The following is a 140,047-nucleotide window of genomic DNA, read 5'->3' as shown; positions in this document are numbered from 1 at the left end:
TCCTCACTCTGATCGACAAACACTTCCCCAAAGGCAACACCCTAAGAAAAATATTCAACAAGAACAACATTAAATTGAACTACAGTTGTATGAATAACATACAACAAATAATTTCAAACCACAACAAAGCAATTGCAAAGGGACTGCCTACCCCCAGACTAAACGACTCTGAAACCAATAAGGAATGTAACTGTTGCAAGAAACCTGATTGCCCTCTCAACGAAGGGTGCTTACAAACATCAGTCGTTTACCAAGCAAAGGTAACACGCAAAGACATTAACACATCTGACACGTACGTAGGATTAACCGAAGCAGCGTTTAATACCAGATGGAATAATCACAAAGCCTCCTTTAGAAACCAGACTTTGCGGAATTCTACAGAACTCAGCAAGCACATTTGGAACCTCAAAGACAATAATGTTGAATATTCAATAACATGGCAAATTCTTGCATCCAGCACACCTTACAACAGTGGTAATAAAAGATGCAACCTATGCTTAAAAGAGAAACTGTTTATTATATATCATCCAGATCTATCATCCCTCAACAAGCGCAGTGAAATCATTTCAACATGCCGCCACAGACGGAAACACCTCCTAGGTAACACATGAGCCAATCCCCACACCCTACGCCTGCCTGTACCCACCCACTCTGTGCCCTATATAAACCATTGTATGTGAATGCTTCCATTAAAATCTCCTGATGATTGACGGAACCCCTCATGAAACAGTTCTGTAGAGACGAAGTAGTCTTGTGATCTTTCCCACACCTACATATTGCGCTCTACCACGGTATCGAGCACTATTCTCTGGATAATCCAATCAAGACATATATATATATATATATATATATATATATATATATATATATATATATATATATATATACAGACACACACACACACATATATGTGTGTGAAGCGACTGGGATGAAAATCAGAACCTCCAAGTCCGAGTCCATGGTTCTCTTCCGGAAAAGGGTGGAGTGCCATCTCCGGGTTTGGGAGGAGACCCTGCCCCAAGTGGAGGAGTTCAAGTACCTGGGAGTCTTGTTCACGAGTGAGGGAAGAGTGGATCGTGAGATCGACAGGCGGATCGGTGCGGCGTCTGAAGTAATGCGGACGTTGTACCGATCCGTTTTGGTTAAGAGGGAGTTGAGCCGGAAGGAGAAGCTCTCAATTTACCGGTCAATCTACGTTCCCATCCTCACCTATGATCATGAGCTTTGAGTCATGACCGAAAGGACAAGATCATGGGTACAGAAGGCCGAAATGAGTTTCCTCCGCCGGGTGGTGGGGTTTTCCCTTAGAGATAGGATGAGAAGTTCTGCCATCCGAGAGGAGCTTAAAGTAAAGCCGCTGCTCCTTCACATCGAGGAGCAGAAAAACAGCCCCAACGCATGATGTTTCCACCCCCATGCTTCACAGTAGGTGTGATGTTCTTGGGATGCAACTCAGTATTCTTCTTTCTCCAAACACGACAAGTTGAGTTTATACCAGAAGAGGATTGGGAGAATGTCATGTGGTCAGCTGAAACCAAAATAGAACCTTTTGGTATAAACTCAACTCGGCGTGTTTGGAGGAAGAAGAATATTGAGTTGCATCCCAAGAACACCATACCTACTGTGAAGCATGGGGGTGGAAACATCATGCTTTGGGGCTGTTTTTCTGCTAAGGGGACAGGACGATTGATCCGTGTTAAGGAAAGAATGAATGGGGCCATGTATCGTGAGATTTTGAGCCAAAACCTCCTTCCATCAGTGAGAGCTTTGAATGGTTGACCAAATACTTATTTTCCACCATCATTTACAAATAAATTCTTTAAAATTCCTACAATGTGAAATCCTGGATTTTTTTTCACATTCTGTCTCTCACAGTTGAAGTGTACCTATGATGAAAATTACAGACCTCTGTCATCATTTTAAGTGGGAGAACTTGCACAATCGCTGGCTGACTAAATACTTTTTCCCCCACTGTATAGACGCATTAAAGGAGTCATATTATTATTATTATTTTTATAAATGCAAAACACTTTCTTGTATTCCACATAACATGTAATGGTGGTTCTTTGGTCAAAATGTTGCATAGATGATGTTGTACAAATCATCTTTAAGCGGCTTTCTGACAGTCACTTCAGGATGCACCGTTTTGTGGGCGGTCTTATTTACGTGTCCGACCGGAAATCTCTAATAACTAAAGTTCCTTGGGTGAATATTGTACACTCACCACACCGGTATGTTTTAGCGCTTTCATGGTGAGTTTACTGACTGATATAAGTAAGAACTTTACAATACCTTATTTTATAAACGGCAACAGCGGAGGATGAATGTCCCATAACAAGAAGATAGAGAAAAAATAGAATGGACTACAAAGGCGGATGCGTGCAATTTTTCAGTATTTATGCAGATCATAAATACAGAACAGAAGAAGGTAAGAAAAGTTGCTTTTGCATATGTGAAGGGGGGGCGTGGCCTGCGGATCTGCAGCGAAGCGGGGTGTGTCAGGTCCGGCTTCGAGATTAGCGACAGTTGTGAAGATGGCCCACCTGGGCCAGGGTATCTAATCACCTGTCGCTCTGTTAAAAGGCAGCAGCCAGGGAGGAGAGAAGTGATGGAGCTGGAGCGAGAGCAAACGAGAGACAGCCACAAACAGACCATTGCTGAAAAGCACATGAGAGAGTTTATTCAAGAGATAGAACAGTGTTGTAACCCTAATCCGTGCTCATGTGGCGATGTTTGGTGGAGAAACCTCCAAAATTCGGCGCCCAACATGGCCAGACCACCAGAGGCGGAAGAGGCCGACCCCCTGAAAGCTTTCGCAAGCGTGCTCGCGGTGGTGAAAGCAGCCAGTCCACCAACAAATGGCCCACCAGGACCAAATCCTGCAGGTCCAGAGGCCACGTCCCCCTCCACAGCATACATTTGTGATCAAAATTATTCAACCCCCACATAATTTTGGTGTTTTAGCAAGTTGGACATTTATTCCGTATTTTTTTATAGTCACGTCAAATAGACAAATGCAACTTAAATTGTAACACTGTGTTTTACAAAATACCAAAAAAGGACATTTTTCTCAATATCTCATTGACAAAATGATTCAACCCCCTAGTTACATGCATCTTTAGTACTTAGTAGAACACCCTTTGGCTGTAATGACATCCTTCAAATGTGATACATAAGCTTCTTGCAACCATCTACAGGTATTTTAGCCCATTCCTCTTGGGCAAAGGCCTCCAGTTCATTCATATTCTTGGGCTTGTGTGCTGCAACTGCCTTCTTCAAGTCCCACCACAGCTTTTCTATAGGATTTAGGTCTGGCGACTCTGAAGGCCACTCCAGAGTCTTCCAGCCCTTCTTCTGCAACCACTCTGATGTTGATTTGGAGGTATGCTTGGGATCGTTGTCCTGTTGGAAGGTCCAACGTCTCCCAAGCCTCAGCGTCGTCACTGACTTCATGACATCTGCAGCTAATATATCTTGGTAGAAAATAGAATTCATAATGCCTTGAACTCGCTGGAGATTCCCGGTACCTGAGGCAGAGAAACAGCCCCAGAACATGATTGACCCCCAACCATGCTTAACAGTAGGAAGGTGTTCTTCTCTTTATAAGCTTCATTTTTTTCTCCTCCAGACATAACGTTGATTCATAGGCCCAAAGAGTTCCAGTTTTGTCTCATCACTCCATAGAACAGTTTCCCAAAACCTTTGGGGTTCGTCCAGATGATTTTTGGCATACTGGAGTCAATTTTTCTTGTGCCTGGTAGTCAGAAGTGGGGTGCGCCTGGGAGTTCTGGCATGGAGGCCTTCATCTCGTAGTGCGCGCCTTATCTTCTGGGACGAAACCTGTGTTCCCCGCTCTGCAATGTCCTGTTGTAGTTCCTCAGCTGTGACCCTGGGGTTTTTCACCACTGTACTGCACACAGCATCCTTTTTCTACCACGCCCAGGTAGTGTTTCCACTCTGCCTTTAGCTTTAAACTTGGAAATTATGCTCCCAACTGTGTCTCTTAGAATGTGTAATGTCTTTGCTATTTTCTTATATCCATATCCTTTCTAATGAAGAGAAATTACCTCCTCTCTTGACTTCTTTGACCACTCCCTGGACTTCACCATGTTGCAAATACACCATTGACCATCTACAAGAAGCTGAGCGTCACAGTCTTTTTCAATCAGTTTAATTGTTGCTCGTTATGGTTCTAATCACATCTGCAGATGTTTTCAACACCTGATTGAAAAGACCTTATTGAAATTCTGTTCTTAAGAGTTATGATCTTCAAGGGGTTGAATAATTTTGTCAATGAGATATTAAGAAGAATATCCTTTTTTGGTATTTTGTAAAATACAGTGTTGCAATTTAAGTTGCATTTGTCTATTTGACACATCTTTATTTGATATGACTATAAACAAAATACGGAATAAATGTCCAACTTGCTAAAACAGCAAAATTGTGTGGGGGTTGAATAATTTTGATCACAACTGTATTATTGCAAAACAAAACGCCAGATAATGTCTTACCTTATACACACACCATAATAAAACTCTTATGTTGAAGCACAGCACAATGTATCGAGCGGTGCGGCTTCATAGGTTACCAAAGTCCTACTAAAACATGTTGATAGATTTTTGAGCGCCGTGTGTAATGTTCTGTATTTTCAATGGAACACATAAAATGTTAAGTCATATTGCAGTCTACACATATATCTCTTTTGTGTGACTGCCATCATATTGCAGTCTGCACGTGTCTCTTATGTGTGACTGCCATCATATTGCAGTCTGCACGTGTCTCTTATGTGTGACTGCCATCATATTGCAGTCTACACATATCTCTTATGTGTGACTGCCATCTACTGGTCGCACTTATCATTTCGCTATGTACCAAATAAAATAGCCTCGAGGCGGGTAAGCGCAACCAAACGTATTCCTTACTTTAGGCGCACTGTCGAGTTAAAAAAAATATATACATATTTGCACCTTATAGTCCGGAAAATATGGTAATTGAAATGAGGCTGAAGATACTTTGCCTGCGGGCTGTAGTTTGGACACTCCTAGTCTGAATGCAAAAACAGAACATTTCAGTGATATGGAAATTGAATCAGAAAAATGAAAGATGTGCGATACATGAAAAGCCAATCATCCACTTCACTGACACTGGGCAGTCGATCAAATGTGTCAAAATGCAGCTCAGAAAGCAACCTGATCAAAGAGACTGTGATATACCAACATATGCCATGTGCCATAAATTACAAGAAAATTCACTTTTTCTCCATCCCTCAGCTCTAATAAAATGTAATATTCAAAACGTAAATTCTACTGATGAAATTTGCATAAAGAAGGGCGTGGCCTCATGTGATCAATGTTATCTGAAGCCAAACTCAGATCTAACTGAAAATGAGGGATAAAAACGGTGAAATTACGTAAAATAACAAAGCTAAGCAAGTTGGCGTTTTGTAGCACCCATTAGGCTACGTGAAAATTGTCAAGTCCGTCCAATTTGTGGGCAGGTTACTAACAAAAACTGAAGTTCCACCGTGTGAATATGGTAATAACGTAGTTTATTTCAAACATGCATACAAGCTTACATTGAAACACATTTACATGTATAAGACGCCAACGATGAATTGTCAAATAAAAACTTCTTTTTTTTTTTCAGCGAGCCTTAGACTGGAACTGCAGTTCCAGGGAAAGAGTGGGCCGGATTACTCTTTTGCTGTCTTCTTGGACAACTTTTCTTAAATACCCTGGGGCTATATTGGGCTAAAATAAGTCGAGGGCCTAAAGCTGACTGCATGTAAATATAAACATATTTAGACTTGGTGGGCGGCCGAGGGTGGTCGGCTCTCTTAGAATTGAATAGAATACAAACCCTGTTTCGACGTGAGTTGGGAAATTGTGTTAGATGTAAATATAAACAGAATACAATGATTTGCAAATCACTTTCAACCCATATTCAGTTGAATATGCTACAAAGACAACATATTTGATGTTCAAACTGATAAAGATAATTTTTTTTTGCAAATAATCATTAACTTTAGAATTTGATGCCAGCAACACGGGACAAAGAAGTTGGGAAAGGTGGCAATAAATACTGATAAAGTTGAGGAATGCTCATCAAACACTTATTTGGAACATCCCACAGGTGTGCAGGCTAATTGGGAACAGTTGGGGGCCCATGATTGGGTATAAAAGCAGCTTCCATGAAATGCTAAATAATTCAGAAACAAGGATGGGGCGAGGGTCACCACTTTGTAAGACAACTGTCGAACAGTTTTAGAACAACATTTCTCAACGAGCTATTGCAAGGAATTTAGGGATTTTACCATTTACGGTCCGTAAAATCATCAAAAGGTTCGGAGAATCTGGAGAAATCACTGCACATAAGCATTGATATTATGGATCTTTGCATCAAAAACCGACATCAGTGTGTAAAGGATATCACCACATGGGCTCAGGAACACTTCATAAAACCACTGTCAGTAACTACAGTTGGTTGCTACATCTGTAAGTGCAAGTTAAAACTCTACTATGCAAAGCCAGACCCATTTATCAACAACACCCTGAAACGCTGCCGGCTTCGCTGGGCTCGAGCTCATCTAAGAAGGACTGATGCAAAGTGAAGTGAAGTGAATCATATTTATATAGCGCCTTTTCCTCAAGGGACTCAAAGCGCTTTACATCACTAGTGTCTCAAAGGGCTGCACAAACCACCATGACATCCTCGGTAGGCCCACATAAGGGCAAGGAAAACTCACACCCAGTGGGACATCGGTGACAATAATGACCCAGTGGGACTAACATGATACTGTGAAAGTTCAATCCATAATGGATCCAACACAGTCGCGAGAGTCCAGTCCAAAGCGGATCCAACACAGCAGCGAGAGTCCCGTTCACAGCGGAGCCAGCAGGAAACCATCCCAAGCGGAGGCGGATCAGCATCGCAGAGATGTCCCCAGCCGATACACAGGCAAGCAGTACATGGCCACCGGATCGGACCGGACCCCCTCCACAAGGGAGAGTGGGACATAGAAGAAAAAGAAATGAGTAATCATTGATTGATTGATTGATTACATAGTGAAACCCAATATCTAAGTTACAATTAAACCAGTGTGGGTGGCACTGGGAGCAGGTGGGTAAAGTGTCTTGCCCAAGGACAAAACGGCAGTGACTAGGTTGGCGGAAGCGGGGATTGAACCTGCAATCCTCAAAATGCTGGCATGGCCACTTTACCAACCAATCTATACATATGGGTATAGAAAAGTGTTCTGTGGTCTGATGAGTCCAAATTTCTAATTATATTTGGAAACGGAGAACGTGGTGCCCTCCAGAACAAAGAGGAAAATAACCATTCAAATTGTTATCGGCGCAAAGTTCAAAAGCCAGCATCTGTGATGGTATGGGGGTGTATTAGTGCCCAAGGCATGGGTAACTTACACATCTGTACCATTAATGCTGAAAGGTCCATACAGGTTTTGGAGCAACTTATGTTGTCATCCAAGCAACGTTATCATGGACGCCCCTGCTTATTTCAGCAAGACAATGCCAAGCCACATGTTACAACAGGGTGGCTTCATAGTAAAGGAGTGTGGGTACTTTCCTGGCCCGCCTCCAGTACAGACCTGTCTCCCATCAAAAATATGTGGCGCATTATGAAGCATAAAATACGACAGCGGAGACCCCGGACTGTTGAACGACTGAAGCTCTACATAAAACAAGAATGGGAAAGAATTCCACTTTCAAAGCTTCAACAATTAGTTTCCTCAGTTCCCAAATGTTTATTGAGTGTTGTTAAAAGAAAAGGGGATGAAACACAGTGGTGAACATGCCCTTTCCCCACTACTTTGGCAGGTGTTGCTGCCATGAAATTCTAACTTAATTGTTATTTGCAAAAAAAAAAAAAAAAGTTTATGAGTTTAAACATCAAATATCTCTTATTTGTAGTGCATTCAATTGAATATGGGTTGAAAAGGATCTGCAAATCTTTGTTTTCCGTTTTTATTTACCGTATTTCCTTGAATTGCCGCAGGGCGTAAAGTGCGCCTGCCTTGAATTACTTTGCAAAATAATTAGCGCATGCTTAGTATTACCGCCTGGTCAAAGTTCCCCTGTCATCATTTTCAAAATGGAGGAGGCTGATTTCAATACCGGTAATTTTAAATCGCATACAGGAAAGAATATTCAGAGCTATTCAGTAGGATTTAAGGTCCAAGCTTACATCACACTCAAATTTTTTCTGCATGCCTTTGGTAAGTGCTGGAGTTAGAAGAGGTTGTAAGTAATTAGCGCAGACTCTGCATACTCCTCAACGCGTGTTTGACGATTTTCTGTGGTGGCTGCCTTGAACATGTCCCAGTCTATGCGTTAGAAGCAGTCTTGTAATGTTTCCATTGCTCCCTCTGGCCAGATTTTCACCTAATTCATGGTACTTTATTCCTGATTAGTAGGGGCTTGTATGCAGGAATTAGCATCACAGAGAGATGGATTGAGAAGCCGAGGTGGGGGTGGGATGCAGCTTTGAATGTCACTTGATGTTCCTGTAAACCATGTCCAGCGTGCTTCCACCCCTGGTTGTGTAATTCACATATTGATGGAAATGAGGGAACACAGTATTCATGTTAGCTTGATTAAAGTCCCCTTCCATGATGAAAACTCCCTCTGGATGTGTAGATCGCAGCTCACTGATTGAGCAGTATAAAGCATTCAGGGCTTATTTGGTGTTAGCATTGGGAGGAATGTAGACTGATGTGAAGATCATAGCACCGAATTCCTGGGGTAAATAAAATGGCCTGCATTTTATAGTTAGTAATTCTACTTTGGAAGAGCAGTGACATGAGATTAACTTCCCGTTGTTGCACCAGTTGTATATGCTAACACCGCCACCTAGGGATTTAATGGTGAGAGTGCTGCTCTTGTCCGACCGAAACATTGTTAGCCCCTTGATGCTAACTGCCTCATCTGGAACGGATGGTTTCAGCCAGGTTTCTGTGAGAAATATGGCGCAGCAGTCCCTCATCTCCAGTCTTGCATTTAAAGCCAGCATCAGGTAGTTCAGTTTGTTCTCCAGGGAGCGGACATTGGAAAGGACAGAAGGAATCGGCATTCTAAGAGGATTAACTACAAACCCTGTTTCCATAAGAGTTGGGAAATTGTGTTTGATGTAAATATAAACGGAATACAATGATGTGAAAATCCTTTTCAACCCATATTCAGTTGAATGCACTACAAAGACAAGAGATTTGATCTTCAAACTCATAAACTTTATATATTTTTTAGAATAATATCCATCCGTCCATTTTCTTCCGCTTATCCGAGGTCCGGTCGCGAGTGCAGCAGCCTAAGCAGGGAAGCCCAGACTTCCCTCTCCCAAGACACTTCATCTAACTCTTCCCGGGGGATCCCAAGGCGTTTCCAGGCCAGCCGGGAGACGTAGTCTTCCCAACATGTCCTGGGTCTTCCCCGTGGCCTCCTACCGGTTGGACGTGCCCTAAGGGAGGTGTTTGGGTGGCATCCTGACCAGATGCCCGAACCACCTCATCTGGCTCCTCTTGATGTGGAGGAGCAGCGGTTTTACTTTGAGTTCCTCCCAGATGACAGAGCTTCTCAGCCTATCTCTAAGGGAGAGCCCCGCCACACGGCGGAGGAAACTCATTTCGGCCGCTTGTACCCGTGATCTTATCCTTTCAGTCATGACCCAAAGCTCATGACCATAGGTGAGGATGGGAACGTAGATCGACCGGTAAATTGAGAGCTTTGCCTTCTGGCTCAGCTCCTTCTTCACCACAACGGATCGGTACAACGTCCGCATTACTGAAGACGCCGCACCGATCCGCCTGTTAATCTCACGATCCACTCTTCCCTCACTCGTGAACAAGACTCCTAGGTACTTGAACTCCTCCACTTGGGTCAGGGTCTCCTCCCCAACCCGGAAATGGCATTACACCCTTTTCCGGGTGAGAACAATGGACTTGGATTTGGAGGTGCTGATTCTCATTCCGGTCGCTTCACACTCGGCTGCGAAACGATCCAGTGAGAGCTGAAGATCCTGGCCAGATGAAGCCATCAGGACCACATCATCTGCAAAAAGCAGAGACTTAATCCCGCGGCCACCAAAGCGGAACCCCTCAACGCCTTGACTGTGCCTAGAAATTCCGTCCATAAAAGCTATGAACAGAATCGGTGACAAAGGACAGCCTTGGCGGAGTCCAACCCTCACTGGAAACGTGTCCGACTTACTGCCGGCAATGCAGACCAAGCTCTGACACTGATCGTACAGGGAGCGGACCACCACAATAAGACAGTCCGATACCCCATACTCTCTGAGCACTCCCCACAGGACTTCCCGAGGGACACGGTCGAATGCCTTCTCCAAGTCAACAAAGCACATGTAGACTGGTTGGGCGAACTCCCATGCACCCTTAAGAACCCTGCCGAGAGTATAGAGCAGGTCCACAGTTCCACGACCAGGACGAAGACCACACTGTTCCTCCTGAATCCGAGGTTCGACTATCCAGCGTAGCCTTCTCTCCAGTACACCTGAATAAACCTTACCGGGAAGGCTGACGAGTGTGATCCCACGATAGTTGGAACACACCCTACGGTCCCCCTTCTTAAAGAGAGGAACCACCACTCCGGTCTGCCAATCCAGAGGTACCACCCCCAATGTCCACGCGATGCTGCAGAGTCTTGTCAACCAAGACAGCCCCATAGCATCCAGAGCTTTAAGGAACTCCGGGCGGCTCTCATCCACCCCTGGGGCCTTGCCACCGAGGAGCTTTTTAATTACCTCAGCAACCTCAGCCCCAGAAATAGGAGAGTCCACCACAGAGTCCCCAGGCACTGCTTCCTCATCGGAAGACGTGTTGGTGGGGTTGAGGAGGTCTTCGAAGTATCCCTTCCACCTATCCACAACACCCGCAGTTGAGGTCAGCAGAACACAATCCGCACCATACACAGTGTTGATGGTGCACTGCTTCCCCTTCCTGACGCGGCGGACGGTGGTCCAGAATCGCTTTCAAGCCGTCCGGAAGTCGTTTTCGATGGCTTCCCCGAATTCCTCCCATGTCCGAGTTTTTGCCTCCGCGACCGCTGAGGCTGCACACCGCTTGGCCTGTCTGTACCTGTCCACTGCCTCCGGAGTCCTATGTGCCAAAAGAACCCGATAGGACTCCTTCTTCAGCTTGACGGCATCCCTCCCCGCTGGTGTCCACCAACGGGTTCTAGGATTACCGCCCCGACAGGCACCAACTACCTTGCGGCCACAGCTCCAATCAGCCGCCTCAACAATTGAGGTGCGGAAGGAACATGGCCCACTCGGACTCAATGTCCAGCACCTCCCTCGTGACATGTTCAAAGTTCTTCCGGAGGTGGGAATTAAAACTTTCTCTAACAGGAGACTGCCAAACGCTCCCAGCAGACCCTCACAATGTGTTTGGGCCTGCCAGGTCTGTCCGGCATCCTCCCCCACCATTGCAGCCAACTCACCACCAGGTGGTGATCGGTAAAAAGCTCCGCCCCTCTCTTCACCCGAGTGTCCAAAACATAAAACATAAGGCCGCAAATCCGATGATACAACTACTAAGTCGATCATGGAACTGCGGCCTAGGGTGTCCTGGTGCCAAGTGCACATATGGACACCCTTATGTTTGAACATGGTGTTTGTTATAGACAAACTGTGACGAGCACTAAAGTCCAAAAACAAAACACCACTCGGGTTTAGATCCGGGCGGCCATTCTTCCCAATCACGCATCTCCAGGTTTCACTGTCGTTGCCAACATGAGCGCAGTAGGACAAGCACTTTCAAGTACTCCCTCGAGTGTACCCAAAAAGGGTGGGTACTCTGAACTGCTGTTTGGTGCTTAAGCACAAACAACGGTCAGGACTCTTCTCCCCACCCGAAGGCGGAGGGAGGCTACCCTTTCGTCCACTGGGTTGAACTCCAACGTGGAGGCTTTGAACCAGGGGCCAACAAGAATTGCCACCCCAGCTCGTCGCCTCTCACTGCCGGCAACGCCAGAGTGGAATAGAGTCCAGCCCCTCTCGAGAGAAGTGGTTCCAGAGCCCTTGCTGTGCGTCGAAGTGAGTCGGACTATATCCAGCCGGAACTTCTCCACTTCGCGCACTAGCTCAGGCTCTTTCCCCCCCAGTGAAGTGACGTTCCACGTCCCAAGAGCTAGCTTCTGTAGACGAGGATTGGACCGCCAAGCGCCCTGCCTTCGGCTGCCGCCCAACTCACATTGCACCCGACCTCTCTGGCCCCTGCTATGGGTGGTGAGCCCATTGGAGGGGTGACCCATGTTGCCTCTTCAGGCGCTCGCCATCGTCTCCCACCTCCGGGCCTGGCTCCAGAGGCGGGCACTGGTGACCCGCGTCCGGGCGAGGGAAATCGGGTCCATGATTTATCTTCTTCATAGAGGTCTTCGAGCTGCTCTTTGTCTGATCCCTCACCTAGGACCTGTTTGTCTTGGGAGACCCTACCAGGGGGCATAAAACCCCCGGACAACATAGCTCCTAGGATCATTGGGACACGCAAACTCCTCTACCACGATAAGGTGGCAGCTCTGAGAAAATAATAATTAACTTAGTAGTTGGGAAAGGGCATGTTCACCACTGTGTTACATCACCTTTTCTTTTAACATCACTCAATAAACATTTGGGAACTGAGGAAACTAATTGTTGAAGTTTGAAAGTTGAGTTCTTGCCCATTCTTGTTTTATGTAGATCTTCTGTCGTTCAACAGTCTAGTCTGTCGTATTTTACACTTCATAATGCGCCCCACATTTTCGATGGGAGACATGTCTGGACTGCAGGCAGGCCAGGAAAGTACCCGCACTCTTTTTTTTTTTACAAAGCCACACTGTTATAACACGTGCTGAATGTGGCTTGGCATCACCTGCTGAAATAAGCAGGGGCGTCCATGAAAAAGACGGCGCTTAAACGGCGGCATATGTTGTTCCAAAACCTGTATGTACCTTTCAGCATTAATGGTGCCTTCATACATGTGTAAGTTACCCATGCCTTGGGCACTAATGCACCCCCATACTATCACAGATGCTGGCTTTTGAACTTTGGGTCAATAATAGTCTGGATGGTTCGCTTCCTCTTTGGTCCGGATGACACGATGTCGAATATTTCCAAAAACAATTTGACATATGGACTCGTCAGAACACAGAACACTTTTCCACTTTGCATCAGTCCATCTAAGATGATCTCGGGCACAGAGAAGCCGGCGGCGTTTCTGGATGTTGTTGATAAATGGCTTTCGCTTTGCATAGTAAAGCTTTAACTTACACTTACAGATGTAGCGATAAACTGTATTTAGTGACAGTGGTTTTCTGAAGTGTTCCTGAGCCCATTTGGTGATTTCCTTAAGAGATTGATGTCGGTTTTTGATACAGTGCCGTCTGAGGGATCGAAGGTCACGGTCATTCAATGTTGGTTTCAGGCCATGCCGCTTACGTGAAGTGATTTTTCCAGATTCTCTGAACCTTTTGATGATATTATGGACGGTAGATGTTGAAATCCTTAAATTTCTTGAAATTGCACTTTGAGAAACGTTGTTCTTAAACTGTTTGACTATTTGCTCACACAGTTGTGAACAAAGGGGTGTACCTCGCCCCATCCTTTCTTGTGAAAGACTGAGCATTTTTTGGGAAGCTGTTTTTATACCCAATCATGGCACCCACCTGTTCCCAATTAGCCTGCACACCCGTGGGATGTTCCAAATAAGTGTTTGATGAGCATTTCTCAACTTTATCAGTATTTATTACCACCTTTTCCAACTTATTTGTGACGTGTTGCTGGCATCAAATGCTAAAGTTAATGATTATTTGCAAAAAAAAAAAAAAAAAAAGTTTATCAGTTTGAACATCAAATATGTTGTCTTTGTAGCATATTCAACTGAATATGGGTTGAAAATGATTTGCAAATTATTGTATTCCGTTTATATTTACATCTAACACAATTTCCCAACTCATATGGAAACGGGACTTGTATGATGGTATAGGGGTGTATGGGTAACTTACACATCTGTGAAGGCACCATTAATGCTGAAAGGTACATACAGGTTTTGGAGCAACACATGTTGCCATCCAAGCATCCATGGGCGCCCCTGCTTATTTCAGCAAGACAATGCGAAGGCACGTGTTACAACAGCGTGGCTTCGTCGTAAGAGTGCGGGTACTAGTCTGGCCTGCCTGTAGTCCAGACCTGTCTCCCATTGAAAATGTGGGGCGCATTATGAAGCCTAAAATACCACAATGGAGACCCCGGCCTGTTGAACAGCGTAAGCTGTACATCAAGCAAGAATGGGAAATAACTCCACCTCAAAAATATGTCTCCATAGTTTCTAACACATGTCCCAACAGCTAGTTTCTGCTTCTGCTCCTTCACATCGAGAGGAGCCAGATGAGGTGGTTCGGGCATCTGGTCAGGATGCCACCCGAACGCCTCCCTAGGGAGGTGTTTAGGGCACATCCAACCAGTAGGAGGCCACGGGGAAGACCCAGGACACGTTGGGAAGACTATGTCTCCCGGCTGGCCTGGGAACGCCTCGGGATCCCACGGGAAGAGCTAGACGAAGTGGCTGGGGAGAGGGAAGTCTGGGTTTCCCTGCTTAGGCTGTTGCCCCCGCGACCCGACCTCGGATAAACGGAAGAAGATGGATGGATGGATGGAGTTCCTAACACAGTGGTAAAAATGCCCCTGTGACAACAATATTTTGCATGAGGTGCAGTGCACACTAAGGAGGGTGAACCAGAGGAAAGCTGCTGGACCAGATGGCGTACCTGGACGTGTACTAAAGACCTGTGCAGACCAGCTGGCTGTTGTCTTAACCAGGATTTTCAACCAGTTCTTGAGGTGCAGTGCACACTAAGGAAGGTGAACCCGAGGAAAGCTGCTGGACCAGATGGCGTACCTGGACGTTTACTAAAGACCTGTGCAGACCAGCTGGCTGTTGTCTTAACCAGGATTTTCAACCAGTTCTTGTCCCAGTACATCGTCCCACCCTGTCTAAAGGACTCTGTTATTGTCCCAATGCAAAAAAACTGCAGTAAACGGCTCGAATGACTACCGTCCAGTGGCACTTACACCAATCATTAGGTGCTTTGAAACTCTGGTTCGGGGGCACATCACCTCATATCCGACACCTGCATTGGACTCTCACCAGTTTGCGTACAGGGCCAACAGCCCTCCACACTGCTCTGAGCCACCTAGAGCAGCAGGGGAGCTATGTAAGGCTACTCTTTGTTGATTTGAGCTCTGAATTCAATACCATCCTCCCCCACAGATTGGTGCCCAAAACAAACAGGGCTGGGACTGTCTTCCTCCACCTGCCACTGGATCCTGGACTTCCTGACAAATCGCTCTCAGAGGGTGGGAGTAAGCTCCCACTTCTCAGCATCCATCAGCATCAGCACCGGCTCCCCCCAAGGCTGCGTGCTAAGCCCCCCACTCTACACCATCTACACTCATGACTACACCCCTGCTCATGCCAGCAATACCACTATTAAATTTGCAGACGACACCACAGTAGTGGGACTCGTTCCTGGTAGGGAAGAGTCTGCCTAGAGAAATGAAGTGGACCGGCTGACTGGGTGGTGCAGGGAAAACAACCTGGTCCTTAACACCACCAAGACGAAGGAGCTGATCATGGACTTTCCGGAAAAAACTAACGGTAAACATTCAAACACTATTCATCAACGGGGACTATGTGGGAAGGGTCTCTAACTTCAGGTTCCTGGGCATCCAGATCGAGGAAGACCTGTCATGGAGTGCAAACACCTCACAGCAGAGACTTTACTTTAAGAGACTCCTCAAAAAGAACAACCTGTCACAAAAACTGTTTGTGTCTTTCTATCGCTTCTCAAAAGAGAGTGGGCTGACATACTGTGTTTGTGTGTGGTATGCCAGCTGCACGGTGGCAGAGACTAACACACTTCAGAGGGTCATAAAAACTGCTAAGAAGATCACTGGCTGCTCTCTCTCCTAACTAGATGAACTGTACAGTGCCAGGTAGGGATGATGTTCGTTTAGAAATGATCAAGTTCGAGCCCGTTTTCGAATCCTCTTATCAAACCGATTCTTTATCGAATTTCTTATTGAATCCAGATAGGTTGTGTGTGCACTGAGTTCCAAAAGCCATAGATGTTCTATGACTGTTTATACGGAGGAACAGCGGACGTGAATGAAGGCAGCCTTTATAGGGTGAAGGTTTCAGGTGAGAGAGGACGTTAAAGGGGAACATTATCACCAGACCTATGTAAGCGTCAATATACAACTTGATGGTGCAGAAAAAAGACCATCTATTTTTTTAACCGATTTCCGAACTCTAAATGGGTGAATTTTGGCGAATTAAACGCCTTTCTGTTAATCGCGCTGGAGGCGATGACGTCAGAATGTGACGTTGCCGAGGTAACACAGCCGCCATTTTCATTTTCAACACATTACAAACACTGGGTCTCAGCTCTGTTATTTTCCGTTTTTTTGACTATTTTTTTTAACCTTGGAGACATCATGCCTCGACGGTGTGTTGTCGGAGGGTGTAACAACACTAACAGGGAGGGATTCAAGTTGCACCACTGGCCCGAAGATGCGAAAGTGTCTGCCGCCAGACCCCCATTGAATGTGCCGGAGTGTCTCCACATTTGACCGGCGATGCTAAGGCAGACATGGCACAGATATGTATGGATAACCTGCAAATGCATTTGCAACGATAAAGTCAACAAAATCACAAAGGTGAGTTTTGTTGATGTTGACTGCCAGCTAATCGATGCTAACATGCTACGCTAATCGATGCTAACATGCTATTTACCGGCGGTGCTAAAGCAGACATGGCACAGAGATGTATGGATAACCTGTAGATGCATTTGCAACTATATTACGTTTCCTTCCACCCACATTTAATGCGAAAAAAAAAACACTTATCAATCAACGGATTTAAGTTGCTCCAGTGTCACAAGATGCGAAAGTCCTGATCGTTTGGTCCGCACATTTTACCGGCGATGCTAACGCAGCTATTCGGCCATGCTATGGCTATGAATAGCGTCAATAGCTATTCGCTCAATAGCTTCAGTTTCTTCTTCAATATTTTCATACTCCAACCATCTGTTTCAATACATGCGTAATCTGTTGAATCGCTTAAGTCTCTAAAATCCAAGTTTGAATCCGAGCTAATGTCGCTATATCTTGCTGTGGTATTCCCATTGTTTGTTTACATTGACAGCACTGTGTGACGTCACAGGGAAATGGCAAGTGTCTTCGCAGAGAGCCGAAAATAAGGCACTTTAAAGCTTTATTTAGGGATATTCCGAGACCGGTAAAATTTTGAAAAAAACTTCAAAAAATACAATCCACTGGGAACTGATTTTTATTGTCTTTAACCTTTTTGAAATTGTGATAATGTTCCCCTTTAAAGGCACGCCCCCAGTGCTGTTATGGGCACTGTAAATTCAATCAATGAATCAATGTTTATTTATATAGCCCCAAATCACGAATGTCTCAAAGGACTGCACAAATCATTACGACTACAACATCCTCGGAAGAACCCACAAAAGGGTAAGGAAAACTCACACCGAGTGGGCAGGGAGAATTCACATCCAGTGGGACGCCAGTGACAATGCTGACTATGAGAAACCTTGGAGAGGACCTCAGTTGTGGGCAACCCCCCCCCTCTAGGGGACCGAAAGCAATGGATGTCGAGCGGGTCTAACATGATGCTGTGAAAGTTCAATCCATAGTGGCTCCAACACAGCCGCGAGAGTTCAGTTCAAAGCGGATCCAAGACAGCAGCGAGAGTCCCGTCCACAGGAGACCATCTCAAGCGGAAGCGGATCAGCAGCGTAGAGATGTCCTCAATCGATACAGGCGAGCGGTCCATCCTGGGTCTCGACTCTGGACAGCCAGTACTTCATCCATGGTCATCGGACCGGACCCCCTCCACAAGGGAGGGGGGGACGTAGGAGAAAGAAAAGAAGCGGCAGATCAACTGGTCTAAAAAGGTCTATGTAATGGCTAGAGTATACAGATGAGTTTTAAGGTGGGACTTAAATGCTTCTACTGAGGTAGCATCTAGAACTGTTACCGGGAGGGCATTCCAGAGTACTGGAGCCCAAACGGAAAACGCTCTATAGCCCGCAGACTTTTTTTGGGCTCTAGGAATCACTAATAAGCCGGAGTCTTTTGAACGCAGATTTCTTGCCGGGACATATGGTACAATACAATCGGCAAGATAGGATGGAGCTAGACCGTGTAGTAATTTATACGTAAGTAGTAAAACCTTAAAGTCACATCTTAAGTGCACAGGAAGCCAGTGCAGGTGAGCCAGTACAGGCGTAATGTGATCAAACTTTCTTGTTCTTGTCAAAAGTCTAGCAGCCGCATTTTGTACCAACTGTAATCTTTTAATGCTAGACATGGGGAGACCCGAAAATAATAAGTTACAGTAATCGAGACGAGATGTAACAAACGCATGGATAATGATCTCAGCGTCAATTAAAAAATTGCTGACAAACGCATCACCAACATGGACGAGGTGCCGCTCACATCCCGGGGAAACACACTGGAGAAGAAGGGGACCAGCACGGTAGCGAATTGATACGCACAACAGGGCAAGAAAAGTCGGCTTTTACCGTTGTGCTAACTTGCTTTGCTAAAGGAAACGAGACTGACTTTGAAAATGAGGAGAGGAAATCTGCCACGCTTGATGGAGAACTTGCCCAGCTGTTCGTTTCGGACACGGAAGATGAGGACTTTGATGGATTTGAGGATGAGGATTGAATCAGAATCAGAATAGTTTTTATTGCCGTTGTTTGAGAACGGGTTCACAAACTAGGAATTTTTCTTGGTGCAACATAGAAGACATATCAATCAATCAATCAATGTTTACTTATATAGCCCGAAATCACTAGTGTCTCAAAGGGCTGCACAAACCACTACGACATCCTCGGTAGGCCCACATAAGGGCAAGGAAAACTCACACCCAGTGGGACATCGGTGACAATAATGACCCAGTGGGACGTCGGTGACAATGATGACTATGAGAACCTTGGAGAGGAGGAAAGTAATGGATGTCGAGCGGGTCTAACATGATACTGTGAAAGTTCAATCCACAATGGATCCAACACAGTCGCGAGAGTCCAGTCCAAAGCGGATCCAACACAGCAGCGAGAGTCCCGTTCACAGCGGAGCCAGCAGGAAACCATCCCAAGCGGAGGCGGATTAGCAGCGCAGAGATGTCCCCAGCCGATACACAGGCAAGCAGTACATGGCCACCGGATTGAACCGGACCCCCTCCACAAGGGAGAGTGGGACATAGAAGAAAAAGAAAAGAAACGGCAGATCAACTGGTCTAAAAAGGGAGTCTATTTAAAGGCTAGAGTATACAAATGAGTTTTAAGGTGAGACTTAAATGCTTCTACTGAGGTGGCATCTCGAACTGTTACCGGGAGGGCATTCCAGAGTACTGGAGCCCGAACGGAAAACGCTCTATAGCCCGCAGACTTTTTTTGGGCTTTGGGAATCACTAATAAGCCAGAGTTCTTTGAACGCAGATTTCTTGCCGGGACATATGGTACAATACAATCGGCAAGATAGGATGGAGCTAGACCGTGTAGTATTTGAAACGTAAGTAGTAAAACCTTAAAGTCACATCTTAAGTGCTAAGACAGAATAGGTAATAAGATGAGCTGTAAGTGAGCTATCAGATCTTGTTCTTGTTCATGTGTCTGATGGCTGAGGGGAAAAACTGTTCAGGGGGTAGGAGGTGTGGGTCTGGATGGACCGTAGTTTCCTGTCCAGGGTGAGAAGAGTCAGCTGTGATCCGACCCAGACGCCTCCCGGTCCTGGACGAGAACAGGTCCTGGAGGGATGGGAGCTTGCAGCCAATCACCTTCTCAGCAGCACGTACCATGCGCTGCAGTCGATGCTTGTCCTGGACTGTGGCGCCAGGGGAACCACACGGTGATGGAGGAGGTGAGGATAGACTCGGTGATGGCTGAATAAAACTGCACCAGCAACTTGGTTGGCACCTTAAGTTTCCTCAGCTGCCGCAGGAAGTACATCCTTTGCTGGGCCTTTTGATCCAAAAATAATGTGAGTATTTTGATTAATACTTCAATAAAGTACAACCGAGCTCAGATTTGCTCCTGCTGCCTTTTTAAAACAGCGTCCATGCATGTTTAAGCATGCCTGCGCCCAAAAATACGCTGCGCCTTATTTATGCGTTAAATACAGAAATAGCACAGCGCTTTTTAATACGGTGCGCCCTATAGTCGCGAAAATACGGTATAGTGGCTTCGATAATCAGAAAGAGATTTGAATCCATGGAATCGGTTCTTTTCTTATCGAAGAATCGGGAGAACCGGTTTCGAACTTCGTTCCTAGTGCCAAGTGCCTGAAAAAGGCCCAAAACATCATAAGGGACCCATCTCACCTCAGACATTAACTTATTGAACTGCTGCCCTCAGGCAGGATATACAGGACACTTTTTGCCAGAGAGCAATAGTGTTGCTGAACACAAGGCATAAAAAAGGGCTGTGTGCTTTGTATTTTTATGTTTTTTTCATCTCTTTATCTGAGTACCATTTTTTTATATTTTTTATGAGTCAAAATGAATTTGCACTTAATTACAATGACAATTAAGATATCCATCCATCCATTTTCTATCGCTTATTCCCTTTGGGGGTTGCGGGGGGCGCTGGTGCCTATCTCAGCTACAATCGGGCGGAAGGCGTGGTAAACCCTGGACTATTCTATTCTATTCTTCTTTGCAATGTGTTGCTGCCATTAAATTCTAAGTTAATGACTACTAAAATACTATACGGTCTAGCTCCATCCTATCTTGCCGATTGTATTGTACCATATGTCCCGGCAAGAAATCTGCGTTCAAAGAACTCTGGCTTATTAGTGATTCCCAAAGCCCAAAAAAAGCCTGCGGGCTATAGAGCGTTTTCCGTTCGGGTTCCAGTACTCTGGAATGCCCTCCCGGTAACAGTTTGAGATGCTACCTCAGTAGAAGCATTTAAGTCTCACCTTAAAACTCATCCGTATACTCTAGCCTTTAAATAGACCTCCTTTTTAGACCAGTTGATCTGCCGCTTCTTTTCCTTTTTCTCCTATGTCCCCCCCTCCACAAGGGAGGGGGTCCGGTCCGATGACCATGGATGAAGTAGTTGCTGTCCAGAGTCGAGACCCAGGATGGAAGGCTCGCCTGTGTATCGGTTGGGGACATCCCTACGCTGCTGATCCGCCTCCGCTTGGGATGGTTTCCTGTGGACGGGACTCTCGCTGCTGTCTTGGATCCGCCTTGAACTAAACTCTCGCGGCTGTGTTGGAGCCACTATGGATTGAACTTTCACAGTATCATGTTAGACCCGCTCGACATCCATTGCTTTCAGTCCCCTAGGGGGGGTTTGCCCACATCTGAGGTCCTCTCCAAGGTTTCTCATAGTCAGCATTGTGACTGGCGTCCCACTGGATGTGAATTCTCCCTGCCCACTGGGTGTGAGTTTTCCTTGCCCTTTTGTGGGTTCTTCCGAGGATGTCATAGTCGTAATGATTTGTGCAGTCCTTTGAGACATTCGTGATTTTGGGCTATAGAAATAAACATTGATTGATTGATTGATACTTCCAAAATAAAATTAAGTTTCTCAGTTCGAACATTAAATACATTGTCTTTGCACTCCATTCAATTAAATATAAATTGAAAAGGATTTGCAAATCATTGTATTCTGTTATTTACCATTTACACAACGTTCCAACTTCACTTATTTTGGGTTTTGTATTATCCAATACTTGTTTTGCTGATATCGCACCTTATTCTTCAATTAAAGCATCTTGGTATGCAAAATTGAGCTCTTCTACTTTTAAGTGAGTATGTTTTTGTAATGCAATTTGAAGCGATCAGCAGACTGGCCCCTTAATGATTGTCATCTAAAACTATACTAAAGGGCTTAACATGGAACAGCAGCTGCTTTGCTCTTCATTATCACGGTCCTCGCCACTAACACGACGAGGCAGGCGGTGGACATGACTTTAGGAGCACAAGCGCATCTCCATGCATGATTGGAGCCAATCACTGACTAATGGGGCATAGAGTGACTGTTGAGCTGTTGGCTCACCAAGTACACCAACAACTCGAGCAAGCACCTCAATGTTAGGGCATTAATCCCATCGCCACAGCAGCAGGATCAAGTGCATCTTGGTAGCAAAACAACGGATAAGGCGAATGTATTCATTATGTAAGTTATAAATATTGGCTTTTTTTCTGCATATACAGGTGCTGGTCATATTATTAGAATATCATGAACAAGTTGATTTATTTCATTAATTCCATTTAGAAAGTCAATTTTGTAGAATATATACATTCATTCCAAATAGACTGATACATTTCAAGTGTTTCTTGGCCAAAAAGGAGATGATTATAGCTGACAACCAATGAAAACTCTAAATTCAACATCTCAGAAAATTAGAATATGGTGAAAAGGTCAGATATTGAAGACACCTGGTGCCACACTCTAATTAGCTGACTAACTCAAAACACCTGGAAAAGCCTTTAAATGGTCTCTCGTTTTGATTCTGTCTGACACACAATCATGGGGAAGACTGCTGACTTGACAACTGTCCAAAAGATGACCATTGATACTTTAAAGAAGGAGGGCAAGACACAAAAGGTCATTGCCAAATAGGTTGGATGTTCCCAGAGCTCTGTGTCCAAGCACATTAATAGAGAGGTGAAGGGAAGACAAAGATGTGGTAGAAAAAAAGTGTACAAGCAAGAGGGATAACCGCGCCCTGGAGAGGATTGTCAAACAAAACCGATTCAAAAATGTGGGGGAGATCCACAAAGAGTGGACTGCAGCTGCAGTCAGTCCTTCAAGGACCACCATGCACCGACGTATGCAAGATGTAGGCTTCAGCTGTCGGATTCCTTGTGTAAAGCCACTCTTGAATAAGAGACAACGTCAAAAGCTTCTCGCCTGGGCTCAAGACAAAAAGGACAGGACTGCTGCTGAGTGGTCCAAAGTTATGTTTTTAGATGAAAGTACATTTTGTATCTCCTTTGGAAATCAAGGTCCCAGAGTCTCGAAGAGAGGAGAGGCACAGAATCCACGTTGCCTGAAGTCCAGTGTCAAATTTCCACAATCGGTAATGGTCTGGGGTGCCATGTCATCTGCTGGTGTTGGTCCACTGTGTTTCCTGAGGTCTAGGGTCAATGCAGCAGTCTACCAGGAAGTTTTAGAACACTTTATGCTGCCTGCCGCCGACCAATTTTATGGAGGTGAAGATTTCCTTTTCCAACATGACTTGGCACCTGCACACAGTGCCAAATCTACCAGTACCTGGTTTAAGGACCATGTTCTTGATTGGCCTGCAAACTCACCTGACCTTAACCCCATAGAAAACCTATGGGGTATTGTGACGCGGAAGATGCGAGATGCCAGACCCAACAATGCTGAAGAGCTGAAGGCCACTATTAAAGCAACCTGGGCTCTCATAACACCTGAGGAGTCCAACGGACTGGTGGACTCCATGCCACGCCGTATTGCTGCAGCAGTTCAGGCAAAAGGAGCTGCAACTAAGTATTGATTGCCGTACATGCTGAAACTTTCCTTGTTCATACTTTTCAGTTGGCCCACATTTCTGAAAAATATTTTTTGGTACTAGTCGTTACTAATATTCAAATTTTCTGAGATACTGAATTTGGGATTTTCAGGAATTGTCAGAACTAATCATCAAAATTTAAAGAAACATTTCAAATATATCACTATGTGTGTAATGAATTAATATAATATGTAAGTTTCACGTTCTGAATATAATTACTGAAATAAATCACCTTTTTCATGATATTCTAATAATATGAACAACACCTGTAACTGCAGCGCACACGCACAGCGCATATCACTCACCTGTCGCTCCATCTGTAAGTGCAAGTTAAAACTCTACTATGCAAAGCAAAAGCCATTTATCAACAACACCCAGAAATGCCGCCGGCTTCGCTGGGCCCGAGCTGATCTAAGATGGATTGATGCATAGTGGAAAAGTCTTCTGTGGTCTGACGAGTCCACATTTCAAATGGTTTTTGGAAACTGTGGATGTTGTGTCTTCCGGAACAGGTAGAACATTGGAAGCTTATGCAACATTTCATTTGGAGCCCACCTCCACCTAGCCCTCTGCTGCTGGAATTTTAATTTTCCTCAAGGAATTCTCCTGAAGGAATCAATAGAGTACCATCTATCTATCTCTTAGTTTGGTACATGTTTTTGAATTCATGGTAAAACAAACAAAATGATTCGAAGGTATAAAATATTTTTTTGCAGGAATAATTTTCTTAAAAATAAAAAACGTTTGGCAGGTTTTTAAAAAAAAAAGCTATTTTTGCAGGTAAAAAATGATTCGCAAGTAAAAAAAAGTTTGAGACAAATATTTTCAATTAAAAAAGACGATTCACGAGTAATTATTTTTTCTGCTATGGAAGAACACTTCATCAGCATAAAAACTACAGTATTAATTTTTTTTGCAAGTATAAAACATGTTTCCTTATTAAAAAAAATACTCAAGTATAAAATACATGTTTTAAAGGAAAAAAATTATTCACAAGTAGAAAAAAAAATTTCGGCAGGAAAAATAAATCAAATAGCGTACTTATTTTTTCTGCAGGTCATAAAACCATTCACAAATATGAAAACCAATTTATTCCATTAAAAAAACGATTCCCTTGTGGAAAAAAGAAATCTGTTAGTAAAAAGCTTCATATGTACAAAACTGTTTGGCAAGCACAACAAATATTTACAAGATTAAAAACAATTGTCTTCAATTAAGAAAATGATTCACAAATATGAAATACATATTTTGCAATTATAAAAACTATTTTTTTTCATTAAAAATTATTCACATGTAATACATTTTTTGCAAGAATAAAAACAATTTTCTTCAATTAAAAAATAGGATTCAAAAGTATAAACACTATTTTCTTGGTTTGTTAAAAAACACTTCACAAGTGTAGAAACAATTTTCTTCAGATAAAAGAAACGATTTAAAAAATGTAAAAAAAATTCTGCAAGTAAAAAAAAATATAAGGATGAAAACACATTTCTAACAAAAAAATTATTTGCAAGTGTAAAAAGAATTTACTTCAATTGAAGAAATGATTCGCAAGTAAATAAAACCATTTTTTCTAAGTATAAAAACAATTTTCTTCAATTAAATAGCGATTGACAGGTAAAAAAAAAATGACTCAAGTATAAAAATATTTTCAATTAAAAAAACTATTTGTAAATAAAAAAAGTGTTCTGCAGGTCAAAAAAAACATGCACAAATATAAAAAAACACATTTAATTAAAAAATGATTTGCTAATGAAAAAAAATGTTTTGACAGTAAAAACACAAGTATAAAGTTTCCAAGTAAAAAAAATGACTTGCAAGTATAAAAACTATTTTCTTTCATTAAAAAATGATTCAGAAGTATGAAATATATTTTTTGGGCAAGTAAACAACTAATTTCCTCAAAAAAGGATTCAAAAGTATAGACACATTTTTCTTAGTATCTGTTGCTAAAAACACACAAGTTTAGAAACAATTTTCTTCAAATAAATAAAGCGATACAGAAGTAAATAATTTCCTGCAAGTATATAAAATATTTGTAAGTATAAAAACACATTTCTAATAAAAAAAAAATATTTTCAAGCACAAAAACGATTGTCTTCAATTAAATAGCAATTTAAAAGGTATAGAACATTTTTTACCGGATAAAAACGAATAAAAAATTCTAGTATAAAAACATATTTCGCCAGGTAAAAAAACAACTACAAAAACAATATTTAAAAATAAAAAAATTGCAATAAAAAAGTTTTTGCAGGTCAAAAAAACATTTGCAAACGTAAAAACAAATGTATTCGATTAAAAACGATTCGCAAGTGAAAAAAATAATCTCTTAGTAAAAACGCTCTGCAAGTATAAAAATTAAATACAACGTAAAAAAAGTATAAAAGCAAATTCTTCCAAGAACAAAAATGACTTGCAAGTATGAAAACAATTATTTCATTAAAAATGATTCACAAGTATGAAATACATTTTTGCGAATAAAAAAATTGCAAATATAAATTTTTTTTTTCTTTAATTAAAAAAATGATTCAAAAGTATGAACATATTGTTCTTAGTTCATGTTAAAACCACTTAACAGGTTCAGCAAAAATGTTCAATTAAAAAAACAAAACACGCATGTAAAACGATTTTCTGCAAGTAGAAACAAATATTCGTTAAAATAAAAACATTTTTCTTCCGTGAATTAAGAAAATATTTGCAAGTAAAGAAAACATTTTTTGAAAGTACAAAAACAATGAAATGTGTTGGCCCTTCAATGAAGTGGTGAAAAACCTTCAGGCTGAAATAGACTCAAGCCGCTCCACCACCTCCAAAGACATGGATGGATGGATAAATAAGATTTACAGGAAAAAAAATGTTCAACTTAAAGCTTTTGGCAGTATATCCTGCCATGCACGATACACACATTGGCACTCAAACACCCGTAATTTACACTCTACAATGACAAGTGGTGCTGCTGAGTCATAATCAACCAACCATTTAAAGTTCAGTTAATCACAAGTGTCTCAAACGGCTGCACAAGCCACAACCACATCCTCTGCTCAGATCCCAAATAAGAGCAAGAAAAAACTCAACCCAATGGGAACAATGTGAAAAACTGGAAAGGACCGTAAATGTGGGTACCCCCCAGGGCGATCGCTGCAATGGATGACGAGTGGACACCGGTAATAACGTGAGGGTCCAGTCTATAGAAGGGCCAGCAGGGGATCATCACAGAGACGTCACTAACTGATGCACAGAGCAGCTGTCCACCCCGGGTCCCGACTTGGAACAGCATAGCGTGGGTGATGGTAAATGGGTTATACTTATATAGCGCTTTTATACCTTCTTTTTTTTTTTTTAAGGAATTTAAAGCGCTTTGACACTATTTCCACATTCACCCATTTACTCACACACTGATGGCGGGGGCTGCCATGCAAGGCGCTAACCAGGACCCATCAGGAGCAAGGGTGAAGTGTCTTCCTCAAGGATACAACAAACATGACTCGGACGGTAGAACATGGGGATCGAACCAGGATCTCTCAGGTTGCTGGCACAACCACTCTCCCAACTTTTCCACGCCGTCCCTCGTGATGGCTATACATGCTTCACCACATACCGCAACCCATCAGAATCGTGACAATGGATTTGTTATAACGGTCTATAGTTATCAAAGTCAAAAACAAGACTTCATTAGGCCCAATCATTACAACAATGACAAACGCATTTTGGGAAAATATTTGCACTACAACTCCACAGAGCAAATTCCCAGAATTCCCTGCAGCACCAATTCTTCCGGGACGCTACAATAAACAAATGTCATGGGTGGATATACACCTAACATCCACGGTAATGATACCAAGTACAGGAGCGTAGTCGATATTATTATGATTACATCAATATTTTTTTACCATCACAAAATCTTCTTTCCTTCTTTAAAAATTTATTATTACGGTAATCTACATCTCAGCAGAACAGACCAGGAACAAAGCAGAGTGGGCTGGATTTGTTTACAGAGCAGCCAGCCCCAAACGCCTGTGTAGAAAACAGATGCGGAATCAGATTTTTATGTGATAATATAACATATTGTAGGTGTTTATTACACTATGCATTCATTTATTGCTGTTTTTTTTGCACTTTTGTTGTGTTTTGCATGGTTTGAGAAGTAAAATATGTTCATGTGTTGTTAATATTCAGTGTTTTATTGTTCATAGTTGATATTGTAAACCCCACTTTCTTTGTTTTCAAGTACATTTTAGATGTCCCATTCAGTAATAAACTGTAAAATTCCATTCCGTTTTTTGAGGTTGTCTGTCATAACGTTTCTAGAACACTAGCGGACATTGTGACTTTTGGTATAAGTGTTCCTAAAAGAAAAGGGACACCAACACACAGACTGTACAGCAGATTCTTACAGCTAAATGTGCATATATCATTTTTACACACATACACATTGTCCCCCGAGACACATTTTTTTCCCTCAATGTGGCTCCTGAGTCAAAATACTTGCCCAGCTCTGCAATAAGTGCTATATTGAAAATAATCTAGGGGTGTAACGGTACGTGTATTTGTATTGAACCGTTTCAGTACGGGGGTTTTCGGGTCGGAGGTGTACCGAACGAGTGCACATAGCAGCGACCGGGCTAGGACAACATGCAAAAGCCAGAGCTGGAAGAACCTCCTGCCACATTAAGATCTCCCGTTTGGGAACACTTTGGCTGCGCGTAACACCAATGGCGACATTGTTTAACAGCTGCTTCTGACAACACGTCAAACATGGGTTGCACCTTTCCTGCTTCTGGCTCCCAGACCGTAGTCGAGGAGCACTAGGGAGACACTCCTCCAGGGCTGATGTATTCTCGGGGGCAACACCCTTCACTCTGGGTCTCCACAGCTCCGGACTCCAGGGTAAATGAAAAGTCCGGCGATTAGTTGCAAATCGTGGCTTTATTGAGGTCTTGCACACAGCCAATTCAACAAAACACTAGCCGCTCCCTCACCTCACTCGCCCGCACACTTACCTCACATGCTGTCACGTATTAAAGGGCCAAACACACACATACGCTACTCTTATAACACATGCTAACCCATTTAAAGCGTCACCACCGCATTCACGCAGCCTCTCCTGGGCGAGTCAGGCACGGATAGAGCAATAACAAATGTTTTTATAGCAGCAGATTTATGTCCATATTGCATTAAAAACTAGATTTTGACCCACTTCTATGGTGGAAAAACAATGAGCCCATATATCCTCTTACTGCCAAATTAGCCAGGCTGGGGGGAGGAAAGAAAAGTTAATCTGAGCCTGAGTTGACTTAAAACTGTTTAATGTTGCACTTTTTACATGTAGAAGAAAAGTTTTGTCATTTTATTTAATCCGAGCAACAACTTGAGGAAGTTTAATGTTTATTAACGTGGACCCCGATTTAAACAAGTTGAAAAACTTATTGGGGTGTTACCATTTAGTGGTCAATTGTACGGAATATGTACTGTACTGTGCAATCTACTAATAAAAGTCTCAATCAATCAATCTAAAAAAACACTTTCTATGTAGAAAGGATTTGTAATAAACCATTCTGAGCCTTATATTATTTAGTTTTTGTTTTACATATGTTGACCACATTAACCCTGGCAATGGACCCTGTGTGTATATGTATGTCATGCCATTGTTTACGAATTTGGTAAATAAATAACCCAAAAATTTACATTTTGTTGTTTTCTTACTGTACCGAAAATGAACCGAACCGTGACCTCTAAACCGAGGTACGTACTGAACCGAAATGTTTGTGTACCGTTACACCCCTAAAATAAACAATAACATTTCATAACTGATATTCATGTTGTTTACCTTGTTGTCAACATAAAAAAACATGTGCTATTGAACTGTACATTTTGTAAAAATAAATAAATATGTTTTTATTTTTATTTCAGTGCGGTCTCCAACATAGGAATATTCTGGCACACGCCCAAGAGCTCCGGCTCACACCTCAAAGCAGCGTGACATATCTACTGTAATTACATCTGCAGGAGTCATCACCACTTGGCCCCAATCCAAGCAGAACATAAAAGTGAAAATAACTATGCCGGATTTGGACCTTTATCAAAATCTGCACCCATGTTTTGTCATGATTTATGTAGCTAGGATGCACACCAAAACATGAAAATGTTTCCATTTAGTTCACTTTTGCCAGGTGCTTTATTGATTACGGTACTGAGAAACATAATATATTCTACTGCAGACATCCCAAAAGCAAATGTTGACGGATGATTTCCTCCGAGGAATTGACAGCGGCAACGGTGAGCAACAGTTTAAGTGTGACAAAACATCAGCATAACGCCTGTGCCAACTCAATTTTTTTTTCTTTTATAAATGACATAATTCCCTAGAAAAATACACACCGTGTCTTGATGTATAGACAAATGTGCAATGACTCACAACATGAGTTTGAGAAGCATTGATATATATTTGAAGTCAGCAGCTAACAGGCTTTGTGTCACACTTTGGAGACGGCCGTCAACAAGGAGCCAGTCAGCACCACGCAGGATGCCAGAGCGAAGATGAAGCAGTTCACTAACCCCTGAGGATGTTGTGATAATAAACAAACAAATCAATATGTTTGCTACCTTTACATATACTGTATTTTCCGGATTATAGGGCACACCGGATTATAAAACGCACTGCAGATGAATGGTCTATATTTCATCTTTTTTCATATATAAGGTTGTATGGATTATAAGCCGCGTTAAAGGAGTCATAGTATTACTATTTTTTTTATGTTAAATTCTTCCTTGTGGTCTACATAACATGTAATGGTGGTTCTTTGGTCAAAATGTTGCATAGATGTTTTACAGATAATCTTTGAAGTTTGCGCTGTGGAAGGCGGCTGCATTTCCAGTAGCTCTGTAGTTCTAGATCAGGGGTGCCCATTACGTCGATTGCGAGCTACCAGTTGACCGTGGGGGGTGTGTCAGTCGATCTCGAGCCAGGCTTTTAAAAAAAATAGACCTAAAAATTAGTGATCATCAATCTTCACCAAGACGTCACTTAAATGACATTCACGGTACCGGAGGGTCTTGTGAGATGACGCTGGCTGCTGTAAGATCATTATTATGAAAATATGACCGAGAGGAAGGCGAGAAACACTTTTTATTTCAACAGACTCTCGCGCCGTACCTTCCGTCAAAACTCTAAAGGCCGACTGCACATTTCCTATCTTCACAATAAAAGCCCTGCTTCATGCTGCCTGCGCTAACTAAATACAGAGTCTCGGAAAACTGGCGTGCACAAGCGATCCCTCAGAAAGCTGGCGTGAACATCACTTGTGCACGCCAGCTTTCCGAAACTCTTATTTTGTTAGCGCAGGCAGCATGAAGCAGGGCTTTTATTGTGAAGATAGGAAATGTGCAGTCGGCCTTTAGAGTTTTGACGGAAGGTACGGCGCGAAAGTCTGTTGAAATAAAAAGTGTTTCTCGCCTTCCTCTCTGTCATTTTTTCATAATAAAGAACTGGCAGCAGCCAGCGTCATCTCACAAGACCCTCGGGTGCCGTGAATGTCAATCAAGCAAGCTACGGAATTTGCCGCCAATGTTTTTCTTGTAAAGTGTATGGAAGCTGGATGAATTAGATGCCAAAAACCAACCACTTTCATGTGGTATTGTACAGAAAGGACAACTTTTTTTCTCCTCCATTTGAAAATGTGGGCGTTATCATCATTACTGTCTGATTCCAATCAATGCAAGTCATCAGAATCAGGTAATACACCAACTTATATTCTTGTCTTCGTGAAAGAACGACATCTATATGTGTTACACATGCTTGTATTATCATTAAACACATTTAACTTGTTTACAAAAATGTCTCTTTCATAAATAAATAAATATAAATGATATGTATAAATGAGGTAGATCCCCTCGAGTTGGTCAATTGAAAAGTAGCTCGCCTGCAGAAAAAGTGTGGGCACCCCGGTTCTAGATCTTTTGAACTTATCTTTTATCTTTTTTGTGTTTTCCATGAAGTGAGTCTCTGTATATATCCAATGGATACTTTTGGCAGTTCTATAAGACCAGCAGCCAGCTTTCTTTCTTATTCGAGAGAGGAGCTGCTCACTTTGAAATAAACGGGGCGTGCTGGCGTACCACACTCCATTCCAGCGGAGCTGAGGAAGAACCCTCAGGGCTGCAAAGCGGGGGCTAAGCTAAAGGCTAAGCGAGAGGAAAATCCACGGCACTACAAACCATCCATTCCTTCCGTCATCACGGGGAATGTGAACTCGCTGCCGAACAAGATCAACGAGCTTCGATTGAGCAGCCCGTTTAACTTCACGGAAACGTGGCTAAACCATATCGTACCGGATGCTAACATGGACCTGCATGGATTCACAGCACTGAGAGCTGACAGAGACACTAAAGCATGTGGGAAAAGAAAAGGTGGTGGACTCATCATATATGTTAACAACCGCTAGTGTAACCCAGGACACATCTCCGTGAACAAAGTCTTGTGTTGCCTGGACCTGGAGCTACTAGCTGTTAGCCTTCGGCCGTACTATCTGCCGGGGGAGTTCGGTCATGTGATCTCCCTCTGTGTTTACATTCCCCGGAGAGCAGCCAATGTATGTGAGGTGATTCACTTTATCACATCAAGGCTATAGACAACACAATGAGGCTTTTTTCATCATTTCTGGGGACTTCAATCATGCTACTTCGGACTCAACGTTAGCTGCTTTTTACCAGGCTGTGGACTGTCCCACGAGAAACGACAGGACAGTTGACCTGCCGTTTGCTAATGTCAGGGATGCATACAAGGACACACCACTCCCCCCATTAGGGAAGTCTAACCACAATCTTGTTCATTTGCAGCCAAAACACAACCCCTGGTTGATTGGCATCACTAAATTGGCTCTAGTGTGTGAATGTGAATGTTGTCTATCTGTGTTGGCCCTGCGATGAGTTGGCGACTTGTCCAGGGTGTACCCCGCCTTCCGCCCGATTGTAGCTGAGATAGGCGCCAGCGCCCCCCGCGACCCCGAACGGGAATAAGCGGTAGAAAAATGGATGGATGGGGCAAAGCGAGACCAGCCTGCCAGTAAATAAATAAAATTAAAAAAATAGAGGCAGCTCACTGGTAAGTGTTGCTATTTGAGCTATTTTTAGAACAGGCCAGGGGCGACTCATCTGGTCCTTACGGGCTACCTGGTGCCCGCGGGCACCGCGTTGGTGACCCCTGCCTTGTACACACACCGTAATAATACTCCTATGTTGAAGCACAGTACAATCCATCAAGCGGTGCGGCTTCATAGCTTACCAAACTCCTACTAAAACATGTTGATGGACTTTTGAGCGCCGTGTGTAATGTTCTATATTTTCAATGGAACATATGGTTGGTGTTGTTTACTTTGGTCATATTGCAGTCTACACGTATCTCTTATGTTTGACTGCCATCTACTCGTCACACTTATTACACCATGTACCAAATAAAATTGCTTCGATGTCGGTAAGCAAAACCATAATTATTCCGTACATTAGGCACACTAAGTGCACTGTATAGTTTTGATTTAAAAAAATATTTTAAGTATGCCTTATAGTCCCGAAAATACGGTATGTATTATTTCATACTTGTGTTTTTACCTTAATCTCCCGGAACACCAGGCTTCCCCACAGTGCTGCAACCAGGCCGTAACCCTGTTGAGGACAAGCGCTATCAGCAGAGCACAGCATTTTCCTATTAAAATCAAGCTTTGCAATTATGAATCGTGCCAGTGCTTTTCCTTGAGTTTAAAATGGCGCATTAAACAGAGTCACGCCTTGTAAAATGCCATGTGAGAGAAGAGCAGCAGCGGGCTGGCAAACCGCACCAGTGGCGCTGGAGGATGTAGATAGAAGAGTGGCAGACGATAAATGTAAACATAAAACAACTGGGGTGAAAAAACAAACATACACCATTTACACCTTGATTTGGCCTACCAGGCTGCTGCCTGCATAAACAAACTCCACTGCTATTTTCAGCAATTAACAAATCATTAAGTAATGATTAAAAGAAAGTGTTAGACAAAATAACACGTTAGTGTAAAAACAAATATTGCCTTTTGTACAACCAAACACAAAGCTAAATTACTCATTCTTTAAAAGGGAACTGCACTATTTGGGGTGTGCTGTCATTAGCAATCTTTATGTAAGAAAAATACATGGTTTTTTTTTAATGCTTTCTAACTCATAAACATTACCATCAGTCAGCTAACAATGCTTGATATTGGGAATCACTCCGTTCCGCCTATAAAGCGCTCTAAATAACCTCCATCAAAGTTGTATATACATGATGTGAATATATATGTGATATAGTAACATTCATAACATGTAATATATACATTGTGTGTGTATATATATATATATATATATATATATATATATATATATATATATATCTTGATTGGATGATCCAGAGAATAGTGCTCGATACCGTGGTAGAGCGCAATATGTAGGTGTGGGAAAAATCACAAGACTACTTCATCTCTACAGAACTGTTTCATGAGGGGTTCCCTCAATCATAAAAAAAAATAAAAATAAAAAAAATCTAATGATTGAGGGAACCCCTCATGAAACAGTTCTGTAGAGATGAAGTAGTCTTGTGATTTTCCCACACCTACATATATACATATATATATATATATATATATATATACATACATATATATATATATATATACATACATATGTGTGTATATATATATGTATATATATATATATATATATATATATATATATACACACACACACACACACACACACACATATATATATATACACACATACATATATATACACATATACATATATACACACATAATTATACACACATATATATATATACACACACACATATATATACACACACACACACACATATATATACACACACACACACATATATATACACACACACACACATATATATATACACACACACACACACACACACATATATATATATATAAAAATAATATGTAGTAACATTCATAACATGTAATATCAGAATCGGAAATACTTTATGAATCCCCGAGGGGAAATTAAAATTTTCAGCACAATCCCATTCAAAATCAGACAAACATTACAGGGAGACAGAAGAGGATCGCTGACGGGTCTGCAAACTTCCGGCGCCCCTTACAAAAAAGGTGGGGTACAGGTAAACAAGTGGGGAGGGGAGATGGGAGAAAAAAAAGAGATGATTAAAATAAAATAAAATAAAATAAAATATACATGATGTAAGTATATATTAGGGGTGTGGGGAAAAAAATCGATTCGAATATGTTGTGCGATTCAGAATCGATTCTCTTTTTTTTTTTTTTAATCGACTTTTTTTATCAATCCAACAAAACAATACACATAAATACCATAACTGTGACGTCTTGGTGGCGACGAGTTCTCTCGTGGGTGCAGCGAAGAAGGACAAAGCGTGAGGTAGGAACAATAATTCATTTATACTAACTAAAACAGACTAAGAACCAAAAACACTTGCTCGAAGACACTAACAAACAAAACAGAAAGCGCTAGCATGAGCTAGGGCAGCGTTTCTCAAAGTGTGGGGCGGGCCCCACCTGTGGGGAATAGAGACATGACAGGTGGGGCGCGAGGAACGGGAGGGAATTTTACTTAAAAAAAATTGTTATTATTATATTCTTGCGGCGACAATGACCAAGAAGAACGCGGAGTTGGAATATAATTACAACACATTATGTACATATTTATAGACATATTTATATCATATTTACATATTTATATAATATGTAACTACAAGCTCCATTCACAGAGTCCCACTGCTTTTATGAGCGGTCAAGCGAGTCAAAAGCCGAATTTTTTTTATTTTTTTTTATTTGTGGCGGCCGTAATTCTTTCGTGGCGAGCCGCCACAAATAAATGAATGTGTGGGAAACCCTGACTTGAATGTTACTTGATGTTCAATATATTTGAAAATGTTAAGCTTGGCATTAGCGTTCTGTTCTGGCGATGGGGGCAGGTGGGGCTTGAAAACTCCCCCTTGTCCAAAGTGGGGGATGACAAAAAAAGTTTGAGAACCACTGAGCTAGGGACAAACAACTGAAATAGCATGGAAGGTAGTTACCACAATGCGGGAAGAGCGATGTCACTTGTTGCGTGTAGCAAACTATAGTCCGAGAACGAAAGGCAAACAAAGACAGGCATATATAGGGGCTGAAATCATCAGGGGCAGGTGCGCGTGATCAAAAACCAGAAACAGGTGACACTAAATGCGTAACTGGGCAACCGAACTAAAGACGTCAAATACAAAACAGGTTGTGATCACAAAACAGAACATGACATGGTCCAAGACGTGGACCATGACAACAACAATGCAATCCAATTCCAAAACCAAACCTGACCCAGCAACACTCAGAACTGCAATAAACAGAGCAATTGAGGAGACACAAACACGACACAGAACAAACCAAAAGTAGTGAAACAAAAATGAATATTATCAACAACAGCATCAATATTAGTTAAAATTTCAGCATTAAAAATCCCTCATTGACATTATCATAAGACATTTAGAAAAATAAAAAAACAATAGTGTCACGGCTTACACTTGCATCGCATCTCATAAGCTTGACAACACACTGTGTCCAATGTTTTCACAAAGATAAAATAAGTCATATTTTTGGTCCGTTTAATAGTTAAAACACATTTACATTATTGCAATCAGTTGATAAAACATTGACCTTTACAATAATAATAGCTTTTTTTTTTTTTTTTAAATCTACTACTCTGCTAGCATGTCAGCAGACGGGGGTAGATCCTGCTGAAATCATATGCATTGAAAGAATACATCATCCTTTTGAACTGAGAATCGAATCGAATCGAAAAAAATCAATATATTATCGAATCGTGACCCCAAGAATCGATATTGAATCGAATCGTGGGACACCCAAAGATTTGCAGCCCTAATATATATGTAATGTAACATTCATAATATTTAGTAAATACATGATGTAAATATATATGTAATGTAGTAACATTCATAACATGTAATATATACATGATGTAAGTATATATGTAAAGTTCATAATACATCATGTATATGAAACATTTTATTATGCATTTTTCATATATACTTTCCTCATGTATATAAAACATGAATTTTACATATATACTTACATCATGTATACATTACATGTTAAGTATATATGTAATGTAGAACAATTCATAACATGTAATATATGCATGAGGTAAGTATATATGAAAAATGCATAATAAAATGTAATATATACATGATGTAAGTATGTATGGAAATTAACATTCATAATTAATACTACCCAGATTGTTGAAAAAAAAGGTAAAGCGAAGTGAATTATATTTATAAAGCGCTTTTCTCTAGTGACTCAAAGCGCTTTACATAGTGAAACCAAATATCTGAGTTACATTTAAACCAGTGTGGGTGGCACTGAGAGCAGGTGGGTAAAGTGTCTTGCCCAAGGACACGACAGCAGTGACTAGGATGGCGGAAGCGGCAATCGAACCTGCAACCCTCAAGTTTCTGGCACGGCCTCTCTACCAACCGAGCTATGCCGCACACTGTCTTTTTGTGTCTTTCTTGGATGGCGGAAGCAGGAATAGAACCTGCAACCCTCAAGTTTCTGGCACGGCCGCTCTACCAACCGAGCTATGCCACACACTGTCGTCGTTTTGTGTCTTTCTTGGATGGCAGAAGCGGGAATCGAACCTGCAACCCTCAAGTTGCTGGCACGGCCTCTCTACCAACTGAGCTATGCCACACACTGTCGTCGTTTTGTGTCTTTCTTGGATGGCGGAAGCGGGAATCGAACCTGCAACCCTCAAGTTGCTGGCACGGCCTCTCTACCAACCGAGCTATGCCGCACACTGTCGTCGTTTTGTGTCTTTCTTGGATGGCGGAAGCGGGAATCGAACCTGCAACCCTCAAGTTGCTGGCACGGCCTCTCTACCAACCGAGCTATGCCACACACTGTCGTCGTTTTGTGTCTTTCTTGGATGGCAGAAGCGGGAATCGAACCTGCAACCCTCAAGTTGCTGGCACGGTCGCTCTACCAACCGAGCTATGCCGCGCACTGTCGTCGTTTTGTGTCTTTCTTGGATGGCGGAAGCGGGAATCGAACCTGCAACCCTCAAGTTGCTGGCACGGCCTCTCTACCAACCGAGCTATGCCGCACATTGTCGTCTTTTTGTGTCTTTCTTGCTATCTCGGGTCCAAGTCGGATGTGAAAGTTGACTAAATTTCTTGATTTATGTCCACACAATTCTACTATCTAGTTGAGGGATATAGATAGATAGATAGTACTTTATTGATTCCTTCAGGAGAGTTCCTTTAGGAAAATTAAAATTCCAGCAGCAGTGTACAGAGTTGAGATCAATTTAAATAAAAATAAAAAGTAAATAATGGGGGTTTAAATGGAAACAAAATAGAGAAATATTACAATAAGAATAAAAACAAAAAAGCAACAATGGGAATAACAATATAACAGTAAAATAAGAATATAACAAGACAAAGTAGGCAGTAGTGACCATGTTATGAAAACGTATTGCACTGTTATTGTTTTGCATCCCCTGTCATCCTAGTACCCCCCGCCCCCCGTCCCAGAGAGGAGTTGTACAGTCTAATGGCGTGTGGGACAAAGGAGTTTTTGAGTCTATTAGTCCTGCACTTGGGATGAAGCAGTCTAGCACTGAACAGGCTCCTCTGGCTACTGATAACGCTATGCAGAGGGTGACTGGCATCATCCAGGATGCTCACTAGTTTGTCAACAGTCCTCTTCTCTGCCACCGTCACCAGTGTGTCGAGTTTCATTCCCATTGTAGAACCGGCCCGCCTGATCAGTTTCTCAAGTCTGGAGCTGTCCTTCTTAGATGTACTGCCCCCCCAGCACACTACCATGTAGAACAGAACACTGGCAACCACAGACTGGTAGTACATCCACAGGAGTTTTTTGCAGATGTTGAAGGAGTGCAGTCTCCTGAGGAAGTACAGCCTGCTCTTTCCTTTCTTGTACTGATGGTCCGTGTTGACAGTCCAGTCCAGCTTATTGTCCACCCAAACCCCGAGGTACTTGAATGAGTCCACGGTCTGTACCTCAACTCCCTCGATCACAATAGGTTGTGACCGTGGACTCGACCTCCCAAAGTCAATGACCAGCTCCTTGTTCTTTGACGGATTGAGCTGCAAGAGGTTCGTGTGGCACCAGACAACAAAGTCCCTCACCAGATTCCGAAACTCCTCCTCTCTGCCGTCCCTGATGCACCCGACGATGGCTGTGTCATCCGCGTACTTCTGGATGTGACACAGCTCTGAGTTGTAGCAGAAGTCAGCGTTGTACAGGGTGAAGAGAAGAGGGGCCAGCACCGTTCCCTGCGGTGCTCCGGTGATGCTGATCACAGTGTCAGACGTGATGTCCTTCAGTCTGACGTACTGTGGCCTGTCGGTGAGGTAGTTCAAAATCCAGGCAACCAGGCAGGGGTCCACTCGCATTTTGTAGAGCTTGTCCTGAAGGAGGCGGGGCTGGATGGTATTAAAGGCACTCGAGAAGTCCAGGAACCTCACAGTGCCATTTCCCTTATCCAGATGTGAGTGGGCTCGATGCAGCAGGTAAAGGATAGCATCCTCCACACCAACGCCTGCCTGGTACGCAAACTGCAGGCTGTCCTGGGCATGTGGGACCTGTGGTCTGAGGAGGCTGAGAAAGAGCCGCTCCAATGTCTTCATTAGATGAGAGGTGAGCGCCACTGGTCTGTAGTCGTTCAGCTCACTGGGGCAGTTCTTTTTGGGAACTGGAACGATGCATGACGTCTTCCTGAGGGTGGGTACTCTTCCCAGCAGCAGGCTGAGGTTGAAGATCCTTTGAAGTGGTTCACCCAGTTCTGCAGCACAGGTCTTCAGGAGTCGGGGGCACAGCTTGTCTGGGCCTGCTGCTTTCCTTGGCTGATTTGATTTGTAATCGAGAAATTTACTTTTTCCAGCTCGGAGGAGCATTAGCTAGTTAGCTCTCTGATCATGGCGCTGCTAAAAGTAGTTCCTTGGTGTTAGCCATTATGATAACAGTATCGTTAATAGGTAATATACAGGTCACAACATTTAAATGGGGCTTTTTGGATGTTTTTAGAGGGCTTTCTTAGAGACCTCGCTTATGCCGTATTAAACAAATAATGAATTTGAAACAAGAACAACATACAGTGCATCCGGAAAACATTCACACCACTTCACTTGTTCCACATTTTGATTTACAGCTTTATCCAAAATAAAATGCATTTTTGCTCCAAAATTATACAAAATACCCCACAATGACAATGTGAAAAGGTTTCTGTATATTAATTAAAACATTAATATTTGCAGCAATGTACAGACACATCCTGGATAAAAAACAACGCCACCTATCCAACTTGATAGAGCTTTAGAGGAGCTGCAAAGAGGAATGGGCCAAACTGCCCAAAGATAGGTGTGCCAGGGTTGTGGCATCTTATTCAAAAAGACTTGAAACTGTAATTGCTGCCAAAAGTGCATCTAAAAAGTATTGAGAAAAAGGTCCAAATAGTGATGTATAAGTGATTGTTTTTGTTTTTAATGCATTTGCAAAAATTGTTTAAAAAAAAAACAAACACTGTCATTATGGGGTATTGTGTGTGGAATTTTGAGGACACACAAATGTATATATTTTTGAAATAAGGCTATAACATCCATCCATCCATTTCCTACCGCTTATTCCCTTTTGTGGTCACTGGCGCCTATCTCAGCTGCAATCGGGCGGAAGGCGGGGTACACCCTGGACAAGTCGCCACCTCATCGCAGGGCCAACACAGATAGACAGATAACATTCACACTCACAGTCACACACTAGGGCCAATTTAGTGTTGCCAATCAACCTATCCCCAGGAAGTCTTATTTCCAGGGAAAGTCTCTAACCTTGCAAACAACGCCATGCCGTTTCTGCTGCAGCTGAGATGGAAATAAGGCTGTAACATAATATTTGTAAAACGTGAAGCGCTGAGAATACTTTTACGATATGTCTTCTTGTTTTACATAAGGATTGTGAATAATGGACAAACTTCCCCAAAAAGGTGCACATGCCCTTAAACTTCCGAAGACCCAATCTCTTGTATGGCATGCATTTTTAATTTACAAAACCCAAAAGCAGTGAAGCTGGCACGTTGTGTAAGTGGTAAATATATATCGTTGCTTGGATGGCAACCTATGTTGCTCCTAAACCTGAATGTACCTTTCAGCATTAATGGTGCCTTCACAGATGTGTAAGTTACCCATGCCTTGGGCACTAATGCACCCTCATACCATCACAGATGCTGCCTTTTCAACTTTGCGCCCAAACAGTCCGGATGTTTCTTTTTCTCTTTGGTTTGGAGGACACAACGTCCACAGTTTCCAAAAATAATTTGAAATGTGGACTCATCAGACCACCTTTCCACTTGGCATCAGTCCATTTCATATGAGCTCGGGCCCAGCGAAGCTGGTAGCATTTCTGGGTGTTGTTGATAAATGTCTTTCGCTTTGCATAGTAGAGTTTTAACTTGCACTTATTGATGTAGCGAAAAACTGTAGTTATTGACAGTGGTTTTCTGAAGTGTTCCTGAGCCCATGTGTTGATATCCTTTACACACTATTTCGCTTTTTGATGCAGTACCGCCTGAGAGCTCCAAGGTTTGTAATATCAATGCTTACGTGCCGTAATTTCTCCAAATTCTCTGAACCTTTTGATGATATTACGAACTGGAGATGGTAAAATACCTAAATTCCTTGCAATAGCTCTTTGAGAAATGTTGTTCCTAAACTGTTCTACAATTTGCTCACGCACTTGTTCAAAAAGTGGTAACCCTCGCCCCATCCTTGCTTGTGCATGACTGAGCATTTCACGGAAGCTGCTTTTACACCCAATCATGGCACCCACCTGTTCCTAATAAGCCTGTTCACCTGTGGGATGTTCCAAATAAGTATTTGATGAGCATTCCTCAACTTTCTCAGTCTATTTTGCCACTTAATTCAGCTTTTTTGAAACATGTTGCAGGCATCAAATTACAAATGAGCTAATATTTGCAAAAAATAAAATGTTTCAGTTTGAACGTTAAGTATCTTGCCTTTGCAGTCTATTCAATTGAATATAAGTTGAAAAGGATTTGCAAATCATTGTTTTGTTTTTATTTACCATTTACACAACATGCCAATTTCAATGCTTATGGGGTTTATATATTAGGCCTTCGGGCTCTTTTGAATCCAATGAGTATAAAAACAAGAAAACAGTTTAAATTTGCCACCTTAACTTTTGGATGCATTTTCAGCCATCTTAAATGCAACATGTGATTCATTGGTAGTGTGTCCTCAACAGTGGAAACCAGGGTCTTGTAAAGAAAAATGTTATTCTGTGATCTACACAACCAAAAATGTGATGTCCACATATGTGGACGCCAAACAAACTTCCACCTTTTTATAATGGAGCCCATTTATCCACAATCCCTGTGTGAGATTAAAACACTGTGTTCTCTTTTTGGTGCGTTTCAAATACAGAAAAAAAAACAAACTGCTAGCATGTGTCAGCTTACAATGCAGGTAATGGAGATTGAGCTATTCCACTTCAAAAACCCTCATACTGTTAGAGGCTTTTGGATAGTTTTTTATGTGCTTTAAGTATTTAGTAACACGTACATATTTGTAACATTTACAGTTCAATCACAGTCTTCCGCCATCCTGGCTATCCTAGTGACCTTGAGCAAGACACTTCACCCTTGCTCCTGATGGGTCGTGGTCAGCTCCCGCCATCAGTGCGTTAATGGGTGAATGTGGAATTAGTGCCAAAGCACTTTGAGTGCCTTGAAGGTACAAAAGCGCGACACAAATATAACCATTGTACCCCTGGTAGCTCTAAACAAGCCAGACAGGTCAAAGGTGAGAGACCAGACGAAACCCAGTCCAGCAAGCTAGCCTGGCAGCAGGGGCTTGTAGGCCAGGTTCAGAGCATGTCTGCTGTGACAAGAACATAACTGGCTTGTCTGTCGCCCTGTGAGCAGAAGACCACATTGCCAATGGTCTCAGGGCAATAGACCATTGGTCTAGTTGGTCACTGCGGGGCAACACACAAACTACACCTACGTGTTCTGTTGGAACATGTAGTAGTGAGTCCAGAGGTGGACGCTTGTCTCGAGCAAGCATGCTCTCACAAAATTCTGCCCCGGCGCTCTCCATTATGAGCATCTCTTCTCTCCATGAGTTCAAATATTATGACCGGCAACTCTGGAGCGCTCTGCTCCGCAAGGACCACATGTACGGCCGACCTCATCGACATCATGCCCTGTCACATATACATCCACGGCATGCTGGATGGCGTTGGATCTGAGATAGACTACGCCTCACCTCGCAAATGCAGAACTACTTCGCCCTTAACATCTGTCGCTGCCCTTAGTGAATCCTGGCTGACCGGCGTTGGCTCTGTCCAGGAAATGAAATACACTTTCTTCTGGAATGGATTCCCAGATGGCGACAGACCAATGCATGGCCTTGGCTTCGCAATTTAAAACAAGCTCTTGTCCTCAGTGGAAAAACCTATGCCTATTTCCCCACGCCTCTCCTTACTGCGCCTTCCCACAAACAGTGGCCTAGTTACAACCATAGCCACTTATGCACCTACACTGACCTCTGTCCTAGATTCAAAGGAAATTTTCTACAATCAACTAAGCTCCATCATTCAAAATACCCCCTCAACCGAACGCCTGCTGATTCTTGGAGATTTCAATGCCCGAGTGGGCGTGAACTCCAGTCCTGAGATTAATGACAATAGAACTCTGCAGCACACACCAACTCTCTATTCCCTCATTTTTCTTTCAGGCCTCAAACCTGGTGACACCCTTGTTCTAAACCAGGGGTAGGGAACCTATGGCTCTGGAGCCAGATGTGGCTCTTGTGATGACTTCATCTGGCTCTCAGATAAATCTTAGCTGACATTGCTTAACACAGGGCTGTCCAAAGTGCGGCCCGCGTGTCATTTTTGAACGGCCCCACGGCACATGGGGCGGTATAGCTCGGTTGGTAGAGTGGCCGTGCCAGCAATTTGAGGGTTGCAGGTTCGATTCCCGCTTCTGCCATCCTAGTCACTGCCGTTGTGTCCTAGGGCAAGACACTTTACCCACGTGCTCGCAGTGCCACCCACACTGGTTTAAATGTAACTTAGATATTGGGTGTCACTATGTAAAGCGCTTTGAGTCATTAGAGAAAAGCGCTATATAAATATAATTCACATCACATCACACATTTTAAGAATACAATTTAAAAAAATTAAAAACATAAAAAGTGGTATAAAAGAGCAAACAGGTGAAATGTAACAAGAAATTGTTGCAATGCTTACTCTTATGACACAACGCTGCCATGCAGGCTGTTTCTTTCGTTAAAAAAGAATAATGAATCAAAATCAATGTAATTATGAATTATTGACCTATAAAGGCTTCGATTACACCACATTAAATATTCCACTTTGAGATATTTTGGGGGGAAAATGTTGCATATTTTGTGTTTTACCATATAAAAAACTGAGCTGTTTTTTTTTTTTTTAAAGAAGGGCCTAAAACAAACAAACAAAACATAAACAACAATACAACTTAAAATTGACGGATATATCTGAAGTTGATCTCGAGATTATTGTGCTAAAAGTAAACAGTAAAAAAAATGTATAATTTATTTTTTAACACTTTAATAAGTAGGACACTTTTGGATCCCCAATTATTTTAGTGTGATTTGTTTTTAAGTGTCATTGCTCAAAAAATAATAATGAATCAAAATCCAAAATTAAGGCTCCATTTGTTATATAATCTCAAATATCCCACCTAAAAAAGTTATTGGGTGAAAATATTGCATATTTTGTGTTTTTTCCATTTTGTTTTCTAATGTTGATCTTGAGATTTAAAACTTGCATAATAATACAAATTATAATACTGAATATTGACACATTTTTTATATTTTTTTTTTACCAAAACCCTTTGGGGTCCCCGGGATCATAACTGAGTGGAGGCCTAAATGTATATTTTTTATACATATATTGTATTGGTTTTTAAAATAAAAATTATGAAAATGGCCCCCGCTTGCTCTGATTTTTTAATGTGCGGCCCTCAGTGGAAAAAAGTTTGGACACCCCTGGCTTAACACGATAATTATGAATAGTTCCGCTAGTAAGCACGGAGCTAAAAATAACGTTCAAAATACAAAACATTCTAATGCATTTTATCCATCCATCCGTTTTCTACCAGACTTGTTCAAGAAGTCGCATTAATGGTAAGAAATATTTGATTTATTATTGGGTAACTTCAGAATAAGAATGTTATTAAAACGAATAAGGGATTTATTATACTCTAAACATGTTGGTCTTGCTTAAAAATGCAGTGTTAAAAAACATTATATGGCTCTCACGGAAAAACATTTCTAAATATTTGGCTTTCATGGCTCTCTCAGCCAAAAAGGTTCCCGACCCCTGTTCTAAACACTGGTTAGAATAGGTGCTAGTGAAGCGTGAGGACTTAAAAAATATGACACATTGCCGATCAATGCATCCAGCAGACTGTGACACTGATCACGCCTTTCTACGCTGCAAACTAAGGTTGACCCCAATAAAGCTTCATCACGTCAGGCCCAAGCCCACTCCTTGCCTGGATGTTTCTGCGACCTATGCTTCTGAACTGCAGCATGGATTACAAGAAGTACTTGTTTCTGGCTATGCCACCTCATCACTGCATGCAAGATACAACTGACCACTCCCTCTAACCTGCGGACATCACCTCTGCCTGACAGCACACTTCCACTATCACCAAGAAGTCTGCATTCTCCACCTTTAGAAAGCTATCCAGGTTACAGCTCATGCCAGCCAGACTATGCCCTGAAAGCGCTAAGCCAGACTATCCAGCTTGCAGCATAAACCTCACCCAAATAGCATGGAGCATGGCATGGAGGCAGACTTGTCGCAATGTCCAAAAGGCCACTCGTACTGCCATGCAAGACTACTGGAACACACCGACCGTCTCGAGTCATGTGCATCCAGTGGCAATATCCAAAGGGTCTTCATTAGATAGATAGTACTTTATTTATTCCGTCAGGAGAGTTCCTTCAGGAAAATTACAATTTTCAGCACAATCCCATTCAAGATCAAACAAACATTACAGGGAGACAGAACAGGATCGTTGACGGGTCTGCCGGCTTCCAGCGCCCCTTACAAAAAAGATGAGATACAGGTAAACAAGGGGGGATGGGAGAAAAAAATAAAATAAAAAAATCGGTCTTAGCCTGAGCCCTGGAGTGGGGGTGCAGACTGAGGCCAAGGGAAAAAAAAACAACAACTCATAGCCATAGTACACATCCCTCTTACATGTGTGTAAGAGGGAAACATCAAACATCAAAGAACACAGAGGACATTAAAGACATTAAAGCAGCAGATACAACCAGACACTTCTACATACAGCTATGAATAAAAAGTAAAATAAACATATCCACTGTGGTGGCCTCTGCGGTGTTCCACGCCATCGTCCGCTGGGGTGGAGGGAGCATGGCCAGAGACAGAAGCAGACCCATCAAAGCAACCAAGACAGCCGACTCCACTCCCGGCCAATGTCCAGTCAGCATGGATGAGTGAGGATACGTCCAAGGTGACTGAGGTGTCCGACACCTGCTCACCCAGCCAAGACACCGCGAAGCCTCTCCGTCCCAGCGCTCAGTGCTACCTCCGCAGCCCTGTCCCCTCATCCGCATCTCCTCCAGTCCCTCCAAACCGACTCCGGTGTGGCAGACACCCAGCAGCTGGTCTCCATGGCCAAAAGGCTCCCGGGAGGAAGATCCAGAAGTCCACAAAAAAAGCACCACAGAGGTGACGAAAGTGCCACCCCTTGTCACACAGTCCCAAAGGGTCCCGGACCAAAAGGCAAAAAAATATAATAACACATGAAAACAAGAGGGAAACACAAAAGGATGATAAAAGAGCACAGAGCTCCTGCCTACAGCAGCCACTACAGCAGCGCCATCTTGAGAAAAATAGACCTGAAAGAAGCTTTAGGCCCAGTCCCCAAAAAGTCCTCTGCCCGTTCCCGAGCTGGTGAATTCCTGACTGATCTGGAATCTCAGCTGACACGTTGGGCTGAGCATGAAAGCATTCTCAATGGCCAGCCTGTCACACTGGCAATAACGCCTGCTGTCCCAGAGCTCCCCCTCTCTGACTGATCTGGATGCTGACATCCTCAATGAGGAAGTCAAATCTGCCATAAACGCTTTTAAAAACAAGTCTCCCGGAGCTGACAGCCTTCCTTCTGAGGTTTACAAGGCAGGTGGGGATGGGCTCATCTCTTGTTTTACACCATCTGTTTGTGTCTTGGTAGAACAATGGGTATCTCCCATATGTCTTCCGATATAATAACAAAATCACCGTCTGTAAAAACAAAAGGGGACCGTGCAGACTAACAACTACAAAGGAATGTCTCTGCTCAGTATTGCCGGAAAGATATTTGCCCGAACTGTTCTACCCCGACTACAAGTTCTTGCAGACCGTATCCTCCCTGAAAGCTATGGTGGGTTTTGTATCGCTCACTCCAGAGCAGGGGTGCCCACACTTTTTCTGCAGGCAAGCTACTTTTCAATTGACCAACTCGAGGGGATCTACCTCATTTATATATATCATTTATATTTATTTATTTATGAAAGAGACATTTTTGTAAACAAGTTAAATGTGTTTAATGATAATACAAGCATGTGTGACACATATAGATGTCTTTCTTTCACGAAGACAAGAATATAAGTTGGTCTATTACCTGATTCTGATGACTTGCATTGATTGGAATCAGACAGTAATGATGATAAAACCAGCATTTTCAAATGGAGGAGAAAAAAAGTTGTCCTTTCTGTACAATACCACATGAAAGTGGTTGGTTTTTGGCATCTAATTCATCCAGCTTCCATACACTTTACAAGAAAAACATTGGCGGCAAATTCCGTAGCTTGCTTGATTGACATTCACGGCACCCGAGGGTCTTGTGAGATGACGCTGGCTGCTGCCAGTTCATTATTATGAAAAAATGACAGAGAGAGAGGCGAGAAACACTTTTTATTTCAACAGACTTTCTCGCCGTACCTTCCGTCAAAACTCTAAAGGCCGACTGCACATTTCCTATCTTCACAATAAAAGCCCTGCTTCATGCTGCCTGCGCTAACAAAATAAGAGTCTCGGAAAGCTGGCGTGCACAAATGATGTGCACGCCAGCTTTCTGAGGGATCGCTTGTGCACGCCAGTTTTCCGAGACTCTGTATTTAGTTAGCGCAGGCAGCATGAAGCAGGGCTTTTATTGTGAAGATAGGAAATGTGCAGTCGGCCTTTAGAGTTTTGACGGAAGGTACGGCGTGAGAGTCTGTTGAAATAAAAAGTGTTTCTCGCCTTCCTCTCGGTCATATTTTAATAATAATGATCTTGCAGCAGCCAGCGTCATCTCACAAGACCCTCCGGTACCGTGAATGTCATTTAAGTGACGTCTTGGTGAAGATTGATGATCACTAATTTTTAGGTCTATTTTTTTTAAAAGCCTGGCTCGAGATCGACTGACACACCCCCCGCGGTCGACTAGTAGCTCGCGATCGACGTAATGGGCACCCCTGCTCCAGAGTAACATGGTGTTCTGTGTTCCACAATTACAGGAACAGTACATTGAACAACAGTTGGTATTTGTGAACATTTAATATACCAAAATGATCGACTAATTACAAGAACATTTGAAAAGTACATAATTAAGAACACATAATGAATCATTTTGCGCAAAATAAATGGTATTTGTGGACTCGACTAAGGCCTTTGACTACATCAGCCAATCTGGACTCTTCTTAGACCTGACTGCCCCCTTAAACTGCTGAAGGTGATCACTGAATTTCATGATGGCATGAATACAATGGTAAAGTTTGAAGGCACTCGCTCAGACAAATTCCAGATGAGATGTGGGGTGTTCTTGCTCCTACCCTCTTTGGAAAATTTTTCTCTGCTCTACTAAATAGCGCTTTCCCCAAAGACTCTGGCATCTTCTTACTTATCCGCAGCTTAGGAAAACTTTTCAAGCTATGCAGACTGCGGGATAAGATGAAAGTAAGTCATGTCAACTGAACTGCTTTATGCTGCCTTTGCCACCCACTCAGAGGCTGAACTACAACTGCTCTGCACATCCTTTGACTGTGCATGCCAAGAGTTCGGCCGGCAGATTATCTTAAAAAAAGACAGTTGTAGCTGCCCACCCAGCAAACCTGAATCTTGCTATTTCATCTCCAACACACTTATCTGTGGTGGATACATTTACAAACCTGGGATATGCAGTCTCCAACACAAACAACCTGTATGCAGAAATTGACATGCGCATTGGAAGGGCATCGTCAATTTTTAGCAAATTGAGAATGCATGTCTGGCACAACAAGAACCTTTCTTTGCTCCTCAAAGTACATGTATACCACACTAGTGTACTTAGTACCTTACTATACGTATCTGAGTCATGGACAACATACCGCAGGCACAAACATTGCCCCAATGCATTTCACTTCCGCTGCCTTTGTTCCATACTGGATGTTTGTTGGAAGGACCATGTCACCAACTCACTCATACTACAAAAAACAGGCTCCAGTGACCTGTACACAACTCTTCGCCAACACCATCTCAGATGGGCCGAGCACATACAATGTATTGTTTATTGTTTATTGAATGGATCCCCATTAGCTGTCGCCGAGGCGACTGCTTGTCTTCCTGGGGTCCATATCGGAGCATACAAAATAAAAATTCAAATAATACATGCATTACGTGGAACTGTGGACCAGCTCTATACTCTCCGCAGGGTTCTTGAGGGTGCATGGGAGTTTGCCCAACCAGTCTACATGTGCTTTGTGGACTTGGAGAAGGCATTCGACCGTGTCCCTCGGGAAGTCCTGTGTGGAGTGCTCAGAGAGTATGGGGTATCGGACTGTCTTATTGTGGCGGTCCGTTCCCTGTACGATCAGTGCCAGAGCTTGGTCCGCATTGCCGGCAGTAAGTCGAACACATTTCCAGTGAGGGTTGGGCTCCGCCAAGGCTGTCCTTTGTCACCGAATCTGTTCATAACTTTTATGGACAGAATTTCTACGCACAGTCAAGGCGTTGAGGGGCTCCGGTTTGGTGACCGCAGGATTAGGTCTCTGCTTTTTGCAGATGATGTGGTCATGATGGCTTCATCTGACCGGGATCTTCAGCTCTCACTGGATCGGTTCGCAGCCGAGTGTGAAGCGACCGGAATGAGAATCAGCACCTCCAAGTCCGAGTCCATGGTTCTCGCCCGGAAAAGGGTGGAATGCCATCTCCGGGTTGGGGAGGACACCCTGCCCCAAGTGGAGGAGTTCAAGTACCTAGGAGTCTTGTTCACGAGTGGGGGAAGAGTGGATCATGAGATCGACAGGCGGATCGGTGCGGCGTCGTCAGTAGTGCGGACGTTGTACCGATCCGTTGTGGTGAAGAAGGAGCTGAGCCGGAAGGCAAAGCTCTCAATTTACCGGTCGATCTACGTTCCCATCCTCACCTATGGTCATGAGCTTTGGGTCATGACCGAAAGGATAAGATCACGGGTACAAGCGGCCGAAATGAGTTTCCTCCGCCTTGTGGCGGGGCTCTCCCTCAGAGATAGGGTGAGAAGCTCTGCCATCCGGGAGGAACTCAAAGTAAAGCTGCTGCTCCTTCACATCGAGAGGAGCCAGATGAGGTGGTTCGGGCATCTGGTCAGGATGCCACCCGAACGCCTCCCTAGGGAGGTGTTTAGGGCACGTCCAACCGGTAGGAGGCGACGGGGAAGACCCAGGACACGTTGGGAAGACTATGTCTCCCGGCTGGCCTGGGAACGCCTCGGGATCCCCTGGGAAGAGCTAGATGAAGTGGCTGGGGAGAGGGAAGTCTGGGTTTCCCTGCTTAGGCTGTTGCCCCCGCGACCCGACCTCGGATAAGCGGAAGAGGATGGATGGACATGCATTACAAAACATTATACAAAGGAAAAATACAGCATAAGATAAAAAATATAGTTGAACCCAGTATTAAAAATTCACTTCAAGTGGGCAGCTGCAATAGGTGTATCTTCAAAGCTGTCTTGAGTGACTTTTTACTTTGTGAGTGATTTGTAAAGAGCATAAGGAGACTACAACGCATCTTTTGTTCAACAGACAACCAGGACAGGCGTGCATGCATAAATGAAATATCAGTGCGCAAAGAACATTTAAGTACCAGTCTAGCCGCTCTGTTCTGAACAAGTTGCAGTTTGTTCAGGTCAGACTTATTTGTAGCGGACCATATTATAGGACAGTAATGAAAATTACAGAAAACCAAGGACTGTATGACTTGACCCATTGTTGAGGATGTCAATAAGGTGGAGCACTTCCTGACCATGATAAATGATAAATGGGTTAAACTTGTATAGCGCTTTTCTACCTTCAAGGTACTCAAAGCGCTTTTCCCATTTTCAGTTGACTGTCTAATACAGGGGTCAGGAACCTTTTTGGCTGAGAGAGCCAAGAAGCCAAATATTTTAAAATGTATTTCCCTAATAGCCATATAATTTTTTTTAACACTGAACACAACCAAACGCGTGCATTTTTAAGTAAGACCAACATTTCCAGAGTATAATAGGTCTCTTATTCTTTGTAATGACATTGTTATTCTGAAGCTAACTCTGGAGGGGGCGTGGCCTGCAGCAAAGCAGGATGTTGCCAGGACCGGCCTCAAAATCAGCGATAGGTGCGTATATGGCCCACCTGGGCCTTGTTATCTAATCACCTGTCGCTCTGTTATAAGCAGCAGCCAGGAGGAGAGACAGGGTTGGGGCTGGAGCCAGAGCGCGAGTGAGGACGAAAGAGAAAAAGACAATTGATGGAAAGCAACTGAGAGGAAAATAAAATAAAACAGTATTTTAACCCTAAAACAGGCTCTTGGTGGTCTGAAGAACCCCCAGGAGGGCAAGCCCCACACTAACCAATAATAAATAAATTACTTCTTACCATTAATGCAACTTCTTGAACATAAAAAAGCATGAGAATGTTTTATATTTTGAACGTTATTTTTAACACTGTGATTACAAGTGGAATTATTCATTACTTATCGTGTTAAGCAATGTCAGCTCAGATTTATCCGAGAGCCAGATGCAGTCATCAAAAGAGCCACATCTGGCTCTAGAGCCATAGGTTCCCTACCCCTGGTCTAATAGCACACCAAGCAGTTTTGCTTTTTTAAACCTGCTCAATAAAAATAACTGACATTGAAATATGAAGCTGAGGGTCATCAACAAGCATATGACTGGATCCAAAATGAATGCTTTTTGTTTTGTCAATAGTTCACAAGTTTACTATTATTTACCCAGCGTGACACTCTCTCCAGTTATTTTCTAGGTCATTTAAGGTAGGAGTATTGTACAGGGTTGTGTCATCTGCATACGTAACCATTTTTGTGGTTGTTGTAACACAGGGAAGATTAGTAAAAATAATAAGTGAAAGGCCTAAGCAGGTTCCTTGAGGCACGCCGCAGTAATTGTATGTATTTTCAGATAGGCTACCAATAAAACACACTCTGTGATCTTCCTGATAGATAGTTCAACATCCAAGAAAGTGACATATTATTAAAACCATATTTTTGCAGTTTGGAGATCATTATGTCGTGATCTACGACCTCGAATGCCACACTAGAGACAATCAGGACAGTACCAAGCATCTTCTTGACAACCATTTGTGACAGCCAGTCATCAGTCAGCTGAGCTAGAGCAGTAGATGTTGAGTGACCTTGTCTATAAGCCTGCTGGGAACACGACATCAGTTTGTTGCGGGTAAAGTAATCTTGAATTTGTTTGAAAACAACTTTTTCCATCAATTTACTAAGAACAGGAAGTATGCTTATTGATCTTCTGCAGGCGAGCTACTTTTCAATTGACCAAGTCGAGGAGATCTACCTCATTCCTATTTATAATTTATATTTATTTATTTATGAAAGAGACATTTTTGTTAACAAGTTAATGGTGTTTAATGATAATACAAGCATGTTTAACACACATAGATTCCTTTCTTTCATGAAGACAAGAATATAAGTTGGTGTATTTGATTCTGATGACTTGCATTGATTGGAATCAGACAGTGGTGCTGATAACGTCCGCATTTTCAAATGGAGGAAAAAAAAAAAGTCCTCCTTTCTGTCCACTACCACATGAAAGTGGTTGGATTTGGCATCTCATTTGTCCAACTTGCATACTCGTTTTTAAACACTTTGTTATGAGAGTAGCATATGTGTGTGGCCCTTTAATGTCTGGCAGCAGGTGAGTGACGTCAGCGAGTGTGTGGGTGGGCAAGCAAGTGAGAAAGCGGTCGCTGAGGGCGGGGGAGAAATACATTGGCATCAAACTCCGTAGCTTGCTAGCTTGTGCACGCTAGCTTTATTTTGTTAGCACAGGCAGGATGAAACAGGTCTTTTATGGTGAAGACAGGAACTGTGCAGTCGGTCTTTAGAGTTTTGACAGTAGGTACGGAGTCTCTACAAATAAAATGTGTTTCTCTGCGTCCGCCCTGTTAGTGATTTTTTTCTTAAATATGAGCTCGCAGCAGCCAGCATCATCTCACAAGATCCTCAGGTGCCGAGAATGTCAAAAAACTAACGAAAGTGAAGTCTTGGTATGATTGATGATTGCTCATTTTTATGTATATTTTTTAATGCCTGGCTTGAGATCGACTGACACAACCCTCCGAGATCGACCAGTCGATCGCGATCGACTTAATGCCCACCCCTGATCTACTGTTTTTACCGGTAAAATCTTTTTTTTTGTATGACGAACTAACAAAAGCTCCACACAAACTACGCCAATGTTTTAAAGACATGATCAAGAGGGACCTTAAATATTTCTCAATCAACATTCACGACTGGGAGGCTCTTGCAAGAGAAAATCCCACTGACGTGCAGCACTTAACAATGGCAGCCGAGTCTCTCAAGAGGCATACAAGTCATCCTTGGAAGAGAGATGCTTAAAACAAGAAGCGGTTTGTCGCATCTGACAGAAACGGCCAAAGTAATAGTGGCAGGCATGTAAATGAAGAATTGTTCGATTTTTATGTTTTTCGTTTTAAGAATACCGTCTTTTCCGGACCACAGGGCGCACCGGTTTATAAGGCGTACTGCCGATGAAAGGTCTATTTTCAATCTTTTTTTTGGGGGGGGGGGTTGCCCACATATGCGGTACTCTTCAAGTACCGCATATGTCATCATTGTCACTGTCATCATTGTCACTGTCACCGACGTCCCACTGGGGTGAGTTTTCCTTGCCCTTATGTGGGCTCTACCGAGGATGTCGTTGTGGTTTGTGTTGTGTTTTGTGCAGCCCTTTGAGACACTAGGGATTTAGGGCTATATAAATAAACATTGATTGATTGAATTGATTGATTGACGTTGGAGCACAGTACAATCCATCAAGCGGTGCTGCTTCATAGCTTACCAAAGTCGTACTAAAAAACTGATAAATTTTAAGTGCTGTGTGTAATGTTCTATATTTTCAATGGAACATATAAAATGGTGTTTACATAAGTCATATTTCCATCCTATTGCAGCCGACACGTATCTCTTATGTGTGACTGCCATCTACTGGTCACACTTATTACACCATGTACCAAATAAAATTGCTTCGAGCTCAATTAACAAAACCAGAATTATTCCGTACATTAGGCGCATCGGGTTAAAAGGCATTGAGGAAAAAAAAGGATTTTAAGTGTGCCTTATCGTCCGGAAAATACGGTAGATGACTTCTCATTATCTGCATTGGTAGCTGCCTCTTGACAGCCGTTTTTCCACGATATAAAACACAAAAAAGACACGTGTTCTCATCTCACAAGAATTCTAGATTGGCAAAATGTTTTAAAAGTGCTGTTTTTCACTATTTGTAAAGTGTAAAAAAAACAGAAGTTTACCACCAGCTAATATAAATAGAACAAAGCAAAACTATGCACTTAAAACAACCCTGGCATTAAAGGCCTACTGAAATGAGATTTTCTTATTCAAACGGGGATAGCAGGTCCATTCTATGCGTCATACTTCGTCATTTCGCGATATTGCCATATTTTTTCTGAAAGGATTTAGTAGAGAACATTAACGATAAAGTTCCTCTACCGGAAGTCGCAGACGATGACGTCACATGTTGATGGCTCCTCACATATTCACATTGATTTTAATGGGAGCCTCCAACAAAAACAGTTATTCAGACTGAGAAAACGACAATTCCCCCATTAATTTGAGAGAGGATGAAAGATTTGTGTTTGAGGATATTGATAGCGACGGACTAGAAAAAAAAAACCCGATTACAATCGCGTTGCATTGAGACGGATACATATGTTTTGAGAGACATTTACTAGGATAATTCTGGGAAATCCCTTATCTTTCTATTGTGTTGCTAGTGTTTCAGTGAGTTTAACTGTACCTGATAGTCGGAAGTGTACGTCCACGGCCGGGTGTTGACGCGCAGTGTCTCGGGGAAGTCGACGGCAGCTGATATCCGGTAAGAGGCGACTTTTTAACCCCAATTTTCTCACTGAAACCTGCTGGTTGACATGTAGTCGGGATCCATGTCCGCTGTGATCCATACTAAAGTTTCACCTGTGTGAATTTTAGACAAGGAATCACCGTGTGTTTGTGTGGCTAAAGGCTAAAGCTTCCCAACTCCGTCTTTCTACTGTGACTTCTCCAATATTAATTGAACAAATTGCAAAAGATTCAGCAACACAGATCTCCAAAATACTGTGTAATTATGCCGTTAAAGCAGACGACTTTTAGCTGTGTGTGTACGCAGCGCTCATATTCATAACAGCTCGTGACGTCACGCGTACACGTCATCATTGTGCGACGTTTTCAAGAAAAAAGTTTACAATTTAGTAAACTAAAAAGGCCGTATTGGCATGTGTTGCAATGTTAATTGATATATAAACTATCAGACTGCGTGGTGGGTAGTAGTGGGTTTCAGTAGGCCTTTAACGTGTTCAAAGATGTTCTTACTCTGAGATGTTAAAACTTGTTTTTTTAGGCTTAAATAGCTGAATTGTGTGTGCAATGCAAGATGAAATGCAGTCATGCCATCTTCTTGTACAGAACACAGGTCCATTACTGTGTTTCTATTCTTTATAATTACGCTCAGCTGGAAAAACGTATATATTGCTTGCATTTGCAAAGCACAAACCCATCCATCCATCCATTTACTACCGCTTATTCCCTTTTGGGGTCGCGGGGGGCGCTGGCGCCTATCTCAGCTACAATCGGGCGGAAGGCGGGGTACACCCTGGACAAGTCGCCACCTCATCGCAGGGCCAACGCTAAATGGTCTCTAGTGTGTGAAAGCACAAACCGTTTAAATGATACGTCAAAAATATCATTGAAAATTAATACAATCAATGAGCACGTTGTATGGGTGAGCACTTTGTAACAATAGGAATTGTTCGGTGTTTATGTTGCACATGGACGTATTTGAGTGACGGACCGGAAACCAAACCGGATGTTGACAGTGTTGACATTATATAACAAAAAAAAACTCAGTGAGCAAGTGTAATGCTCGTCCAGTTTGTAGTCAAGAGACAGAAGGAACTGAAACACATTTAAGCAAGATGTGTTTTAATTAGGGGTGGGCAAATTAATGCGTTAATTACGAGTTAACTCATCAATCTATTAACGCCGACAATTATTTTATCGCACATTTGCGTATGTTGTTTACATGCTTTTATTTTGTTAACGCCTTTTCTTAACAAGATGGCGTCGCCTGGACGGTCTTCGGCGTCGAAGGGCTCTTGGTAAAGATGGAACATTTGGCAAAAATACCGGACAATTCTGCAAATTTCATGGCTGGCTTACAGCGTGGTCACTCCGAGATCACTTACGACCGCCAGACAATTCTGGATGTGGATAGATCGGGCCGTTTTGGACTGAATGACGCGTGCTTGCTAGACCGGCTAGCTAGCATGGGAATACTTTAACGGCTACATCCAGCGGCCTGTGAAGCAGCGGAGTATATGTGTTGTCTGTATATTTATGAATAATGCAGACCAGGAGTGTTGGCTGAGTTCTTAACGTTTGCTTTCAGAGCGTGCATATCACAACATACAAGATGCTGTCATGGCGACACAACCTTTACCGGGCTACCGCGCATGCGCGTCACTCCTGTTGCATGCTGGGTAGGGTAGTTATTTTTGTCCCTGGCTCATAACATCACAATATAGTACCATGTATATGCGTTCAGTTTATCAAAGCACCAAGCAAACAATTGGAAAATTCCCATCATATCAATTCCTAGATCAATCAATCAATCAATCAATGTTTACTTATATAGCCCTAAATCACTAGTGTCTCAAAGGGCTGCACAAACCACCACGACATCCTCGGTAGGAAAACTCACACCCAGTGGGACATTGGTGACAATAATGACCCAGTGGGACGTCGGTGACAATGATGACTATGAGAACCTTAGAGAGGAAAGCAATGGATGTCGAGCGGATCCAACATGATACTGTGAAAGTTCAATCCACAATGGATACAACACAGTCGCGAGAGTCCAGTCCAAAGAGGATCCAAGACACAGCAGCGAGAGTCCCGTTCACAGCGGAGCCAGCAGGAAACCATCCCAAGCGTAGGCGGACCAGCAGCGCAGAGATGTCCCCAGCCGATACACAGGCGAGCAGTACATGGCCACCGGATCGGACCGGACCCCCTCCACACGGGAGAGTGGGACATAGAAGAAAAAGAAAAGAAACGGCAGATCAACTGGTCTAAAAAGGGAGTCTATTTAAAGGCTAGAGTATACAAATGAGTTTTAAGGTGAGACTTAAATGCTTCTACTGAGGTGGCATCGCGAACTGTTACCGGGAGGGCATTCCAGAGTACTGGAGCCCGAACGGAAAATGCTCTATAGCCCGCAGACTTTTTTTGGGCTTTGGGAATCACTAATAAGCCGGAGTCCTTTGAACGCAGATTTCTTGCCGGGACATATGGTACAATACAATCGGCAAGATAAGATGGAGCTAGACCGTGTAGTATTTTATACGTAAGTAGTAAAACCTTAAAGTCACATCTTAAGTGCACAGGAAGCCAGTGCAGGTGAGCCAGTACAGGCGTAATGTGATCAAACTTTCTTGTTCTTGTCAAAAGTCTAGCAGCCGCATTTTGTACCAACTGTAATCTTTTAATGCTAGACATGGGGAGACCCGAAAATAATACGTTACAGTAATCGAGACGAGACGTAACAAACGCATGGATAATGATCTCAGCGTCTTTAGTGGACAGAATGGAGCGAATTTTAGCGATATTACGGAGATGAAAGAAGGCCGTTTTAGTAACGCTTTTAATGTGTGCCTCAAAGGAGAGAGTTGGGTCGAAGATAATACCCAGATTCTTTACCGTGTCGCCTTGTTTAATTGTTTGGTTGTCAAATGTTAGAGTTGTATTATTAAATAGAGTTCGGTGTCTAGCAGGACCGATAATCAGCATTTCCGTTTTTTTGGCGTTGAGTTGCAAAAAGTTAGCGGACATCCATTGTTTAATTTCATTAAGACATGCCTCCAGCTGACTACAATCCGGCGTGTTGGTCAGCTTTAGGGGCATGTAGAGTTGGGTGTCATCAGCATAACAGTGAAAGCTAATACCGTATTTGCGTATGATGTCACCTAGCGGCAGCATGTAGATGCTGAAGAGTGCAGGGCCAAGGACCGAGCCCTGGGGAACTCCACACGTTACCTTAACGTAGTCCGAGGTCACATTGTTATGGGAGACACACTGCATCCTATCAGTAAGATAAGAGTTAAACCAAGACAGGGCTAAGTCTGACATACCAATTCGTGTTTTGATACGTTCTAATAAAATGTTATGATCGACGGTATCGAAAGCAGCGCTAAGATCGAGGAGCAGCAACATAGATGACGCATCAGAATCCATCGTTAGCAATAGATCATTAGTCATTTTTGCGAGGGCTGTCTCCGTGGAGTGATTTGCCCTGAAACCGGATTGAAAGGTTTCACATAGATTGTTAGACGCTAAGTGTTCATTTAACTGCTCCGCAACAATTTTTTCAAGGATTTTTGAAATAAAGGGAAGGTGAGACACCGGTCGGTAATTTACCATGAGGTCAGGATCGAGGTTAGGTCTTTTAAGAAGAGGATGTATAACCGCTTTTTTGAATGCTAGGGGAACAGTGCCCGAGGAGAGTGATAAGTTTATAATATTTAGCACTGATGGACCTAATAATACAAAGAGCTCCTTGATCAGTTTCCCAGGAAGAGGGTCAAGTAAACATGTTGTCTGTTTTATTCCATTTACACGTTGTAACAATTCCTCTAATGTTAGTTCCTCAAAACGAGAGAAAGTATTTTGGAGGGTAGTATCCGCCGTATATACAATCGTGTCAGTGTTAATAGAACCCCGTTGTAGCTGGGACGCATTGTCTTTAATCTCCTTTCTAATGACTTCAATTTTCTTACTAAAGAATTGCATAAAGTCATCAGCTGAGTGGGTTGAGCTACTGGAAGGAGTCCCTTGTTGGGTTAGCGATGCTACCGTACTAAACAAAAATTTAGGATCGTTTTTATTACGGTGGATGAGATTTGAGTAATATTTAGCTTTAGCTAAGGTAAGCATGCGTTTATAAGTTATTAAACCATCACTCCATGCTTGATGGTGCACCTCAAGTTTAGTCGTGCGCCATTTGCGTTCCAGCTTTCTACATAATAATTTCTGAGCTCTAGTTTCTTCTGTAAACCACGGGGTGCGCTTTTTTGGAGCCTTTTTTAACTTTAGCGGTGCTATGTTATCAATGGTTTCGCGCAGGGCGTCGTTAAAGTTGTTAGTGAGGTTATCAATAGAGCCCACATACTTTGGGAATGGTGCCATTACCGAGGGCAGTAGGTCAGCAAGAGTTGTCGTTGTGGCTGTATTAATGTTGCGGCTGCTATAGCAGTTATTATTATTATTAGTTTGACGAACATGCGTCTGAACCTCGAATTTTATAAGGTAATGATCAGACAATACTTTAGTATACGGGAGTATCGTAACTTTGGAAACGGTGATGCCCTTGACAAGCACTAGGTCTATCGTATTACCGTTGCAATGCGTGGGTTCATTTATTATTTGTGTGAGACCACAGCTATCAATTACAGTCTGGAGCGCTACGCACGGTGGGTCCGATGGGGTATTCATATGGATATTAAAGTCCCCCATTATGATTATATTATCGGCGTGTGTCACTAGATCAGCAACGAACTCTGAGAATTCATTAATAAAGTCCGAATAGGGCCCTGGGGGGCGGTAGATAACAGCCAGGTGTAGAGGCAGCGGTGTGACAGACCTCATAGTAAGCACCTCAAACGATTTATATTTATTATTTATGTTAGGACTAAGGTTAAAGTTTTCGTTGTATATTAGTGCAACCCCCCCACCCCTTTTGAGCGGACGGGCAATATGCGCATGTGTAAAGTTAGGAGGACATGCCTCATTTAGCGCAAAAAAGTCATTTGGTTTAAGCCAGGTTTCGCTGAGACCGATGACGTTAAGATTGTTGTCTCTGATAATATCATTAACTAACAACGTTTTAGGAGACAATGATCTTATGTTTAAAAAACCTATATTATAGGTAGTGGGCTGTTTTAGGGAGTTTTTGATCAAATTATCCGTAGTAGCAATATTAATAATGTTGTGTTTATAATGCCCAGTGCATTTAGTATAGTTACGACCATATCTAGGAATTGATACGACAGGAATTTTCCGATTGTTTGATTGTTGCTTTGATAAACTGCACGCATCATGGTTAGCCACCTCAGTAACGGGGATTTTCCGATTGTTTGTTTGTTGCTTTGATAAACTGCACACATCATGGTTAGCCACCTCAGTAACGGGGATTTTCCGATTGTTTGTTTGTTGCTTTGATAAACTGCACGCATCATAGTTAGCCACCTCAGTAAAACACATGTCTAACTCTGAAACACTCAAAGCAGAAAAAAATTGTTCTAATTTAACAGACTCCTTACCCAGACCGGTAGTCTCGCATTTTCCATCTAAATCCGTCTTCGGGATGGAGGAAAGTGGTGTTCTGTGGGGATTAGCCTTCTGCTTTGTTTTTAGCCCCGCTCGGCATCCGCGTTTCCGATCACACCGCTGGCGTCTGCTCCGTAGACGGCCCCCGCTGCTACTAGACTCCCCTGCTTCACAGGCCGCTGGATGTAGCCGCCGATGTATTCCCATGCTAGTTAGCATGTTTAGCACGCCCGCGTCTATCAGTCCAAAACGGCCCGATGTGTCCACATCCAGAAGTGTCTGGCGGTCGTACGTGATCACGGAGTGACCACGATGTGAGCCAGCCATAAAGTTTGTGGAATTGTCCGGTATTTCTGCCAAATGTTCCATCTTTAGCAGGATCTCCTCGAGAGCGCAGCCCGTCCGGGCGCCGCCATCTTCCAATATGGTCATAATTATTTTAAGTGCACTACGCAGAATAAACACAACATTATCAATATTGCTACTACGGATAATTTGATCAAAAATTCCCTAAAACAGCCCACTACCTATAATATAGGTTTTTTAAACATAAAATCCCTGATAAAAAAAATGTTTCTGCTGTTACCTCAGAAATTGCCTGTTCAGATGTTATGATTGTGGCTCAGAGATTTGTATGTAGATTTTATTTATTTTCCATAACAAACAGGATAACTTAAATACCCTGGCAGTGGCAACAAGCTTAAATGTGTGTATTTAAATTTTTTGAGTTGATTTTCATAAAATATGCTATTTAACTGCTACTGTTTAACAAGGACTGATTTAAATTGTGTTTGCACAACAAATGTTTTGGCGCTTTTGTTCATGTGGGAGAATATTCCAATAAAAGGTGCACTACACACTACTTTTGAATTCATTATTGGGCTTTGCGTATACAATGCAGTTAATCGCGATTAATCAGAGAAATAGTGCGATTTACTTCGATTAAAATTTTTAATCGTTGCCCAGCCCTAGTTTTAATGCCACACAAACTTGGCGCATTGGAGTGCTGTCGGGCGGCAACCGGAGACCATCAGTCTCAGAGGATGCTATAATGCTTCAAAGCGACTTTATGGATTATTAAACCTACCTAAATTTTTCACTTTGAGTGGAATATTAGTGGCCTGTGGATTAGTGGATCGCTAGGACGACGGTCGATAAAAAACGGTCGCGACTTGGGATGTGTAAAGAGCGTTTATATCAAACTGACAGTGCGCGAAAGCTGAACTCAATGTGACATGTACAAAACCCAAAACCAGTGAAGTTGGCACGTTGTGTAAATGGTAAACAAAACAGAATGATTTGCAAATCCTTTTTGACCTATATTCAATTTAATAGACTGCAAAGACAACATATTTATTGTTCAAAATGGTAAACTTTGTTATTTTTTGCAAATATCAGCTCATTTGGAATGTGATGCCTGCAACATGTTTCAAAAAAGCTGGCACAAGTGGCAAAAAAGACTGAGAAAGTTGAGGAATGTTCAACAAACACTTATTTGGAACATCCCACAGGTGAACAGGCTAATTAGGAACAGGTGGGTGCCATAATTGGGTATAAGAGGGTCAACCACTTTGAGAACAAATGCGTGAGCAAATTCTCCAACTGTTTAAGAACAAGATTTCTCAACCAGCTATTGCAAGGAATTTAGGGATTTCACCATCTACCTTCCTTAAAATCAAAAGGTTCAGAGAATCTGGAAAAGTCACTGCACATAAGCAATGATATTACGGACCTTTACATCAGTGTGTAAAGGATATCACGACATGGGCTCAGAAACACTTCAGAAAACCACTGTCAGTAACTACAGTTGGTCTCTAAAGCCAAAGCCATTTATCAAAAACACCTAGAAACACAGCCGACTTCGCTGGGCCCAGGCTCATCTAAGACTGACTGATGCGAAGTGGAAAAGTGTTCTTTGGTTTGACGAGTCCACATTTCAATTTTTTCGGTAATTTGTGGAAGTCGTGTCCTCCTGACCAAAGAGGAAAACGAACTAGCCGGACTGCTATGGATGCAAAGTTAAAAAAACAGCATCTGTGATGGCATATGGGTGTATTAGTGCCCAAAGCATGGGTAACTTACACATCTGTGAAGGTGCCCTTAATGCTGAAAGGTCCATACAGATTTTGGAGCAACATATGTTCACTTCCAAGCAACGTCATGGACGCCCCTGCTTATTTCAGCAAAACAATGCCAAGCCACGTGTTACAACAGCGTGGCTTCATAGTAAAATAGTGTGGGTACTAGAGTGCCCTGCCTGTAATACAGACCTGACTCCCATTGAAAATGTGTAGTGCATTGTGAAGCCTAAAATACCACAACGGAGACCAAGGACTGTTGAAAAACTTAATCTGTATATCAAGAAAGAATGGGAAATAATTCAGCTTCAGAAATTGGTCTCCTCAGTTCCCAAACGTGTACCAAGAGTTGTTAAAAGGAAAGGCCATGTAACAGTGGTAAAAATGCCAATGTGCTAACTTTTTTGCAATGTGTTGCTGCCATTAAAATCTAAGTTAATGATTATTTACAAAAAAAAAATAAGTTTCTCAGTTTGAACATTAAATATCTTGGTCTTTGCAGTCTATTAAATTGAATATTAGTTGAAAAGGATTTGTAAATCATTGTATTTGGTTTTTATTTACCTTTTATTTACCATTTAGAATGTGCCAACTTCACTGGTTTTGGGTTTTCTAATAGGTACGTCGGTCAACTGGTAAAAAAAAAACAATAGCAGTATCGTTAGTCTAGAATTGTCACAGTCCTCATGGACCGACCTAATTAGAAAACAGTACCAAAATATACCGGATTTCGGTATACATCCAGTCACTTTTTTAGCTGACTTTTACGAGATCTCGTGAATCTGTGCATAATCACGTGTAGTTGTAGTAAAACGACCCACAGACCGTTTTTTTTCTGCCCTTGTCACTACTCGATCGGTACTGGAAGAAAAGATCGGTCCACGCTTACGAGGAGAATACATCATTTCTGTCAACTTGATTTATTTTTCGTGCATGCCGTTACGGTTAAAATGGTTCTCTCTTTTGTATTCATTTGAATAACAATGTCGTATAAAAGATTCCGTACAAAACAAAACAAACGTTACTTAGGAATACATTTGGAAACCCTGCAGACCCATACAGAAACTTGAACTATGTACTCAGCAGCGTTAAAAGGCAAATAAATCAATCTTTTGTTACTTTATTTACGGGAGTCAGCCGCGCCCCCATGAGTCATTCATTGCGACAACAAAAGAGTGAAAGTAGTTAAAATTGTGGCGACAAGACTCAGATTTATAAACATGTTTTTAAGAAACAACTCCCTGCTTTCCCCGTATCAGTTGGTGTTGGACACAGACCCCCATTATCAAAATAATTCTATATAAGTTATCACAAAACTTTGTGTTCCCATGAGTTCCCGGCGAACAGACAAACGCTGTCTTTGATCTTACCAGTCAAAAGGCTTGTAAAACTCCACTGTGCAGGATGGGAAGCGACATGAAGGTGTCGGTTTCTTTGATGTATTATAATCCACAGGAAGATTACTGTATATCTTGACCCGAGATCTACAAAGGGGAGAGGAAGCAGGACCTGACCCCCCTCCAGGCACTTTTTCTTTGAATTGTTTTGTAAACAAAGGAGACGGCGGTTTACGACCCCCCTTCCTTTCGAAACAGCTGATGCCATGTAATCAGGGAAAGTTGAAATAAAAAAGGCGTACAATCTTTCGTCAGAGCGTGGTGGGAGACTGTACAAAAAGTACAGCCCATATATTTCTCCTCAATTGAGCTAAATTTAATTCCGTCTCTGTTAAATTCTTTGTTTCTTTGTCTGCTTAATAGCTGTCATGAGTGTTTGAACCTGACACCCATATTCCCCAAAAGCTGCCCAGGATATGCCTGTAAAATATTATTTTTTGGACATCCAGAATCAGCATGTCTTCATCCAATTGGGTCAGCACCTTGATATTATGTCTAGAAATCTTTGACAAGTTGACTTTATGTGCATTAGCACAGTGGTATTTTATTTTGAAAGTATAGAGGATAACTTACTGTGTTTGTGCATGACTTCTTGTTCAACACAAGCAGATTTTGGCTGAATCGAACGGATTGGTTGCGGCGACCAGCAAATATAGAAACTCTGCATGTATTTAACGCTGGGATACGGAACGTCAACAGAATGTCTAATGTTACGCAGGAAGTGGAAACAGAGGTATTGACCTGGAAAAAAAAACGGAAAAAGCCCACCACCGCGTTAGCGCTGTTCCACAGCTGTTTCGCATCCAGTGGAAATTCGGGGATACAGAGCTGAAGTGGCAAGAGATCCATTGTCATTTAGTGTTATTAATATCCACCTCACTAACTAGTTCCTTGCTATCGTTTATCGTATCATATTTGAATGTATCGCATTTGCTGATGTTCTGTAGTCTGTGTTCTCTCGTCCCCACAATTAAACCTCTGCCTTACCTTTTTTAATCTTTCCATTACCTCCAGCAAACATTGAATAGATACATTTAATAACGTCAAATACAAATTAGGCAAGAGAAGTATCCAACATTATTCTGTTCCAAAGCAACTCTGTATAGAAGTTATTGGCATCTACATCAACAATATTATTTGCCCTGGATTTATTGAAGTCTCCTGTTGTCTTGTCACTTATGACGAATGTTACACTTGGTGTATTTTTCCCAGAACATGTTGGTTGAACTCAAATGCTAACATTTTTCAGGCGCTCAATTTTGAAGTTGACAATGGTATTTTCAGTGAACGTATAAAAAATAAACATTATCTGGGTAACAACTGACTGACTTACCTTATATTCCGGACTGTAAGGCACACTTAAAATATTTTTTTCTTTTTCTTAAAAATTCGACAGTGCGCCTTATAACTATAGTTGTGCTTACCGACCTCAAAGCTATTTTATTTGGTACATGGTGTAATGATAGCAGCATGATAGCATGGTGTAATGTGAGAAGTAGATGGCAGTCAAACATAAAATATATGTGTAGACTGCACTATGATGGCAGTCACACAAAGATATGTGTAGACTGCAATATGACTCAAAAAAACACCAGCATTTTATATGTTCGATTGAAAATATAGAACATTGCACACGGCGGTCAAAAATCTATCAAAAGGTTTTAATACGACTTTGGTAAGCTACGAAGACGCACGGCTTTAAGAAGTGTCGGCGCATTAAACAAACAAGTATTATTATGGTAGACAATTCCTAGCATTGTGTTTCACAATATTATGCAAAAGCAACTTTTCCTACCTTCTGGTACCAGCTTTGGGATCTGCATAAATCCTGAAAAATTGCTTGCGGCCGCCTTTGTAGTCCGTGCCGACTATGTAGTCGATAAGCTTCTTCTTTTTCTCCATCGTCTTTTAATGGGACATTCATCCGCCGCAGTTGCCATTTGTAATATAAATTAGTGCAAAGTTCTTACTTATATCTGTCAGTAAACTCGCCATGAAAGCACTAAAACATACCGATGTAGTGAGTTTACATTATTCACCCAAGGAAGTTTAGTTATTGGAGAGTTCCGGTCGGAGAGTTTTTCAAAAGACACATTTCCTGTGTTGTTGTGTCCGGATGAGGAGATGCTGCTCCGGTATTGATTGAACCAAAGTCTGAATGTCATTAAAACAGTTAGCTCCATCTTTTGACACTTCTTCTACTTCCGTCCTTGCACGCTACACCGCTACTACAAAGATGACGGGAAGAAGACGCTGTCGAAGGTGAGCCACGTAAATAAGACCGCCCAAAAAGCGGAGCATCCTGAAGAGACTGTCAGAAAGTGGCTTGAAGATGATCTGTAAAACATCATCTATGCAAAATTTTGACCAAAGAACCACTATTACATGTTATGTATACCATAAGGAAGTCTTTTACATTTAGAAAAAAAAATAAAAGACTCCTCTAATGCGCCCTATAATCCGGTGCGCCTTATATATGAGAAAAGATCAAAAATAGACCACTAATCGGCAGTGCGCCTTATAATCCGGTTCACCCTATGGTCCGTAAACTACGTTAGTCAAAGACAGCAGCCGTGACATGAGCATAATGTGACAGGTTACGTTTGTGAGCGGAAGCTGAGATGTCAGAACCTTCATTGCAGTGTTCGATTTTCTGTAGTGCCAAAACCAACATTACGGCACGTGTTTGAATTACTGTGGGCACAAAGTCGACTGGTTTGCATTGTAATGAGGAGGAATTGGAACCGGCCAAATTAACAACACGGCATGAAACACTAGAATTGTAAAACTGCTGACAAGTTATAAGAGTGTCAGGTCAGATATCTGGTAAAAGGCAATCATGTTCTTGCATGGAGAGATGCGTGGCCTCAGGAAGTTTGCAGAAGTGAACAGCGTGAGATGAGGATCAGTACTCACAGCCGTGACGATGGGAAAAGTAACAACGGCACTCAGGTAGTTGTTGGCCAGGAACCAGCAGTACGTGGCCAACGTCCACATCAGCCCAGACATCAGACCTGCAAAACCAAAGTATTTTATCGTCGTTAATCGTGATAGTCTTAATTGTATTAATATTGTGATTTTATTAGAATGTAATAATATTTTGTCAATTTTTATTGTATGTAACAACAATTACAATAAAATGCATTTTGTGTGAATTATATGTGTGAATTATATTTATATAGCGCTTTTCTCAAGTGACTCAAAGCGCTTTACATAGTGACACCCAATATCTAAGTCACATTTAAACCAGTGTGGGTGGCACTGGGAGCAGGTGGGTAAAGTGTCTTGCCCAAGGACACAACGGCAGTAACTAGGATGGCACAAGCGGGAATCGAACCTGCAACTCTCAAGTTGCTGGCACGGCCACTCTACCAACCGAGCTATACTATTTAATAGTATTACTACTAACATGACGGTAAAAACATCAGAACTGCAAAAATCGTTTTATTGTTATTGTTTATATACTTTGTGCAAATGTGGTTATTTTATTATAATGAATGCAATATTAATATTTACTTTATTGTAATACAATATTACCGGCAATTATAATTAAATTAATTTTAATACTTATACCACTATTATGATTATTTTTACAACAACAACAGATCTGCAAAATGTATGCATTTTTATTGTTGATGTTAATTTAATAATAATAATGATAGCAACAATAGTAATAAATGTTGTGGTTTTTTTATTATAATGATATTAACATTAGTAATATCAATAATTTTATGTCATTATAATATAATAAATGTTTTATAAAAAATAATACAACTATTATTGTGACAACATCATCATGACTATAGTCTATTTCAGGCTGTTTAATAAATATAAGCACGCGCACACACACACAAAACAACGTCGGAAATGTGTCCCGTGAAATATTGTCCGACCGGAACGCTCTAATAACTAAAGTTCCTTGAGCGAATAATTCAACTCACTATACCGGTATGTTTTAGTGCTTTAAAGGCGAGTTTACTGACAGCAATAAGAAATAATTTTACACTACTTTATATTAGAAATGTCAACAGCGGAGGATGAATGTCCCATAACAAGAAGATAGAGAAAAAGAAGAAGCTTATGGACTACGCCGTCGGCACGGACGACAAAGGCGAAAGGGCGCAATTTTTCAGGATTTATGCAGATCCCAAATACACATCAGCAGGTACCAGAAGGTAAGAAGAGTTTCTTTTGCGTAATATTGCGAAACAAAACGCCAGATATGTCTTACCTTATACACACATCATAATAATACTCTTATATTGAAGCATAGTAGCTTCATAGCTTACCCAAGTCCTACTAAAGCATTTTGATGGATTTTTGAGTGCTGTGTGTAATGTTCTATATTTTCAATGGAACATATAAAATGTTGGTCTTGTTTACTTAAGTCATATTGCAGGCTACATGTATCTCTTATGTGTGACTGCTTCACATATTTGTTTGACTGCCATCTACTGGTCACACTTATTTCACCATTACCAAATAAAATAGATTCGAGGTCGGTAAGCAAAATTAGAAATACTCCGTACATTTGACGCACCGGGTTATAGGCGCAGTGTTGAGTTTTGAGAAAAAGAAAGGATTTTAAGTGCGCCTATAGTCTGAAAAATAAGGTTTTTCATTTTTTTACCTTTTTGAGTGGATTAGTGGATTGCTATGAGAAAGGGTGATGAAGCGCCGTGGGAGCGGTGAGTTAAGTGGCGTTCACTTGAAACTTATTAGCTTGCGTGACTTTGAGAAACTTGAGGATGAATCGTGGTGTTGCTTCCTGTCTGTAGTTCTAACAATTGAGTGAACGGAATGTGACAACGTGTCATAATTACAACAGTAAGCTGAATGAAAAAAATACAGGTAGGATAACGTTAGTCCAGAATCTTCGGAACTGATTAGGGACCGGTACTAAATAATACCAGTCATGGGTATACATCTCTAATATGGACACTCCTTGAGTAAATGTAGCCAATGAAGACAGTTGTAGCTAAAAACCAAAGGTGAGCAGATCCAAATATGGACAGTATCGATGCAAACAGTAGGGGCGAATTGGATTGTTTGATATTTTTAAGATTGATATGTTTGTTTTTTTATTTCCAAACAAATACAACAGGGAACATATACGTCCTTGGACACCGAAGAGCTTCTGGTGGGCAAACAGTCCAAAAATGTATACAACTACCAGTTGGAGATTTTTGCATTTCAAAAAGCAGTTTGCCCACTTTTTTTTTTTTTTTGCTCAAACTGGTATATGCAAAAAAAGGTAATAACATTCTTAGAATGTTGTTGGTATTGTTTTAAATCGTTTCATTCATGTTAAAAAATCAGTGTGTTGAAACCATTACTCTAAGTAACATTATTGTCCTGTCTTTTGTTCTATTTTAAATCAACAAATTATACGCCCCCAAAAAATTAATATATTTAGATAACTAAAAATTGGTGCTGGTATTGGTGATCAGCAGCACTTGGAATTTAAATTCAGATAAAATATGGAGCATTGCCCAACCCCTTTGAAAAGTAACCTGGTAGGTAACTGGGTAACACAAGGCATATTGACAGAGCTTAACCCATTGTTACTATAACAATCTACAAGATTAATATAGGTTGCCTCTCTCTCTTCCCTTTCATCTTTCGGTATTCCTTCTTTTTTTTTTTTCATTTATTTATTTATTTGTATTATCTTTCTAGCTATCATTATGTATACGTATTGTTGCATTTGAACAACTGTATTGTTGATAATAGAGGTAAACTATTGGTATTTGTATTGCTCCAGTTTTAGTGTAAAATTCTCATTATCATTACTATATTATTTCACTAACTGCTTATTTGCAATCACTTTTACAATCATATTTGTACATATTGCTGTTCTATTGTTGTATTTGCTGCTGTTTTTTGTCTCTCTGTCTAATCCCCCTGTTATCCCCACAATTTCCCCCTCTGTCTTCCTTTTTTTCTCTTTCTATCCCCTCCTGCTCTGGCCCGGCTGCACCAAATGATAATATAAATACATTTAATAAAGTCAAATTTAAATAAGGCAACAAGAGAAGTATCCTTTCATCCATCCATCTTCTTCCGCTTATCCGAGGTCGGGTCGCGGGGGCAACAGCCTAAGCAGGGAAACCCGGACTTCCCTTTCCCCAGGCACTTCGTCTAGCTCTTCCCGGGGGATCCCGAGGCGTTCCCAGGCCAGCCGGGAGACAGTCTTCCCAACGTGTCCTGGGTCTTCCCCGTGGCCTCCTACCGGTTGGATGTGCCCTAAACACCTCCCTAGGGAGGCGTTTGGGTGGCATCCTGACCAGATGCCCGAACCACCTCATCTGGCTCCTCTCGATGTGGAGGAGCAGCGGCTTTACTTTAAGTTCCTCCCGGATGACAGAGCTTCTCAGCCTATCTCTAAGGGAGAGCCCCGCCATACGGCGGAGGAAACTCATTTCGGCCGTTTGTACCCGTGATCTTATCCTTTCGGTCATGACCCAAAGCTCATGACCATAGGTGAGGATGGGAACGTAGATCGACCGGTAAATTGAGAGCTTTGCCTTCCGGCTCAGCTCCTTCTTCACCACAACGGATCGGTACAGCGTCCGCATTACTGAAGACGCCGCACCGATCCGCCTGTCGATCTCACGATCCACTCTTCCCCCACTCGTGAACAAGACTCCTAGGTACTTGAACTCCTCCACTTGGGGCAGGGTCTCCTCCCCAACCCGGAGATGGCACTCCACCCTTTTCCAGGCGAGAACCATGGACTCGGACTTGGAGGTGCTGATTCTCATTCCAGTAGCTTCACACTCGGCTGCAAACTGATCCAGTGAGAGCTGAAGATCCCGGTCAGATGAAGCCATCAGGACCACATCATCTGCAAAAAGCAGAGACCTAATCCTGCGGTCACCAAACCGGAACCCCTCAACGCCTTGACTGCGCCTAGAAATTCTGTCCATAAAAGTTATGAACAGAATCGGTGACAAAGAACAGCTTTGGCGGAGTCCAACCCTCACTGGAAATGTGTTCGACTTACTGCGGGCAATGCGGACCAAGCTCTGGCACTGATCATACAGGGAGCGGACCGCCACAATAAGACAGTCCGATACCCCATACTCTCCGAGCACTCCCCACAGGACTTCCCGAGGGACACGGTCGAATGCCTTCTCCAAGTCCACAAAGCACATGTAGACTGGTTGGGCAAACTCCCATGCACCCTCAAGAACCCTGCCGAGTATAGGGCTGGTCCACAGTTCCACGACCAGGACGAAAACCACACTGTTCCTCCTGAATCCGAGGTTCGACTATCCGGCGTAGCCTCCTCTCCAGTACACCTGAATAAACCTGAGGAGTGTGATTCCACGATAGTCCTACACTTCTCTTTTGTAAAGTAAATCTGAACAGCCGATATGGGCATCTACATCAACTATATGAATTGCCTTAGAAGCTGGACAGGACCAAAAAAAAATTGATTCTGGTATTTGTGATCAGCAGGACTTGGAATTTAAATCCAGATAAAATATGCAGCATTGCCCCACCCCCTTTGAAAAGTAACCTGGTAGAACGACTCTGGGGTAGATCCTTGGCTGACTCTTCATGACGGCGCAGTACAAGGCGAAGTACACAGTGCTGGCCAGGAAAATACCGCAGCAAAGCGCGTAGACGTAGTCCAGATCTGAAGGGGGGAGGAAACAACATTTTAGCTCCGAAATTGTCGATTGACAACCCAATTCAATATTTGCTTCTTTTATCCGAGGGGGTAAAGACACGTACCGTAAAGACTGGCACCGTGGAAGACGCTGTCAGGACATGATGAATGGCTCTTGATGTACAGGACGGGCGTGAAGCAGGACCCGTACAACACGCCTGACACCACAGCCAGCATGCAGCCTCTGAGGACACACGCGTGCAGCGTAACCGATGAAGCATGTGACAGAACGCTTAGTATGTACGTTTGACCTGTCGCTTCTTACCTTTTGCATGTCATATCAACAAACCACTTAACGTGTTCCGACACATGACTAATAGGCAGACCATCAAATGGCATCCAAACCCATACTGTAAACATCTCTAAAATCACCAATCATGCGTTTGACCGGCATAGCTCGGTTGGTAGAGTGGCCGTGCCAGCAACTTGAGGGTTGCAGGTTCGATTCCCGCTTCCGCCATCCTAGTCACTGCAGTCGTGTCCTTGGGCAAGACACTTTACCCACCTGCTCCCAGTGCCACCCACACTGGTTTAAATGTAACTTAGATATTGGGTTTCACTATGTAAAGCGCTTTGAGTCACCTGAGAAAAGCGCTATATAAATATAATTCACTTCACTTCTACAGTGCGGCAATTTTTTATTGGCCCTTGGCATGTTTAAAGGACAACTGGACCTTTTGGGGGAATTCTGCTGATCGTTCACAATCGCTATGTGAGGCAATTGACACGTCTTACTCTTTTCTTTGCATATTTTATGTTGTCAGTAAAATATGGCTCGTACTCAAAGGTTAACAGTACGTAGCTAATGGCAGTCATCTATTCCGCCCACAAAGCCCTGAAAAAAAACATCAAAAACCCGCGAAAAATGCTCCATTTATGTGTCATCATAACATGCATATTGACCAAGTATTAGCAACACTAATTGCCATATTTTCTGGACTATAGAGTGCATCGATATATAAGCCACACCCACTAAATCATTGAAAAAAAATAAATGTTATCCCTTATATTAGCGACACTGGACAAGCCGCAGATATGCGTTGTGAAATAAGTCATTTATGGAGAAAGATTCGGTAAATGCTTATTTACATACCTTAATAGTTTCCAAACAGTGTCTGTAACAGGGCAGCCAAACGGCTGATCAAACAAAACAGAAGTCATTGTTATGGACCCACTAGCTGCGGAACCTAGCTCTCCAATCAGCTAAACAATTAGTCCCTGGCAATATTTTGGGGATTTTACAGAGGAATTTGAAACTGAAACAATATTTCATTGTACGTTAACATTACTAACACGGACACTTGTAAATATGTTAGCGTATTAGCTAACGCTAACAATACTAGCTTCACTACATTACAATAGCACTTACAAGTATGCATGAAAACACTCCTACAGACTCCACACATGGGAAAGTTTTTTACAAACCCCGTTTCCAGATGAGTTGGGAAATTGTTTTAGATGTAAATATAAACGGAATACAATGATTTGCAAATCATTTTCAACCCATATTCAATTGAATATGCTACAAAGACAACATATTTGATGTTCAAACTGATAAGTCTTTTTTTTTTTTTGCAAATAATCATTAACTTTAGAATTTGATGACAGCAACATGTGACAAAGAAGTTGGGAAAGGTAGCAAAAAATACTGATAAAGTTAAGGAATGCTCATCAAACTTTTGTATGGAACATCCCACAAGTGTGCAGGCTAATTGGGAACAGTTGGGTGCCATGATTGGGTATAAAAGCAGCTTCCATGAAATGCTAAGTAATTCACAAACAAGGATGGGGTGAGGGTCACCACTTTTTAAGCAAATTGTCGAACAGTTTTAGAACAACATTTCTCAACGAGCTATTGCAAGGCATTTAGGGATTTTACTATCTATGGTCCGTAAAATCATCAAAAGGTTCAGAGAACCTGGAGAAATCCCTGCACGTAAGCGATATTACGGACTTTTTATCCTTCAAAAACCGACAGTGTGTAAAGGATATCACCATATGGGCTCAGGAACGCTTCATCAAACCACTGTCAGTAACTACAGTTGGTCGCTACATCTGTAAGTGCAAGTTAAAACTCTACTATGCAAAGCCAAAGCCATTTATCAACAATATCCTGAAACACCACCGGCTTGGCTGGGCCCGAGCTCACCTAAAACGGACTGATGCAAGGTGGAAAGGTGTTCTGTGGTCTGACGAGAACCACATTTTAAATTATATTTGGAAAAAGAGGACGTGGTGTCCTCCAGAACCAAGAGGAAAATAACCATTCGGATTGTTATAGGCGCAAAGTTCAAAATCCAGCATCTGTGATGGTATGGGGGTGTATTAGTGCCCAAGGCATTGGTAACTTACACATCTATGAGGGCACCATTAATGCTGAAAGGTCCATACAGGTTTTGGAACAAACTATGTTGTCATCCAAGCAACGTTATCATGGACGCCCCTGCTTATTTCAGCAAGACAATGGTTACATCAGCGTGGCTTCATAAAAAAAAAAAAAAAGAGTGCGGGTACTTTCATGGCCCGCCTGCAGTCCAGACTTGTCTCCCATCGAAAATGTGTGGCACATTATGAAGCGTAAAATAGGATAGCGGAGACCCCGGACTGTTGAACGACTGAAGCTCTACATAAAACAAGAATGGGAAAGAATTCCACTTTCAAAGCTTCAACAATTAGTTTCCTCAGTTCCTAAACGTCTATTGAATGTTGTTAAAAGAAAAGGTGATGTAACACAGTGGTGAACATGCCCTTTCCCAACTACTTTGGCACGTGTTGCAGCCATAAAATTCTAAGTTAATTATTATTTGCAAAAAAGTATATAGTTTATGAGTTTGAACATCAAATACGTTGTCTTTGTAGCATATTCAACTGAATATGGGTTAAAAAGGATTTGCAAATCATCGTATTCTGTTTATATTTACATCTAACACAATTTCCCAACTCATATGGAAACGGGGTTTGTACTTTAACACAGCGCCTTAATCACTGAAGGGTATCGAGATTATGCAGCTATTGACACACTGAGCTGCTGCATTGCCTCTGAGTTGGTAAAAGTTTGTTCAAGTTATGGCCATAAATCGAGAAATTGGTCAACTTTCAAATTAAATTCATGCCTGAAGACATTCTGAGGGAGACGTGACAATATGCTCGCTTTCTAACAACGTTTTTCCTTTTAAACTGAGAATGATGATGAATTTATAGTCGTGTGCTGAAAGATATAAACATCCCATCAGTCGGCATCCCACTTAGAGCAGACATTGTACAGTGAGGATCTGATTTACTAAGATCTAAACACCACGCGTTAAACAGCGTGCACAATTTATAAAATAGCGTGTACTACTCATGGACGTGTTGCCTGTGATTTACTAAGACTGCGCGTGAAATTGAAAAGTAGTGCAGACCGCCGTAATTAAATGAGAATTTTGCCTGTACTATACGGCACATCACCACAGAAACACTCATTTACTGTACATTTATTTTGTTATGGTCCTATCTGCGGTGTTTTGCGCCGTTTTCAAACATTCACAGCAGACATCTACTTTTTATGGGCATTTTAGAAGCAGTGCTGCAGTACATTTTTTGCAGTGCAGCTTTTTCTTTTTTTTTTTAATAATCACAGCTGAAGGTGTGCTCTTTGGAGAGAGGCTGCACATTATTCCTCAAGTCGCAAAAAAAAAATGTTTTTCGTCCAAAAAACCTTTTATTAATATATATTTCATTTGAAAAATACTGAGGTTTTTAAATAAATACCTAAGGAGAAAAAAACGCATCAATTGAAGTTGTTTCAATCAGCCCCTTAAATCCTCTAGTAGTTATACATTTATAGAAGGATGTTGCTGAAAAGACTATTTTTGACCGTCAGAAATGTTGACACACGCATAAGATGGAGGGTTGTCGTCTGTCTGATCAGTGTGGGGAACTGTCAGTTTGCACGACCCTCTCACACGTGCGAAGTAAAACGTTAATAGTGCTCAAAAAGCAAGTCTTCAAAAATCACATTTTGCGTGCTAAATCATATTTTGCTTATTCTGCACCCAGTATTGTGGACATTTTGATGATCAGCATATATTTTGCATATTAACGAAGACAGACTAAAAATGAATTGTACGCCTTAATCTCCTCACTTAGACGCAATCCACTTTGCACGTTTAGTAGATCAGCTGTGTGTGTGCAATCAAGTTTGCACATGTGTATGTAGTACACGCAAACCTTTAGTAAATTTGTCCTTAAGTGATTGTTGTAATTATGCTCATAGTTTGTATTTCTTGTTTAGCACTTAGCAATACTGCTACATGATGTTTAGTGTTTCACTAAAGCTTGGAAAACTAACTCATCTTCAGTATATTCAGTCTCAAAAACATAAGTTTCAGGATCATCATTTTTCCGAAAGTAGTTGTCTCTAATGGTAAAATGGTAAATGGTTGTACTTGTATAGCACTTTTCTACCCCTTTTTAAGGAGCCCAAAGCGCTTTGACAGTATTTCCACATTCACACAGTGATAGCAAGGCGCTAACCAGGACCCATCAGGAGCAAGGGTGAAGTGTCTTGCCCAAGGACACAACGGACATGACTAGGATGGTAGAAGGTGGGGGATTGAACCAGTAACCCTTAGATTGCTGACACGGCCACTCTCCCAACTTCGCCACGCCGTAATGAAGTCTGCCATGATTAGCAGTGTTGTTGTTGAAGTACATAGTGAACATGGTGATGCGTCTGGGAAATTAACGCTCCGCTGTTGTTAAAAAAAATTACATTACTGTAAATATTAAATGTTAAGAATGTGCCTGTTACTACATTACATAAATACACACAGGATGTACTGCATGTGTAATGTTGAGGTTCTGGATGTTTTTAGAGCGCTTTATTGGCGGAATAGATCAGATCCACATTACCTGTAATGTTAGTCACCTCCTGCTAGCATTTATTTACGCATTGGAATGCATAACAATAAAGAAAAACATGCATTTTTTGTCTCATATCCTCTTTAGTATGTGCAGAGACGTTATGTCCACTCTTGCTTTATAGAACTGTGTTCAATGAACACCTTCATACATCAATCATACTCCGCTGTACTACGCTCTCTGTGCGATCAACATCCAACTTCCGGCAACACGTGAGAGACTCGAGAACTCAGTCTCAGAGGAGCCGTGCCTGTTTTCACATTACATCCCTCATTTTCTTTCAACTTAAATGTCCCTGTTTCTGCTGAAAAAAAAAGACTGTATGATGACACTTAAGTCAAACTAAAGATTTTACCAGTTCAAACTTTCACAATAACAATACAATACAAATATTTTGAGAATAACAAATGCTTCCTGACATTAGTATACAGGAGCAAATAGAAATTCAAAGGTTAATTCAGTCCAATAGTCTCCTTGGGGGGACTCTGTCTGCTCTGACAGGGTATCTCCTCTGGTCTTGATCCGGACCTTGTTGATCCTGGTCATGAATCTGATCACAGGTACTGTCATCATCCTCACTGCTGTCACTCTCAAAATTCAGTGGGACAAATGTCTGATGTTTGAGAAGCTTATAAAAGGGACCTGTGCCTGGTGACTTCATGTCCCTGTCATTTAGCGGTGACCATTATTCCTTTCACTGAGATGACCTTGTAGGGCTTGGGGTTGAATGGTTTGACCATTCTCCCAGTTCTCCTCTTTCAACTGTGAGTGCACGGCATTCCTCCTTTCATCCGCATATAGTTACATGTACGTCTTCCTTAGTGCATCAGTTTGCCTGAGGTTATCGTCGTCAGTGGGGTGAGAGACGTAGGGCAGTTTTATTGACATGGGTCGAACAAAGAATAATTCTGCGGGAGACCGGTTGGTGTGGTGAGGAGTGGGGCGATAGTTGTGAAGGAACTTGTACTATTATTGCTTTCATGGCTTACCTTCATCCATAGCAGTGTGCAAAGCCTTTATCAAAGGTCTGTTGAATCTTTCAACTACTGCCTTGGCCTGTGGCCAGCATGGTGTGATTTTCCTGTGGTGGAAACCGAGGTAGTGAGCAAAGTCACAGAAAATATTGCCTGAGAATGGGGGCCCGTTGTCACTCTTGACGACTTCTGGCGTGCCCACCAAGGAAAATATGCTATCCATGACAGGGATTATCGTGTGTGCTGAGGTTGAGGATGTGATCTCGACGAAGGGGAATCTTGAGTATTCGTCACGCATGACAGGTAATCACCGGAGGGTAGGGGACCGCAAAAGTCCACGGAGACATTTTTCCAGGGTCCAGTTGGGAGTTCAGACATTTGTAGTGGCTGGTGTTCAGTTCTCGGTACTGATGACTGACATGGGATGCACTGAGAGACTAGTTATTCTGCTTGCTTGTCTATTCCCGGCAACCAGACCTTTTCTGAGTAGCTGCTTGGTCTTAACTACGCCTTGACGTCCTTCATGAGCGAGAGCTAGAGCTGTAGTTTATAACGTCTGTGGCAGTACCAGTCTGTCGCCTCTAATGATGAGACTGCGTCAGCCAGGACTGTGAGCTCTTCCCTGACGTTATGGAAGGCTTTTAACATTGAGCAATCAAATTCCGAGGGGCCGTCATACAGGTGGGTCCAGTCGCCAGAGTGAATCACTTTTTTCAGGTGTAGCAGCACTGGATCCTTGACTGTCTCTCGTTTCACTTCTTGGAGAGTCATTGCATGTTCTGGGATGAATCTGACATGGATCTCAGTGTCAATGTCATCAGTTGTCACACACTGGTGGAGAGTTTGTGGGTGGCGTAACAAATCGTCTGCTGGATTGGATTTCCTCACTCTGTGGACCATTTTGAACTTGTAGGGTTGGAGTTTGAGAACACATCTATGTGTGCTGGGGGTTTGGACTTTAGATTGTTGAAAATCACTTCCAGTGGTTTGTGGTATGTGACCATGGCAAAATCCGATCCATATAGGTACAGGTGGAAGTGTTCGCAACTCCAGACTATTGCAAGTGCTTCCCGCTCAGTCTGGGAGTACCTTTGTTCCACGGTAGTCAAGGCTCTGTTGGCATAGGCCACAATGCGCATTTTGTTGTTTCTTTTGTCTGTTTGTGCAAGGATGGCGCCGAGACCAACCGGACTTGCATCCACAATGACTGTTGTCTTTCTTCCTAATGGAAGTAGCTCATGACTAGGTGGCTAATTAGTCTCTTTTAGCTGAGTCAGGGCATTTGTATATTTTTCTGTCCAGTGCCAGGCTGTATCTTTCTTTGTAACTTCACGAATTGGCTGGGTGATTGATGAGAAGTCTGGACTGAAGCGAGCACTGTAGTTGGCTAATCCGAGTAGACTGCACTCTGGTTCTGATGTGTGATGACCTGGATCTTCTTAGGGTCAGGTGAGACATCATCTTTTGAAAAGACATAGCCTTAGAATTCCAAAGACTGTTTGTTAAACTCACATTTTTGCTCAGTGATTGTGAGGTTGTTCTTAGAGAGTCTCTTGAAAACTGCCTCCATGGAACGATCAGGATCTGCAAGTGTGGCCCCAAATGACCCCTGGTATTTCGTGCAGCACGTTTTGAATTGTGTGCTCCACTGTGGCTTTCTCTCTGGACAGCTGTGTTGGGCAGGCACATGTCAATGCAGAGACAGATTTTTTTCTGGATTTTGGGGTTTTGGAGTCGCTACGATTGGGGAAACCCATGGCGTCTGGCCATGAAGTTTCTCTATGATGCCCTGGTCCTCTAGGTGTTGCAGTTCCTGCTCTACTTTCTTTTGCATGTGGAAAGGAATGCGACGATGTTGTTTGATTATAGGCCGTACGCTATCGTCGATGTGTAGCTTGTCTTGGAAATTCTTTAGTTTCTCTATTCCAGTGGTGAGATTTGGATATTGCAGGAGTAGCTGTTGAGCCTTGGACATGTCCTGCTTCTTGGTCTGCGTGCAACACACTACGTGCAGTAGGCCTAGTTCAATTCCTGTTGTGTAGCCCAGTAGGGAGCCATGAGCTCCTTCAGCCGCATAGAAAGTTGCTTGGACAGTTTTGCCATTTGCCGAGACTGTTGTGTTAACTTTTCCTCTGAGTGGGAGTGGAGTGTTTGAACCATAGTGAAAGATTTTCGAGCTTTACATTTGACTGTACTGTGCCGAAGACTGTCTCAGCAAGAATGTTGGCTGAAGCACCTGAATCGAACAAAACGTTCAAGTTTTCAACCAGCTATCACAAGCTGCCACACTGGTGGCGCCACCAGCTGGGCCTGTGACAAATAGGTACTCATCATCTGTGCTTGAGTCTTGTGCAGCCACATGGTTGACAGAGGTGTTAGGTAGTTTCTCTACATCAGTCTGGAGTTATCTGACTTGTTTATAGTTAGTACGTGCTGTTTTGTACATGCTGTGTGTGTGTTTGGTTGTCTATTGTGAGAGACAGCAACGAGCATAATGATTGAGTTTCCCGCATGCATTGCACGAAACGCCGTTTACCGGGCATGCCGACTGTCCTCCCTGGTGAGAAAATGTGCCCCCACAATTCCTGCCTGTTGTTTTGATTGCTGCTGTTGTGCACTGTTCATCTTTGAACTGTGGGTCAGCGAGCCTGTCCATCTTTTGTTGCTTGTGTTATCGCTATGGCTGCAATATCTTCTGTGTTACTTTTGTTTTCCATGTCAGAAGCTTGAAATTCAGATGTTTCGAATGCCCAGGCAAGATCCAGTAGGTCTTTGAGAGTCATCCTAGGGTCTCTTAGTGCTCTCCTGAGCCATGATGACATGCAGCTGAGTGATTTGTGAATTTATTTCTTTATTTGCATCACTGAATTCACAGTTTTGAGCCAGTTTCCTGAGTATAGTATGGAATGCATCCATTGCTTCTCCCTCGTTTTGTTTTGCTTGTCTAAACGTGTAGATTTCAAATTCCACAATCCGACTTGGGCTAAAGTATGCAGTGAGTAGCTCAACGGCTCTATCATAGTCCTTTGACTCTCCTTTTTTCTGAAAAAGTCTCAAAAATATCTTGCACTGGTTCCACAGCATCATACAGTAGCATAGCCCTTTTACGTGTTGCATCTGTTATGGCTGCTGCAGTGAGAAACGTTTCCAATCGCAACAGGTGGGTTCAGTGCTGACATCAAAGTGTGGGAATTGAGGGAGTCCAGATAATGCCGCAATCTAGCTTGTTTTCGTTTTTTTTGTTTGTTTTTTAAACTCTCTCTCGTTTTGTCTGTAGTGCTGGTTAGCAGTATGATTGATTCAATGGTTTTCACTTATGATACTGCTCCGTGCAGTGGATGGGGGGCACAGTCAATCGATGGGTTATTTCACAACTTGTGCTCCATATACTTGTCGCCAATGTAGAAATGTGATGGCCATTCTTGGTCTATAGAACTGTGTTTAATGAACACCTTCATACATCGATCATACTCCGCTGTAGTCTTTACCGGTATCGCTACGCTCTCTGTGCTATCAACATCCAACTTCCGGGAACACGTGAGAGACTCCAGAACTCAGTCTCTTAAAGGGGCCGTGCCCATTGATACAACATTTTTTTTTTTTTTTTTTTTTTTCCAAGATGGCGCTGCTGTAGTGGCTGCTGTAGGCAGGAGCTCTGTGCTCTTGTATCATCCTTTTGTGTTTCCCTCTTGTTTTCATGTGTTATTATATTTTTTTGCCTTTTGGTCCAGGACCCTTTGGGACTGTGTGACAAGGGGTGTCACTTTCGTGACCTCTGTGGTGCTTTTTTTGTGGACTTCCGGATCTGCCTCCCAGGAGCCTTTTGGCCATGGAGACCAGCTGCTGGGTCTCTGCCACACCGGAGTCTGTTTGGAGGGACTGGAGGAGATGCGGATGAGGGGACAGGGCTGCGGAGCTGGCACTGAGCGCTGGGACGGAGAGGCTTCGCGGTGTCTTGGCTGGGTGAGCAGGTGTCGGACACCTCAGTCTCCTTGGACGTATCATCGCTCTTCCATGCGGACTGGACACTGGCCGGGAGTGGAGTCGGCTGTCCTGGTTGGGTCTGCTCCTGTCTCTGGCCATGCTCCCTCCACCCCAGCGGACGATGGCGTGGAACACCGCAGAGGCCACCACAGTGGATATGTTTCTTTTACTTTTTATTCATAGCTGTATGTAGAAGTGTCTGGTTGTATCTGCTGCTTTAATGTCCTCTGTGTTCTTTGATGTTTGATGTTTCCCTCTTACACACATGTAAGAGGGATGTCTACTATGGCTATGAGTTGTTGTTTTTTTCCCTTGGCCTCAGTCTGCACCCCCTCTCCAGGGCCCAGGCTAAGACCGATTTTTTTATTTTATTTTAATCTTCAATTTTTTTCTCCCCCCCTTGTTTACCTGTATCTCATCTTTTTTTATAAGGGGCGCTGGAAGCCGGCAGACCCGTCGTAAATTACGGACTTTAAGCCTTTTATCCCCCCTAAGCTTTGAACTATTCGGTAGGGCTGGGCGATATATCGATATACGCGATATATCGCGGGTTTGCCTCTGTGCGATATAGAAAATGACTACATCGTGATATTCGAGTATACGTTCTCACGCAGTGCAGGCATTACACTACAGGCTCTCCTCGCTCTTTCTTGTCTGTCCTGCTCACAGACAGCGAGCGCACCTTCTTATATACGTCACATACTGTCACGTCATAAGTCACATACGTAAACGCCCTCGCGGAGCAGAGAGGTAGCAGTATGGGTAACGTTAACCATCATGCTAGCGCAGCCATGCAAGTGGTAATACGAGAGAAAGAAGGTGCGAATCTGGTAACAAATGAAGGAAGAATTAATTCCCAAGAAAAAACAGCAGTGGCGGTGGTTTGGCTTCAAGAGGGAATATGTCGAACAGACAACCGTAATTTGTCAAGTGTGGGGCAAAACAGCGTTGCTATAAACGTAGCATTACTGCTAATATGTAGCATCACATGAAAAGTCACCTGCTAAAGAATGAAGAGTGATTACTCCACATGTCAAAATCTCCATTCGGTGCCACACACCCACACCGTCAAAATGCCGAGGCAAACATTTCCAGATCAACACCGTATGAAAAAAAATGGTGAATTCTTTAGTTGTAATTTCCTGCATGAAAGTTAAAATGTCAAGCGAACACGGTTGGACTGGACCACACACACACAAAGTACAGTGTATTATGTGTATTAATAAAAAACATTTTACCATTCTGTATTCTGAAGGCGATTTATGTCGTGTGCTACTCCAGCATCAATATGCTTCCTCCTGACAGTCACCGTCAAAGCGGTATGGCTCTATCCCTTGTTGCGGTTGGGCCTGGCCGAGTGGTCCTGCCACCCCCACGGCGCCTCTCACAGCATCTTCCCTATCTGAATCGCTACCACTGCCCTATTTTTTTTTTTTCCTAGTCCTTGACTCTCTTTCCTCATCCACAAATCTTTCATCCTCGCTCAAATTAATGGGGAAATCGTCGCTTTCTTGGTCCAAATCGCTCTCGCTGCTGGTGGCCATGATTGTAATCAATGTTCAGATGTGAGGAGCTCCACAACCCCTGACATCACGCGCACATCGTCTGCTACTTCCGGTACAGGCAAGGCTTTTTATTCAGCACCAAAAGATGCAAACTTTATCGTCGATGTTCTTTACTAAATCCTTTCAGAAAAAATATGGCAATATCGCGAAATGATCAAGTAGGACACATGGAATGGACCTGCTATCCCCGTTTAAATAAGAAAATAGCATTTCAGAAGGCCTTTAAAGCAACTCTTCACAGTTTCAGTGTTATAACTTTACCTTTATCTTTAGTTTTTAAGCCAAAATGTGTCCATTCTCCCTTTTTTGTTTCCACTCTGTCTGCTTGCAAGTACTCCGTGTGTGCGCACTGCCGAACATGCTCCTCTGCTCGTAAAACCAGCAATGATACGACGCGCCGTCATGCATGTCAAAATAAGGGAGGGTGGGGGGGCTGGTACTTTCTAGAGGCGGTGTAGAACCAAATATGATTCATTAGTATCGCGGTACTATACCAATACCCGTATAACATACAACACTAGTGTGTTTAAAAACAAAAACATTTTTAAAAATTAATTAAAAAAAGGTGACACCCTCCCCTACTATCTAAAATCCATCTTTGGATTTTATATAGCGCTTTTCTCAAGTGACTCAAAGCGCTTTGACATAGCGACACCCAATATCTAAGTTATATTTAAACCAGTGTGGGTGGCACTCGGAGCAGGTGGGTAAAGTGTTTTGCTCAAGGACACAACGGCAGTAACTAGGGTGGCACAAGCGGGAATCGAACCTGCAACTCTCAAGTTGCTGGCACGGCCACTCTACCAACTGAGCTATGCCGGGTTTAAACATCTTAAAACCTGGACGAGCTAATCAAACCACCTTATTATTGCTAAGGTCTGAAGGCTTACACAAGGCGTCTGGTCTTGGGTGCGATGCAGTCGATCCAGAACTCTGAGGACCTCAGCCTGTGGCTGCCGGAGCTTGTTCGCTACAAAAAGAAAAAAAGTGTAGCGAAACGACCCTCCTGACATCTTCGAGAAGATGAATGGCGCGTACCTACCTCGTCGATGAGTAATGGAACCATTTCGGGGTTGGGATGCAGCTGCACGTCCGTTTTCACAAAGAAAAAGATGAGCCCGCTAGAACATAAAAAACAACAATGTTTCAATTTGGTTAAATGTAGGGATGGTCCGATCAAAGTTTTATGCTGCCAGTGTCGATCATCCATGAGTGAGATCAGTCAATCCAATTACTTTCGTATCTTTTATACACTGATACCATACTAGTTCTGTCACCCTGTAATGTTTGTCTGATCTTGAATGGGATTGTGCCGAAAATTTTAATTTTCCTGAAGGAAATCTCCTGACGGAATAAATAAAGTACTATCTATCTATCTAGTTGTCGACCCCCCCGCCCCGCACTTTACATTGAAGCTTTAGTGGTTAGTTTATAACGCATATCTGGGCTTGATGTGCAGTGCTGTTTTTAAATGATCATAAAGTGTTGAGCTATAAAAAGTATTCCAATGGTTAAAATCTGCACTTTTGAGTGTTACAGGAGTTATTACGGTAATATACGTCACAGCAGCTCAGACCAGGAACAAAGCAGAGGGGGCCGGGTTTGTTTTCAGAGCAGCCAAAACCGATGCGTAAACAATTCTTTTACGTGATAGTTAATTATATTGTAGGTGCTCATTACACTTTGCATTCATATTTTGCTGTTTTTTTACATTTTTGTTGTGTTTTGTTTGGTCTGAGAAGTAAAAGATCTTCATATGCTGTTAATATTCAGTGTTTTATTGTCCATAGTTAATGTTGTAAATCCCACTTTATTTTGACGTACATTTTGGGTGTCCAATTCAGTAAAAAAAAAACTGTAAAATTCCATTCTGTTATTTGAGGTAGTCTGTCATAACAGTTTTACAACTCCATCAGACATTCTGACGTTTGGTATTAGTGTTCCTGAAAAAAAGGGACTAAACACATATACTGTACAGCAGATTTTTACAGCTAAGTGTGTATATGGTGGCGCTTGTAACGCAAAAGCAACACAACTTGAAGTATCTTTTGACACACAAAAACGTGTGCGCCGTTTATTCCGTCAAAGACGAGAATTAATGACTCAAAATGGCGGTCACAACATACCCCTAGCTTTGGGTGAATCTCCTGATGGTGATTTAAAGCAGTGGTCCTCAACCTTTTTGTATCCGCGGACCGGTCAACGCTTAATAATTTGTCCCGCGGCCCGGTGGGTGGGGTGGGGTGGTGGTGGTGGTGGTGGGTGGGTGGCGGGTTGGGACGGGGGATGGGTGGGGAATCCTTTTTTTTTTTCTTTGTCATGAAAAAGTGACGTTTTTGTCATGAAAAAGGGAGGTGTTTGGAGCACTAATTGTAAGTGTATATTGTGTTTATGTTGATTTAATCAAAAAATTTGAAAAAAAAAAAATGTTTTTTTTTTTTTTTATAAATAAATAAATGATAAATGGGTTGTACTTGTATAGCGCTTTTCTACCTTCAAGGTACTCAAAGCGCTTTGACACTACTTCCACATTTACCCATTCACACACACATTCACACACTGATGGAGGGAGCTGCCATGCAAGGCGCTAACCAGCACCCATCAGGAGCAAGGGTGAAGTGTCTTGCTCAGGACACAACGGACGTGACGAGGTTGGTACTAGGTGGGGATTGAACCAGGGACCCTCGGGTCGCGCACAGCCACTCTTCCACTGCGCCACACAGCCACTCTTCTTCTGCGGCCCGGTACCAATCGGGCAACGGCCCGGTACCGGTTCGCGGCCCGGTGGTTGGGGACCACTGATTTAAAGGCCTACTGAAATGAGATTTTCCTATTTAAACGGGGATAGCAGGTCCATTCTATCTGTCATACTTGATCATTTCGCGATATTGCCATATTTTTGCTGAAAGGATTTAGTAGAGAACATTGACGATAAAGTTCGCAACTTTTGGTCGCTAATAAAAAAGCCTTGCCTTTACCGGAAGTAGCAGACGATGTGCGCGTGACATCACTGGTGTGAGGGCTCCTCACATCGTTTATAATTATAGCCTCCAGCAGCAAGAGCTATTCAGACCGAGAAAGCTACATCCCCATTAATTTGAGCAAGGATGAAAGATTTGTGGATGAGGAAAGTTAGTGAGGCACTAAAAGAGGCGGCAGTGGTAGCGTTTCAGATATAATTAGACACATTTACTAGGATAATTCTGGAAAATCCCTTATCTGCTTATTGTGTTAATAGTATTTTAGTGAGTTTAGAGGAGTCATACCTGAAAGTCGGATGGCTGCGGTAAACGCCAGTGTGTCAGAGAAAGGCGATGAGGAGGCAAGATCACGGCTGCTTTTTGACGGCCGACAATTTTCCCATCCAAAAACTTATGTATTGACGTAGAGAAACATGTTCGCTTGACCGCTCTGTGTTAAAGGTTCACAACAAACAAAGAAACACCGGCTGTGTTTCGGTGCTAAAGGCAGCTGCAATCCACCGCTTTCCACCAACAGCATTCTTATTTACAGTCTCCATTATTAATCGAACAAATTGCAAAAGATTCAGCAACACAGATGTCCAAATTACTGTGTATGAAAAGAGATGTACTTTTGCTTGACAAAAGTCACAATTTTTATAAGACAATTTTAACATGTTGGCAATATTATAATAATCAGAATTTTACTTGGCAAAATGATGACTAATGTCATAATTTTACTCAAAAAAATTCACTTTTATACAACAAAAACAAATTGGCAATACTGTGATAAAAATCAGAATTTGATATGACAAATGTCACCATTTTGGATTAAAAGTAATTTTGCATAAAAAAGCAATAATTTTATGAGAAAATATTGCAATATTACAGAAACAGAAAGAATATGAGAAATTGTTCCCAACTGTATAAGAAAAGCTTAACATTTTTGCAATTTTATGTAGTCGTAATTTTCATCGATAAAAGTAAATTTTTTGAGAAAACTTCAACATTTTGGCAATATTATAATATTAATCAGAATTTTACTCAAAAATGTCCCTATTTTAAAACACAAAAAATGAGAATATTGTGGTAAAAGTCAGAATTTTATATGACAAACGTCACCATTTTGCATTAAAAATACATTTACATAAAAATGCAATAATTTTACAAAAACATATTGCAATATTACATAAATGGAGAAAATTAGAGAAATGGCTCCCAATTTTATAGGAAAAGCTTAACACTTTGGCAATTTTATGTAAAGAGTCGTAATTTTTATCGATAAAAGTCACAATTTTATGAGAAAACTTCAACATTTTGGCATTATAATATTAATCAGAATTTTACTCAAAAATGTCCCTTTTTTAAAACACAAAAAATGAAAATATTGTGGTAAAAGTCAGAATTTTATATGACAAATGTCAGCATTTTGCATTAAGAAGAAATAAGTTTACATAAAAGTGCAATAATTTTACAAAAACATAGTGCAATATTACATAAACAGAGAAAATTAGAGAAATGGTTCCCAATTTTATAGGATAAGCTTAACATTTTGGCAATTTTATGTAAAGAGTCGTAATTGTTATCGATAAAAGTCACAATTTTATGAGAAAACTTCAACATTTTGGCAATATTATAATATTAATCAGAATTTTACTCAAAAATGTCCCTATTTTAAAACACAAAAAATTAGAATATTGTGGTAAAAGTCAGAATTTTATATGACAAATGTCACCATTTTGCATTAAAAAGTAATACATTTACATAAAAATGCAATAATTTTACAAAAACATATTGCAATATTACATAAACGGAGAAAATTAGAGAAATAGCTCCCAATTTTATAGGAAAAGCTTAACATTTTGGCAATTTTATGTAAAGAGTCGTAATTTTTATCGATAAAAGTCACAATTTTATGAGAAAACTTCAACATTTTGGCAATATTATAATGTTAATCAGAATTTTACTCAAAAACGTCCCTATTTTAAAACACAAAAAATGAGAATATTGTGGTAAAAGTCAGAATTGTATATGACAAATGTCACCATTTTGCATTAAAAAGTAATACATAAAAGTGCAATAATTTTACAAAAACATATTGCAATATTACATAAACAGAGAAAATTAGAGAAATGGTTCCCAATTTTATAGGAAAAGCTTAACATTTTGGCAATTTTATGTAAAGAGTCGTAATTTTTATCGATAAAAGTCACAATTTTATGAGAAAACTTCAACATTTTGGCAATATTATAATATTAATCAGAATTTTACTCAAAAATGTCCCTATTTTAAAACACAAAAAATGAGAATATTGTGGTAAAAGTCAGAATTTTATATGACAAATTTCAGCATTTTGCATTAAAAAGTAATACATTTACATAAAAATGCAATCATTTTACAAAAACATATTGCAATATTACATAAACTGAGAAAATTTGAGAAATGCTTCCCAATTTCATTAGAAAAGCTTAACATTTTGGCAATTTTATGTAAAGAGTCGTAATTTTTATCGATAAAAGTCAATTTTATGAGAAAACTCTTATATTAACGAATGTCACCATGTTGCTTTAAAAATTAATAATTTTACAAAAATTGTAATTTAGTCAACTAAACCGGGCGTATTGGCATGTGTTGCAATGTTAATATTTCATCATTGATATATAAACTATCAGTAGGCCTTTAAAAAGGGCGTCACAGAATTACTCTTAACTGCATATATGAATGCTGAACAAGAACAACATTGTTATGTGCACAATAGAACACAGGCAGTGAATAACGACAAAGTCAAGTAAACAGGTGTAGTGAATTCTGTCCTTAAAGCAACTACTACAATATAATATTTATACACACACACATTGGCCACAGACAAATTTTTTCTCTAAATCTCTCCCCCCCCCCCCCCCCCCCCGAGTCAAAATATTTGCCCAGCTCTGTTCTAGTGTCATCCTACATGGTGTGTGTAGCCCATCAATCCATCCATCTAGTTTCTATCGCTTATTCCATTTAGGGTCACTGGTGCCTATCTTAGCTCCAATCGGGCGGAAGGCGAGGTACACCCTGGACAAGTCGCCGCCTCATCGCAGGGCTGGTGTGTGTAGCATGTTTAGCTATTCATTTTCCTCTACACCTCCTGTAACAATGAAGTTGAAATAAGTTGACATTGATTTTCCTCCACGGTGGTGAGGACTAGAATTTTGGAAGCGGCTTCCCGACGACACTCGTTACAGCCTTCTCTCAAATTCGAGGCAGTGCTCTGACACGCACACACACACACTTCCTGCGTGTATGCAATAAAGCAGGGGTCGGGAACCTTTTTGGCCGAGAGAGCCAAGAAAGCAAAATATTTTAAATTGTATTTCCATGAGAGGCATATAATATTTTTTCTTAAAACTGAATACAACTAAATGTGTGCATTTTTAAGTAAGACCAACATTTTTTAGAGTAAAATAAGTCTCTCATTCTTTTTAATAACATTGTTATTTTGAAGCAGAACCAATAATAAATAGAATACTTTATGAGCAGGTGCGGTAAAAAACTGGATGGATGGATTAAAATGCATGAGAATGTTTTATATTTTGAACGTTATTTTTAACACTGCGATTACCAGCGGAATAATTTATTACTCATCCTGTTAAGTAATGTCAGCTAAGATTTATCTGAGAGCCAGATGCAGTCATCAAAAGAGCCACAGGTTCCCTACCCCTGCAATAAAGAAATAAAAAAAAATGTATTTGCGTCCCTATCGTAGGAATCTTCCACGTGAGTGCGACCTGGAGCCTTGTGAACACTGGGGCAAAGCTACGGTAAAATCAACTCATCTTATTTTTTTCCAGAGATCTTTTAACTCACTTGAAGTGTTTTTTTCAAGAGGAATTTTTGTGTGACGTACATTTTCACAATGTGCTCGTTCTATTTTTGGCCAAAGAAAACGATCCAGAGTCGTTTTTATTTTTAAGTTATCATAACATGATTTGATCAGCCCCGCCCACTTGGGAATCGTTTTTCCTACACGCGGCCCCTGAGCTAAAAGGAGTTTAAAAACCCAGCTTTAAAGACACTTTCCCTTTAAGCTATTGCACTATTTTTTACCCTTAGAAAAGTTTGACAAAATATCATCAGAACATTTGAATTATGTTTGTGTTCAATTACAGTGTGTTTATCCTAAACATTCCTGCCACTATATGGTACACACTATGGTATTTTTACCTAACCTTTTTTTTTTTTTTACAAAACCAGTGAATTTGGCACATTGTGTAAATGGTAAAAAAACAAAACAGAATACATTTTCAACCTATATTCCATTGAATAGATCGCAAAGACAAGATTAACATTTGAACTGGAAATTACTGCATAATTTTTGCAAATATTAGCTCATTTGGAATTTGATGCCTGCAACACGTTTCAAAAAAGCTGGCACAAGTGGCAAAAAAGAGTGAGAAAGTTGAAGAATGCTCATCAAACTCTTATTTGCAATGTCCCACAGGTGAACAGGCCAATTGGGTACCATGATTGGGTATAAAAGCCTCTCGCCAGCCACTTCGTCCAGCTCTTCCCGGGGGATCCCCAGGCGTTCCCAGGCCAGTTGGGAGACATATTCGTCCCAACGTGTCCTGGGTTTTCCCCGTGGCCTCCTACCGGTTGGACGTGCCCTAAACACCTCCATAAGGAGTCTTTCGGGTGGCATCCTGACTAGATGCCCGAACCACCTCATCTGGCTCCTCTGGATGTGGAGGAGCAGCGGCTTTACTTTGAGTTCCTCCCGGATGACAGAGCTTCTCACCCGATCTCTAAGGGAGAGCTCCGCCACTCGACGAAGGAAACTCATTTTGGCCGCTTGTACCCGTGATCTTGTCCTTTCGGTCATAACCCAAAGCTCATGACCGTAGGTGAGGATGGGAACGTAGACCGACCGGTAAATTAAGAGCTTTGCCTTCCGGTTCAGCTCCTTCTTCACCACAATAGATTGATAAAGCGTCCGCATTACTGAAGACGCCGCACCGATCTACCTGTCGATCTCACGATCCACTCTTCCCTCACTAGTGAACAAGACTCCTAGGTACTTGAACTCCTCCACTTGGGGCAGGGTCTCCTCCCCGACCCGGAGATGGCACTCCACCCTTTTACGGGCGAGAACCATGGACTCGGACTTGGAGGTGCTGATTCTCATTCCGGTCGCTTCACACTCTAAAAAAATGTATATCTTATTTATTATTATTATTATTATTTCCACGTGTATGCATAGCATACAGAAATAATTGATTTTATGAGCTAGAGAGCACTGACGCTCAGAGCTGTGGAGAGAGATTCTGTGTACTGTGGACTGTGTGTGACGTCCTGTTCTTTGTTTCCATTAAAAAAATAAAAAGTGAATACATCCTCCATGACTCAACTCCTGTGTGTGCTTCACTACAAAAGACAACACAGAACAGTGACTGTTAAACTGGCACTGCCGCTCTACCAACAGAGCTATACCGCAACAACAAATTGTCCAACAGTTTAAGAACAACATTTCTCAACCAGCTATTACAAAGAATTTAGGGATTTAACCATCTACAGTCCATAATATCATCAAAAGAAGAATCTGGAGAAATCACTGCATGTAACATTAAATGCCTGTGACTTTCGATCACTCATCAAAATGCAACATCAGTGTGTAAAGGATATTACCACATGGGCTCAGGAACACTTCATAAAACCACTGTCAACTACAGTTGGTCGCTACATCTGTAAGGGCAAGTTAAAACTGTACTATGCAAAGCCAAAGGCATTTATCAACAATACCCACAAACATTGCTGGGCCCGAGCTCATCTAAGATGGACTGATGCAAAATGGTAGTGTTCTGTGGTCTGACGAGTCCAGATTTCAAATTGTTTTTTGGAAAATGGACGTTGTGTCCTCCGAAACAAACAGGAAAATAACCATCCGGATTGTTCTTGGTGCAAAGTTCAAAAGCCAGCATCTGTGATGGTATGGGGGTGTATTAGTGCCCAAGGCATGGGTAACTTACACATCTGTGAAGGCACCATTAATGCTGAAAGGTACATACAGGTTTTGGAGCAACACGTTGCCACCCAAGCAACGTTGTCATGGATGCCCCTGCTTATTTCAACAAGACGATGCCAAGCCACGTGTTACAACAACCTGGCTTCACAATAAAAGAGTGCGGCTACTAGACTGGCCTGCCTGTAGTCCAGACCTGTCTCCCATTGAAAATATGTGGTGCAATATGAAGCCTAAAAGAGCAGTAAGGAGACTGTTGAACAACTTAAGCTGTACATCAAGCAAGAATAATTCCACTTCAAAAATGTGTTTCCTCAGTTCCCAAACGTTTACAGAGTGTTGTTAAAAGGAAGGCCATGTAACAGTGGTAAAAATGCCCCCGTGACAACTTTTTTGCAATGTGTTGCTGCCATTAAATTATAAGTTAATGATTATTTGCAACACACAATTGAAATATCTCTGTTCAAACATGAAACATCTTGTATTTGCAGTCTATTCAATTGAATATAAGTTGAAAATGATTTGCAAATCATTATATTTTGTTGTTATTTACCATTTACACAATGTGCGAACTTCACTGGTTTTGGGTTTTGTCTGCTTCTGCTTGCTCTTACTTGGTATGTAACATGTTTAACTTTGTCCTCCAGTGATAATGCTACTTCTAAAGAAATATAGTTTATTTGCCACAATGGCAGTGATTATTATTAACTCAGGGGAGCAGCTCCACACTGTGTATGGACATACTATAGCAGCCTAAATTAGCCGGGGCCGGTGTTGTCCAGAACATAGTCTTTAGGCCGGAAATTGGCTTATTTAAAGAATCTAGTCAGCCCTTTGGGAAATTAAACATTCACCTGAGCAGACATAATGCGGCACCACAGTAATTCAAGATGGGCCTGGAAACATCCTCAGCAGCAATCCCAAACCAGCCGAACCTGAGAGACAGCGAGAAGCTTCCATTAACCCGAGACTCCAATCAGACACGCAGATGATCATTATAGACTCTTGCGGAGGGCACAGTTGATTATAAAATGGACAAACTTACCTTGACGTTGCCCAGCCAATCAGCAAACTGGACGACCCCCAAATCAAAACCCCCAGGCCGAGGCCAATGGCCTTAACGATGGGAACGACCGTTATACTCCCTGCAAATTACAGGACATACAATGTTCAACCCTAGTACTCCATTAAACTTGACTAACGAGTATAAGTGAGAACACTGCTTGCATTTTAATCAAACTTTTTTTTTATGACGTTTTATCTTGTCCAGGGATACAATGAAAGAAAAACTGTGCACTGTAATGTGGACATGATTAGAACATCTTGATCAGTACCATATTTTGCAAACCATAGGGCGCACCGGATTATAATGCGCACTGCTGATGAATGGTTTATTTATCTTTTTTCAAACATAAGGCGCACCGGATTATAACGCAAATTAAAGGGGTCATATTTATTTTTTTTCTAAATACAAAAGACTTCTTTGTGGTCTACATAACATGTAATGGTGGTTCTTTGGTCAAAATGTTGCATGGATGACGTTTTACGGATCATCTTCGAGTAGCTTTCTGACAGTCTCTTCAGGATGCACCGTTTCGTGGGCGGTCTTATTGGCGTGCCTCACCTTCGACAGTGTCTTCTCACAGTCATCTTTGTTGTAACGAGCAAGGACAGGTGTGGAAGAAGTGTAAAAAGATGGAGCCAATTGTTTTAATGACATTCAGACTTTACTTCAATCAATAACGGAGCAGCATCTTCTCATCCGGAAACACCGGAAATCTGTCCCGTGAAAAAATGTTTGACCGGAGCTCTCTAATAGCTAAAGTTCCTTGGGTGAATAATGTAAACTCACTACACCAGTATGTTTTAGTGCAGGGGTGCCCATTACGTCGATCGCGAGCTACCAGTCGACCGCGGGGGGTGTGTCAGTCGATCTCGAGCCAGGCTTTTAAAAAAAATAGACCTAAAAATCAGTGATCATCAATCTTCACCAAGACGTCACTTAAATGACATTCACGGTACCGGAGGGTCTTGTGAGATGACGCTGGCTGCTGCAAGATCATTATTATTAAAATATGACCGAGAGGAAGGCGAGAAACACTTTTTATTTCAACAGACTCTCGCGCCGTACCTTCCGTCAAAACTATAAAGGCCGACTGCACATTTCCTATCTTCAAAATAAAAGCCCTGCTTCATGCTGCCTGCGCTAACTAAATACAGAGTCTCGGAAAACTGGCGTGCAAAAGCGATCCCTCAGAAAGCTGGCGTGCACATCACTTGTGCACGCCAGCTTTCCGAGACTCTTATTTTGTTAGCGCAAGCAGCATGAAGCAGGGCTTTTATTGTGAAGATAGGAAATGTGCAGTCGGCCTTTAGAGTTTTGACGGAAGGGACGGCGCGAAAGTCTGTTGAAATAAAAAGTGTTTCTCGCCTTCCTCTCTGTCATTTTTTCATAATAATGAACTGGCAGCAGCAAGCGTCATCTCACAAGACCCTCGGGTGCCGTGAATGTCAGTCAAGCAAGCTACGGAATTTGCCGCCAATGTTTTTCTTGTAAAGTGTATGGAAGCTGGATGAATTAGATGCCAAAAACCAACCACTTTCATGTGGTATTGTACAGAAAGGACAACTTTTTTTCTCCTCCATTTGAAAATGTGGGCGTTATCATCATTACTGTCTGATTCCAATCAATGCAAGTCATCAGAATCAGGTAATACACTAACTTATATTCTTGTCTTCGTGAAAGAAAGACATCTATATGATTTACACATGCTTGTATTATCATTAAACACATTTAACTTGTTTACAAAAATGTCTCTTTCATAAATAAATAAATATAAATGATATATATAAATGAGGTAGATCCCCTCGAGTTGGTCAATTGAAAAGTAGCTTGCCTGCAGAAAAAGTGTGGGCACCCCTGTTTTAGTGCCTTTATGGCGAGTTTACTGACAGATATAAGTAAGAACTTTACTCTACTTTATATTAGGAATGGCAACAGCTGAGGATGAATGTCCCATAACAAGAAGATAGACAAAAAGAAGAAGCTTATTGACTACGGTGTTGGTACGGACTACGAAGGCGGACTCGCGCAATTTTTCAGGACTTATGCAGATCCCGAGTACAGATTGGCAGGCACCAGAAAGTAAGAAAAGTTGATATTTTGCATAATATTGCGAAACAAAATGCCAGATATATCTCACCTTATACACACAACATTAAAAATACTCCCATGTTGAAGCACGGTACAATCCACCAAAGTCGTACTAAAACATTTTGATAGATTCTTGAGCAGCATTTGTAATGTTCTATATTTTCAATCGAACATATAAAAAGGTTGGTGTTGTTTACTTGAGTCATATTGCCATCATGGTGCAGCCTACACCTATCTCTTATATTTGACTGCCATCTACTGGACACACTTATTACACTATGGACCAAATACAATTGCTTTGAGGAGGGTAAGCTCGACCAAACTTATTCCTTACATTAGGCGCACCGGGTTATAAGCCGCACTGTCGAGTTTTGAGGGGAAAACAAGGATTGCGCCTTATGGTACGTAAGATATCGTATTATAAGTCACAGCCGACAACTAAGGCTGTCAAAGTTATTGCAAAAGCCCGTTAACTATAAATTACGTTAACATAGGGCTGGGCGATATATCGATATACTCGATACATCGCAGGTTGGAAATAGAAAATGACTATATCGTGATATTCGTGTATACGTTCTCACGCAGTTGCTTTTAGCTGCGGGCATTACACTGCATGTTTGTCTCTCCTTCTCACAGAGACGTAAACCAAGCGCACATTCCTACATACGTCACGTGTGCAACGTCACATGCTCCCGCGGATCAGACAGGTAGCGACATGGTAACGTTAGCTGTGATGCTAACGGTGAGGTGCGGGTGGCAATACGAGAGAGAAGGTGCAAATCTTTGGCTTCAAGCGGAAAAAAGTTCAATATTTATGCGGCAAAAGCGTTGCTACAAAAAGTAGCAGCACTGCTAATGTAGCATCATTTGAAAAGTCACCCGGTAGAGAATGAGGAGTGCTTGAAACTGCATGTCAACATCTCCGGCCGGTGCCACACCAACAAAACGCCCAAGCAACTATTTCCACATCAACACCGTATGAAAAAGAAAGTCAACAACAGAAGCAGATAACGTCCGCAGGAACCTACCACGTAGTGAAGGACATACACTATTTGATTTTCTATTATGCAGCTCATTTTTATTTGACTGTTATTAAAATATCTTGTGTGACATCATGCACACTCGACAGTGCGTCTTACAGTATAACCTGGTGTGCCCAAAATACGGAATAATTCTGGTTTTGCTTACCGACCTCCAAGCAATTTTATTTGGTACATGGTGAAATAAGTGTGACCAGTAGATGGCAGTCACACATAAGAGATACGTGTAGACTTCAAGATGATGGCAGTCACACATAAGAGATACATGTAGACTGCAATATGACTCAATTAAACAACACCAACATTTTGGATGTTCTATTGAAAATATAGAACATTACACACGGCACTCAAATCTATCAAAATGTTTTAGTGGGACTTTGGGCAAACCCTCCAAATTCCAGCATCAATTGATTTCCCCAGACAAACGTTTTGTATCCTCACAATGACAGCATGTCAGTCATTTATGTACATTTTGGTGATAGTCTGCATTTAACACTCTATTGCGTTTTTTTTGGCCAATTCAATGATTGTATCGGCGCTTCTGTTAAACGGGAAATTACGGGGCCCCAGTAAGTAGCCAGCGAAAATGACAAAATTCAGCATAGGAGTTAATGCAGTACCTGTAGCCCAGATGACACCTCCAAGCATGGCAAACGGGTGGAACTTTGGAGAGTGCAGCATCAGGTCTCCCATCATGGACACCACCCATATGGCCGCACAGTTCACCCACTGGAAAAACATGCCTGCCCAGACAATACAAACTGTTGCTCCAAAAAGGTACACCGTCTATTCCTGTCCCTTTATGGACTATTAACACTCGTGTCAACCACAAAATAAAAACATTTATTTTTTATTAATGATCAGACAACATTTGACGACAACACTTAAAAAAAAAAAAGAAATTAATTTGCCTTAGTATGAAAACTAATATAAAACATACACACAAATAAATATAAACGGACTTCGTAATAGCGGTTCAAATAAATAAAATATGCGCATGATGATTTTGGAGGCTAGAAAAAAATTATAAGTAGCCATAGAGCACCACAATGAACGTGTTTTGCTAAGAATACTTGCTAGGGGTAACAAGTGGGGGCCACGCGCCATTTTTAGCTCACAGCATGTTTTTTTTATGTGCTTGGCACACTCTGAAAATGTAAATAAAAAAATAATTATTAAGATACACTATTAGATATAACACTGAGAAACAGTGGAGGAGTCAATGGGGACTTTGTTATACCCAAACACAGGAAAGTGAAGATGTATTTTGCTATTTATAAAGATTAAAAAAAGAACAAAGACAGATGAACCAATTCTTTGATGGTGGCAAAATTAATATCATTTATCGTTTTGATTAACTGACTTATCACCCCACGCCTACAATTGTAATTATTTTAGTGCCTTTGGACATTTGATTAACTGTTTTTTAATGCCATTGAAGGCCTTCATTTTTGCTTAATTTTACAAAAATATTTATTTTTAATGACCCGCAGAAACCCTCTTTTAGCTCTTTCACAGGGGGTGACGCATGACTTCCAATCCTCCTCCAAAACGCAAGAGGGCAGTATTTCCCTGAGTGGGTAACCAAACCTCTTGATGACGAGCCATTAGCTTTTTTTGAGTGGTAGTTGGAAACAATGGGGACTGAAGCGACATGTTGAAGCTGTAACAAATAATTTTTCAATCAACGGTCACTTATTGTCCATATTGCGAAAACTGGAGGAGCAGACAAGTCAACAAGGACCGAAAGAAAACCCGATAATGATCTACTAATAAAGACACACACACACACACACGTTGTACGGTACACCGGTATTAATAAAGTACCGTGACACTAATTGATTGAAATAGGTAATATACTGCCTTTGAAAAGTACCGGTACTGGTCTTTAGTCTGCGGCGATGAATACAGAGCCGAGGTGCATGATGTAGGAGTGTGTCAAAACGCACACAGAAAGTGCATACAAGCAATAACCTCTTGAAGAGGAAGAATGGCAAAAAAGTACAATTCTACTGGTTTATAAAGAGGGTGGTGATGTACAATATGGAAGTATTTGGGCTTCAAAACCAATGGTAAAGGTGGTGCTCAAGTGTTGCTTTAAAACACGCCTTGCCAAACGTGGCAATTAGAATTACCACCTTTGCTTCAAACTTAGGTTAACATTTAAATCAAAAACATTCAGATCTGCACACGGAGTTATAAAGAGTGAACGGTAATAATGTAGTTGTTACAACTGTCCTGCTGTTTGGTTCCGGTGCAGTCTGTAGTCCAGGAGAACAGGGCAGACGTTCCCTTCAGGGTGGATGTTTTCGATAAATGTAATCATCAAAAATGTATTTATTTATTTATTGATTTATTTGATAAATCAAACTGCTGTATTTCAAGTAAAAAATAACTACAAAGGCTATATAATGCTGTTAAAATAGGAAACAATATTCTAGAAACGTTCATTTAAAACACTATTATATAACATTATACTTTTAAAATAAGGAAAATAGTTTCGTAAACTTAAAATCAGGACAATATAATGCTATTAAAATGCAAACTCCGTTTCCATATGAGTTGGGAAATTGCGTTAGATGTGAATATAAACGGAATACAATGATTTGCAAATCATTTTCAACCCATATTCAGTTAAATGGACTACAAACATATTTGCTGTTCTAACTCATAAGCTTTATTTTCCATCCATCCATCCAATTTCCTACCGCTTATTCCCTTTTGGGATCGCGGGGGGCGTTGGCGCCTATCTCAGCTACAATCGGGCAGCAGGCGGCGTACACCCTGGACAAGTCGCCACCTCATCGCAGAGCTTTATTTTGTTTAGCAAATAATTAACTCAGAATTTCATGGCTGCAACACGTGCCAAAGTAGTTGGGAAAGGGCATGCTCACCACTGTGTAACATCACATTTTCGTTTAACAACATTCAACGTTTGGAATTTAGGAAACTAATTGTTGAAGATTTGAAAGTGGAATTCTTTCCCATTCTTGTTTTATGTAGAGCTTCAGTCGTTCAACAGTCCGGGGTCTCCACTGTCGTATTTTACGCTTCATAAAGCGGCACACATTTTTGATGGGAGACAGGTCTGGACTGCAGGCAGGCCAGTCTAGTACCCGCACTCTTTTACTACAAAGCCACACTGTTGTAACACGTAGCTTGGCATTTTTTTGCTGAAATAAGCATGATAATGTTGCTTGGACGGCAACATATGTTGCTCCAAAATCTGTATGTACCGTTCAGCATTAATGGTGCCTTCACAGATGTGTAAGTTACAGTAACCATAACTTGGCCACTAATACACCCCCATACAATCACACATGCTGGCTTTTCATCTTTGCGCCTAGAACAATCCGGATGGTTCATTTCCTCTTTGATCCGGAGGACATAACGTCCACAGTTTCCCCTAAAAATGTTTTAAATGTGTACTCGTCAGACCACAGAATACTTTTCCACTTTGCATCAGTCCATCTTAGAAGAGCTTAGGCCCAGCGAAGCTGGCGGCGGTTCTGGGTGTTGTTGATAAATGGCTTTCGCTTTACATAGTAGAGCTTTAACTTGCACTTACAGATGTAGCGACAAACTGTATTTAGCGACAGTGGTTTTCTGAAGTGTTCCTTAGCCCATGTGGTGATGTCCTTTAGAGATTGATGTCGGTTTTTTATACAGTGCCGTCTGAGGAATCGAAGGTCACGGTCATTCAATGTTGGTTTCCGGTCATGCCGCTTACGTGGAGTGATTTCTCCAGATTCTCTGAACCTTTTGATGATATTACGGACTGAAGATGTTAAAATCCATAAATTTCTTGCAATTGCACTTTGAGAAAAGTTGTTCTTAAACTGTTTGACTATTTGCCCAAGCAGTTGTGGACAAAGGGGTGTACCTCGCCCCATCTTTTCTTGTGAAAGATTGAGCATTTTTTGGGAAGTTGTTTTTATACCCAATCATGGCACCCACCTGTTCCCAATTAGCCTGCACACTTGTGGGATATTCCAAATAAGTGTTTAATGAGCATTCCTCAACTTTATCAGTATTTATTGCCACCTTTCCCAACTTCTTTGATTATTTGCAAAAAAAAATGTTCATGAGTTGAACATCAAATATGTTGTCTTTGTAGCATATTCAACTGAATATGGGTTGAAAATTTGCAAATCATTGTATTCTGTTTATATTTACATCTTACACAATTTCCCAACTCATATGGAAACGGTGTTTGTAGATAATTATTAAAGTAAATTATATTTCATATGGTGGGATGAGTAAGATTATTTAGAAAATAAATGGATGGGTGAAATAAATAAATACATTCAGAATGTTTATCTCGGTTTTTCTTTGTACTTTATAAAAAATTGGAAGAGTTACTTGAAGTGGATTATATTAGTACATTGTTTGATTTCTTTGCTTAATCCTTTCCATCATTTAATTCCACAGATATACTAAAGGTCTTAAGTGTTGTACGTGCGTACAAATGTTTTAAATGAAATGTTTCTTAAAGATTATATTTCTCCTCTTTTGTTGAAAAAAATTGTTGTACGTTCTTGGTTAGCGGGTTATAGTTTGCTTTGTGTATAATTTTAGCTGTTTTCAAATTCACTATGTCGTGGAATTTCAGTGTTTGATTTAATAAATAGTGTATGTTCTCTACATCCAACATTATGTATTATTCTTACTGACCTTTTTTGTAGCACCGTTAATGAATGAAGTGTACTTTTGTAGTTATTTCCCATATTTCTACACAAAAACTCATATGGTAACACTCGTGAGCAGTCGAATATGAATATGAGAATATGAAGTGATTTTTAGTATAGGACATGTTTTGCTTTATTCATTATTGTCGTGTTTCTTGCTACTTTATGTTGTATATTTTATACATAACATTTCCAATTCAATTTATCATCAATTATTACACCTAGAAATGTGGTTTAGTTTACTCTTTCAATTTCTATTCCATCTATTTGTATTTGTGTTTGACTTTCTCTTCTACTGTTACCAAATAGCATTATTTTAGTTTTACTGCAATTTAAAGATAGTCTGTTTTTGTCAAACCATATTTTTAATTTGTTAAATTCTTATATTATTAGTTTTAGCTTCTGTGTGTTCTCTCCTGAACAAAACGCTGTTGTATCACCTGCGAATAATACTAACTTTACATCTTTTTTAACTTTACAAATGTCATTTATATAGAGATTGAACAATTTTGGTCCAATGTATGGATCCCTGAGGTACACCACAGGATATATTTAGCGTTGTAGACGTGTGTTTGCCTAGCTTCAGGTGTTGTTTCCTCTCTGTTAAATAACTTTTAATCCGGTTTAAGATCAACCCTATGATGCCATACTGTTCTAGTATTGTGATTAATTTTGTCAAATGTTTTAGTTAAATCCATCAACACCGCTGCCGGACACTATACTATAATGTAGGAATGGGCGATATGGCCTTTTGTTGATATCTCTATATTTCAAGGGCCAAGTCAAGGTACACAATATATATCTGGATATTTTGCCTTAGCCTTGAATTAACACTTGATGCATATAATCACAGCAGTATGAGTCGTCTATGTCCATCCTTCCATCCATTTTCTACCGCTTATTCCCTTTGGGGTTGCGGGGGGCGCTGGTGCCTATTTTAGCTACAATCGGGCGGAAGGCGGTGTACACCCTGGACAAGTCTCCACTTCATCGCAGATGAGTCTGTGTCAACATTAAAACATCATTGTTCATACTGCATTAATATATGCTCATTTTAAACTTTCATGCAGGGAGGGAAATCACAACTAAGTATCCATGCATCCATCCATTTCCTACCGCTTATTCCCTTTCGGGGTCGCGGGGGGCGCTGGCGCCTATCTCAGCTACAATCGGGCGGAAGGCAGGGTACACCCTGGACAAGTCGCCTCCTCATCGCAGGGCCAACACAGATAGACAGACAACATTCACACTCACATTCACACACTAGGGCCAATTTAGTGTTGCCAATCAACCTATCCCCAGGTGCATGTCTTTGGAAGTGGGATGAAGCCGGAGTACCCGGAGGGAACCCACACATTCACGGGGAGAACATGCAAACTCCACACAGAAAGATCCCGAGCCTGGATTTGAACCCAGGACTGCAGGAACTTCGTATTGTGAGGCAGACGTACTAACCCCTCTTCCACCGTGTAGATTTACCAAAACTATATTTATTTAACAGTTAAGCAGTGGAACAAACATTCATGTAATTTCCAAAACAGAATGTGCAAGATTGTCAGACATTTTAAAACAACTTATTAGTGCACTTTTGTGCATGATGTCACTAAGATGACTAATCAAAACACTAAATTAAAGTGCACTCTTTGAACAGAATGCCAACTACATTAGTTTAAAACAAAAAGTGCACTTTTGTGCATGATGTCATAAAAAATATTTCAATAATTGTAAAATAAAAATGAGCTGCATAATAGGAAATCAAATAGTGTATTTCCTTCGCTATGTGGAAGGTTACTGCAGACGTTATTTCCTTCTGTTGTTGACTATTTGTTTCGTACAATGTTGATCTAGAAATGGTGACTTGGGCATTTTATTGGGTGTGGCACCAAACAGAGATGTTGACATGCTGAGTTTCAAGCACTCATTCTCTAGCGCAGTGGTTCTCAACCTTTTTTCAGTTATGTACCCCCTGTGAACATTTTTTTTAATTGAAGTACCCCCTAATCAAAGCAAAGCCTTTTTGGTTGAAAAAAAAGAGATAAAGAAGTAAAATACAGGACTATGTCATCAGTTTCTGATTTATTTGTCACGCATTTTAATGCGGGATCGTTCCTCCAGTGAAAACGTAAAGGTAAGGTGATTTAATAACAAAAACACTGGTGCAAAAACAGATGAAAAGAACAAAAGAAATGCGTGCCGAAACGCACAGAAGCTAATGCTAACATTAGCACAGGATCAGGGAACAAGAAATCTAGAACAAACCAAAGTAAGAGTTGCTTACCGCAATCAAGGGACCAAGACCGACTGACGGGACAAGGCAGGCTTGAATAAGAAAGTAATTAACAAAAACAGGTGTCCGTCTGGAACCCGCAGCAGGAGAAATTAATATGTTACCATGGTGACCAAACTAACTCACAAGGTGCACAAACAAAGGGAGTCCAAACTAACAGAAAATAACTAAACTAAACATGATCCAGACCACGGATCCTGACATTATTAAATTGTATAACAGTGCAAAATATTGCTCATTTGTAGTGGTCTTTCTTGAACTATTTGGAAAAAAAGATATACAAATAACTAAAAACGTGTTGAAAAATAAACAAGTGATTCAATTATAAATAAAGATTTCTACACAACTTAAAGCGCCCTCTTTGGGGATTGTAATAGAGATCCATCTGGATTCATGAACTTCATTCTAAACATTTCTTCCCAAAAAAATAAATATTTAACATCAACATTTATGGAACATGTCCACAAGAAAAATTCTAACTGTCAAAACTGAATATTGCATTGTTGCATTTATTTTCACACTTTATAAACATACATTCATATTTTGTTGAAGTATTATTCAATAAATATATTTATAAAGGGTTTTTGAATTGTTGCTATTTTTGGAATATTTAAAAAAAAATTTGTCACGTACCCCTTGGCATACCTTCAAGTACCCTCAGGGGTACACGTACCCCCATTTGAAAACCACTGCTCTAATGGGTGACTTTTCAAATAATGCTACATGAGTAGTGCTGCACTTTTTGACATATTACGGTTGTCTGCTTAATAACTGCTGAATAAATATAATTTTGGTAAATTGACTTAGTTGTGATTTTCCTCTCTGCATGAAAGTTTAAAATGAGCATATATTAATGCAGTATGAAGAATAATGTTTTAATGTAGACACATAGAATCATCATACTGCCGTGATTATATGCATCAAATGTTCATTCAAGGCTAAAGCAAAATATTTCGATATATATCGTATATCTTGACATGTCCTAAAAATATTGAGATATTAATAAAGGCCACATCGCCCAGTCCTATGACAAGGTGCGCTTGTTTTTATGTCTCTGTGAGAAGGAGAGACAAGAAAGAGTGAGAAACGCCTGTAGCCTAATGCCCGCAGCTAAAAGCAACTGCGTGAGAACGTATACTCGAATATCACGATAGTCATTTTCTAGATCACAAAGAGACAAACCCGCTATATAGAGTATATTCGATATATTGCCCAGCTCTACTATAATGGATACTCTTACAATTTAAAAGGAATACCATTTCAAGCAATACATATATTTATTTTGTCAAAATAAAAAAAAATTTTTACATTTAACGACAAAATATTAACTACTTTGACACATTTCCAGATGTTTGCAGGCCAGATAAAATGATATGGCGGGCAAGACGTGGCCCCCAGGCCTTGAGCTTGATATCTCCAACTAAACGTTTAAAAACGGCCTCTGCCATCTTTTACATTTCGGTACGCCCATCTGATTGAAACTTTTATTAGTAGATTGCACAGTACAGTACACATTCCGTACAATTGACCTCTAAATGGTAACACCCAAAAAAGTATTTCAACTTGTTTAAAGGGAAACATTATCACCAGACCTATGTAAGCGTCAATATATACCTTGACGGTGCAGAAAAAAGACCATATATTTTTTTAAACAGATTTCCGAACTCTAAATGGGTGTATTTTGGCGAATTAAACGCCTTTCTGTTTATCGCTCTTTTTGCGATGACGTCAGAACGTGACGTCTTTCGAGGCAATACAGCCGCCATTTTCATTTTCAACACATTATTTTCCGTTTTAAGTCTCACCTTAAAACTCATTTGTATACTCTAGTCTTTAAATAGACTCCCTTTTTAGACCAGTTGATTTGCCGTTTCTTTTCTTTTTCTCCTATGTCCCACTCTCCCTTGTGGAGGGGGTCCGGTCCGATCCGGTGGCCATGTACTGCTTGCCTGTGTATCGGCTGGGGACATCTCTGCGCTGCTGATCCGCCTCCGCTTGGGATGGTTTCCTGCTGGCTCCGCTGTGAACGGGACTCTCGCTGGCTCCGCTGTGAACGGGACTCTCGCTGCTGTGTTGGATCCGCTTTGGACTGGACTCTCGCGACTGTGTTGGATCCATTACGGATTGAACTTTCACAGTATCATGTTAGACCCGCTCAACATCCATAGCTTTCCTCCTCTCCAAGGTTCTCATAGTCATCATTGTCACCGACGTCCCACTGGGTCAATATTGTCACCGATGTCCCACCGGGTGTGAGTTTTCCTTGCCCTTATGTGGGCCTACCGAGGATGTCGTAGTGGTTTGTGCAGCCCTTTGAGACACTAGTGATTTAGGGCTATATAAGTAAACATTGATTGATTGATTGATTATGCAATATAAAAAAAATTGGGAAAAACTGCATTCATTATTCGGTATTCGGCCTTCGCCCAAGTGTTTAAATTTTATTCGGCTTCGGCCACAAATTTTCATTTCGGTGCATCCCTATAAAACACTAACATAACATCTGCTTAGTGAGAAAATGTATCTTATCAGACAGAAAATAAGCAAATATCACCCTTATTGGAGATAATTAATCTTACTTAAATTTCAGTTTTTGCAGTGTACTTGAATTTAAAAAAAAATTCATAGGGGGTACATCACTAAAAAAAAAAGGTTGAGCATACCCCGCGACCACGAACGGGTCAAGCGGTAGGAAATGGATGGATGGACTCCAAAGCAATTCTTCAAAATGGACGTTGAGAAAGTAGAATCCAAAAATCGTCACTTACCATCTCCGGTTTCGATTCTTTTGACGGGAACAAAGTTGCTGCCGTACAGCAGCACCGCGGCCACGTTGGCAGCGATGCCGTACGCGAAGTGCGTCATGTTGGTGGAATTCCCACTCGGCGTGTCGTTTTCCGTCACTTCGTGGCCTTCGTGATGGGGGGAAGAAAAAAAAATGACATTTATCAAATTTTGACGTGAAGCTGCCGCTCTCTGCTAACCTTGTCTTGGCCGCCTTTCGTTGCCATGGCAGCCGGCCAACAACAGTGTCATTGCGGATAAAACACATTTCGCCACAAGCATGTTAGAGTCGGATTTCACGGCTCCACGACGCGACACATCCACGGCAGGCAGACGTGGAGGGGAGCTGGGGCCCCACAGGTGCTGTCAATCAACCAATCACTGCACACGTGCAGCCGGGAGGGGGCGGGGCTTACATTAGGGTCCAACTCATGGGTGTCCAAAGTGCGCCCGCAGGTAATTATTTTAACGACCCCACGGCATATTTTAAAGGCCTACTGAAAAGAGATTTTCTTATTCAAACGGGGATAGCAGGTCGATTCTATGTGTCATACTTGATCATTTCGCGATATTGCCATATTTTTGCTGAAAGGATTTAGTAGAGAACATCCACGATAAAGTTCGCAACTTTTGGTCGCTAAAAGTAAAAAGTGAAGTGAAGTGAATTATATTTATATAGCGCTTTTTCTCTAGTGACTCAAAGCGCTTTACATCCATCCATCCATCCATCCATCCATCTTCTTCCGCTTATCCGAGGTCGGGTCGCGGGGGCAACAGCCTAAGCAGGGAAACCCAGACTACCCTCTCCCCAGGCACTTCGTCTAGCTCTTCCCGGGGGATCCCGAGGCGTTCCCAGGCCAGCCGAGAGACATGGTCTTCCCAACGTGTCCTGGGTCTTCCCCGTGGCCTCCTACCGGTTGGACGAGCCCTAAACACCTCATCTGGTTCGGGCATCCTGACCAGATGCCCGGACCACCTCATCTGGCTCCTCTCGATGTGAAGGAGCAGCGGCTTTACTTTGAGTTCCTCCCGGATGGCAGAGCTCCTCACCCTATCTCTAAGGGAGAGCCCCGCCACCCGCCGGAGGAAACTCATTTCGGCCGCTTGTACCCGTGATCTTATCCTTTCGGTCATGACCCAAAGCTCATGACCATAGGTGAGGATGGGAACGTAGATCGACCGGTAAATTGAGAGCTTTGCCTTCCGGCTCAGCTCCTTCTTCACCACAACGGAACGGTACAAAGTCTGCATTACCGAAGACGCCCCACCGATCCGCCTGTCGATCTCCCGATCCACTCTTCCCTCACTCGTGAACAAGACTCCTAGGTACTTGAACTCCTCCACTTGGGGCAGGGTCTCCTCCCCAACCCGGAGATGGCATTCTACCCTTTTCCGGGCGAGAACCATGGACTCGGACTTGGAGGTGCTGATTCTCATTCCGGTCGCTTCACACTCGGCTGCAAACCGATCCAGTGAGAGCTGAAGATCCAGGTCAGATGAAACCATCAGGGCCACATCATTTGCAAAAAGCAGAGACCTAATCCTGCGGTCACCAAACCGGAACCCTTCAACTACTTGACTGCACCTAGAAATTCTGTCCATAAAAGTTATGAACAGAATCGGTGACAAAGGACAGCCTTGGCGGAGTCCAACCCTCACTGGAAATGTGTTCGACTTACTGCCAGCAATGCGGACGCTTTACATAGTGAAACCCAATATGTGTTTTTTTTACATTTAAACCAGTGTGGGTGGCACTGGGAGCAGGTGGGTCAAGTGTCTGACCCAAGGACAAAATGGGAGTGAGTAGGATGGCGGATGCAGGATTCGAACCTGCAACCCTCATGTTGCTGGCACGGCCGCTCTACCAACCGAGCTATACCACCCCAAGTGGCAAAAGTGATGTAAAGGAGCAAATGGTGAAATGTAACAAGAAAATATTGCAATGTTTACTCTAATAACACAAAGCTGCCCTGCAGGCTGTTTCTTTCTTTAAAAAATAATAATGAATCAAAATCAGTGTCATTATGAATTATTGACCTTTTCAAGGCTCCGATTACGTCATGTTAAATTTTCCACTTTGAGATGTTTTGGGAGGAAAATGTTGCATATTTTGTGTTTGCCATATAAAAAACTTGGCGACTTGTCCAGGGTTTACCCCGCCTTCCGCCCGATTGTAGCTGAGATAGGCGCAAGCACCCCCCGCGACCCCAACAGGGAATAAGCGGTAGAAATGGATGGATGGATATAAAAAACTGAGCTGTTTTATTAAAGAAGGTACTAAAATTAACAAACAAAAAAACATAAACAACCATAAAACTTATAGTCGACGGATGGATCTGAAGTTGATCTCGAGATTATTGTGTTAAAAGTAAACAGTCAAAAAAAATGTATAATTTATTTTTTAACACTTTAATGAGTAGGACCCTTTTGGATTCCCAATATCTTAATGTGACTAGTTTTTTAAGTGTCATTGCTCAAAAAATAATAATGAATTAAAATCAATGGTGTTATGAGTTATTGACCTTTTTAATGCTCCAATTATTAAATAATCTCAAATGTTCCGCTTGAAAAAATTATTAGGGTGAAAATATTGCATATTTTGTGATTTTTCCATAAAAAACAGTTTTATTGTGTGCCAAAAAGAGCATACAACTTAAAGTTTTAAAGGCCTACTGAAATGAGATTTTCTTATTCAAACGGGGATAGCAGGTCATACTTGATCATTTCGCGATATTGCTATATTTTTGCTGAAAGGATTTAGTACAGAAAATCGACAATAAAGTTTGCCACTTTTGCTACTTCCTGAAAAAGCAGACCAATACGTCGCAAGTGTGGGGGCTCCTCACATATTCACATTGTTTATAATGGGAGCCTCCAACAAAAACAGTTATTCGCAGCGAGAAAACGACAATTTCCCCATTAATTTTAGTGAGGATGAAAGATTTGTGTTTGAAGATATTGATAGCGACGGACTAGGAAAAAAAAAAAAAAAACGAGTTAAAAAAAATAATAATAACGCAATAGCATTGGGATGTATTCCGATGTTTTTAGACACATTTACTAGGATAATTCTGGGAAATCATTTATCTTTCTATTGTGTTGCTAGTGTTTTAGTGAGTTTAATATTACCTCATAGACCAGGGGTAGGGAACCTATGGCTCTAGAGCCAGATGTGTCTCTTTTGATGACTGCATCTGGCTCTCGGATAAATCTGAGATGACATTGCTTAACAGGATAAGTAATGAATAATTCTATTTGTAACCATAGTGTTAAAAAAACATTCAAAATATAAAACATTCTCATGCATTTTTATGTTCAAGAAGTTGCGTTAATGGTAAGAAGTAATGTATTTATTATTGGTTAGTGTTGGGCGGGCTTGCCCTCCTGGGGGGTTCTTCAGACCACCAAACACCGACATGAGAGCCTGTTTAGGGTAAAATGTTTTTTTTTTCAATTAGTCTCAGTTGCTTTCCAGCAATTGTCTTTTTCTCTTTCGCCCTCACTCGCGCTCTGGCTCCAGCCCCAACCCTGTCTCTCCTCCTGGCTGCTGCTTGTAACAGAGCAACAGGTGATTAGATAAAAAGGCTCAGTTGGGCCATATACGCACCTGTCGCTGATTTCGAGGCCGGTCCTGGCAACATCCCGCTTTGCTGCAGGCCCGCAGGCCACGCCCCCTCTACAGTTAGCTTCAGAATAACAATGTTATTATAAAGAATAAGAGACCTATTATACTCTGGAAATGTTGGTCTTATTTAAAAATGCACGTGTTTAGTTGTGTTCAGTGTTAAAAAAAAAATATTATACGGCTCTTAGGGAAATACATTTTGAAATATTTGGCTTCTTGGCTCTCTCGACCAAAAAGGTTCCCGACCCCTGTCATAGACGGAGGTGTACGTCGACGGGTGTCTTGACGCCAATGTCTCACGGGTGTCGACAGCAGCTGTACGGACGACACAAGCTTAGCTGATATCCGGTAAGTGGCGACTTTTTAACCACAATTTTCTCACCGAAACCTACTGGTTGACATTCGGTCGGGAACCATGTTCGCTTGACCGCGCTCTGATCCATAGTAAAGTTTCAGCTCCGGGAATTTTAAACAATGAATCACCGTGTGTTTGTGTGGCTAAAGGCTAAAGCTTTCGAACTCCATTATTAATTGAACAAATTGCAAAAGATTCAGCAACACAGATCTCCAAAATACTGTGTAATTATGTCGTTAAAGCAGACGACTTTTAGCTGTGTGTGTGCGCAGCGCTCATACGTCCTAAAAACTCGTGATGTCTTGTGTACATGTCATCATTACACGACATTTCCAAGACGAAACTCCCGGGAAATTTAAAATTGTAATTTAGTCAACTTAAAAGGCCGTATTGGCATGTGTTGCAATGTTAATATTTCATCATTGATGTATAAACTATCAGACTGCGTGGTGGGTAGTTGTGGGTTTCAGTAGGCCTTTAAATATACGATTGAAACATTTTTAAAACGTAAAAAGTGATATAAAGGAGCAAATGGTGAAATGTAACAAGAAAATGTTGCAATGTTTACTCTAATAACACAAAGCGTTAGGGTTAGATGTTTTTAGACACATTTCCTAGGATAGTTCTGGGAAATCCTTTATCTTTCTATTGTGTTGCTGGTGTTTTAGTGAGTTTAATAGTAACTGATAGTCGGAGGGGTTTGTCCACGGGTGTCTTGACACCAATGTCTCACGGGTGTTGACGGCAGCTGTACGGACGGCACAAACTCAGCTGATATCCGGTAATTGGCGACTTTTTAACCACAATTTTCTCACCAAAACCTGCTGGTTGACATTCGGTTGGGAACCATGTTCGCCTGACTGCGCTCTGATCCATAGTAAAGTTTCAGCTCCGGGAATTTTAAACAATGAATCACCGTGTGTTTGTGTGGCTAAAGGCTAAAGCTTCCCAACTCCATCTTTCTACTGTGACTTCTCCATTATTAATTGAACAAATTGCAAAAGGTTCAGCAACACAGATCTCCAAAATACTGTGTAATTATGCGGTTAAAGCAGATGACTTTTAGCTGTGTGTGTGTGCAGTGCTCATACTTCCTAAAACTCGTGACGTCTTGTGTACACGTCATCATTACACGACGTTTCCAAGACGAAACTCCCGGCAAATTTAAAATTGTGATTTAGTAAACTAAAAAAGCCGTATTGGCATGTGTTGCAATGTTAATATTTCATCATTGATATATAATCAGACTGCGTGGTGGGTAGTAGTGGGTTTCAGTAGGCCTTTAAAATCATTATATTGACAGATGGCTTCACGGTGGCAGAGGGGTTAGTGCGTCTGCCTCACATTACGAAGGTCCTGCAGTCCTGGGTTCAAATCCAGGCTCGGGATCTTTCTGTGTGGAGTTTGCATGTTCTCCCCGTGAATGCGTGGGTTCCCTCCGGGTACTCCGGCTTCCTCCCACCTCCAAAGACATGCACCTGGGGATAGGTTGATTGGCAACACTAAATTGGCCCCAGTGTGTGAATGTGAGTGTGAATGTTGTCTGTCTATCCGTGTTGGCCCTGCGATGAGGTGGCGACTTGTCCAGGGTGTACCCTGCCTTCCGCCCGATTGTAGCTGAGATAGGCGCCAGCGCCCCCCGCGACCCCAAAAGGGAATAAGCAGTAGAAAATGGATGGATGGATATTGACAGATAGACCTAATGTTGATCTACAGACTTAAAACTGGAATAATGATAAAAAAAAAAATAATACTGAATAATGACACATTTTTTTATTTGTTTGACCACAACCCTTTGGGGTCCCCGGGATCAAGCCTGAGTGGAGGCCTAAATGTATATTGGTTATACATATATTGAATTGCTTTTTAAAATTAAAATAAAAAAAAGTCAAAATAGCCCCTGCTTGCTTTGATTTTTCAGTCTGCGGCCCTAAGTGGAAAAAGTTTGGACATCCCTGGTCTAACTCGACGAGGTCATTCCTTCATGTGAACGCTCCAACCCTGATAGAAAATGTGGGAATTATGGCACTTTGAAGAATGTCTCATTGATATCAATGGGAATAGCCCAAAGAATTTGATGGGCGTGGCCTGTGCGCCTGCGGGGAAGCGGGGTGTGGCAACAGGTGATTGGATGACACAGCTGAAAGTGTTTGTCTAATCACCTGTCGCTCTGTAAAAGGCCGCAGTCGGGAGGCGGCGAGACAGAGAGACTGACAGAGAATTGCTGAAAAGCAGAAGGACATGTGAAAAAAGACAATTGCTGGAAAGCAGAAAGGATATTTATTGTAAAATAAAGCCTTGTCAAAATCGAACGAAGCCTGTCATGTCTGTCCCTGGTGGTCCGGTGAACCCGGAAGCAACAGTCCTCCACAGGGGGGATTTATGGGAAAATTATTAAAAAAAAACCAAAAAAACTTGAATGGTCTGAATAAGTTGAAATAGTTGGTGTTGAAACTTTTTTTTTTTTTTTTTTCCTGTCCAACTTTTCAGGCAAATCATATAGTTGATGTAGATGCTCTTTACAAAAAAGAAGTGTCGGATACTTCTCTTGTTGCCATCCATCCATCCATTTTCTACCGCTTATTCTCTTTCGGAGTCGCGGGGGGCGCTGGCGCCTATCTCAGCTACAATCGGGCGGAAGGCAGGGTACACCCTGGACAAGTCACCACTTCATCGCAGGGCCAACACAGATAGACAGACAACATTCACACTCACATTCACACACTGGGGCCAATTTAGTGTTGCCAATCCACCAGGTGGATGTCTTTGGAAGTGGGAGGAAGCCGGAGTACCCGGAGGGAACCCACGCATTCACGGGGAGAACATGCAAACTCCACACAGAAAGATCCCGAGCCTGGATTTGAACCCAGGACTGCAGGACCTTCGTATTGTGAGGCAGACGCACTAACCCCTCTGCCACCGTGAAGCCCCCTTTTTTGTAATTGACTTTATTAAATGTATTTATATCATTTCGTGCAGCCGGGCCAGAGCAGGAGGGGATAGAAAGAGAAAAAAAAAGGAAGACAAAGGGGAAATTGTGGGGACTAGAGGGGGATTACACAGAGAGACGAACACAAACAACAACAAACACAACAATAACAACAACAGCGAAAATAGAGCAACATCAGCAAATACGATATGCACAAATATGATGGTAAAAGTGATAGCAAAGAAGCAGTTAGCGAGATTAATAATAATACAGAAATGACAATGAGTTTTATTACACTACAAATGGGGCAATACAAATCTAAATAGAAAACAATTTGAAAAACTTATTCGGTTGTTACCATTTAGTGGTCAATTGTATACAGAATATGTACAATACTGTACAATCTACTAATAAAAGTTTCTATCAATCAATCAAATAGCGCTATTGATAATTAACAATACCAACAATTGACCTCTATTATCAACAATACAGTTGTTCAAATGCAACAACGCATATATGTAATATTAACATACGATACAACAATGCAGAAAAATGGAGGGGAAAAAGAGAAGCAACCTATCTTAACCTTGTAGATTGTTATAGTAGCAATAGGTTAAGCTTTGTCAGTCTGCCTTGTGTTACCCAGTTTACCCTAGGGCAGGGGTGTCAAACTCAAATACAGAGTGGGCCAACATTTAAAACTTAATTTAAAAGGTTGAACAAATTATTAATAGGGACCCAAACAAGTTTTGCGTTGAATATTGAACAAGCAAGGCTTATATAACTTTATAGTGACATGGAACATCTAGTTTAAAATAATAATAATAATAATAACAATTTAAAAATATCAATGGCATATCAAACAAAATTCAAATAAATATCGGATGCCTCTTTTCTATTTGCAGCCATTTGAGGTACATATCAAAATTAAACCTTTTCCACAGGCTAATAATACATTTCAAAATAAAACAACAACAATGAATCAAACATTGAAGCCTTGAGGTAGCAAGAGAAAGTGCATGAATAAAACCTTAATTATTGCTCAGTTTGCTACACTGATTTGCTTTAACACTGAATATGGAACAAGCATCGCTTACATAACTTCATCATGAAAAAGCAACCATCAAAAAACCAACGAAAAAAACATAATTGGTATATTAAATAAAATGTAAAAAAATAATAAAAATAATGCCTCCTTTCCATTTGCAGTCCTTCCATCCATCCATCCATTTTCTACCGCTTATTCCCTTTTGGGGTGGCGGGGGGCGCTGGTGCCTATCTCAGCTACAATCAGGCGGAAGGCGGGGTACACCCTGGACAAGTCGCCACCTCATCGCAGGGCTACATGTGAATCAGTGAAACAAGTCTTTGTCCTGTACTCGTAAGTCAGAATGTTTAATACCCGTGAATCAGTGAAATGCAAGTTTTTGTCGAGTACACGTGAATCAGTGAAACAAATCTTTGTCGAGTACTGTCGAGTACACGTGAATCGGTGAAACTCAAGTCTTTGTCCTGTACTCGTAAGTCAGAATGTTGAATACCCATGAATCGGTGAAACACAAGTCTTTGTCGAGTACACGTGAATCAGTGAATCTCAAGACCTTGTCGAGTACACGTGAATCAGTGAAACTCAAGTCTTTATCCTGTACTCGGAAGTCAGAATGTTGAATATCCGTGAAATCAGTGAAACTCAAGTATTTGTCGAGTATACATGAATCGGGTAAACTCAAGTCTTTGTCGAGTACACGTGAATCAGTGACACTCAAGTCCTGGTCGAATACATGTGAATCAGTGAAACTCGAGTCTGTCGAATACATGTGAATAAGTGAAACTCAAGTCCTTGTCAAGTGCACATGAATCAGTGAAACTCAAGTCCTTGTCGAGTAGAGGTGAATCAGTGAAACTCAAGTCTTTGCCGAGTACAAGTGAATTAGTGAAACTCAAGTCTTTGTCGAGTACGGGTGAATCAGTGAAACTGAAGTACTGTACTTGTAAGTCAGAATGTTAATAGCCGTGAATCAGTGAAACTCAAGTCTTTGTCGAGTACATGTGAATCAGTGAAACTCAAGTCTTTGTCGAGTACAGGTGAATTAGTGAACTCAAGTCCTGTACTCGTAAGTCAGAATGTTGAATACCCGTGAATCAGTGAAACTCAAGTCTTTGTCGAGTACAGGTGAATCAATGAAACTCAAATATGTTGAGAAACCGTGAATTAGTCAAACTCAAGTCTTTTGTCAAGTACCCGTGAATCAGTGAAAATCAAGTTTTTGTCGAGTACAGGTGAATCAGTGAAACTGAAGTATTTGTCGAGTACACGTGAATCAGTGAAACTCAAGTCTTTGTCGAGTACATGTGAATCAGTGAAACTCATTTGCAGTCATCTGAGGGAAATATCAACATTAACATTTTCACAGGCTAATGAATTTGAAAATAAGATAACAATGAGGTGGGCGGGGTTGGGGGCATCCCAGAAGAGTTAGTGCTGCAAGGGGTTCTGGGTATTTGTTCTGTACGTTGTGTTCGGTGCGGATGTGTCTGTCATTTGTGTTTGGTGTGGGTTCACAGTGTGGCGCATATTAGTAACAGTGTTAAATTTCATTATATGGCCACCCTCAGTGTGACCTGCATAGCTGTTGACCAAGTATGCATTGCATTCAATTAAGTGTGTGTAAAAGCTGCATATATTACGTGGCTGTGGCGGCACGCACTTTGTATGGAGGAAAAGCGGACGTGACGACAGGTTGTAGAGGAGGCTAAAGGCAGTGCCTTTAAGGCACGCCCCCAATATTGTTGTCCAAGTGGAAATCGGGAGAAATTTGGGAGAATGGTTGCCCTGGGAAGATTTCCGGGAGGGGCACTGAACTTCAGGAGTCTCCCGCTGTACAATACCGGCGGGCCAGCTCTAATGTTATTTTGATATTGCCTCAAGGGCCAAATTAAATTACACGGCGGGCCAAATTTGGCCCGCGGGCCAGAGTTTGACACCCATGCCCTAGGGCAGGGGTCAGGAACCTTTTTGGCTGAGAGAGCCATGAAAGTCAAATTTTTCAAAGGGTATACCCGTGAGAGCCGTATAATATTTTTAACACTGAATACAACTGTCAGGTTCAAACACTGATGACATCTATTAAACAGACAAGAAGCAAGGAATTAAACAGAGACAGGATTCAATTTAGCTCAATGAGGAGAAACCCGTAGACCTGTACCCTTGTACAGTGTCGTCCCACACTCTGACAAGAGAATTCTACGCCTCCTCTTTCATTTAGACGTTCCCTGATTACAACAACTAAATGCGTGCATCTCTTATTCTTTTTAATAACATTGTTGTTCTGAAGCTAACCAATAATAGATAAAATACTTTTGACCATTAATGCGACTTCTTGAACAGGTAGATGGATTAAAATGCATGAGAATGCAAATCTGTTAAAAATAATCTAGAAGGTTATTTTTAGCAACGTGATTAACAGCGAAATTATTAATTACTTATCGTGTTAAGCAAGGTCAGCTAAGATTTATCTGAGAGCCAGGTGCAGTCATCAAAAGAGCCACATCTGGCTCTACAGCCATAGGTTCCCTACCCCTGCCCCAGGTCCTCAAAAACAGCAAATTACTCCTGTTGTAAATGTGATCTTTGAATAGGCGTGTGTTTTTTTTGCAGCCCCAGGTCCTCAAAAACAGCAAAGCACTCCTGTTGTAAATGTGATCTTTGAATAGGCGTGTGTTTTTTTGCAGCCCCAGGTCCTTAAAAACAGCAAAACACTCCTGTTGTAAATGTGATCTTTAAATAGGCGTGTGTTTTTTTGCAGCCCCAGGTCCTCAAAAACAGCAAAGCACTCCTGTTGTAAATGTGATCTTTGAATAGGCGTGTGTTTTTTTAGCAGCCCTAGGTCCTTAAAAACAGCAAAGCACTCCTGTTGTAAATGTGATCTTTGAATAAGCGTGTGTTTTTTTAGCAGCTCCAGGTCCTTAAAAACAGCAAAGCACTCCTGTTGTAAATGTGATCTTTGAATAGGCGTGTGTTTTTTTTGCAGCCCCAGGTCCTTAAAAACAGCAAAGCACTCCTGTTGTAAATGTGATCTTTGAATAAGCGTGTGTATTTTTTAGCAGCCCCAGGTCCTCAAAAACAGCAAAGCACTCCTGTTGTAAATGTGATCTTTGAATGGGCGTGTGTATTTTTTTGCAGCCCCAGGTCCTCAAAAACAGCAAAGCACTCCTGTTGTAAATGTGATCTTTGAATAGGCGTGTGTTTTTTTAGCAGCCCCGGGTCCTTAAAAACAGCAAAGCACTCCTGTTGTAAATGTGATCTTTGAATGGGCGTGTGTATTTTTTTGCAGCCCCAGGTCCTCAAAAACAGCAAAGCACTCCTGTTGTAAATGTGATCTTTGAATAGGCGTGTGGTTTTTTTGCAGCCCCAGGTCCTTAAAAACAGCAAAGCACTCCTGTTGTAAATGTGATCTTTGAATAGGCGTGTGTTTTTTTAGCAGCCCCAGGTCCTTAAAAACAGCAAAGCACTCCTGTTGTAACAGTGATCTTTGAATAAGCGTGTGTTTTTTTAGCAGCCCCAGGTCCTTAAAAACAGCAAAACACTCCTGTTGTAAATGTGATCTTTGAATAGGCGTGTGTTTTTTTTTGCAGCCCTAGGTCCTCAAAAACAGCAAAGCACTCCTGTTGTAAATGTGATCTTTGAATAGGCGTGTGTTTTTTTTGCAGCCCCAGGTCCTCAAAAACAGCAAAGCACTCCTGTTGTAAATGTGATCTTTGAATAGGCGTGTGTTTTTTTTGCAGCCCCAGGTCCTCAAAAACAGCAAAGCACTCCTGTTGTAAATGTGATCTTTGAATAGGCGTGTGTTTTTTTTGCAGCCCCAGGTCCTCAAAAACAGCAAAGCACTCCTGTTGTAAATGTGATCTTTGAATAAGCGTGTGTTTTTTTAGCAGCCCCAGGTCCTTAAAAACAGCAAGGCGCTCCTGTCAAATAGAGTATCTTTAACTACCTTTTTTTTTGCAGCAGGTCCTTAAAAAAAAGCAGAGCTCTCATGTCAAATAGAGGATCTTTGACTTGCTTTATTTTTCGCAGGAGGTCCGTTAAACAGCAGGGCTCTCCTGGCAAATTGAGGATCTATGATTATCTTTTTTTTGCAGCAAGTCCTTAAAAACAGCAGGGCGCTCCTGTCGTAAATAGGATGGTTGAATAAGCGTTTTCTTTTTTTTTTTTTGGCAGCAGGTCCTAAAGACAGCAGGGCGCTCCTGTAAAATTGAAGATCTATTACCAGTTGTTTTTTTTTCAGCAGCAGCAGGAGGTCCTTACAACAAAGCAGAGCTCGCATGTTAAATAGAGGATCTGACTGACTTCTTTTTTGCAGCCGGTCCTTAAAAAAACAGCAGGGCGCTCCTGTCGTAAATAGGATCTTTGAATAAGCGTTTTTTTAATTTTTTTATTTATTTTGCAGCACCTGGTCCTGAAAAACAGCAGAGCTCTCCTGTATACTAGTTCGCAAATGTTGCTCTCAATCAATCAATTAATCAATCAATGTTTATTTATATAGCCCTAAATCACAAGTGTCTCAAAGGGCTGCGCAAGCCACAACGACATCCTCGGTTCAGAGCCCACATAAGGGCAAGGAAAAACTCACAACCCAGTGGGATGTCAATGTGAATGACTATGAGAAACCTTGGAGAGGACCGCAGATGTGGGTGACCCTCCCCCTCTCGGGGAGACCGGATGCAATGGACGTCGAGTGGGTCTAGCATAGTATTTTAAAAGGCCAGTCCATAGTGGATCTGACATAATAGTGAGAGTCCAGTCCATAGTGTCCCCAACCGATGCACATCCCAGTGGTTCACCCCGGGTCCCAACATTGGACAGTCATCACTTCATCCATGACCACCAGACCTGTTATCTCACCCCCTCCACAAGGGAGAGGGGGTCAAAGGAGAAAAGAAAAGAAACGGCAGATCAACTGGTCTGAAAAGAGGGTCTATTTAAAGGCTAGAGCAGGGGTCACCAACGCGGTGCCCGCGGGCCCCAGGTAGCCCGTAAGGACCAGATGAGTCGCTCGCTGGCCTGTTCTAAAAATAGCTCAAATAGCAGCACTTACCAGTGAGCTGTCTCTATTTTTTCAATTTAATTTTTTTACTAGCAAGCTGGTCTCGCTTTGCTCGACATTTTTAATTCTAAGAGAGACAAAACTCAAATAGAATTTGAAAATCCAAGAAAATATTTTAAGGACTTGGTCTTCATTTGTTTAAATACATTCATTTATTTTTTTACTTTGCTTCTCATAACTTCTTAAAAAATACAACCTTAAAATTGATTTGAGGATTTTTAAACACATATACCTTTTTACCTTTTAAATTCCTTCCTCTTCTTTCCTGATATTTTAAGTCAATATTCAAGTAATTTTTTTTTATTATTGTAAAGAATAATAAATACATTTTAATTTAATTCTTCATTTTAGCTTGTGTTTTGTCGACGAAGAAAATTTGTGAAATATTTCTTCAAATTTATAATTAAAATTCAAAAAGATTATTCTGGCAAATCTAGAAAATCTGTAGAATCAAATTTAAATATTATTTCAATGTCTTTTGAATTTCTTTTAAATTTTTTGTCTGGAAAAATCTAGAAGAAATAACGATTTGTCTTTGTTAGAAATATAGCTTGGTCCAATTTGTTATATATTCTAACAAAGTGCAGATTGGATTTTAACCTATTTAAAACATGTCATCAAAATTCTAAAATTAATCTTAATCAGGAAAAATTGCTAATGATGTTCCATAAATAATTTTTTAATTTTTTTCAAAAAGATTCGAATTACCTAGTTTTTGTCTTCATTTTTTTTTTGGTTGAATTTTAAAGAGTCGAAATTGAAGATAAACTATGTTTCAAAATTCAATTTGATTTTTTTTCCTGTTTTCTCCTCTTTTTTCATCATTTATTCTCTACAAAAAAACCTTCCGTAAAAGGAAAAAAAAATGTACGACGGAATGACGGACAGAAATACCCTTTTTTAAAAAAAAATATATATAGATTTACTTATTAAAGGTAAATTGAGCAAATTGGCTATTTCTGGCAATTTATTTAAGTGTGTATCAAACTGGTAGCCCTTCGCATTAATCAGTACCCAAGAAGTAGCTCTTGGTTTCAAAATGTTGGTGACCCCTGGGCTTGAGTATACAAATGAGTTTAGAATGTATGATATAATATCCGCATTTTTTATGCAAAAACATTTTGTGATGTCAGAGTTGCAAGATAAGGCGAAGTCATTACAGGACATACAAAATAATAAATAAACGTGGGTTGTTTACTAGGATGTCCATTAGCTGCTGGGATTGAAGTAAATAATCGTTCTAGCCGAGAGGTGTCAAACTCGCCACTTCATTTTATTCGGCCCTGGAAAGCTTGGAAATAATATGTATCATGTATAGTAAATACTGTCACTTTTATTACTAAATGTATTCTTTTATTTCTATTTTGGTAGAAAAAAAATAAATGTCGTCCATGTAATCCCAAATTTGGTCTAATTATGCAAGAATATACAAGCAAACATTGAAACCATTTTAAAAATAGTAATAAATACTACTTATAATGATTTCAAAGCAAGTTTTCTGTCAAATTGTGCAATGTAAAAGTAGTAACAGATTTCATGGTAAAATTGTGAAGTGTACTGTGGTATTTGTGTATACTGTGTATACTCTAGCCTTTAAATAGACCTCCTATTTAGACCAGTTGATCTGCCGCTTCTTTTCTTTCTCCTATGTCCCCCCCTCCCTTGTGGAGGGGGTCCGGTCCGATGACCATGGATGAAGTACTGGCTGTCCAGAGTCGAGACCCAGGATGGACCGCTCGTCGGGACCCAGGATGGACCGCTCGCCTGTATCGGTTGGGGACATCTCTACGCTGCTGATCCGCTTGAGATGGTTTCCTGTGGACGGGACTCTCGCTGCGGTCTTGGATCCGCTTGAACTGAACTCTCGCGGCTGTGTTGGAGCCACTATGGATTGAACTTTCACAGTATCATGTTAGACCCGCTCGACATCCATTGCTTTCGGTCCCCTAGAGGGGGGGGGTTGCCCACATCTGAGGTCCTCTCCAAGGTTTCTCATAGTCAGCATTGTCACTGGCGTCCCACTGGATGTGAATTCTCCCTGCCCACTGGGTGTGAGTTTTACTTGCCCTTTTGTGGGTTCTTCCGAGGATGTTGTAGTCGTAATGATTTGTGCAGTCCTTTGAGACATTTGTGATTTGGGGCTATATAAATAAACATTGATTGATTGATTGATTTACAGCATTTTTCTCCAAACCAGGGGTAGGAAACCTGTGGCTCTTTTGATGACTACATCTGGCTCTCAGATAAATCTTAGCTGACACGATAAGTAATTAACAATTACGATGGTAATCACAGTGTTAAAAATAACGTTCAAATTATAAAACATTCTCATGCATTTTAATCCAACCATCCGTTTTCTATCGCACCTCTTCAAGATGTCGCATTAATGGTAAGAAGTATTATATTTATTATTGGTTAAATTTAGAATAACAATGTTATTAAAAATAATAAGATAATTATCATACTCTAAAAATGTTGGTCTTGTCTATGGTGTGGTTTGTTTTCCCGTGGTGCAAAGCGATTGGAACGGACATGGCATGAAGGTAATGACATCTTTAATCTTAACTCAAAAATATTACAAAAACAAAGGGTATAAACAAAAGGCGCTCTCAGTGGAGGTTAAAAACTTGGCTATGACAACAAAAACTCGCACGATGGGAGAATTATGACCATAAAATAAAACTTACAAACTATGGCATGAAAAACTTACTTGGACTGAGAAAGAGTATGGATCATCAGCATGGATAACAAAAGTGTGTAGGAGGTGATAGAGGGTGAGTAGAAGGTGATGTCGCCAAGCTGACTGCCTGGCAACTGCAGGCTTAAATAGTGATGTGGTGATTGACAACGGGTACATGAGTTCAAGTGAATCAGGTGTGTGAGTTGTGAAAACAGGTGAACTGATTGGTAGTCATGGAAAAAAAAAAAAACCAGGGCTTTCATGGCTCTCTCAACCAAAAAGGTTCCCGACCCCTGCTCTAAATGAAAAAAACATAACTTTTTTTAATTGTAATAAACCGTGGTGCTGTTTTAGCATTTACAGTAATACACCGGAAAATTGGTAAATGCGGTGAAAACAAAACAAAAAAACAACAAACTGGCAGCTCAGGTGCCAAAATATGACTGTAAAATTATATTTTTTTAAATTTACAGTAAAAACAAATGTAAATGTTACACTAAAATTCTAGCAACTGAGCTGTTTTTTTTTTTTTTTTTTTTTTTTTTACCATAGAAAGAGAAGTACTGTTTTTCCATATTGTCAGGCTTGCTCCTGACAGTTTGTCTATACTTTAGTTTTTTCCTCTGCATTTGTCCGTTTCCTGTGTTTAGTATTTCCTGTCCTTAGTTCCTGTCTAGTGCTCTTATTTTGTCAGCTTCCTGTTTTGTTCCCTGAGTGCTGTGTTCCCCCTCAGCTGCGGCTGATTGGCATCTGGCCACACCTGTTGCCTATCAGCCAGCTCCTATTTGTACCTCCTTTGTCCTGTGTCAGTTGCTTTTATCATTGTATTGTCGTTGCCTCATGTCATTCTTGTGTCTTTGCTACCTGTCGTGTCTGTCATCATTTCAGCTATTACCTGTCGTGCTACATCTTGTCCTGGTCGTCGTAGCGGTACGCTGTTTTTGTTAGCCATTAGCTGTTTTCAGTTTTTCTGTTTTCTGCTAGATACCTGTTAGCTTCCACGCTAGGCCTTTTTTTTTATCCGCCCACGAGCGCGCTTTTGGTTTGAACCCGTTGTTTGGTTTTGTCTTAGTATTTATATTAAAATCATGTTTGCTCACTCCATGCCTGCCTCCATCTCTGCACCTTGGGGTTCGTCACCAACTAACTTTGACTAATATACACTACCTTTTGAGGTTAAATTATTGCTATTTACCATATATATTTTTTTACATTTTAGTTAAAAAAAACCCCCAATAATAAAATGCATTAAATAATAGTGTTCACTGTTAGATGCGGCCCCCTGGGGCCAAACATAACTGCAATGTGGCCCTCAGTGAGAACGACTTTGACACCTCTGTTCTAGGGTCTAAAGCAGAGGTTGACAGTCATATTGGACCAAAAATACACACAAAAAAAATTTGTCTCCTGCCGCCAAAAATTAAAAGTATTATACAAGTGTTATGATGAAGTCTGTGACGATTGCGTGGCATCGTGATGCGGCTTCGTTCTCTCAGAGATGCAGTCGGGCTTCGGACACAGCGTGAAGGTAAGAAATACAGATTTATTTAACATAAAAACAGACTATGAAACAGAAAAACTTGCCCAAGGCACAAAAGGCAAAAGAAAAGAGCTAGCATGGGAGCTAGAGAAATAACAAAAGACTTAACACAGGAATACAGGATCGGAATCAGAGTCGTCACTGTTGTGAAACACAAACTAAGACACAAGGCTGAATCAACGGAAAAGGCAGGCTTAAATAAGGACAGCAATCAGAACACAGGTGCGCGTCAAAAGCAAGGGGCAGGTGAAACCAATGCGTAACTATGGTAACAGACTAAACAAGGAAGTACAACGGGCGTGTCCCGAGGCGTGCTCAGCGGAGCACACAGCAGAGTGAGAGGTGGCAGGTGTTTGAAGCTTTGGAACGCATATTATATTAGTAATATTAGCCTACTATCAACTTGACTTTAAAAGTCTTATATAAGTGTTATAATGAAGGAAACACATGATACAAGTGTCTATCCATCCATCCATTTTCTACCGCTTGTCCAAGTGTCTATATTAGCTATATTAGCCTACTATCAAAATGTCAGGTTCAAACACTGATGACATCTATTAAACAGACAAGAAGCAAGGAATCATGCAGAGACAGAGTTCAATTCGGTTCGAATGAGGAGCGACGTTTTTTTGGCTAATACTCTAGTTACGGATCCAAACTACGCTCTAAAGTCCAGCCCACGTGCTTCCTCTATTTATTTGGGAGGTCCCTGGTTACATCACTGATGCTGCCGCTGAAGGAAGGGGGTTATCTCATCAGCTCCAGTTAGAGACAATAAATGACTATTAATGAAATGCAAATGTGTTGACACTCGTGATATCGCCCTGTCTCTGCTCTGTCTCAATAGGCCGATTCAGGGTATGAAAACACAGATACGAGACGACTGGCTTTGCACAGGTGGAAAAAGTACAACTTCAGCACAATTGATAATAACTATAGCAACAGCCCTTAAGCATAAGAGTTGTGTGATAATACATACATAATTATTCTAAAACAAAATGACTTTAAAAGTCGAATATAAGTTTTGTAATGAAGACAACACATGATGTAAGTGTCTATATTATCCAGATTAGCCTACTATCAAAATGACTTTAAAAGTCGAATATTAGTGGTATAATGAAGACAACACATACGTGTCTATATTAGCTGTATTAGCCTACTATCAAAATGACTTAAAAGTCTTATATAAGTGTTATAATGAAGACAACACATACATGTCTATATTAGCTGTATTAGCCTACTATCAAAATGAGTATGTGTCGCAGGCTGAAGCAAATCTACGTTGACAGAAATGTGGAAACATAATATTTAATCCACACATTTTTACAAAATTGAAAACATTAGCAAATCAGAGGCTACTCAGAAGGTGAGATAACTCCTGGAAATTACCGGCTTTTAATAGCCAAAGGTATAGATGTGTGTATCGAAGTTAAAGGAAACGGCAGGCTGTCTTTTTTTAATAATTTTTTTACAATCTTTGGCAAGCTAGGAAATGTTTGCTGTGGTCTGGAACAACATGACACACAACCAACTATCAGATAATATGGATAATGTGTCATGAGACATGCAAAACCCAATTATATACAAAGAGGATAGAAGTCAAGGATATGACTTCAAAAATACCTACAAATGAGGCATAATGATGAAATATGTACATAATGCTAGCCTAAATAGCATGTTAGCATTGATTAGCTTGCAGTCATGCACTGACCAAATATGCCTGATTAGCACTCCAACAAGTCAATAACATAAAAGCTCACCTTTGTGCATTCACGCACAGCATACAAAGTTTGGTGGACAAAATGAGACAAAGAGGGAGCGGAAGATTTTACATGTAAAAAAAAAAACGTTGCGTCACAGTCCACACTATGGTGAGTTCAAGAACCGCCGAAATTAGTAGGACAAAACCAAATAGTGTCATCAGTGAAGCATACACAGAAACATATTAAACAGTGGGCTTTCTAACAATTGGGAAGGTTTCTGTCATGTTTGTCCTCAAACAAAAAACATGCAAAAACAAATAAATATCCCCCCCCACCCCATATTTTTCCATTTTCAATCCTTTTTTAAAAATGCTCAAAGGAGCCACTAAAGTGAAGTATATTTATATAGCGCTTTTCTCAAGTGACTCAAAGCGCTTTACATAGTGACACCCAATATGTAAGTTACATTTAAACCAGTGTGGGTGGCACTGGGAGCAGGTGGGTAAAGTGTCTCGCCCAAGGGCACAACGGCAGTAACTAGGATGGCACAAGCGGGGATCGAACCTGCAACCCTCAAGTTGCTGGCACGGCCACTCTACCAACCGAGCTATGCCGCCCCGGGTTTGCTGACCCCCGGTTTAAAGCGTTCTGAGGGTTATCAATCAATGATCAATCAATGTTTATTTATATAGCCCCAAATCACAAATGTCTCAAAGGACTGCACAAATCATTACGACTACAACATCCTCGGAAGAACCCACAAAAGGGCAAGGAAAACTCACACCCAGTGGGCAGGGAGAATTCACATCCAGTGGGACGCCAATGCTGACTATGAGAAACCTTGGAGAGGACCTCAGATGTGGGCAACCCCCCCTCTCTAGGGGGACCGAAAGCAATGGATGTCGAGCGGGTCTAACATGATACTGTGAAAGTTCAATCCATAGTGGCTCCAACACAGCCGCGAGAGTTCAGTTCAAAGCGGATCCAAGACAGCAGCGAGAGTCCCGTCCACAGGAGACCATCCCAAGCGGAGGCGGATCAGCAGCGTAGAGATGTCCCCAATCAATACAGGCGAGCGGTTCATCCTGGGTCCCGACGAGCGGTCCATCTTGGGTCTCGACTCTGGACAGCCAGTACTTCATCCATGGTCATCGGACCGGACCCCCTCCACAAGGGAGGGGGGGACATAGGAGAAAGAAAAGAAGCGGCAGATCAACTGGTCTAAAAAGGAGGTCTATTTAAAGGCTAGAGTATACAGATGAGTTTTAAGGTGAGACTTAAATGCTTCTACTGAGGTAGCATCTCGAACTGTTACCGGGAGGGCATTCCAGAGTACTGGAGCCCGAACGGAAAACGCTCTATAGCCCGCAGACTTTTTTTGGGCTCTAGGAATCACTAATAAGCCGGAGTCTTTTGAACGCGGGACATATGGTACAATACAATCGGCAAGATAGGGTGGAGCTAGACCGTGTAGTATTTTATACGTAAGTAGTAAAACCTTAAAGTCACATCTTAAGTGCACAGGAAGCCAGTGCAGGTGAGCCAGTACAGGCGTAATATGATCAAATTTTCTTGTTCTTGTCAAAAGTCTAGCAGCCGCATTTTGTACCAACTGTAATCTTTTAATGCTAGACATGGGGAGACCCGAAAATAATACATTACAGTAATCGAGACGAGACGTACCAAACGCATGGATAATGATCTCGGCGTCTTTAGTGGACAAAATGGAGCGAATTTTAGCGATATTACGAAGATGAAAGAAGGCCGTTTTAGTAACGCTTTTAATGTGTGACTCGAAGGAGAGAGTTGGGTCGAAGATAATACCCAGATTTTTTACCAAGTCACCTTGTTTTATTATTTGGTTGTCAAATGTTAAAGTTGTATTATTAAATAGAGGTCGGTGTCTAGCAGGACCGATAATCAGCGTTTCCGTTTTTTTGGCGTTAAGTTGCAGAAAGTTAGTGGACATCCATTGTTTAATTTCATTAAGACACGCTTCCAACTGACTACAGTCCGGCGTGTTGGTCAGCTTTAGGGGCATGTAGAGTTGTGTCATCAGCATAACAGTGAAATCACGCCCACTCTGAATAATTTGGTTGTACAACACTGATGTGGAGGGTGAGTCCATATCGTAAACTTGCTTGCATTCAGCTGAGGAAATCCGGCAAAAGTCCGAAAAACAAAAGTCCGGTTTCCGGCTGTTTAAGTGTTTCCCCACTGGGCTGGACAAGCACCTTGTTGACTCAACTCATGAATAAACACACCAGCAAATGTGACCTGGCTACAACCTAAACACATGTAATGTGTCTTTTTTGTCTTGCCTCTGGTGAGGGGGGTCACATTTTTTTCCGCTCCCTTCTTCTCCCTGCTTGCTCTCCTTGTTTTGTTTTGTCTGCACTTTTTTCAAGCCTCTTTCTCTTTGCACTGCCATCCAAATCCAAGCATCAGACATCAGCTGGACTCTCGACGCAATTGACAAAATCTTTTCGACGAGGCGAAGTCTGGCTGCCCGGATAGAACCATTGCTGCGGGTACGTGAGAAATTCCTGGGATAAATGGAGAATCATGTGCCTCTCAGTCCTTTCCATCCAGGACGTGGAAGACATCTACCTATTTGGAACCGGGATCGCGGGGCAGTTGCTGATTGGGCTGGGCATTGCTCTGATGTATCGACAAATTTGTAAGACGATGGCAGCCACTCAAGGAGCCGAAAGGCTATTCATCACAATGGAATTGTTGCGATCCTTGACTTGGATCTTCACATGTTTGTTTTTTCCATCATTGTTTCATTCTCAGTCCGACCCGTTTATTTCCTGTTTTGTCCATCACTATGGTTACTCATTAGTTCACCTGCTAGACTCGTACCGCACACCTGCTTAAGCTAATCACCCAGCCTTTTCTGTTCAGTCTTCCTCGGATCCTAATTTGCCCGCGCGCAATAGTGACGACTCTCATCCTCCGTATGTATTTTCTCGCTAGCTCTTATGCTAAGCCACTTGATAATTCCAGCTTTCATGCTGAATGTTTTTGTTTACTCTTTTGTGTCCTCGTGCCAAGTTTTAGTTTTCCTTGAGTTTATCCGAGTTTTCACGCTAGCGTCTTTTGTTTAACCTTCTCTTAACACCAGTGTTTTTGTTCCTAGGCTTTTGTTATTTAATAAATACCTTTATAACAGGGGTAGGGAACCTATGGCTCTAGAGCCAGATGTGGCTCTTTTGATGACTGCATCTGGCTCTCAGATAAATCTTAGCTGACATTGCTTAACGCGATAATTATGAATAATTTCGCAGGTAATCACAGTGCTAAAAATAACGTGCAAAATATAAAACATTCTCATGCATTTAAATCCATCCATCCGGTTTCTACCGCACCTGTTCAAGAAGTCGCATTAATGGTAAGAAGTATTTTATGTCCCGATGGGGGGGGGGGGGTCGCAGCTTGCTGCAGGGTCGTTCCCTCAGGAAGGCAGACGGACTACTTGAGACATGGCATTTAGGTAAAAACATGATTTAATTTAAACAAAAAAAAGATGCAAACAAAAATCGCTCACAGCGGAGGCACAACATGGGCTAAGGAACAAAGCTAACGCATAAACAGACTATGAACATAAATCAAACAAAACTTACTTGGCATGGCATGAAGCACGAAACTAGTCAGCACAGGGCGACTGACTGGCAAAGACGAGCTTAAATACTGCCTCTGATTAGTGCTCGGGAAGCAGTTGAGCGAGCATTTTGTCCAGCAGAGACAGTTGGACAAAATGAGTAACCAAGGAAACCAGACAAGGGAGTGGAAAAAAAACAGGAACTTAAAGAGTCCAAATGACAAACAGCACATGGCCAAACAAAAACATGATCAACAGACATGACATTGTATTTATTATTGGTTAGCTTCAGAATAACAATGTTATTAAAAAGAATAAGAGACTTATTATACTCTAAAAATTTTGGTCTTACTTAAAAATGCACGCATTTAGTTGTATTCAGTGTTAAAAAATAAGATAAGGCTCTCACGGAAATACATTTTGAAATATTTGGCTTTCATGGCTCTCTCAACCAAAAAGGTTCCCGACCCCTGATCTATTGCATTGGTAATTTCTTCTGTGATTTCAATTAAAGCCATTGAAGTTGAAACATTAGCTCTGTATCCATATTGGTTCCCTTCGAGTATTCTATTTTTATTCATGAAACTCTCTAATCTGTTATTGAACAGTTTTTCAATGATTTTAGAACATTGTGGAAGTAAATAAACAGGTCTGTAATTTGTAAATAGATGTTTATTTCCAGTCTTAAAAATTGGGTGCAACTTTAGCTATTTTCATTTTGTTTGGAAATGTACCTGTTTGAAATGATAGGTTACTTTGCCGCCGATATTATTATTTTGCAGCCCAGATGAGAGCAGTGATTTGCTGGTGCAACCCGTCATATGTTGCTCAATGGAAAATTATTGAAGAAGAATTGGCCTCCATCCCCATACAAGCAATTCTGGCAGATAGTAATTTACAAACCCACATAAATAACATTGATAATCCATGGGTGAAATGGACCCTTAAAGTGTGGAAAGAGATCATAAATGAACACAAACTCAAGAGCGATATTGCAGTTCCTAAGTGGTGTGCCTATGATACAGAGTTTGCACCTAATTAATTAGACTCAAGATTTAAGGACTGGATATATAAGGGTATAACAGCTTTATGTAGTGTAATGGAAAATAAAAAAATGCTTAGTTTTGAAACTATGAAAAGGACATATATATTAGAAAACCAAGATTTTCATCAATATCTGCAGTTGCGTCATATGAAGGTGGACAGCGTTACAAAGACGAATATATATTGGATTGAATTGTCTCACTGGATCGGTTCGCAGCCGAGTGTGAAGCGACCGGAATGAGAATCAGCACCTCCAAATCCGAGTCCATGGTTCTCTCCCGGAAAAGGGTGGAATGCCATCTCCGGGTTGGGGAGGAGACCCTGCCCCAAGTGGAGGAGTTCAAGTACCTAGGAGTCTTGTTCACGAGTGGGGGAAGAGTGGATCGGGAGATCGACAGGCGGATCGGTGCGGCGTCTTCAGTAATGCGGACGTTGTACCGATCCGTTGTGGTGAAGAAGGAGCTGAGCCGGAAGGCAAAGCTCTCAATTTACCGGTCGATCTACGTTCCCATCCTCACCTATGGTCATGAGCTCTGGGTTTTGACCGAAAGGATAAGATCACGGGTACAAGCGGCCAAAATGAGTTTCCTCCGCCGTGTGGCGGGGCTCTCCGTTAGAGATAGGGTGAGAAGCTCTGTCATCCGGGAGGAACTCAAAGTAAAGCCGCTGCTCCTTCACATCGAGAGGAGCCAGATGAGGTAGTTCGGGCATCTGGTCAGGATGCCACCCGAACGCCTCCCTAGGGAGGTGTTTAGGGCACGTCCAACCGGTAGGAGGCCACGGGGAAGACCCAGGACACGTTGGGAAGACTATGTCTCCCGGGAAGAGCTAGACGAAGTGGCTGGGGAGAGGGAAGTCTGGGCTTCCCTGCTTAGGCTGCTGTCCCCGCGACCCGGCCTCGGATAAGCGGAAGAAGATGGATGGATGGATGGATGGATGGATGAATTGTTTACAAAAGCTTACAATTCAGAAATTATTGATACAACTGTTTCATGCCTGTATAAGTGTTTGTTGAATATGAAATTATACTCAACCTCATATATTAAAACAAAATGGGAGAAGGAAGGAGGGACTCTCGCGACTGTGTTGGATCCATTGTGGATTGAACTTTCACAGTATCATGTTAGACCCGCTCGACATCCATTGCTTTCCTCCTCTCTAAGGTTCTCATAGTCATTATTGTCACCGACGTCCCACTGGGTCATTATTGTCACCGATGTCCCACTGGGTGTGAGTTTTCCTTGCCCTTATGTGGGCCTACCGAGGATGTCGTGGTGGTTTGTGCAGCCCTTTGAGACACTAGTGATTTAGGGCTATATAAGTAAACATTGATTGATTGATTGATAACTATATCGGAGGAAGAATGGACAATAATATGGAAATATCAATGGACTTGTACCAGCTCACCCAAATGGAAGGAGTTTGGCTGGAAAAGTTTGATCAGATTTTTTATTACACCCTCTCAGAAGTCTCTCAGAAGTGGGACGGTTGGTAGAGTGGCCGTGCCAGTACCTTGAGGGTTGCAGGTTCGATCCCCGCTTCCGCCATCCTAGTTACTGCCGTTGTGTCCTTGGGCAAGACACTTTACACACCTGCTCCCAGTGCCACCCACACTGGTTTAAATGTAACTTAGATATTGGGTTTCACTATGTAAAGCGCTTTGAGTCACTAGAGAAAAGCGCTATATAAAATATAATTCACTTCACTATGATAACTCCCCTACCTGCTGGGGAAATTGTGGGAATTCAAACGCAAACCACTACCGTGTTTTCTGGAACTGCTCTACCATAAAGGACTATTGGAAAGAGATACACCAAGCTTTACAGGATATTTTTAAACGAGAAATACCCCTTGAAAGTTAAACTTTGTTTTTTGGACTTGCTCCTCAAGATTGGCTGAAGAAAGATAAATACTTAATGAATATCCTACTGGTGGCTTGTAAAAAGACCATCACTAGGAAATGGATATCCCAGGAGAGCCCAACTTTGAAGCAATGGATGGAAACCACAATGGACGTCTATAAAATGGAGAAGGTAACTGCCTTTATTAATTATAAATTGGAGAAATTTGCCTCATACAGGGAAAATTGGGTCAATTATGTCACGGCCCATAAGCCTGACTTAAATCTTGGGAATTAGTGCACTGTTTAAAAAAAAAAAAAAGGTTACTCCCTATATGTGTATATATACATATAAGTATCTGTATATATTTTATTTTATTTTATTTTATTTCTGTTCATTATTATTATCAATGTATTATTTATTCTTTGCTGATTTAATTGATGTATGTGTAGATACTACCTTGTTTTTGTTTATCTCTGTTTCTTTTTCTTTTTTTTTGGGGGGGGGGGGGGGGGTGGTCGGCAAACAAAAATACTTCTGACATTTAGGACAGACAACGGTTATGTGATGTATGTGAATATGATTTAGTAGATGAAAATGTCTGATGCGGGATGTCAATAAAAAAAAAGAAAAAAAAAATAGAAATGATAGGTTACTAATATACATTAATGGTCCTGAGAGCTCATCAATAACCTTTTTAATTGTTTCCATATCAATTCCATTACAATCAGTTGAAGTCTTTTATTTACATTTTTTCACAATTTTAACTATTTCCTCCTGTGTCACATTTCTGAGGAACATGGAGTTGGGATTTCGCTCTATGGTATCATTATAGTCCTCAATTGAAACTGGGTCTGGAATCCTTTCTTCCAATTTTGGTCCGATATTTACAAAGTAATTATTAAAGCTTTCAACTACTTCCTTTATGTTGTCATTACGTTTATTTCCGTCTAAGAAGTATTGGGGGTAATCCCTCTTAGTGCCATTTTTAATAATGCTATTGAGAATGCCCAATGTTGCTCTCATATGTCCAATAATTCACTGTAATATTCTTTTCTACATGCTTCATCAACCTCTTCTTCATTTTACACATTGTCCCAATCTTGCTTTTGTGGCTCCATTTTGAAAGCAATCATCCTCTTCTCTGTGCACAGTCTTTGAACTGTCCTTTTGTCTTCCATGTTCTTATTGCAGTTTCCATCATACATTGTAAAAACTGGCGGCTGATCGCTAACGTCGGTTATTATCAAAACCATTGGTAAAAATATTATCAATAAGTGTGGCAGAGTGTCCTGTGATTCTGCTCGGCTTTGTGATTTTAGGATATAAACTGATGCTGTACATCGTATAGACTTCTGCTTGTTAGGGTTCAATAAGTCAATATTAAAGTCACCGCATAAGAACATTATTTTTTTTTACCATTGTCCATGTAAGTTGTGTCACGTTTGTAAATCTGATTTCATGTTTGATCATGTTTTGTTTTGTGTTCTGGACTCTTGTTCTGTTTTTTCATATCCGGGTTTGTTTTTATTACCATGACAACTCATTGCCTTTCACCTTGCCCTCCTACTCACGCCCATGCCCTCAGTCCCGCACCTGTTCCTAATTATTCACAGCCACTATTTAAGTCAATTTCTTTCCGTCCATCAGTCTGGGAACATTCTGTCAAACTTGGGACTTGGATTGTGTGCGTTCCTTCGACGCAGAGGGATTACAGGACGAGCCAGGCGTGAATTAAGGTACATGTTTGTCTTTATTAATTACCAAAATACAAAAAAAAGGCAAAACATAAAGCGCGCTCGATGGCGGAATACTAATCTGTACTAAAACTTAGAACAAAAACAGCACAATGGCAATACTATCTACAAACAAACAAAAGATACTATCAAAGACATAAATACAAACAATAACTTTCATTGCCTTACATACTTCATGCCATGCTTTTTGATTCATCCACGCCAAGTAAGTTTTTATTTTAATCCCTCAAACTCTCTCCTCAAAGGAGAGAGTTGGGTCGAAGATAATACCCAGATTTTTTTACAGAGTCACCTTGTTTTGTTATTTGGTTGTCAAATGTTAAAGTTGTATTATTAAATAGAGGTCGGTGTCTAGCAGGACCGATAATCAGCATTTCCGTTTTTTGGCGTTAAGTTGCAAAAAATTAGCGGACATCCATTGTTTGATTTCATTAAGACACGCTTCCAACTGACTACAGTTCGGCGTGTTGGTCAGCATTAGATGGATTGAGTCCTGAATCTAGGTCTTTTTTTTTAGTCGTCCCTTGCAGCGTAGTAGTGTTGATGTTGAATTTAGGTGCTTGTTTCCTGTCCATTATCATCATTGTTGTGTCACGTTTGTAAATCTGATTTCATGTTTGATCATGTTTTGTTTTGTGTTCTGGACTCTTGTTCTGTTTTTTCACTTCCGGGTTTGTTTTTGTTACCATGACAACTCATTGCTTTTCACCTTGCCCTCCTACTCATGCCCATGCCCTCAGTGCCGCACCTGTTCCTAATTATTCACAGCCACTATTTAAGTCAATTTCTTTCCGTCCATCAGTCTGGGAACATTCTGTCAAACTTGGGACTTGGATTGTGTGTGCTCCTTCGACGCAGAGGGATTACAGGACGAGCCAGGCGTGAATTAAGGTACATGTTTGTCTTTATTAATACTCGAAATAAAAAAAAAAGGCAAAACATAAAGCGCGCTCGATGGCGGAATACTAATCTGTACTAAAACTTAGAACAAAAACAGCACAATGGCAATGCTATCTACAAACAAACAAAAGATACTATCAAAGACATAAATACAAACAATAACTTTCATTGCCTTACATACTTCATGCCATGCTTTTTGATTCATCCACGCCAAGTAAGTTTTTATTTTAATTCCTCAAACTCTCTCCTCAAAGGAGAGAGTTGGGTCGAAGATAATACCCAGATTTTTTTACCGAGTGACCTTGTTTTGTTATTTGGTTGTCAAATGTTAAAGTTGTATTATTAAATAGAGGTCGGTGTCTAGCAGGACCGATAATCAGCATTTCCGTTTTTTTGGCGTTAAGTTGCAAAAAATTAGCGGACATCCATTGTTTGATTTCATTCCAACTGACTACAGTCCGGCGTGTTGGTCAGCTTTAGATGGATTGAGTCCTGAATCTAGGTCTTTTTTTTTTAGTCGTCCCTTGCAGCGTAGTAGTGTTGATGTTGAATTAAGGTACTTGTTTCCTGTCCATTATCATCGTTGTTGTGGAAGCTGTGTAAACTTAAAGGGGAACATTATCACCAGACCTATGTAAGCGTCATTATATACCTTGATGGTGCAGAAAAAAGACCATCTATTTTTTAACCGATTTCCGAACTCTAAATGGGTGAATTTTGGCGAATTAAACGCCTTTCTGTTTATCGTGCTGGAGACGATGACGTCAGAATGTGACGTCGCCGAGGTAACACACCCACCATTTTCATTTTCAACATATTACAAACACCGGGTGTCAGTTCTTTTATTTTCCGTTTTTTTGACTATTTTTTGGAACCTTGGAGACATCATGCCTCGTCGGTGTGTTGTCGGAGGGTGTAACAACACTAACAGGGAGGGATTCAAGTTGCACCACTGGCCCGAAGATGCGAAAGTGTCTGCCGCCAGACCCCCATTGAATGTGCCAGAGTGTCTCCACATTTTACCGGCGATGCTAAAGCAGACATGGCACAGAGATGTATGGATAACCTGCAGATGCATTTGCAACGATAGTCAACGAAATCACAAAGGTGAGTTTTGTTGATGTTAACTGCCAGCTAATCGATGCGAACATGCTACGCTAATCGATGCTAACATGCTATTTACCGGCGGTGCTAAAGCAGACATGGAACAAAGATGGATGGATAACCTATAGATGCATTTGCAACTATATTACGTTGCCTTCCACCCACATTTAATGCGAAAAAAACACTTACCAATCGACGGATTTAAGTTGCTCCAGTGTCAAAAGATGCGAAAGTCCTGATCGTTTGGTCCGCACATTTTACTGGCGATGCTAACGAAGCTATTCGACCATGCTATGGCTATGAATAGCGTCAATAGCTATTCGCTCAATAGCTTCAGTTTCTTCTTCAATACTTTCATACTCCAACCATCTGTTTCAATACATGCGTAATCTGTTGAATCGCTTAAGTCGCTGAAATCCGAGTTTGAATCCGAGCTAATGTCGCTATATCTTGCTGTGGTATTCCCATTGTTTGTTTACATTGGCAGCACTGTGTGATGTCACAGGGAAATGGATAGTGTCTTCGCAGAGAGCCAAAAATAAGGCACTTTAAAGCTTTATTTAGGGATATTCCGAGACCGGTAAAATTTTGAAAAAAACTTCAAAAAATACAACAAGCCACTGGGAACTGATTTTTATTGTTTTTAACCTTTTTGAAATTGTGATAATGTTCCCCTTTAAAATTTGTCCAAGTCCTTGATGTCATTGACAACAATTACTCTTGCTTCCGGACCTCCATTCAGCTTGATGTAGATTTTACATTTGGCGGTCCAAGTTCCCTGGATTTTTCCCTGCTTTCTCAAGTCATGTGCTGTCTTGGCGATTCCGGCATTACGTTTAGTGAGATGCTCATTCATGTACACATTTGTTCCCTTCAGCTTATTTCCCTGTCTCAGCAATTACATTTCAGATTTTCTGTTTACGAGTTTCACCAGCACGACTGGAGTGGCGTTGTTGTTTCTTCTAATCAGTGGGATGCCTGTTTCGATGGTATTAATGTCGATTTCAATTTCCTTTGATTGCGGAAAGTTGACCACTTGCTGTTCTGCCGAGACAAGATCCATTTCATCTGGTTCACCTTCATTATGCACAGCCTTTGCATAGGATTTTGGTTTAATTCGGTGCCCTGTCACGATGATATCATTCATTCGTTTATCCTGCTCCATTTCATCTATGATATTCCACAGCGTGTAGTTGTCTTCTTGAAGGGTCTTCATCGGTTTTTCCTGGTGTTGTTCTGAGTTTGCGGACTTTCTATATTTTGCTGCAGACTTTTCACATCTTGATTGTGTTCTGTTGTTGCATTCCTCAGATCTTTTTTCATTTCTTTGATTCTTTCATTTCTTTCATATCTTTTTTCCATCCACCCGTCATTTCTTTAATTTCTTCTTTCATTTCTTCTTTCATTTCTCTCCATTCTTCTTTCATTTCTTTTTTAAATTCATGGAGTATTTTTTGTTATACCGCTTCTTGATTTCCATCATGTCCTGTGTCCAGTCTCAAATCTTCTTCCCAGTTGTGTCCTGTATCTGCTGACACCGAACGTTTTGAGATTTCAGTCTTTCCTTTAACTTTTGGCATCACGTCAGTTCGATGACGTCAGTGCCTCTCGTGTCTTAACGGCATTTGCTTTAGCGCATTGGTGTCAAACTCTGGCCCGCGGGCCAAATCTGGCCCGCCGTGTAATATAATTTGGCCCTCGAGGCAATATCAATTTAGCATTAGAGCTGGCCCGCCGGTGTTATACAGCGTCTGTGCCGCTGTAACACCGCATTCACCGCTAATACTCATACTTGCCAACCCTCGTAAGTTTCCCGGTAGACTCCCGAAGTTCAATGCCCCTCCCGAAAATCTCCCGGGGCAACATTTCTCCCGAATTTCTATCAATTTCCACCTGGACGACTATATTGGGTGCATGCATTTAAGGAACTGCCTTCAGCGTTCTCTACAACCTGTCGTCACGTCCGCTTTTCCTCCATACTAACATTGTGTCACATAATATTTGTGGCTTTTACACACACACACACACACACACACACACACACACACACACACACACACACACACACACACACACACACACACACAAGTGAATGCGAGGCATACTTGGTCAACAGCCATACAGGTCACACTGAGGGTGGCCATATAAACAACTTTAGCACTGTTACAAATATGCGCCACACTGTGAACCCACACCAAACAAGAATGACAAACACATTTCGGGTGAACAGCTGCACCGTAACGCAACAGAACAAATACCCAGAACCCTTTGCAGCACTAACCTCTTCCGGGAAACTTCCAGCAAACTGACCAATAATTAACGTTTTATTCATGCATTTTCTCTTGCTACTTCGAGGCTTGAATGTTTGGTTCATTCATTATTGTTATTTTATTTTTCAAATGTAAGCGCTTTAAAACAGCTGTAAACTCGCCGTAGGTTTTGGTTGCTAGGCAATCGCTTTGAATTGCGTTAAGACGCGGATGGCTTGCGTCAAACGGCTCTCCCAACGTGTCTTATTTCAGCGTATCAGTGCTTCTACACTGACCAAAATCAGGTCGAAGATGCCAAGTGACTCTCCTGTGGCTGTGATCGCAAATCAGTGGTCAAAATCTTCAGACTTGACAAAAAACTCCGGTAGCAAAAGCTCATTGACAGGAAGTGACGTAGTGCACGATGAAGCTTGCTGAAAAGAAAAAAAATAATACGAGGGCCAGCATGGACGAATAGAATAGACAAGCCATTGTAATGTCTACTCGCTGAAAACAAACATCCTAATCTAAGATTTGACTCCCCCGAATGGCCTTGACGCTGTAAACAACAGGAACAGGCTGTTCTGAAAACATCCCCGCAGACACCTCAATGATGGACACTTTTGACCTCCCTCCCTCCTCAACGACACCTGGAGTCGAACTTCTGCTTGCATGCGGGCCCCAGGCCTATGAACACTACATCAACACACCCAAGACAACGGGCATATACACACACAATAGCAGCAGTCGACCTCCAGGGCCCCGACTCCCCGCCCCTCTGTTGCAAGTTGTCGTGATTATGTGTAACATGTTTATGTGTGCATGGCATGGAGGTTTTTTTCCCCTTCCAGACTAGGCCCCCTTAGGAGCCCAGTGTAGATTGTATTTTTTACTCATCTTCTTCCCCAGCGTTTTACCTTTTTCTAATCTTTGGCGACTCATCAGCGTTCCTGTTCTGTAACCCTGTACACGGTTTGTCTAATCTTCAACAGATTTGTGCTGAAAACATAGTTTTGTTGTACTCGTGCAATAACAAAAATGTCCCATCCTATCCTATGTGACACGATAGTTGCTTACACACTAGTGTTGTCCCGACACCAATATTTTGGTCTCCCGTACCAAAATGTATTTCGATACTTTTCAATACTTATCTATACAAGGGAGACCACAACAAATGTCATTATTGGCTTAATTTTAACAAAAAATCTCAAGGTACATGAAACGTATGTTTATTATTGCAATATAGTCCTTAAATAAAATAGTGAACATACTAGACAACTTGTCTTTTAGTAGTAAGTAAGCAAACAAAGACTGTCATTTATCTACCTATTATTTTGTCAACATTATGAGGAACAAACTTTAAAAAAATTGTTATTAATCTACTTGATAATTTACTGTTAATACATGGTTATTTTCTGTTTTAACACGTTTTATCTACACTTCAGTTCAAATTATCACTTAGTTTTCTGTTGTTTGATACTTTACATTAGATTTGGATGATATCACTAATTTAAGTAGTTATAGGATCATACATTGGTCATATTCAAAGTCCTCATGTGTCCAGGGACGTATTTCCTGAGTTTATAAACATAATATAAATAACAAGATTTTGTGATGCAAAAAAATATTGATGTAATTTTAGCAGTATCGACTAAATACGCTCCCGTACTTGGTATCATCACAGTGGATGTCAGGTGTGGATCCACCCATGTCGTTTATTTACATTGTGACGGCGGTGAGCTTTTGTATCCTCCTACGGTGTGTAGTGAGGCATGTTTGGCTATTCCTCGTCCTCCAGTGATAATAATACATGAAATAAACATACTCTATTTGTTGCCATGGAGCCCAGTATTAGTGATTTAGAAGTAGCTAAAACACTGCAGACTGCGGATGGACTTTAGCCGCTAGCTCGCTAGCCATGTTTTGGGTGGCGTTCGGGTCTGCGGGACCCGTTTTCATTTTTTATTGAAAGAAAAATGATACAATTAATTAATTTTTCAAACTGAGACTCACTGACTTTGGCTCATTTTCTGTGAAGAACATATATCAGAATACATAATTATGACCCCCCTACTATTACATTTAAGATGTGCGGGTGTGGAAATTGATTGTTGTATTGTGTACACACACACACACACACACACACACACACACACACACACACACACACACACACACACACACACACACACACACACACACACACACACACACACACACACAGAGGGCCTAGACAGGAGGAGGACAGAGTGTAGGTACACAGAACATCAGAGGGTCAAATGTGCGAGAAAATGAGAGCAGACAGTGTTGACAAACAATTATGCAACCTTGTGTGGGAACCACAGGTGCAGAAACGATACAATTAATTAATTTTTCAAACTGAGACTCATTGACTTTGGCTCATTTTCTGTGAAGAACATATATCAGAGTACATAATTATGACCCTCCCTACTATTACATTTAAGATGTGCGGGTGTGGAAATTGATTGTTGTT

The 140,047-nt window shown here is 41.4% G+C and overlaps 1 protein-coding gene across 1 annotated transcript; it reads right to left on the bottom strand.

Moving 5' to 3' along the window:
• Positions 1-30,012: 30,012 nt before the first annotated feature.
• Positions 30,013-106,539, bottom strand: LOC133545922 (transmembrane protein 144-like). The gene is made up of 12 exons (XM_061891654.1): positions 106,319-106,539; positions 106,103-106,246; positions 96,980-97,102; positions 93,211-93,310; positions 93,020-93,100; positions 84,247-84,325; positions 84,095-84,174; positions 71,845-71,963; positions 71,627-71,746; positions 67,018-67,115; positions 33,193-33,246; positions 30,013-30,146 (listed from the first exon to the last, which is right to left on the bottom strand). Exons 1-12 carry the CDS (start codon positions 106,398-106,400, stop codon positions 30,063-30,065), a joined length of 1,164 nt encoding a protein of 387 aa, XP_061747638.1. The 5' UTR covers positions 106,401-106,539; the 3' UTR covers positions 30,013-30,062.
• Positions 106,540-140,047: the final 33,508 nt, after the last annotated feature.

This window comes from Nerophis ophidion, linkage group LG29 (genome assembly GCF_033978795.1).
Source record: "Nerophis ophidion isolate RoL-2023_Sa linkage group LG29, RoL_Noph_v1.0, whole genome shotgun sequence".
Taxonomy (NCBI): domain Eukaryota; kingdom Metazoa; phylum Chordata; class Actinopteri; order Syngnathiformes; family Syngnathidae; genus Nerophis; species Nerophis ophidion.
The sequence above is the reverse complement of the archived record's forward strand: the minus strand, read 5'-3'. Positions and strand labels throughout refer to the sequence as shown.

Bases quoted from the DNA above. Each gene is read 5' to 3' on its own strand.
- LOC133545922 (XM_061891654.1), bottom strand. From the start codon at position 106,400: ATGCTTGTGGCGAAATGTGTTTTATCCGCAATGACACTGTTGTTGGCC. The intron at 71,964-84,094 runs GTAAGCCTTCAG...GTGTGTCCTCAG, and splicing joins CCCAAGACCAGACGCCTTGT to AGGCTGCATGCTGGCTGTGG. The intron at 71,747-71,844 runs GTACGTGTCTTT...TCCCCCCTTCAG, and splicing joins CCACGGTGCCAGTCTTTACG to ATCTGGACTACGTCTACGCG.